Genomic DNA, 121,896 nt, shown 5'->3' with positions numbered 1-121,896 from the left:
CTTTCTATCTGTGAACAGCTTATTTATAAACAATTTATTTCAACTTAGCGTTTACAAATACCGAGGTAGAACTAGAGACATATAGCTAAATAAAATAATCTTGGACTCGAGGAGTCCACAACTGGAGGCAGCAGGTGGGTACATGAACAAGTGTGTTTGCGGTCGGATTCTATTCTGGCGGAGGGGGCAAGAGCTGTATCGGGTGGTAGCCAGCAGAAGCTGCAAGGACAGTGATGTCCAGGAGGAATATTGGGCGGTCAGCACGAATTCACCCGGGAAAGATCCTTCTCTGCGGGGACAGAGAAGGGGAACGGAGGCCTGGGGTGCAGGTTTGGCCGGGCACAGCAGCCGGTTGACAAGTCGCCGGGCGTCGCAGAGGCTCGGGGTTTCCGCCAGGGGGCGCTGTGGCCCCGCCTCGGCCAGGCCGTTACGTTTCCAGGGACCGAGGCCGGGGAGTCGCCATCACCGACCGGGCGGGCGGGCGCGCGTCGCCACTGTGGGCCGCTCTGGTTACCGGGGCAACCGCGGCGCTTCCTCCTTGTGGGCCGCGACCGTCTCTCGGCGCCATTTTCAAACTGCGCTGGTGCCGGAGCCATTGGGCGCAGCGGGAGGAGCCAGTGAGGACGGCGGGTCCCCAGGGCGATGCGCCGTGCCGGGAAGCGGCGACGGGAACTGAGGTGAGGCTCGCCCGGTGGTGGGGGAGAGGCCGCAGGGGGCGGGCGGGGTCGCGGGGCCTCCGGGGCGGTTCCCCGAGGGAGGAAGTGGGGGAGGGCGGCGCGGGGCCGTCCCACCGTCCGACCGTGCGGCGGGGCGGCGGGGCCGAGCCGCTGGCTGGCTGGCTGGCTGGACGGGAAAATGTCCTGGCGGGGAGAACGGTGGCTCCGTCTTCCAGGCTGAGTCCCGGAAGGACGGCGAGGCCGCCCCGGCCCACCCGCTGCGTGGTGTCCGCTCTGCGGGATTTGGTGTTTAAACCCTTCTGCATCCACGCGTTGGATGTGTCTGAAAAAGTAAGAGGTGACCTCCTTAAGACACCCACGCTCAGGAGTGTAGTGGACAACTAACTCTAAACGCTGAACCTACCCTTTTATGTTGTCTTGATCAAAAAGTTGTCATCCGGAATACAGGGTCAACCTAACATGTACATGTTTTTGTTTTTGCTGGGAGGATTTTGCTTCGTATTCTCATTCTGTCTTCTTCTCGAAGGATGCAGAGAGATGGTTTTGGGTATCTGGAGTTGGCAGCTGTCAAAGACGGGAAATGTTTCTTGGAGTTTGCCCTGTAAATCTAGCTTGCCAGGTGTTTTTCTTGGGACCACAAGAGTTCCTCTAAAACACCTGGCATCAGTCAAGTCCCTCTTGTGGAAGGAACTAGAAAGTCCTAGGGGAGGCCTCTCAGAGAGGCTAGATTTATAAAGGAGAGTAATCAAGAAGAAGTCCTAATTTAGAAGTAGTCTTGTGGCCTGGTAAGTTACTTTCTTTGGATAGCCTTTCTTCACTCAAGTGTTTGAGTAGGGAGGATGCCACTGGTCGTTTATCCCACACTGGATGTTCACAGCAGAAGGATTGTGTGTATTCATATATAGCACTTAAAATTTACAATTGGTGAAGAACGTTTCTAACAAAAAGTTAGAAATTAGAGTTCTATGACTACATTTATTTGGCAAAGGTTAGAAAGGAAATGAACTTTGCATAATTCTATTTTAGGGTAGATTGATAGAGAAAATAGTCGTAGATTTTTTTTTTTTTTTTAAAAAAGCACAGTATAGTAGCTGGAGGTGTAGCCCAGAAGCAGAGTGCTGGCTCTGGGTTTGATCCCCAACACCACAAACAAACAAAATAGACAAGTTTAAAAATGTATTCAGAGGTGTGTGTTTTACTTAAAAAAAAAAAGGAAGCAAAAGTGGACATTGTGCTAGGATTACGCATGAGTAATCCTAGCATTATAGAGGTAGAGGTGGAAGAGAAGGTTGAGACCATGTGGTCTACAGTAGGGAGTTCTCAGTCAGTCAGGACATCATGAAGAGCTTTGGTCTCAACATATGAAAAAGTACAAAAACAGGAGAAATGAACGCCGTGAAATGCTCATCTGAAAACTCCATAGACGCAGTGCCTGGGTGGCTTCCCCTGTCAACGCTTTTGCCTCTCTAGAAAGAGAGCCGTCCTTCCCAGTCACTGGCCACCTGTGAGACTTTCTAGCCCCATAGTTGAATCTGAATGTCTCTGAGCTTTTCGTGAATGAGGTCACATAGTGTGTGCGGCTTCTTTTGCCTGAATAGTCTTTTGAGAGTCAGCCCTGTTGTCTGTGTGTACTGACAGCTTGTTGCCTCCTTTCGGTTTTGTGCAGTTGTGAGGAAACCTGTTCTCAACGCTGCTGTAGTCTCCTCGTGGACGTTCGTGCCCATTTTCTTCTGTCAGTGTGCAGGTATAGAATTATAGTGTTACAAGCTTGGGAGTGTTTAACGCTGTCAGAACTGCCGGACTTGTTCCAAGGTGGTTTCTCTCTCAGCCATGTCTAGGTTTCACTTCCTGGCAGCCTTTGCTGACACTGGGTATTGTCGGTCCTTTTCCTCCTTCCTGGATAGGCAAAGCTGCACCTCATTGTGATTATAGTTTGTATTTTCCTAATGTTAAACATCTTTTCATATATTTCTCGAGATATCTTTTTTTTTTTTTTTTTTTTTTTTTTTTTTTGGTTTTTCGAGACAGGGTTTCCCTGTAGTTTCTAGAGCCTGTCCTGGAACTAGCTCTGTAGACCAGGCTGGCCTCGAACTCAGAGATCCGCCTGCCTCTGCCTCATGAGTGCTGGGATTAAAGGCATGCGCCACCACCGCCCGGCTCGAGATACCTTTTGCAAGGTGCGTTTTCAAGTTTTTGTTTAACAAAAATTCAGTTTTTAGCACAATTTGGGAGGATAATTTGGGACCAGGTCTTGCCATGTATCCCTGGCAACCTATGTACTTACTATGTACACAAGGATGCTCTCAGATTGAAGATAGTCTCCCTGGGTCTATCTCCTAAATGCTGGGAGTATAGGTGTGTGCTTTCATACTGGGCCTAGCCCCAATTTTCTTGTTGGATTGTCTTATTTTTAAGCTCCAAGAGTTCATTTTTCTGCTCTGTGTGTAGATATTTTCTTACAGCTTATGAATATTTTCTGGCAGTCTTTGGTTTTCATTTTTTTCTTCTTTTCCCCCTTTTCCCTTTCTTGGTGAGGTCAAGCCCAGGACTTCCCAATACTAGGCAAGAACCACCGTTGAGTCCCATCCCCGCTGGGACTTTCATTTTCCTTAAGGGCGTGTTTGGATGAGTTGATGTTTGTCGCTTTTATGAGGCCCCACCTATCAGGTTTTTCTGTTCTGTTTATTGCTATTAAGGAAGTCCCTGTGGGTTGTGCGCTCAGCCCAGTGTGGGATACTTGCCTAGTGTGAGCAAGATGTCTGGATATCGTTCACATGTAAGAAAGTGGAGTTTCTGTCAAGGATCCCTTGCTGGCCTCTGGGAAATCTTTGTTTTCCTCTAGAATTGTTGTTTTAGCTTTTGCATTCAGGTTTGTGAAAAATGCATGTTTTAATGTAGCAAAATAGAGATCATATGTACTGGATTTAAATGTTACTATTACAGAGTAATGATGACCAGAAAAGGAACAAAATCGTTCTTTCCTATTCAAGGAACTTCCCTTGCAGTGAAACTTAATGGTTGTGTTGATCCTCCCTCAGGCTTTGACTGTGGAGAGTGAGTAAAGCCAGCCTGGAGACATGAGCACGGCCACAGAAAGGAAGTACATCAACGTGAGGAAGAGGCTGGACCAGCTGGGCTACCGCCAGACTCTGACGGTGGAGTGCCTGCCTCTGGTGGAGAGACTCTTCAGGTAAAGATGAAAGCGCAGTTAGAGATGTCTGTTCTCTTTAATCTGTGTCCTGAGTTTGCGGTGACCTTCCTGCTTCAGGAAAGCGGCAAGGGGACCGTGGGGAAGTCTGTAAGTCCGCTGAAGCTGTCTGCGCTCTCCTTAGTCCAAAGCCTTGTCCCCAACAAAGGGCCTTCATGGTGCAGGACGCTAGGGATTGCCATATCCTCTGTGCTCTTCCGACTCACCAGTTCTGAGTGGTTTCCAATGGAATTGCACTCTGAGGTTTCCGATAGAGGTTAGAGGTCTTTTCCCTTTCCTGTCTTGTCGTTTGTTTTTATCCTTCTGCACTGGTGAGGATGGTACCACAGCCCTGAGTGTGCTGGGCAGGCGCTCTACTCTGAGCTGTACTCCCACCCAGCTCTCCCTTCAGTTCTCTGTCTGCCAGCTGGTCTTTGATTTCTATTATTCCAGAAAGGTTCTCTAATTTGTTGCTGTTGCCGTCGCATGTGACCTCAACTGACAGGCTCTCTGTGATTTCCCCTCCTTTTCCACAAGAGCTGTGGTGTGGAGGTTTGAGACTGCAGCGGGTATTTGAGGAGGTTCATTAGGAGGGCTACAGGTAACGCTGGTAGATAGCAAGGAATGGCAAAGATACCTTGTGACCTCGGGTACGACCCTAAACCTCTCATGACCCGGTCCCTTCGTTCCCTGACGCTTTGTCCTCGCACGTGTAGAGTCACACAGACATGCACCCTCACTCTTGCTGTTTGCACACTCCTCCCTCTGGCTGTAGCGAGCCCGTCCTCTCTGTTCTCCTCCTTATGCCTCCCCTTGCTCTCCCGGCTGTATAGGACAGTCACATCGGCTGCATTTTACAGTCGCTGTGCATCATCATTGTCATCTTGGTGTTGTCCCCTTTCATTGCAGACTTCATAAGATATGATCATTTACAGTTACTATAGATTGCTCATATAGTAAGCTTGAATGTTCGATTTATCACATGTACTAAGTGTCTGGTGATTGTAGAATATAAATTCTTCATTATTAAGTGCGTTTTGTGTGTGTTTTCTCACGAAACATTTAGTAAATAAGTGTTCTATAATCTGTGTTCTTAGAGGTAAGAGCGTGATTTTGGTTTGCTGTCTTCCTGGAGGTAGCATACAGCAGACAATCAGTACACGTTTACTCAATAAAGAGCGAGTTGCACCTAGAGAAGGAGCAGTGGGGAGCTTGAGCAATGATCTGACAGGGTAGCTCATTTGTTGGGAGCCTGAGTTAGATGTTGCTGAACAATGAGATTTTTAAACTAAAGGTAAAATTGTCAATAAAAGTACTTTCAGAACTGGGGGGAAAAACAACCAAACAACAATCTGATGTGTTTTATAACTTATAGCTTGTTTTGAGAAACTTTTGTGGACCTTTTGATACCGTGAAAGTACCTGTTCATTCTTCTTGTAAATTCGGTATTACTTAACATTAGCATTATATTTAAGTCTTTCTAGAAATGTGTTTGAAGTTACTAGAAGGCTAATAGAATGCTTTCTTGCCTTTCATTTTCTGCTCTTTAACGTTAGTGATTTAGTTCACACAACAGAAAGCCTGCGGCAGTCCAGGTTGTCCTCGGCAAAGGCGGAAAAGGAAAGTGCCAACTTTGATTTTGTTTTGGAGCCTTATAAACTTGAGAATACAAGACTGAGCAGGGAGAATAATGAATTGTATCTGGAGTTGATGAAGCTGAGAGAATGCTCAGACAAGCACATTAAAGGTACATGAAACCTGGATGATATTTTTAAATGTAGGACCTTGTCATCTTTGTTTTATAAGTGGAAAAGGCTAAAGTCTCGTTGTAAAGTCCTTGACAAGAAAACTGATAGTCATGCGAACAGCTCCGTCAACACAGGAAGCTGTATTGAAGATTGCGTGAGAATGGAGATAAGTGTGTAGTCCGTAGCCATGATAGTCCCTACGATATGCGGCTTATGTTTTTGGTTTGAAATTGGTAAAAAGAATATTAAATGGCAGAATGGAAGACATTTTCTTGAAACAACTATTGTTCCTCTTACTGAAAAGTAATGAGCAGCCGTGCAGCACTCATTGGCGGTGTTGAGCCAGGAAGGAGATAAATTATTTAGTTATCTTACTATAAACTTTATATTCAGTAATTCTTTAGCCTAAAGCCAACTTACTGGATCAAAGCCATGGTACACATTAGCCATATACAGTAATAACAAGAACATAAAGTTGTTTTTTGTGATTAGGGGTAGGAAGTACATTTGGGTTAATCCAACCTGTAAGGCTCAGGTGGCCCCTTTCAGCTTGGTGCCGTGTCTTGATCTTTGGAGTTATATTTTCATCTTTCTCACTTTAAGAGTTGAAAACTACACTGAAAAAGTGTGCACATGAGACAGCTGACCTGAAGTTTCTGAATAACCAGTATGTTCATAAGCTCAAACTCCTGGAGAAAGAGAGCAAGGCTAAGAATGAGAAAATCCAACAGCTTCAAGAAAAGAATTTGCACGCTGTAGTACAGACTCCCGGTGAGTCCTCCCCTTCTCGAGCCAAGCTGGCCGGTAAGCTCATGACGACAGACTGGACTGTGCCTCTTTCTCATGAGAACCGATCTCTTTAGAAAGTGTAGCTCTAGTCTGGCCTTCTCCTGAGAAAGTAAACGTGTTATGAGTTTTATATGACTCTAAGATCAATCTATCCATTTATAAATATTCCTGCTGCCTATGAAGATAATTGCAGAGGTGTTCACTACTGACTCAGATTTTGGTATGACTATATTACAGGTGACATCCTATTATATTTTAGTTGTTCTTTGGAGTTTCAGTTATCTGCTCACCGTGTGCTTCTGCTCTGTTTGTGCAGGAATGTGTGCATGTGCATATGTAGGCCAGAAGTCAACTTTGGATTTCTTTCTCTATTGCTTTCCACCATTGTTTTGAGACAAGGTTTCTCACTGAGCCTTGTGCCTGTCTATGAGGCTGGACAGGCTGACCAGCAAGCCCCAGGGATCCTTCTGCCTCTGCTTCTCCGATGCTGGGATTACAGGCTTTGGCACTACCACTGAATTTTTTTTCCATGGTTTCTGGGATCAAACTCAGATCCTCATGCTTGAATGGCGGACACCTTGACAGCTGAGGCATCTCCAGCCTCCAGTTACCTGTTCTTTGGACATTGTTTAATAAACATGTGTATTTTAGTTCTTACTGCCAGTGCTCCTCATCTGACAGTTGTCTGATGGTGATATTTTAGCTCATGACATTGACCACTAAAAGACACACTTAGATTTTAATCCTGCCAAAATCTAATCTAGCCAAGGAACAGTTTAAACCTGTGCACATATGCCAAGCCTGCAGGCATAGAAAACTTGTTTTATAGTCTCATTAAATGTTTGAGAAATACATTGTTCAGTCAGAGAGCAGGGTGAATATTTTACATTAGAGTCCACTTTAAAAGAGAAGGTGAATCTGTGTTTTCTAAGTTCAGAACTTAGAAAAGAGTCTGGTTCTCCTTGGTTTTTAAGACATGCATCTATTTCTGCATTCTTAGGAGGCAAGAAAAGAAGCATTGCATTTAGGCGCCAGCGGATGCAAATCGATGAACCAGCCCCACCCTCTGAAGTCAGTTCCTACCCAGTTCCACAGCCAGAGGACCCATACATCGCAGACCTCCTGCAAGTGGCTGATAACAGGTGTGTTACATACTCGTTTGCTGAGCTGGGAGGGGTGGATGTATGCAGTGTCTCAAAGACCTGAGTTCAGTCATTATCATCATCGTCTTCATCTTTGTTTCTGTCCTGCCAGCCAGCCTCCAAATAATGACGGAGACTTCCTACTAATTATGAAAGCTTGCTTATAGCTAACTAGCTCTTATAACTTAAATTAACTCATTTACGTTAATCTACGTTCTGTCACATGGTGTTACCTCTTTTCTATCTTGTATCTGTTTCCTCTCTATGTTTCTTGGCTTCTCTCATGTGCCTTGAGCATCTCCTACTCTTCTCTCTGCCCAGAAGTTCCTCTATACCTCCTGCTTAGCTGTTGGCCACTCAGCTCTTTATTAAGACAATCACAGCAATGTATCCTCACACAGTGTACAGATATCCCACATCAGTTGTTGGCTTGTTTGATTACTAGCTGTGTTGTAAGATGTTTAGTGGGAAAACTTGGCCTTGTTAATTGTGTCCCTGCGTCTAGCTCAGAACTTTGCATAGGTCCTCAGGAGGTGTTTTCAGAATGATAAGGACACTTTTTACATGTTTAAAAGCTTTGTTTTCTAATAAGTCATGTATTTGAGGTTTCTGTCCATACTTGCTATAAAATACCTTACTGCTGTTAGGAACCTGTTTCAATAGAGTTGCTTTGACATTGTTTTCTCTAAGTAGGTTAACTTTTACTGGAATCTCTACTGCTTCAGACTTATAGCAAAATGCCATCTGGACATGAATAGAATGCTATCTTGATCTGAAATTCTTCTCTCCTGCATTCTTTAGCCCTATATTTATATTTCCTTTTATAAGTCAGAGTCAGAAATAAATTCTGTTAAATTAACTTTTCATTAGGCCTCCAGGACAAGGCTTGAGTCCATGCCCTGAGGTCATCAGAGTAAGGTCATGCTGCTGTTTGGACATGCTTGAGTCCAGATGTCACTGAGAGAGTTATAGGGCTGTAAGGGCAAGAGAACAAATGCCAGTGACACTGTAGTGGTTCTGGGGGAGGCCTCCAAACTGGGGTACATGGGAAGACAGTGCAGATAAGAACTTTGTGGTTCATAGAGAATACAGAGGAGGTTTTTCAACCACTTATCATTTCTAAAAGAGCATTGGTTAAGATCTCCTGAAGACCACTTCAGTCATTTATTCTCTCCTAATATCATGTGCCTGTGTTTATGTGGCTACCTTGACCTTTTGTGGGCTGCTCATCTGCTAAAGCTATGGCTAGGCTGCCAGGTAGTCTTATATAAAGAATTGTTTACACTGTAGAAGTGCCTCAGTCTCTTTTGTCTGTTTGCTTTGGTGTGCACACACACACACACACACATTGCATAGTCTCCTGCATTGATCTTAGAGTGCTTGCATGCCTGCTTGTATCCTTAGTAGGTTAGTAGAAACTTTTGTCTTCAGTGAATGTTGAAATGAGCTCTCTGCAGCCTACTTATTGCAGCTCATGGACAATGTCCCTTCAAAGCAGACCCGCTTCAGGCATTTCCCATCAAAGGTGGGTTATGCCATACTTAGACAATAGAATCCATGTGGAGCTCAGATGGTTTGGATGAAGTCTTGATTCTCAGAGCTCACAGGTTCTAGGAAAAACAGGCTTTGCTAGGGTCACTAGAAAATTGCTGTTTTCTCCTCTCCAAAAGTGTAAAGTAGTTTAGTAGGCAGCTCAGGGCTGGTTAGGGTCAGAACACACATGCTTGTCCCTTGTCTCACTTAGTGATACTATTAATTTTGAGCTAGACCTTGAGTTTCCTGAGCCTAAAAATTGGTATCTGTACCTTAGAGTCGCCCTAAGGACACAGCTGAAGAGTGAGGTGATTATTGCGTAGACGTGTCTGAGTTTCAAATCACTTGCCTCTCAATTGTGATCCCTCCCTCTATAAATTCAGCTCTCCAAGGTGATGGACTGTGTTTATGCTGAGGCTCTAGGAGCCTGCAGCATAGTACTGTGCCATCCCCTCCCCCTAATCCCTGGTAGCCGGAAGTGGGATTTTAGGCGACAACAATCACTTTCATGTTCCATTGTATTGTCTCCTCAACCCAAGTCTGCTCCATATGCTGACACTGGTTATCCATGTTTGTTCCATTGTATTGTGTCTTCAACACAAGTCTGCTCCATATGCTGACACTGGTTATCCATGTTTGTTCCATTGTATTGTGTCTTCAACACAAGTCTGCTCCATATGCCGACACTGGTTATCCATGTTTCAGGATTCAGGAACTTCAGGATGAAGTCCACCAGCTGCAAGAGAAGTTAGCACAGATGGAAAACGGAGTGACAAATTACAGCAAGCAGGTAGGAATTTGCTTGTTTGTGTGTCTGGGTTGAGATGTGTCCTCTGATCGTGACTAGAATTGTCTTATACTTGATATTACAGATCCCTAGTTTTAAATGTAGCCTTTATCTTTTCCAAAAAGCTTGTTAGGCGAGTAAATAGGTGGAGTAACTTTAGAGTGCCTGGTCCGTTCCCTTCATTGTTCACTGAGGTGAGCAGCAAATTTTAAATTGTTTTGGTTTTTCTTTTATTTTATTCTATTTCCCCAAATCAAAAAAAATTGCCCCAAATAAAAAATTGTATGTTGCTATGTCTATCTCAAGAATAATTTTATTTAAGTATGACAGCATATTTTTATAATTATGTTTGTTAAGAGGGCCGGCTAGATGCCTCAGGAGATAGAGGTGCTTGTCACCCAGCCTGATGACCTGAGTTTGATCTCCAGGACCCAAACGGTGGAGGGAGAGAACAGACTCCTAGAAGTTGTCCTCTGACCTCCATTTATGGGACATGCGCACACACACACACACACTCTCTCTCTCTTTCTCTCTCTCTCTCTCTCTCTCTCTCTCTCTCTATATATATATATATATATAATATTTTTTAAAAAACACAAAAGAAAATACTTTTTGTTTATTTCTTTTTTACTGAATCTGAGCCTTTGACAATTCCTCTTCTGGGATGCTGAAGTATGGCAGTTTCCTAAGGGGCAAGGACCCAACAGATGCAGTTAGATCATAACCACAGCAGGCTTCATGCTTGTGCTTTCTGTGGTGGTCTCTGGGTTAAACACCGTGCTTTATGTCCTTCTGTGCTTACCAAAGTTTAAACTGGGCAATGTTTTTTTCATGTACATGGCTATGTTGCATGATCTGTACATATAACTCTGTATGCCAGTATGCTAGTATATATAGTTTGTAAAGTACTTTGAAAATTATTTGAATTGGAAAGGAGTTAAAGAAAGTTCTAATATTGTCAAACCAAAAACCCCCACAAACAAACAGTCAAACAAACTTCTTTATGAAGGCACTAAAAAGATTAGTTTTCAGCCAGTGGGTTATGACTTCTTTGGGGTCAAATGACACTCTCACAAGGGTCACGTTATCAAATATCATGTACATCGGATACTTACATTTTGATCCATAGCAGTAGTAAAATTAGTTATGAAGTAGCAATGGAAACAGTGTTGCGGTTGGGGTCGGTACAGTGTGAGGAGTTGTAAGGGCGGCAGCAGCAGGAGGCTGAGAGCCACTGCACTCATCTCACTGGGCCGTGACTTGGGGATCAAAAGCTTGCCTAGCATTAGGCACCGGATTCAATTCTTAGCATAGCAGAAAATGGAAAAAAAAAAGCACAAATTGAATGTGGTTGTGTTTTTTTCAGTTTATAACTACGTTTTCCCAAGTACTTTCTGAACAGAAGCTGCCCAAGCCTTGCAGTCTCTGAGGTGGCTGAAGTGTTTGGAGGACGTTGCTTGGTCATGCTGGTTAAAGCACCAGTTCACTAACCATCCGTCATAGCTGTGCCCTCTCTGCTGTGCGTTCTTCTTTGGCTTGTGTTTGTTCTTCTCAGATGGTATTCCCGGTTGTGAGGGCTAGGGGTCAGCTCCGTGGTAGGCACTTACCCAGCCTGCTCAAAGCCCTGAACTGGAAACAGTAACAGCACCCCTTCGGCTATTCCTGACTTCTTCTGACAATCTATCCCCACTTTCTCAAAGTATCTCCTTGTTTCAGTGCCGTGTTCTTGCCTTTAAGTAGTTATATTTGTACTCAGGGTCTCGTAAGACTTAATGGACAGGGGGTTGTGTAGCAGTAATTTCTTGTCAGGACTGCCATCTCACAAATAATGACCGGGAGACTTATTATTGTGATTGCTTGGCCTTGGCTATGTTCCTAACTAGTTCTTATAACTTAAATTAACCCATATTTCTTAATCTGCATTTTATCACATGATTTGTTACTAATATCTGTATTGTCCATCCTGCTTCCTCTGCATCTGGCTAGCGATTCCACTTTTCTTCTTCCTAGAGTTCTCTCTTTCTCTGCCTGGAAGTCCTGCCTATACCTCCTGCCTAGCTGTTGGCTGTTCAGCTTTTTATTATACCAAATCACAGCAATATATTTTTACATAATGTAAAATTTCCCCCTTCTTGTCTAAATAAAATGAAAAGTTTTCACTCTAATACAGTAAAATTATATATGATAAAATTATGTACAATACAAGTAAGAATTAAATTTACAATATCCACTCCATTTGTATTTGGCAAATTTGGAGAAATTGCTCTATTATCTATCTTATCTTGTTGAGTTCAAAGTTTTATTCCTAAACCATTTTCAATCATAACTTGTATTACCATCCTAAAAAAATCTTTTAGACCTTAAATATCTTATCTATTATCTATCATGACCAACCGCAACTTGTAATCAACCCTCCTAAATGATGATAAACGTCCACAATCCACTGAACAGCCAAAAACCATCCACCCCACCTCTTGGGAATGCCCAAGCATCATGTTCTCCGGACTGCTTCCTCTTGTCTGGGGGTACAGCATCTCTAGTGGACCCTGACAAAATTGGCACAATAGTCAAGTCCTGAGAGAGCTAGTGATATTATTTTTTGTTTAGTCTCTGTGTGTTTGGAAAGTGTAGAGCTTATCTGAAGTCTTGGCTGGACAGTCTTGTGAGACTGGATGGACCATCTTAGCTATCAACTGTAGTGATGAGGTGGCGGGCCTGCTTTTCATCCCGCCCGGATCCCACATGGCTAGCTTTACACCCGAAATAACAACACACAATTTGTATTCATTTAAACACTGCCTGGCCTATTAGCTCTAGCCTCTTACTGGCTAACTCTCACATCCTAACCCATTTCTAATATCTGTTTAGCACCACACGGTGGTGGCTTACCGGGAAAGATTCAGCATGTCTGACCTGGTGGCTGGCTTCATGGCAACTGACCCAGAGAGGAGAGGCATGGCGACTGCCTCACTTCCCTCTTCCTCCCAGCATTCTGTTCTGTCTACTCCACCTATCTAAATCCTGCCCTATCAAAAAGCCAAGGCAGTTTCTTTATTAACCAATGAGAGTCCTCCATCAATCAACTTTGAAGTTTTGAAGTTATTCTGATACAGATTTTGAGGAAACTGCAACAGAGGTATTTTGAGAGGTTGGATCACAGGATATTTGTATTCATTGGTGTCTGGTTCTTTTTTTTTCTGAAAACACACAAACTTTTTAAAAGGTAACGTATATGTCTGTATTAACACAAGTATGGAAAGAGTGGTGTGCTCAAGTCAGCTAAAGATGATGTTTGTTTTGTATTTGAGCAGGTAAAATGCATCTTACAACTCTGTTTGGACTGTATAACCAAACCTATATCCATGCCACATAAAAGGATGGCATATAATAATAGGTCATGAGGACTCTGTAGCCAACAGGATTTATCCTGTCTCATCTAGTCTTAGAGCTGTCCCCATAGTAAAGGGATCAGCATATGTCACCTGTCCTGTAGGGTTTTGTTTGTTTCTTGGTTTCTTTATGTCTATAACCAAGATTTTTAGGAGGTTTCCCCCAATCAAATCTGGTCTTTATTAATTTTGAAGAAATCCATAGCTTTTTGTTTACTGTGGAAACAAAGGCATAGCCTCTCCCCCAACACAACATATTTTCTGACTTCCAATCTGAAGTTAAGACTTTCTAAAAATATATAGACTGGCTTAACTTATCAGTTTCCATAATCCAGTGTCTCTCAATAGCTGTTCCTTTTTGTTCATTAACATTTAAACAATTCAAAGTCAACAAAACACCATATAGGATCTAGACTGTATTTTCCATCTTAATGTGGCTTTTTCCTTTGTTACTTTGCTCTCTCTTTAAAGACTATTATTTTTAAACTATTTTTCTATGACTGTTTATACCTTTTTTTTTTTCTTCAGCATCTAAGTACATTTTTAAGCACACTGTTGCCTATTCAGAGTTTTTCTTGGTCTGGACGTGACTTTTTGCACATCTGCAGCCTCCTGTGACCACATGAGCCAGATCTTAACCTGCTAGGCTACTTCCCAGCTTAGCACATGGCACACTGGAAGCTGGCTCTGCCACCTTCAGTTCCGAGAGCCTAGTCTCATGCCAAAGGGTACTGGCTCTGGAGCCACATTTATCTTTCCCAGCTCTTGGAATTTGTTGTGTCCACCTGCAGCAGGCATTTGTACCCAGTGCCAACTGCTCATGTGTTCAGCTGTGCAACAAGGCTTGAAAGAGCCATGCCTCTACGCTGAGCCTACCCAGGAGACCTGTTGCCAGGAAGCTTTCTCAAGCCTTATGTGTAAAGTTTGGCCATTAGCTTAGGCTTGTCCCGCTAGCTCTTATAACTTAAATTAACCTGTTTTTATTAATCTGTGTTCTTCCATGTGGCCTGGTTGCCTCTACTCTCTGCTGTATGTCTGACCTCTTCAGTGTCCCCTGATGTAATCCACACACCTAGATTCCTCTTTTTCTTTCTCTCTCTCACCAGAAACCCTGTCTCCTCTCCTGCATAGCTCTTGGTCATTCAGCTCTTTGTTGCACCAATCACTGCAATATATCTTTACATAGTGTACAAATATTCCACATCAAGGTTGTATTTGTTCATTGCTCAATTCTTCACACTTCTCTCCAGTCCAGTCATGCTGAGTCATTTCTGCTGCCTCTGATATTTCCCATGATTTTGTGTATGGGTGTTGCTGCCTGGAGCACCTCTTTTTGTAATACAGCATTGCTATAGTCTTTATGGACATCCTGCATTTAGCAAGGTCTTTGGTGATGTTATAGGTACAAACATAGAATTCAGAGTGGGCCACTTCATCCCTTAAGTACTGGTTCTGTAATGTACATTTCCTTTACTCTTCTGTTGAAGACCTGTTAGGCAGCAACTGTTGGGGTATTTGCTAGTACTCCCTTTTATCTTCTCTGTTCCTGGAATTCAAAGTCCATCCATCAGTGTGTTCAGTAATCATTGAATTGAATCTTTTTTTTTCTGAATTGGGAGAAAACAAAGTGTGTGTGTGTGTGTGTGTGTGTGTGTGTGTGCATTTTTCCAATTCTTGCATGTGAATTGGTATCAATTTATTAATTAAATTCACCCCAGTTTCTTATCTTTTTTGATACTGAATTTGGTAGCAACTCAGTTAATATTTTCCATTTATTCCAACATTCATCCATTCTAGCAAGTGCTGAAGTATGTCAGCATTATTCCAGTGCTTGAACATGTGTATAATCTGCCACGACATTTCTGTTCTTATAAACAATTTCCTAATTTTAGAGGAGAGAAAAAAACCTCAAAAGTCAATTAGAATCAAGTCCATAAGAGCACTGATGGGAGCTATGCTGATACTATAGCATTGGTGTATTCTGTGTTTTCACACATGTATGGACTCCAGTATAAACAGTAGCTGCTTGTGTGCATTGTTGGTACATAAGGAAATATCATATCCAACCTAAAATTCCGGGTTCAAGATTTGCTTCACACCCAATTTTATCAACCTTATATCCTCAGATTGAGCTAAGAGAACGAGAAATAGAGCGACTATCACTTGCTTTGGATGGCGGCCGTTCTCCTGATGTCCTGTCTCTGGAGACTAGAAATAAAACCAATGAAAAGCTTATCGCTCACTTAAATATCCAGGTAATGGCTCTCAGGGCTGCTTCCTTGAGTCTGTAAAAATCTGAGGTTCTTAAAATGACCTGTGGGTTGATAAAAGTGGCAGGCTTGTTCACTGAAGTATTTTTATAAGGGAGTTTATATTATTTATTTATATTTATAGGGGAGTTTTATTATTTATAAGGGAGTTTTTATTTGTTTTATTCTTTTTGAGACAGGGTCTTACTATATAACCTTGGCTGACTAAAACCCTCTATGTAGACCAGGCTGGCCCTGAACTCACAGAGATCCGTCTGCCTCTGCCTCTCCAGTTCTGGGATGAAAGGCATGTACTCTGGGGAGTTTCTGACAGAGCAGAGTATGTAGAAATGAGGAGTATCTTTGAGAGACCAGAATTCCTAATGAGCAGCAAGTAAGATGGGTCTAGTGTTACAAACATAAAAGAAGGCCATAGTCTCTGGGCAGTGCCTTCAGTTTGCTCTTTAAAAACCCATGAATGAGAGAGGTGTGGTGACGCACTCTTGTAATCTTGTACTTGGGAGGGAGAGAGGCAGGAAGGTTGGTTTATGGCCAGTCTCAGCCTCATAGTAAATTGTATACTATCATGGGTTACATGAGACCCTATCTCAAAAGAACAAAGCGACAAAATATATAAATATATAGAGAAAAATCAGAAGGCTTTGTTTTAGTATATTTTAAAATATACTAACAAAGTTTATCTTTGTGTCTTGGGGAATTCTTGGTGACTCTGTATTTTTAAAAACTTAATGACTATTTCATACTGTAAAAGATAATTTTAAGCCGGGCGGTGGTGGCGCACGCCTTTAATCCCAGCACTCGGGAGGCAGAGGCAGGCGGATCTCTGTGAGTTTGAGACCAGCCTGGTCTACAAGAGCTAGTTCCAGGACAGGCTCCAAAGCTACAGAGAAACCCTGTCTCGAAAAACCAAAAAAAAAAAAAAAAAAAGATAATTTTAAGGTAGATATATGCTTATATATGCTATAAGTTATAGATTATGTATTGTCTATGATATATGCTGCATGATGCACAATATTATCCACTTTGTTCTTTGTATACATATTATACAGCATATATTAACATGTAATGTATTATCGACTGTTAATGTGATAGTGTAGCTTGGTAGTAAAAGCTTGTGTAACACGCAAGTCTCAAGTCCAACCTCACCACTGCCAAGAAGTAGTAACATAGATAAAACGTGTAGCTTGTGTCTGCTTGCACCAGGCTTCGACCTGAGATGAAGAAGCAGAAGAGCTCTATAAGGTGTGACATGGGTGCTTAGAAGTTTAGATACGGGGCGGGGCTGGGGAGTCTGTGTGTATGTAATAGGTGGAGTTTGCTCAGAGACAGTGGAGGCAGCATTCAAATACACTGTCCAATGGAAACGTGAGTCCAGACAGATGGGATGCAGTATAATTGCAAACAATGTATTTATCCCAGTATGTCCCAAACTTCATTTCAGCGTGTGATAGTTTTACTTTTCTAAAACAACAACAACAAAAACCCAGACAACAGCAACAACAAAACCCCGGAACTTTGAAGCTTCATGCGTTTTACACTTATAGTACATCTTAGTTTAGAGTCGCCATGTTTAAAAGTGCTTGGCAGCTACATCTTGATGCTAGTAGCTACTGTATTGGACAGCACAAGCTAATGTCATTGTGACAGCCTTGTTGTATTTTTTTTTTCTTTTTTCTTTTTTTGGTTTTTCGAGACAGGGTTTCTCTGCAGCTTTAGAGCCTGTCCTGGAACTAGCTCTTGTAGACCAAGCTGGTCTCGAACTCACAGAGATCCGCCTGCCTCTGCCTCCCGAGTGCTGGGATTAAAGGCGTGCGCCACCACCGCCCGGCTGGAACTAGCTCTTGTAGACCAGGCTGGCCTTGAACTCACAGAGATCCGCCTGCCTCTGCCTCCTGAGTGCTGGGATTAAAGGCATGCATCACCACCGCCCGGCTGCCTTGTTGTATTTTTATAGCTCTGTTGGGAACAAGTTCACATAAATTTCTTATCCTTTCCTTCTGTATTTGAAAAATAAAAGCCAGTGGACATGTATTTTCATTGAGGTACACATTGTCAGTTTGGCAAAATAAAAGTATTTAGGGTTACACATACAAAAATAGCTTCATTTAACTTCAGCATCTTTTAAAATGCAGTTATTTAGAACTTTTAGTTTGAAACTTTATCACGCGATTGTAAATTGGATTCAGGTTGACTTCCTTCAACAAGCTAATAAAGAGCTGGAGAAGCATATTCAAGAGCTGGTGGAAACCAAGGAAACAGTGACAAGCGAAGTTGTGAACCTCAGTAACAAGAATGAAAAGCTCTGCCAGGAGCTCACAGAAATCGACCAGCTAGCGCAGCAGCTGGAAAGGCACAAGGAGGAAGTGCTGGAGACTGCTGACAAGGAGCTTGGGGAGGCAAAGGTGATCCTGGCTCTGTGCTGTGGGGTCTCACTAGCCCTGAGCACAGTGAGCTGAGCTCGGGATAGCCATGGTCTGCTTTGGGGCTTGCTCACTGCGGACACGTTTCTGCTTTAACTCAATATCTCAAGGTTTTCTTAAGCGCTGTTCTCACCCATTAGAAGATGGCCTTTGCTGTAGTTGGTTTAGTTTTCCTGAAGCACACCTGTTCCTAGAGTAAATGTCTACACATCACCTTGATGTCCTCTGTGGCTTCCATCCTTGTCATTTTATCTCTGAAGTCTGTCCTCTTGTCAGATTTAGCTCAAGAATCCTTGAAAGATTATATTGCATGTGTGTATGTGATTATATCATGTACATGATTGTGTGTGTTTGTTCACATGTGTAGGCATACATATGTGCATTGGTGAACATGCACGTCTGTGAGCATGTGTGTGGAGGCCTGAAGCTGACATTGGCTATCTGCCTCAATCACTCTTCCTTTGTTTATCTGGGCAGGGTCTGCCTCTGACCTCAGAGCTTACTCTTCCAGCTTTGTCTAGCTTGTGAGCTTGCCCTAGGGATCCCAGCTTGGCCTCCTTAGTGCTGGGATTAGAGGTGGTTGCCATACCTGCCATATGGATACTTGGGATCTGCACTCTGGTCAAGCCTATGCTGCTTGTGGTTCACTAATGAGCCATCTTCCCAGCCCCCAAAGGTATTATTAAAACATTTTCCTTGCAGATTTTATAGTTGGTAGCTACTTCATCATCTTTCCACTGAAAAGATGCACAGGGTGAAATTTGTTTGTAATATTTCTCTCTTACAATTAATAAGACACCCACAGGAAACATACTCAGTGCTGAAAGACTGAAATCTTTTACTCTGGAATTAGGAACAACTCCAGGATACTTTTATTATTTCTGATTATCATAGTACTGAGTCAGATGTGGTGACTGCCTAGAAATCCCAGCATTTGCAGAGAGACTGAAGCAGGAAGACTGTGTGTTCTAGGCTAGCTTGCCATACACTATGAAACCATATCTAAAACTAAAACAGTACTGTGAGGCCTTCTCAGCAATTAGACAAATAAATAAATGAAGCAGAATAAAGTAAAGGGCATACACTTTTCAAAGAAATAGTAAAAATTTTTGTTCATATGTTATATGACCTTAATTGTGGAAAATTCAAAGATTTGAACACAATAAGATAGAATAAATAAGTTTAACAAATTGCATCTTACACAAACACACAAATCACATACAATTTTGTATACTAAAAATAAAGAAAATCCAATAAAGAAATTAATTAATCCATTTGCAGCTACATCAGCAAGAATGAACTTAACCAGTTAGGTGAAAACTTTAGACATACTAGAACATTTATGAAAATTAAAGGGCATGTAAGTGGAAAGGCATCCTGTGTGCATTCATAGGTTGTAAAACCACATAGTCTATGAAGTCAACTCAAGTCCTATCAGGATGCAGTGCCAGTTTTTCTAAAGTGGAAAATAGTCTGGAAGTGTATATGGACTCTCAAGAGACTGCATGGCCAAACAGTCTGGGACGAAGATGTGGATTGGGGACGTAACCCAGTTCGCAGAGTGCTTGCTTACATGCACGAGGCCCTGGGCTTGTTCTTCAGAACTGGGGGGAAGGTGTGGGGGTATATAATTCATATAGTTGTGATTCCGCGTTTCCGGTTTTAGTACATTACTATCCTCTTGTGTCTTTCCTCCCTTGTTCCACTCCTTTTTGTACATTCTGTGCTTCCACATGCACTGCACTGAATGTGACATCCTTGTCAAGGATGGCCCCTTGACAAGGCCCATAGATGTCAACTTGATGCAACAAAAGATGCCATTGGATCACAGTATTTCAGTGGTTTCTGCTCTCTTAGTTGTGGTGTAAGAGATCCAGGTTAATCAAAGCAGGCTGAGAATATGAAGAGGATGGTTAGGAAATGAGCACCATCATTCCCCAGAGCTGAGGCCCAAATGGGAAACTTGAAGTGCTTCTCTACTTGACAAGCGAGTCCACACAGGCTTTCAGGGCAGCGCAGTGTTAGACAGAACCTTCATCTCCACTTCACCCTCCAGTCACTGAACTGGAGTCCTAGACTCTACTGACGGAGAGCGCAGACCAGCTGGTCTCACTCCTTATGCCATAGTGATGCTCACCTAATAGACTTTTTATTCCTAGAAAGAGATTAAAAGAAACCTCTGTGAAATGCGGAACCTTGAGGACAAAATGACAAAACTTCAACTGGTAAGTTGATGTCACACTGTTGCCAGTGTTTTGAGCATGGAATTGATGCCCAGATTTTATAAGTCTATTGAGAAACAATGTATATGGAGAATATTCAGTCTTTTTAGTGGACTGTGTGGTTTTGGCACAGTCACAGAATTGTAGGACCATCGCTGCTAATTCCAGAACGTCGTCATTCTGGAAAGAAACCTTATACCTATCAGTAGTCACCCCATTACCTTCTGTTTAGCCCCTGACAGCCTCTCACCTACCTTCAGGTTCTAGAGTTCTCATTCTGACTGTTTGTATAAATGGATCATGTATTGTGTGGCCTTTTACAACAGGCTTCTTTACTTAGCGTGTTTGCCAGGTTTGTGAGGTCATAGCATGAATGGGAATTCCATTCCGCTCTGTAGCTCAGTGATGAGTGTTCCACACTGTGGTTCTGCAGTCTCATAGTTTTCTCATTCTCTAATCTTTCATAGCCTGGGTTTACAGATAACACTGTATGAATATGAGACTCTGGTAGGAATTCTGTATCCCTCTAACTACTTTATGGCTTAGCAGTTTCCTAGTGATAGTAAGATCAAGAACTGGTATTTATTTGTTGTTGTTAGAACTAGTCATTCTCCTTTTAATTACTTTGTTTGATGTAATTCAAGCTATTTTTCTAGTCACAATGCTTGTCCCTGTGGCCTTTGGTGAGAAAGACAGGCTTTATCCGAAGAGACTCCTCGATATAGGGGCCTGGTGTGGAATTAGGAGAATGCCTTACAGGCTAAAACTGGCCGTCACTCAGAGGTGGAAGGCTCTCTTCCTTGTGATAACCTGCTATGTTGGAAGGGTTCCCTGTATGATTAGAAGCAAAGACCAACAGAAACTTGGATCTCTTGGTTATGTATAGTCTACACTGCTGTTTTCTGGTGATGTGCTGTTTTTACGGGATGGTAGCCTGTATTCACTATTTGTGGATTTTTGAACACATAGTAGGAACAGCACGGTAGTGGCTTCATGATGGACAGTGGGACTTTCAGGGGAAAGAGGTCATTCAGACTCACGGGCTGCATTTTAAATAACAGCAGGACTTATAAGAGGTGAATGATATAAACAAGAAATTTCACTCTAAACATCTTTGAGGCAGTATGCTAAAGGCATTTGGAAAGGGAAAATGAGAGAAGAGAACTCACACATACGTGTGTGTGCAAGAGGGTTTACTTTGGTTCACTATTGTCTGCACCCTGAGTGCTGAGGGCAGTCGGCAGTGCTTGTCTCAGATCCATGGTGGATTTCTGTGACATTGGCTGACACTGCCAACAGCCTCTTATATTTTCTGTTAGTTTTATACTTTATGTATTTCTGAGATAATAATTGATTGCTGATGTTCACTACGCATTTGCCATGGCAAAAACAGTGACTATATTGCTGGTCTGCACTGCTGTGCTCTTTAAACATAGGTATTAATAAGTTGTGTTGTGTACAGACCTACTCAGCCAGAGAAGTGGGACGATGTGCTAAACAAATGAGTAGCGAATAAAACGTAAGGGTTCTACCTTCCACAAAAGAGCATTGTTAGCATAGGTGTCATGGTGTGTTTGGGGTGTATGTGTTTTGCTTTTAATTTTTTTACATGCAATTTATTTTGATCATACTTTTTCTCCCCTCACTTCTTCCAAATTCCCCTTCCCTACCCAACTTTCTTATTTCTCTTTCCCACTCTCTCCCTTCCTCCAAAACAAAATAAAAACAAATGTCAAAACAAATGAAAACCCAGTAAGACAAAAAAAATTACCAAAACAAAAATAAAAATGCACACGAAAAACATGGAGTCCATTTTGTCTGACCAACTGGGCATGGGGCCTGCCTTGGCGTATGGTTAATATACAAAGGGGCACTCCATTGGACAGTACTGACTTTCCCTCTCCCAGTAGACATCAATTGCAGATAACGTCTTCATTAGGGGTGGGAGACTGTGTCCATTTTCCCTTCTCTGCTGGGCCCACATCTGGCCATGAACCCTGAGCTGGCCATGTGTGCTGCCGTAGTCTCTGTGAGTTCCTTTGTGCATCTGTCCTCTTGTGTGCAGAAGACACTGTTTCCTTGTAGTTATCCACCATCGCTGACTCTTACCAGCTTTCTGGATCCTCTTCCACACAGAGCCCTGATCCTTGTGGGGTGGGGGAGCTTGATAAAGACACCCCATTTAGAACTGAGTGCCAATGTCTCTCACTCTGTACATCACCCAATCATGGTTCTCAGTGTTAGTTCCCATCTACTATGAGAGGAAACTTCTCTGATGAGAGTTCAGCGTGGCAGTGATTAGAGTCCCGGCCCAGTATGCAGACTGGGTTCTGTTCTTTCATGGTCGGTGCATTTTGTCACAATTGAAGTGATTAAAGTAGTGCAGGTTCACACACACACACACACACACACACGTGTGTGTGTGTGTGTGTGTGTGTGTGTGTGTGTATATATATATATACATTCATATGTTACAAAAATATCCATTTTGCCTATAAGTATTAGAAATGTTTAGTAAAGTTATTAGAATATGTAATTATAGAATTACCATTTTGCAGGAATTAGACTTATGCCACAAGGAAAAGGAGAGACTAAATGATGAGCTTCTTCTGAAATCAGACCTGGAAACTGTTGTTCATCAGCTTGAACAAGAAAAAAACAGACTTAGCAAAAAATTGGAAAGTTTTGCAGTCACAGGTAAGATGCCAAATGTAAGTTAAAAAGTGACTTTGCCCTCTGTATGTTGTACTAGTAGATGATCCTTCATGCATTCGTTTAATAATAGTGCCAAGCCCTTGCTGTGAACCAGAAGTGATGCTGGGCAGGGTGAACACGATAGGAAGCCCTCCCTGGATTCTGACTAGTTGGTGCAGGAGACGCTGTTGGAATGTTTCACAATGGAAGTGTGTGCGTCTTTGAGGCAGACTAAGACCATTTGGAATGGCAGACATTGTAGTGCAGTCTTTTAAAGGAACGCTGTTATATTGCCTCAAAATCTGCACTTGGCCTCTGTCTGATCCTTCACTACTCTGTAGCTCCTCACCCCACTCCAGATGGCCTCTGTCCCCACCTCACCAGCAGAACTGCCCTGCATGAAGCCAAATGAGCCCAGCTCTTCTCGCGTTAGCTTGTTCCTTTTTAACATTTGCCACAGTTGCTCATTCCTTCTTGCTCTCCTACATCTTCCTACCTCGCTGGTCCTTCCTTCATGGGATAAAATGGCCAGTTCATCAGTTTTCTAATGTCATGGATTAGTCTTTGTGTTTAGTGAATTGTGCATCTGCTGAATAAAGAGGAAGATGGCAGCATCGAATCCATCATGAAAACGACTCTAGTCAGTGTCGTGAGTGTAGTTCCACAGGCTGAGCTCTGTGAGGCTGCCAGTATTTGCTTTGTTTTAGATCATGGAAAAGTAACTTTTACTGATAAAAACTAGTCATTGTGAGTTGGTTGTTTGTGGTGATGTATTCCTACATCCCAGGCATTTGACGGGCACAAGGGCGCTTTTGAGCCCATGAGTTTGAATCAGTCTCTACATCCTGTCTCAACAATAGTAGCAGAAAAGTAATCCTCGTGCTTCTAAGGAGAAAACAATGAGTTGTTTTGGTTCTTTGTGCATGTGTTAAACCCAAGCTCAGTGAAGTGTGAGCCTGCAGGGTTGTTGACTCTGCTTTCCTCAGTGCTCCTTGAGGATCTCTGGGAAGAGTCACTGGGAAATGCATTGCTTCTTTCATAGTGCTAGATGGTACCCAGCTGTGATGACATCAGCAGAGGGTGGCCTTCACTTGTTGGACATTATTTATTGTTGATGTTTGGCTTTGTTTTCTTCTCGTTCTCTCTATTTATTCGATATATCTGATCTTTGTGGTTGACACAGAACAGTTCAGGATTGTTTATTTATTTGACTAATCCACATTACATACACAACATTATCTTTAATTTGCAGAAAGAGAACTGACTTTGGAAGTTGAGAGGATGAGGCTAGAACATGGGATAAAACGTCGAGACAAGTCACCCTCTCGTTTAGATACATTCCTGAGAGGCATAGAGGAGGAACGAGACTATTACAAGAAAGAACTAGAAAAACTCCAGCATATCATCCATCGGAGAACTTGTTCTGTAAATTACTGTGCCCGGGAAAAGACCTCAACATTCAAATGCTCAGAAAAGGTAATACCTTTTATAAGAGTAATCAAAGGGGGATATGTGTGCATATGCATGTGTGTGATAAACCTTTTTGCTTTATTGCTGTAATAAATACAACATTATTTATACATAATTTTAAAAGTACTATCTTGATTTTTGTTTTTACAATAACTTGCAATGTGAGAGAAATCCTGCATTATTAGAGAAACTATCCAACATAAAGGACAACATTTTGATTTCTATAAATTTAGGTTGAATAGCAGAGTCATGTGAGAGGCTTTGTAGGCTTTCAGAAGCCAGAACTCAGACTCAAAATACTGGACGTTTCTGCTCTTTCCAGGATTTATGCTCTGTGACAGCTGCACTTTACCTCTGCTAACAGAGTAGCTCTGTCCTCATGGCACACAACAGCCTTTTATGTCCTTCCCAGCTTTGGTGGTCAAGTTATGTTGTAGGGAGGAGCAGGCCTGCTGCCTGGCTAGCTTACACCCGAAATAATTACACAGAAACTATATTCATTTAAACACTGCCTGGCCCATTAGCTCTAGCCTCTTACTGGCTAACTCTCACATCTTGATTTACCCATTTCTATTAATCTGTGTGTTACCACGAGGTTGTGGCTTACCGGCATGAGTCTAACCAACGTCCGTCTTGGGCAGGAAAAGCATGGCATCTGCCACACTGCCTTCTTCCTCCCAGAATTCTGTTCTGTCTACCACGCCCATCTAAGGGCTGCCCTATCAAAAGGCCAAGGCAGTTTTCTTTATTCAACCAATGAAAGCAACATATAGAAAGAAGACCCTCCTACACCAGAGTTAGAGCATCATCTCTTTCAACGACTGTTCGCGGCACCAGTACTGAGTAAAATGAGTGTGTGAGACAGTTGTGAGCGTGGAGACCTGGGGGTGCATTTAACACCTAAAAGTAGTTACTGTAAGCATGTGTAGAAACACTTGGTTAGCAGACAGCCAAGGGCTCTCTCAATCTGGATCTGGTGCTGTGGCTGTCAGCTTCCTGCTTTATGGTAAAGTGTTGAGCACAGTTTCTTGGAATTACAATAAATCGGGAAAAAAATTAGGCGTTTTCCATATCAGTGATCTTCATTATCCCAATCATTGAGCTTCTCTTGTCTTTGATGGGAGCATTTCCCCTTTAACCTTACACTCACTGTGGGTCCCAGCCTGAGTCTGAGGACAGCACGAGGAAGGCTTTGGAGCTGGAAGCCTGATGCAAGTTTCAGCTTCTTGTGCCAGCTGATGATAGACCTTGGAGAAGCTGACTTCATGCAGCCCTGATTCCTCGTGTGCAGATACAGAAACATAACTCCACCTGCTTAGAAAGATTGAATGAGGTCATCAACATACGGATCCTCTAGCATAGTATCTGGTTCCCAACTAGGAAACAGTTTGTTTCTCTATTGCTTGCTGGTTTAAAGTGGCTCTGATCTGTATGATTAAGTTCAGTAGGTGTATAATGCCTTCGATGAATGAGGCATGGACTGTAGAAATAATGATGATTGTTCCTAAATAAATCAGTATCAGAAATATATTTTATGTTAGTCGACAAAGACACTGATCTCAAATGATGATTCTGAGAAAAGTCAACAGAACAGTTCCAGTAAAAAAACGACTATGTCTGAAACACACACACACACACACACACACACACCCTCCTTGTGGTGACTTACATCTGTAACCTCAGTACTGTGGGAGAAGGAAGAGGGTTGGTATAAATTCAAGGCCAGCCTGGGTACAAAGCAAGTTCCAGGGCAGCCAAGATTATATAGTGAGACCCCATCTCAAAGTAAGAAAGGAGAAGAAAAGGGATTCTTGATATTGTACCTTTAGCACTGGGCTTGTTGCTTATTAATGTGTTGAGAATAATAGAGTGGAGAAAGGGTGTTAACATACGTTGCATAATACTAATGTAAATATTACACACAAGATACATTTGCAGAAAGTTTAGCATTTTTCCTCAAGCAGAAAAGCCAGGTGCCATACCAGGTACTGAACACAAAATGACAGAATCAGGAGCCCTGTGTGTCTGACAGAAATTCAATCTAGTAAGTACATTAATGTAAAAATTTACATCATACCCCTTTATAGTATGTAAATTTAGGGGTATATCTGCCATTGAGCTACATCCCTGGCTGCTAAGTAACTTTAATATCTCGTTTATATTAAGTGTTAATGAAGATTGTACAGGAACAATTCAGAACATACATCTGAGTTATATGGAGAATCTGGAAGGAGTCCTTGTAGAAAGTGACATTTAAGCTGAGGTATAGTCAGTAATGAAAACAGTCGTGGGTCTTTATTCATTGCCCTCTTTTTCCAGTGCGTACAAACTGCGTTCTGTAAGATGTTAGGTCACAGGTTTTCCTCTATGGTTTTCTGCTGTTGTGTAAAACAGCTTTGCCCTTTAATGCAGCCATGATATCCAGCTATGTCCATCTGGCTTTCGTTGTGCTTGTTCCCATGAGGAAGCTACCTCACACATTTCCATCACCTTCTGAATCTTCATGGTGTTGTCTCTGCTCAGTGGACATCTTTCCAGTTGTGTTACTTTACTCTTGCTGTGACAAAACACTAGGACCCAGGCAGCTTGTAAAAGAACGTGTAAATTAGGCTTATGGCTTCCGAGGGATCCACTCCATGAAAGCGGAGCAAGGGAGTGGCAGGAACAGCTGAAAGTTCACATTTGGATCCACAGGCAGGAAGCAGAAAGCATACTGCGAAAGGGAATCTTTTGAAAATTCAAATCCTGCCCCAAGTGATGCCTATTCCGTCAAGGCCACACCTCCCAATCCTTTCTAAATAGTTCTAGCAACTTAGAACTAAATATTCAAACATGAGCCTGTAGGGGCTATTATCATTTCAACTGCCACATTACTAAAGCACTTTATCTGGATTTCTATATTTAGGTCATTGACACGCTGTAAATTTACCATCCTCATGGAGATGGCTGGATCTTTTGAATTATACTATGATAGCAGATATATTCTTAGAAATGCTAGAAATCAGTGGATTGTTGGAAGAAATTTTGGTTAGTCAGTTCACATCTCAATAGATACTGACTTGTACCATTGCACAGACGGACCTCATGTGGGTATGAAGCTGGAACGACAGTTGGGGCTGTTTTACCTGAGATGCCAACTGAGATGTCATTCATAGAAGACAGTACACAAATACCTCCCTGGACTCTTCCTTGGGAGAGTTATAAAGAAGTGACTCTGAGCACTTAGCTTGCATCAAAATAACTGAAAGACTTGACAAATGTCCTATGCTCTCCTCCCAAGGAGCCCAGCATGGGCTCTCCACTTCATGTGCACACCAAGCGTCTAGGTGCTGCCTGTCTCCTGTGCAGAGGTTATAGTCTAGGTGCCACTGGTGTGCACTAGCGCAGCTCGGGGAGCACCTGTGGAAGCCGCTAATGAGATCTGCACAGGTGCTGTTATTGGCAGCCGTGCACCTTCCTGAGAACCCAAAGCCAAGGAGTTTGCACCATTCCTGCCAGTGCTTTCATCTGCTCTCATGGAATTTATCCTTTAATTACATTGAAAGAACTTCTGTTCTTCTGTCTGTGAGCCTGCTTCAGCCAGCCTTGTCACCAGCGTCTCTGTGACAGCCGCACGGTTGTAATTATAACAAATGATAATGTGGATCTGTGTAATTGTTTCAGGGCGATCACAATTCAGACATTCATCTGGTCACAAGAGAACGAGATGAGCTCCAGCGCATGCTCGAGAGATTTGAAAAATACATGGAGGATATTCAGTGCAATGTGAAGCTGCTCACAGCGGAAAGGGATAAACTCAGTGTCTTATATAACGAAGTAAGGAGTGGGTCCTAATTATTGCACAGATCTTTTCAAATCAGTTAGCTATAACGGAGCCCCTTTGTATCCTGCATGTTTTTTTGACACATGGGACTCAGGATTTTCCTTCCCAATTAAGATGATAAGTGGTAGTAGTTTGGACTGTCATCTTCTTCTCAAAACAGAAATTTCTCTTTGTTTTTCATGTTTTCCCTCTTTGTAGTTTATCAATGTGTCAGGTTGGTTAGAGATGGTCTCTTTGTTCTAAAATGAACTGAACAGACCTTAGCTGGCTCTGCCAAAACTGCCATGAACTTTAGACACGCTACCACATATCTGAGTCCTAGGGATAAACTGGATATACAGCCCCTGTTTGAAATACTGGCTCTTAAGTTAGCCTCTAATTCTGAGAAGATGGCGATGGCTTTGTCGTCGAGTGCCTGCCACACAACCCTGGGGCCCTGTGGTCAGATCCCTAACAATTCAAATCCAGGCATGCTGGCTCTCATCTGTAATGTTAACACTTGAGGGGTTAAGACAGGTAGGTCTCCAGAGCCTGTTAGCCCAGGCTAACCGGGCAGTGAGAGATGATGTTGTCCGCACACTCCCAGGGTTCGCTCTTGGGGAAAATCTGCTCTGGGGGCCAACACTGCCACAGCCTGGCCCTGCTACAGAGCCTGAGCTGGCAGACAGGGAGCTGACTGAACAAATCCTGGAGTTCATAGCTGGTGTATCCACACCTCTCTCCCATGAAATCACTCACTGTTTTGACAGGAGGGGAAGACATGGAAGTGAAAAGAGACATGTTCACTTTTGTGAGCTTTTCTAGGACTTGGCAGTGCGTTCACTGCATGGATCCACTTCCGGAGCTCCCCACAGTAGACTTGGCTCTCAGCCTTCTTGAGTCTACCTAGTTAATTCTTCTCTGTCCGTCTGCTTCTAATTTCCAGTGTTGTGTGGCCACAGCTTCTCTCACTCTTCTTGCCTTTGGGACTTTAGTATTTAATTTTAATCCTTTTACTTTTATTTTATTGGGATTTGGGAAGAAAGGGAAAGAAGCATGTATTTAATATATCCCTATCCCAAGCCCTTTTAAAAATAATGGAATATATCTAAAGTACTTTTATATTTCTTACTGCTTTAAGGCTAAGGAAGAGTTATGTGCACTGAGACAGGATTCTACTAATGTGACAGTCCCCAACAGTCTTGTTAGTTGTATGGAGAAGGAGAAAGAGCGTGCGTTATCTGACTTAAGAAGAATCACAGCAGAAAAGGAAGCTCTGCGAGAGAAGTTGGAGGTCAGTTATTCACTTATATCCTTTGAAAAGGTAATTGATTGAGTACTGGGGGAGAAAGTGAAGTAGCATGCCTTATTATACCCTTGCCCAACTGCCACCCCATGACTGCGCTTTCCTGGGAAGTTACTTAGTATATCTGTCGAGGTGGAGCCAGCATAACAGCAGCCCAAACTGAACCACCTTGTTCGTGTGTGGCCCCATAGCTAGAGTATTCCAGCATTGATTAAGTGTTGTCCATAGCTACTTTCCTACCACGGTAGCAGACTTGGGAAGTCAGAGCAGGCACATTTAGCCCCAAGACCCAAGGCATTTGCCATCAGTCCTTGCAGAAGCAATATGCCACACCCTGAATTCAGGATTGTTGTAGGTCGATAGTCTTTTCTTCTTTACTTAATGACAATAGTTATTGTTTACCTAGCAGACAGTTTACCCATTTAATGAAAGGGACAGTTCAGTGGCTTTTGCTGTCCCTTTTCTCCTTCCAGCATAATTAATCTTAGAAAAACTCATTACCACAGAAAGGAATCTTGTATCCACTATAGTAGCTTCAGTTTGCCCCAGCCTTCTCTGCTGTAGGCACTACTAATTCACTTTCTGCCTCCGTGCGTTTGCCTTCTCTGAACATTTCATATGAACTGAATCATTAAACATGATTGTTTTTTCATTTTGTGATGTTGGGCATTGAACCCAGGGTCTAGCATGTACAAGAGAATCACTCTACCACTGAGCTACCCCAGTCTGCATGTGTTTTAATGTTTGGTGTTTCTCAGCATGCTATCCTTAAGGTTCGTCCATGGGTAATGCTCGTAGGAGTGTTTGTGTGCAGTTTTCATTCCCCTTCGGTGGATTGTGAATCTTATAATTGCTCCTGAATAACTGTGGTAATACATAACAGTCCATGCGGTATGTTCTGAGTGTTCTTATTGTAGAAGCCATGGATGCTTCCACTTAATATTATGAAATAAATGCTTTGAAAGTAACTACTTAGGAACAAAAAATAAACACTTTAAGCATAGTCTATGCTACAAATCTTAGTTAAAGTTTTATACCCAAAGGCAGTGTAAGAATGTTTTTAATTGGAGTCTTTTGGAATGCTGCCTTCTAGAAATTAAAAAAAAAAAGTCAGTTAAAATTACCAGAGAGAAAGCTTCTGTGCAATATGGCACCCTTTAGCATAGCTACGCACTTACCCTTTCCGTATCTGTTGTAATGACCAGAAATGTAAAAATAGACTTTTAAAAACACCGTATTAGTGCTAACAGCTCAGAAAGGCTGCATTCTGATTAGCAGACCCTTCTGGGTTGTAGGAGGCCGGCTTTTGTGAATTTCCAAGAGAACTTTATTTTAAAAACAGCTTTACTCATCTGACTCCTCCAGCCTTCTGGAGTGTTTCCTGCCTCCTGTCTCCTGACCACCCTGCTCTCCAGCAGCCGTTCTGACTAAGCTCTCCCTGAAAGCTCTGAGTGACAGCTGTCAGCCAGGGCCATCGGTGCTGCCTCCTGAACAACTAACTGCTCCAAGTGCTTTTTAAACAGGAGCCATCACAGCAGATCTTCACAAAGCCTTTCTGGTAGTTCCTGTGTACAGATGAGAGCCCTGGGTTTGAATGAATTTAAACAACTTGCCTAGCCTCCCCCGTCTGTTTACAGTCTCCTTGCATCCTCCTTCCCTTCCTTTCAGTTGCTCCCTTCTTTGTCTTCTGCCCCCATCCTGTTGTGGTTGTCGCTCGCAGACTTCATTACAGTGTTGCCCCTTGTGCTCTGACTCACCTTTCAGAGATGTAAGTCTGGTCATGTTACTTCTAGTAAGGTTAATTACCTGTTAAAAGATCATTAGTGATCAGCCCTTGCCTGATCACTAATTACTTGTTTATGTTTATTTTCCTTTATGCTTGAGAATTTCATGCATGTATATAAATGAAGTATGATCATATATATTCTTCTTAGCCCCTCCCAACTCCCCTCATGTTCCAATTTCTTTCCTTCTTTCCTTCCTTCCTTCCTTCCTTCCTTCCTTTCTTTTTTTTTTTTTTTTTTTTTTTTTTAAATAACTGGAGTTAGTGCTGCCTATATGTGTGGTTTCGGGCCATCCACTGGGTCATAGGAATCCTATCAACAATCGTATCCTTACAAAAGAATAATTCTCCCTCCTCAGACTATCAACTGCCAGCAGCTCCTCAGTAAAGGGTGTGGCCTGGAGATCATCTAGTCCATCTGTGCAGTGTAGACTGCCTTGGTTTTGTGTGTGCCTTGTGCACATAATCCCAGCAGCTGTGAGTTGGGAGTGTGGTGGCCATGCCGTGTCTGGAGGACAGCACTTCCCCAGCTTGCAACTCTCACACCCTTCCTGGCTCCCCTTCTCTGACATTCCCTTAGCCTCGGTTGGAGAGAGGGAGTTGATAATCATGTCCGGTGTAAGGTTCTTATTCTCAACACTTGGGCAATTCTGCATCTCTCCATTGACTGTGGTCCCCTGCAAAGAAGAGCCTCTCTGACCAAGGTCAAGAGAGCAGCCCAGGTGTGTAGGTGTGAACATAAGCATTTGGAGGCACTTGGACAGCATGGCCATTTACAACAGTAGACTCAGTAGCCGTGCAGTTCCCCTGTGTGGAGCAGGCTTTGAGTCTAATGAGAACGGGGTACCCTGTGACAGCCCTGCCACTGCTGCACCAGTGGCACATGTTACCTGGCAGGCAAGTGTTGTCGCATGCAAGGTCTGGGGCTGGGTGTGACTCTGGGTGTCCTTCTTCCTTCAGCAACCTGCAGAACACTTTCTAGCAGGATTTAATTTATTTTGAGATGAGGACTCATGTAGCTCAGGCTGACTTAAACTTGCTTTAGAACTGAGTATCACCTTGAACGCTTGGCCTCCTGCCCTCACGGCTTTATTTTAGTTTCTTGTTTTAGGTCTGTCTTTTTTACAAGACTGCATATAATCTATGATGTCAGAGACTTTCCTCATGGCTGCACCCTAACACCTTGTTTGGTGCTTGATATAGAACACATATCAGCACTGTGTAAGTGATTTAATTAACACAGCCGTGATCCCTTTAACTAGATATACAATCATATGGAATCCAGCTTTCTAATGAACAACATGAATACGAGTAAACATCTCCACTAGAAAAACTCAGTGACCATGACATTCTGTGTCCTTGACATGGCAGTAGCTGTGGCGTGTGTGATGTAATATAACCAGAAAACAAACCGTCTATACCAGCCAGTTCTTAAACTAGTCTTATTCAATTACCTGTGTCTTCCTTGTCATGCATTTTCTTCTGAGTCCTGTTTTTCTTACCTCTGAGTTCTAACTCAGCAGTTGAGCTCTAACCTAGCATGAGATTCTTGGTTCAATCAGTGGCCCTATTAAAAAAAAATAAGTGGGTGTTGGTGGGGGATGTACATCTCCTCTTGTGAGGGCACATTCCTGCCCTTGTGACTTAGTGTGCTCTTCCCTGTATGATGCCTGTGTTAACAAGGATCCATCCAACTAAGTCTTTTTAAATGAGTCCACACTATTTTCTTCTCTGTGACACATGAAGGTTGGAAATATAACGTTTTTTAACTAAAGGAATGCTTTTGTAAAATGCCTGACCTTTCTAGAACATTTACAGAGTCTATGCAATAGGAGACATAGCTCTGAAAACTTGCATTACTTACTTTTGTGATTATTTGATACAAATGAACATTCTCTATACAATTCTTTTTCAGAATATCCAAGAAATGAATGTCTTTGGAAAATCAGAATTAGAGAGGACTATTGAACATTTGACATATATGAATCACCAGGTAATTTATCAAAAAATTTGGGGAATATCATATTAGGTGGATGACTGGGCCAGTGATACTTTTAGTGTACTGTATGTCTTTGTAAATGTGATACGCAGTGAGGAAGAGTGTGTGCTCTGAGACTTGTTACTTGGTTCAAATCTGGTTTCCTGTCTAGACCAGTTTCTTGATTTCTGTCTTCCGGTGTTTTTCATTTATGTCTTAGGACTAGCACTTCTGTTTCTTGGGGTTTCTGTGAAAGTGTAATGGGTGAACAACACGCATGTCACACTTAAGAGTACTGGAATATTGCAGGCATCTGTAGTGGCTAGTTGTGTTCATTGTGGTTTGGCCTTATAAACCCCAATAATCAGACTAAAAAGTGAAGTGTTAATTTTCTTTATAATTAGCTCTCAGTATCTGCAGGAGATTGCTTCCAGGACATCCTCGGAAGATTTTCGTTTGTTGTATAAAACGGCTTAATACTGCATATAATCTATACATTCTCCCTTATCTTTAAATCACATTTAGATTTCTTATAGAGCTTAACTATCTAATGCCTTATACAATGTAAATGTTGTATAAATAGTTGTAATGCTGTGTAATTTAGGAAACAATGATGGGGAAAATTGTATATGATCAGTACAGATACAACCATTCTAGACTAACTAGATAGTATGTATTTTGTATAGTTGGCTACTCTGAAATTCTAGAATTCATATGGAAACAAAGAGTGAAAAGTAACATGGAAGTTTAAGGAACATTGATACTGGGTTTTTAGGACCATTATAATTAAGATAAGGACTCGTCTTTTTTATCCTTATCTGACTAAATCAAATATAACAAACATGCATAAAAGGAACCTAACATGTACAGAGACCCAGATCAGTGAGTAAAGAGTATGATTTAGTGGTTCTTTCCTAAATGAATGGCTACATATATCAAGAATAAGAAATTGGCTCCTGCCTCAAATAGACCACACCCAGCAATTGTTTTAAGATTGTTTACAGCTAGCTACTTAAGGCTGAAGCATGAGGTTCACAGTGTCTGCTTCCAGTTTGAGCAATAGCCAGGCCTACTTGGACCATGGCTGCAGCAGCCACTGAGAAATACTTCCCAGGGTGTGAACAGGGAAGCACCCCTGTTCCTTCCTCAAAGCCTAGTCTCTCACAGGGGTTTATTTGTGAGCCAGAGATGAGCATGGACCAGCCGAGCTCTCATGGTTTCTTATCCCATTACAAAGGCTGTGACTGATTTTTGGTACGGCCACTTTTTTCAACAGCCTTCCCTTTGCTGGCCTTGCTTTACTCTTATTTATTTTCTGTCCCAGGCTGCAGGTCTTTCAAATTCTCTGCTCTGGAATTTGCTGTTAACCCGGCTAACAGCTGCCAGACATAACCAAGTCACATGAGTACACCACTGCCTGAAGTTTTCTCCTCCATGTTAATTAGTATCTTGATATTTATGGCATCGTCACAAGTCTCAGGGATGCACAGAACTTACATTGTAACACACATGGCTTCTAGTTCTTTCCTCCTGAGTCCTTGTTCCCATCTGAAACTATGAGCCTGGCCCCTAGCTGTCTATGTTCCTGTCAGCATTCTGTTCTTCTCCCGTCAGAGTTGCCTAACCAGGTCTGCATTAGAACAGTCTTGGGTTTTGGTAGCTCACTTCTCCAAACTCTTCCAAGTCCCTTCCCTAAGCTGTTCCAAGGCTTCTGAACTCCATGCTTAGGGAGTCACAACAGCCCGCTTCTCTTTTGCCTGTTTTCTGTGTTTGTCAGCCTTTCCTTCCTGCGAGCAAGACAATGTAAGGAAAGGTCTATCTGGACTTCTGGTTTCAGGGGCTCAGTCCATGGTTGCTTCCATTGCTTGGCTCTGAAGCCAGAGCAGAGCTTGGTGGTGGAGAGGGTCTGCTAGACTAGCACTGCTCACCTGACAGCAGAGAGCCGTGAAGGTGGGAGGCAGGAAACATGGTGCATCATCCTCAGGCCACACCTCAGCAACCTCCTTGCTTCTAAGAGGCCCCTTTTTCTGAAGTTCCCGCACCTTTCCAAAAAGTGCCACAGCTGGGGACCAAGCCTTCAACACCCGAGTCTGTAGTGAGCATTTCGTGTTTAAAGCACAGCAGGCAGGATAATAGCAGCTGCAGGCTTTCAAGGCAGCAGCTCATTCCTATGAGTTGCTCTAGTGGAGGTCAGCAAACTGGTTCCTAGAGCAGACGCACTAACTGCTGTGTGAACTGTTTTAGTGAAGGTAGTGAGCAGGTCCTTTGCTGTGTCTCTGTATTGTCTGCATGTGCTACCGTGCTTCACTGGAGTGGCGGTGACAGACGATGGGTCCCATAAAGCTTCAAGGATTTATTTGAACAAGTTTGTGATTGTAAATCCTACAGTGGAGTGCTGCTGAGCAGAAATAGGATGAAAGTTACTAACCTCAACATGTATGGCTGCTACCATGCGTGTTGTACCAACACAGTAAGTTGCTGGAAGCCTAGCGTGTGATTCTTCTATTCATGTAAAGTCAGAAAACAAGTGAAACTACCCGGTGCATGGCTTAGGAAGGAATACTGAAGAGAAGCGGGACGCTTGGTGCTGTGGTGCATGCCTGCAGATTGAGCCCTGTGGGAGGCTGAGGCAGGGGGATCATTTGAGCGTAAGAAAGAAGATTCGGGATCGTGGTTTTGTATGGTGGGAAAGAATATGACTAAGGCAGCCCATGGAGGGTCAGGCGTATTTTTAAACCACGTAAGAGATGTTCCTTTTGTTTTATGATTTCTTCATATTCTACATGCTCTTATATGGGGGAAACTGGTGTGTTTTCTTGTCCATTTATACACAAAGCCCAGTTTTAGTTGCTGTAGCTTTATTGTTTATTTTAGTATCTCTTATGGTAAATTTATATTCTTTCATTCCCAGTTTGTCCTTCTGTGTTTTATTTTTCTTCTAAAAGAATTTAAGCATAAAGTGTAAGGTACCACCAATTCCTAATTGAATTGCTTTTATTGGCATTTCATTGAATTTATAATTTGATGAAATTTTTTTTTCTTTTTTCTTTTTCTGGTTTTTCGAGACAGGGTTTCTCTGTAGTTTTAGAGCCTGTCCTGGAACTAGCTCTTGTAGACCAGGCTGGCCTCGAACTCACAGAGATCCGCCTGCCTCTGCCTCCCGAGTGCTGGGATTAAAGGCGAGCGCCACCACCGCCCGGCAATGTGATGAAATTTTAACACATTTAAAGTATTATGTTCCTACTCAGGGAAGCATGGCGTCCACATTAAGTCAGGCCTCATTTTAGGCGTTCAAGGGAAACTTGCACTTTGTTTCTCACACAAGTCTCCACCATTTTGTAGTCACGTTCTTTTCAACTCTCATTTTTGTGTAATTCCTGTCTACTTATTGCAGGTTTGGGGGTTATTTTTTGAGGGGGAGGTGTCTCTTGGTTCCAAAAGCTAGAAATGAACCGTGGAGGGTTTTGAGGGTTTTGTTTGTGTTTTAGGAAGCTCCCCTTCCTGTGTCATTTGTGCCGGTGTTTCTGTTGCTGCAGTGACAGTGCGAAAAGAAAGGCAGAGGACGCACCAGTCCTGACATCCCAGGATGCTCAATGTGTAAAACCTAATATATTTCCATAATTGTCTTCGAGAAATATTATTAAAGTATAGCTATGAAAAATAAGATATTGCCATATATGCTTATTAATGTTTTAAATTTAAATTATAGCTTGAAAATGAAAAATATGAATTGCAATCTAAAATATTAATAATGAAAGAAACAGTAGAGTCATTGGAGACCAAATCAAAACTCCAAGCTCAGAAGCTTAGCCATGTGACTGGTGACTCATCTCATCAGAAAACAGAGATGAACTCTCTTAGGTAAGTCTGTTAAAGATTTTGTTACTTCTCCTCTGGGACATGCTTCTTCTGGTTATGCAAGGTTCATCATCATGGCATTCAGCTCTGTGTCTTTTCCCAAGTTGGCTTCATGGTACTGTCTTCCAGGAGCTTTTGGAGAGGATAGAGGGAGGTCTGGGGTTGCCTGATTTACCTGAGTGATCTGGATAGATCTGGGTATCTGTAGTTTTGAAACTTTCACAGTATGACATGATCATCAGTTCTTGGCACATTAGTAAATGTTCAAGACACTGTGCTCTGCAGGGAAGGACTGCTAGGCTCTTAGACCTTCTACCATTGTGCCATTTCCTCCTTTTTCTTTCCTCTTTTAAAATAATAGAAATTCAGAATATTTCATGTCCTTTTTTAAACCATTCTGATTTAGAAAACGAAAATGTAGCCAAGGACTAGGAGAGCTAACTCTGATAGCACAGAGAGCATTGATTTGGAGTCTTAGAGATGGGTGATAAGCAACAGAGGTCGGGTCAGGACTGACACAGTATGGACTTTGAAGGGAAAAAGTAAACTTAAGAAGTGTTTCTTTTATAAAATCAAAGGAGATGGATATGGGAATAAGAGAGCAGTACTTAGCAGTATAGATAGTCCATAGTGTATGCATTGGATTACTTGGTTATTGGTTAGCCATTTGTCAGTTTCAAGCACATAAAACTTAAAGAAATAAAAGCTAATAGTGTCAACCCCCCACTATAAAACTGTCATAAGCATAAGCAGACAAACAAACAAATAAACAAAGCAAAAGGCAACTGGAGGTTAGCAGAAAGGCTCTGCTCTGAAGAGTCAGGGGGAATCTCTCCCTCTTAATTATATTTACCATAAAAATTAGGCAGACATTCTCAAATGTCAACAGAATTCCTATCTCTGCAATCCGGTAATGAAGCAGTAGCTGCGATCAGAAGGGAGGGTAGTGATGCTGGTTTTAAAAGACTGATTAAAGTCACCCCAGAAGGTTAGTGAGCATTATTGAGTTAAAGAGATTGGCTACTGTAGAAAACTGAGTTGGTAAAATAAAGAACAAATTCAAGAATTTCACCTCTAATTCAGAAAGACAAAAAGAGATGATGAGAATAAAGCAGACCCCATATACAAAACTCGGGGTCCAACAGGAGAGTAGGAGAAAGCGGAAGTGCAGTGTAAAGAAGGCAAAGGGAAGCCAAGGCCGTCGACTGACCCACAGAAGACCAAGAACAGGCCTCTGACTTCTCCAGCTTTCTCCTGTGGTGCCTTTCTGCTGCCTTTATCAGGGGAGCTTTAGGGGAAGCTAAAGGAGTTAGCTTTATCCTCCCTCCGCATCCTCTGTCTGCTTGTATCCTATGGAGGAGAGCCAAGTGAGCCAGCCCCTCTTCTGGTCATGTCTTCAGCCCCAAAGTACAGACAGATATGGAGCTGTATCTTTGTCTGCAGAATTGCTAATCTCTCCTATTTGCTTTTGTGTCCAGCTTACTGGCCCTGGCATTGTCCTTTTCCTTCTGATCATAACCACCTCTTTCCTCACAGAAGACTTTAGAAACAGAGCTACTCTTGTCCTCTTTTGGGTGCCCTAGTCTGGTCATTAGCTCCTTTGCAGTTTTTGTTCTGATACTAATGTCATTTTCTCTTATAAGTTCAGCCTGCTTCTGCCTTTACCTAAGTACATTCAGTCACTGTGCAGGAAGAGAGGGCTATGAGAACTGTTCTCTCTGCCTTGAATATTCTGGCATATTGCATGATTCTAGAACCCTGCTTTACAGCAACCAAAATCTCCTTTCCCTCCCCCTACACTCTCCCCCCCACACACATACACACACACGAGAGAGAGAGATAGAGAGAGAGAGAGAGAGAGAGAGAGAGAGAGAGAGAGAGAGAGAGAGAAACTATCTCTAAGAACAATGTGTCTTTCACCTTCTATTGGTAAGCATTGGTGAAAACTTGAATTTGAGCTGTCAGTTCTAAACTCAGCACTAAACCCAATACAAACCACAGCAAAACCTTTATGGAAGTGGAAGTACATTGTACAAACCTTGTGCTGTTTTCAGTATAGTTTGTAGATCACTCCTTTAGTCACGTGACGACCCACACAAGAAGCTGACTCTCAGGTAGATGAATGAGGTATATGCTGCTTTCTACCTCACGGGCCATCTTTTCTTTCCCTTCCGGTGTTAGGAATGTTTTCATCAAATTTCTATGCTTCCACACAGGCCTCCTGGAGCAGGCACAGCTCTCACTGTAAAAATCAAGGGTCTTTGGTGTGGTTTCTTGGTGTGGCATAGGGAGACAGTACTAAAGCAGCAGTTTTGAACACGTTGATGACTGCTGTCTCTCTTGAACTGCAGTATTTAATGCGGTCTAGCAGTTTACAACCTAACCTTAACCTCCACAGTATAGAAAGGAAATGTCCGTGTGCCGACATGAGCAAGCTTACTGCCGGCACTCACTATCTGAGACTGTGTGGGTCATGCAGACCAGCCTCTGAAATACAAGTCACTGTGGGCCATGTGCAAGTGAATGAGGACGGCTCTGTTCCAATACAGTTTTCTTTTGATTTCATTTAATTTCCTTGTCACAAAATGTTTTCCTGTGGATTTTTCACTTCCTTAAGCATTAAAAACAGCTAGGAAAGAATAAATATTAGGCCATGGTTTGTCAACCCTCACTCCAGGATAAGCTGTTTTCCATTCCTATTAGATAACTCACTTTCCTTACTCACTCCATAGCAGACAGCCTTAATCTTTGTATCTGCTGGCCAACAGTGACACGGCTGGAAGCTGTCATGTTGTTCTCAGTCACTTTAATTTATTTTGTGGATTTTCACTGTTGCCCAGACTTGACCTCCAGTCATTGCTCCTCTAACTTAACATCCAGAATCCGTGCTCTAGGGGTCCTCCCACTTAACATCCAGAATCTGTGCTCAAGGGGTCCTCCCACTTAACATCCAAAATCTGTGCTCAAGGGGTCCTCCCACTTAACATCCAGAATCCGTGCTCAAGGGGTCCTCCCATTTAACATCCAGAATCCGTGCTCAAGGGGTCCTCCCACTTAACATTCAGAATTCGTGCTCAAGGGGTCCTCCCACTTAACATTCAGAATTCGTGCTCAAGGGGTCCTCCCACTTAACATCCAGAATCCGTGCTTAAATGGTCCTCCCACTTAACATCCAGAATCCATGCTCAAGGTGTCCTCCCACTTAACATCCAAATTCTGTGCTCATGGGGTCCTCCCACTTAACATCCAGAATCCATGCTCAAGTGGTCCTCCCAACTTAACATCTAGAATCCTGGAGCCATAGGCATTCAGCTCAACCCTCTGCTAACTTAATCTTCAGTACATCAGTTAAAGCCAGGAGTGTCACATACTTATCTAGGATGGAAGCATGCTACAGCAGCATTTCCTGGAAATAGCCCATGAACTCTAGGTGGATCTATGATTATGCCAACAGGTATCAGTTATTTTACTGGGATTTGTTTAGATATATTCAGAAATATGCAATATATTAAGATGTTAGAGACAGTCAGAAATATTGGATCTACTCAGATATAACAGCTAGTTTCCCTTGACAAATATTTGCTAAGGAATTAGGAATCGCCTTGGATGAGGTACAGAAGATTCACGGATGGTGCAGGATGCCTGACCTGATTTGGGACATCCCCAGTGTATCTTCTTAGCAATGAAAACAAGAGCGTTGCTACTGAATGACAGCAGCTAATCGTGAAGCTAATGCTAAATTGTCCCATCCCTCTTCCTTTCCTGCTGTGCCACGTGATGCTATTCAGAGCCTTCCTAATGGGCTGGCACCTTGGCCACATAGGTAATAGGCCATTGAATAGGCCAAACCTCCCTCTCTGAGGTGGAACTTCATTTTACAATTTGAAACATTTACTGTGGATGAAGGAACACTTAAGAGATGTTTTAGATATACTCTGTCATGAAAGGAGATAATTAAAACTGTCCGGTAAACTGAGAGTGCATAATCATATAATGTAACTATGGAATTTGAGGCTGGGAGGAGATCGGAGCCAGGCACAGGCCTGTTAGATGGAGAGCCAGAATTCAATTTTCTGGCATTTTCTGTTGAGAAATTATTTATTTCCTCTGTTTATGAAACTTTTAAAGCTAAGAAACTTGTTCATTTCTACTGACAACTTGGCTTGCAAAGTTTCTTTTCAAACTTACAGCGAGTAAAACGGCAGTCCTCTCAGTTTCCATTAGAAGACTCTGGGCAGTAATACTTCCGTGCGAGTGTTTGTGTTCTCCCTTTCTTCTCTGAAATAGAAGAGCCAATGCCTTTTCTTGGACTCACCTTCAACTTTCCTTTATATCGGTCACTATGTTATTCCAGCGCCCTTTACCAGCTCCACTCCCATGAGCAAATAACCCCATTTCTGCTTAGAGTTGTAAGCACTGCCACCCGTTGGCTCTTCAGCAAGGCTCTGTGGACCATTCTGTTTTCCTGCCCACTTAGAGGGCATTGGTCTCTGTGCATTCTGAGCAGAAAGCAGTAGCCCAGCCTGCACCTTTGCCTTTGTCCTGGTAGTTTGTGACCCTGGATAAGTAAATTGTTTCTGTACGTATGGAATAATGGTTCCAGTGGAACTCCTCCAGGAACAGATGGGCTTGTGTGCACACAGTGCCTTCCGCTTATGCTGGCCCTGCACACGATGGCTCTAGGTTTTAGGAGTAGCCACATAGAAACTTTACTCAAGTAAAATTGCCTGAATCTGGTGGCTTTCTTACTTGGTTTTGTTCAGCTGTCCAGTTCTAAAGAAGTCAGTCCAGCAAAATACAGAATCCCTTCATGATAAAGGTCTTGGAGAGAGCAGGGATACAAGGAACATACCTAAGCATAATAAAGTCAATATACAACTAGCCAACAGCCAACATCAAACTAAATGGAGAGACATTCAAGGCGACCCCATTGAAATCAGGAACAAGACAAGGTTGTCCACTCTGTCCATATCTATTCAATATAGTTCTTGAGGTCCTAGCTAGAGCAATAGGACAACAAAAGGAGATCAAGGGAATACAAATCAGGAAAGAAGAAGTCAAACTCTCACTATTTGCTGATGATATGATAGTTTACATAAATGACACCAAAAATTCTACCAAGGACCTTCTACAACTCATAAACACTTTCAGTAATATAGCAGGATACAAGATTAACTTGAAAAATCAGTAATCCTCCTTTACACAGATGATAAATGGGCCGAGAAAGAAATCAGAGAAACATTACCTTTCACAATAGCCACAAATAACATAAAATATCTTGGAATAACTCTAACCAAACAAATGGAAGACTTGTATGACAAGAACTTTAAATCTTTGAAGAAAGAAATTGAAAAAGACACCAGAAAGTGGAAAGATCTCTCATGCTCTTGGGTAGGCAGAATTAACATAGTAAAAATGGCAATCTTACCAAAAGCAATCTACAGAGTCAATGCAATGCCCATCAAAATTCCAGCAAAATTCTTCACAGATCTCGAAAGAACAGTACTAAACTTCATATGGAAAAGCAAAAATTTGTTTATTTCTATAGAGATGTCCCATTTTACTCATTGTCTTGGGAAGCAGACCTCTTCCTCATTAGGCACCTCTAACTCAAGCTGTCATTAGCATCCTCTTCATTGTCTTGTCCTCAAAGGAAACCCAAAAGGAAGTTATTCCCAGCAAACCACCTGAAGTGAGAATGGTCCAGGCTGGGTCAGTGCTTTCCCACTCAGAACTAGAAGCATTTGGAAGCCTGTGACTGAGAACCAAGACTTCTGTTACAGCTCCCGAGATGTTCCTTCTGGAGGAACTGGTACTTCCAACAGTAACAGAGTCTTGAGACACTCTTCACCAGGGACCTCCTCAGCTCCCACGACTCCTTCCCCTGTTCCCTGAAACCAGCCTTTAGTCTTACCCCATTTCACTGTAAAAAATGCCTACCTACTCAACGTACCTACAGCCGTCTGCCCCTCAGAATCAAAAGAAGCAAAATTGCAAGCTCTCATGGTCAGGATGTTGAAGACTTATGGAGAGTCTGGAGTGTCCAGCCATGTTATAAAGACAGGACTTATTGGAAATACATTTTGAGGAAAAGGGGGTTGATGTTAGGAAGCTGAGGAGAACATTAAAACTGCCGAGAAACTTCTAGAAGAGAATATACAATTAATTTCATTTTTATACCATATTATTTTTAAGAAGATGGAACCATTTTGGAGAAGCATGGTGGACAGCAAGAATAATATTGTATAATAGAATGCCATTGATATACTGGAAGAACTTTATAATAAGAAATAAAAGAAACTTAAATAAATCAAAATATTTTAAGACCATTCACATAACAAAGCTATTTCTGTGAGAGATAAAGAATGTCGTTTGTTTTGTCCACCGATTTAGGATGGTAAATGAACAGCTGCAACGGTCACTTGATGACTGTCAGCACCGACTTTCCATAAAAAGAGGTGAACTTGAATCAGCCCAAGAAGAAGTTAAAGTTCTGGAGGAAAAACTAGGTGAGCCTTCTGAAATTTTGCTTTTGCTAACCTTAATTGCCTCCGGCTAACAAACATTCCTTTCTCTGTGTAGAGAAACTAAGCTGTAAGATGACATCCCAGAGCGAAGAAGCTCACGCCTTGAAGAAGACCATTGGCGTGATTGACAAAGAGAAGGACTTTCTCCAGGAGACTGTCGATGAGAAGACAGAGAAGATCGCCAGCCTGCAAGAGAGCCTCACCAGCAAAGTATGTATCCACCGCATGTTCCCTGACGTCTCAGTGGGAGCCCACGGGTAATTCCTGAGACCCACGCTGTCTTTGACAATTTCCTTCTAGCCTAGTAATTGGAATCTTTAAGATAGGATTTATCAATTCTGAGAATGTGATTTTTATCTTATTAAAGCACACTTTGAAGAAACCGCTGCAGTTTGTAGATGGGTAGAAACATACCAAGATGTGACATACACATGGATATAGAACTATTTTTACTTAGAGCTTGCTTTTATGTATGGCTTATAATATTGAACTGTATATTTAGCTACTTACTATCTAAATGTAGTAGATTGTGCAAATTTAGCTAAGAATGATTCTGTGTGAATGATTTAGAATCCATTATGTTTCTGTAATTTCTTCAGGAGAAAGCTATTGCCCAGGTGAAGGTCACAGTCGCAGAGTATGAAACATCTTTGAAGTAAGTAATCAATGAAGGGCGGTCCCTGTTTGAGAGATTCTCAGTGAGTGAGGTCTGACTGAGTTAGTCTGGCGAGAGGAGACTGTCTCCTTTGAAGTTCCCGGATTTGCCACTGGCAACCTTGCTTTCTCAGTCCCCGGATCTGACTTGCTCTCTGCAAGTTTTCTATTGCCTGTGCTTTTATCTGCCTTTGTGCTTATGTAGTCATCTGTGAAAGTCCTGCCCATCTCATCGTGGATTGTGTTAATAGCCAGTTTTCCCATTTGTTCTTCAATTAAACCTACCCTGAGCACTCTCAAAATTTTACATTTTGTGTCTGGTCTAAAGCCATCTAAAAACAAAAGTCACTAATTGTATTTATTTTACCTATTTTATGTCTTATATAATAATGGAAATATAAACATTATATTATAATTTAATATAAAAATTAAGTATTTAATGATGTTTTATATTTTGTTCCTAAAAGTTGAAAATGTTATGTTTGCTTAACTTGTAAAATAAGAATATGTATTTTGAGGCTTTATTTGTATCTATTTGATAGGAATCTAAAGTACCTGAGTATTTTTAATGAGTGTCAAAGGCAGCAGCTGTACTCTTTTGTACTCACGCACTTATTGAGAATGTTCTAGTCTTGTTTGAAGTAAACTAGAGTTTGCTATAATGCTTTATTACTGCCACACCACGTTTTGACAGCCAGCTAAAGGACACCTTGGCTAATCGAGACCGAGAGATAAACAGCCTCCGACGGCAGCTCGATGCAGCCCACACAGAGTTGGAGGACGTTGGAAAATCTAGGGAGATATCTTTTAAAGAAAACAGAAGGTTACAAGATGACCTGGCCACGATGGCAAGGGAGAACCAGGTATGACACCAGGCAGAGGTTTTTCATGGAACTTAATATTTGCTAAGTATGAAACTTCTAAATATTTTCTCCTAAAATGCAATGGTATTGAATGGAAGCCGTGTAAGTCCTTGAGAGGAACAGTGGCTGTCTGAATATTAGTTAGCAAGTACAATTTTTTTTAACGTGTCCCCAGACCTAATAGCATTTGGTTTTGTTTCTGAGTAGCATGGCCTTCTCTGTGATAGACGATATTGTCATAGCATTGGGTGGGGACAGCATGGCCTTCTCTGTGATAGACGATATTGTCATAGCATTGGGTGGGGACAGCATGGCCTTCTCTGTGATAGACGATATTGTCATAGCATTGGGTGGGGACAGCATGGCCTTCTCTGTGATAGACGATATTGTCATAGCATTGGGTGGGGACAGCATGGCCTTCTCTGTGATAGACGATATTGTCATAGCATTGGGTGGGGACAGCATGGCCTTCTCTGTGATAGACGATATTGTCATAGCATTGGGTGGGGACAGCAGCGTCACTCTTAGGGCAACTTCTCTCTTTTTACAATGGACCCGTGACAGGTTTTCGTTTGCACTTACTTCTGTTGTCTTAGAGCTATATCTGTAAGTAAATGAAAGGACATTTTTAATGGCAGATATTGTAAGGTAGTTTTTTTATATACTGGTTTATTACAGTATTATGCTCTGAAGACCAATGGTTTCTTTCTTTCTTTTTTAAAAGATTTATTTATTATGTATACAGTATTCTACCTGCATATATTCATACAGGCCGAACAGGGTATCATATCTCATTACAGATGGTTGTGAGCCACCATGTGGCTAGAAATTGAACTCAGGACCTCTGGAAGGGCAGCCAGTACTTGTAATCTCTGAGCTATCTCTCCAGCCCCCCCATGGTTTCTTTTATGTTTAGAAAATTACTTTTAGTATTATTCAGTATCAATTATATTACAAATATGTCATCTTTTTAATGTCAACTACTGACCATAACTGGCCATGATGTAAAATCAAATACAAGGTCAGGACTGTCACGCAGTCCTGTGGAAAAGTTGACTGAGAACTCCAGGCCAGGGTGGGAGAAGACTCGGTGACTGAGAGTGCTGCTGTGAAATGGAGGCAGAGGGTCAGAGTTCAAATCCCCTGGACTCACAGAGCCTGGCATGGCTGCCTGTCACCCCAGAGTTGGAGGTCATAGACATCCGATCTCAGGAGCTTGTTGGCAGCCAGCCTCGCTGAAATGGGAACTTCACTTGCAATGAAGGGTCAGCTTGGGAGGATATGGGGGGAGTAGTGACTAAGGGAACCTGGCATCCTCCTTTGCTCTCCACCAGTGCACATGAGTTTGTTTACCCGTACACCAATGCACACACCACACACACACACACACACACGCACGCACGCACGCACGCACGCACGCACGCACGCATGCACGCACACACGCACCAAGATCAGTCACAGAAATACATGAAAATAACACAGTAGAAGTTTTTCCCTTGTTTCTTCAATTCCAAAGGATGTGTTTGATGTAACTAGAGCTAACATTGGCTTTCTGCTTGGCCAACTCACAGGAAATCGCAATAGAATTAGAAACAGCAGTGCAAGAGAAGGAAGAGATGAAGAGCAGAGTTCACAAGTACATCACGGAGGTGTCACGATGGGAGAGCCTCATGGCTGCGAAGGTGAATAACAGTGTTTGACTTACATTTAAGACTGGCTTTCTAAGAGCTCTCTTTTGCCTTTAATTCTGCCTCCAGTATTATGTATTGGACATTTGAGATTCGATATTACATATTAGACATTTGAGGTCTTTCCTACTGACTTTATATTTCCCCATGGATCTTAGTATAGTGCCTGTACACATACTGATGTTTCCTGAATTCAAGCAGTACTGTGTGTGTGTGTGTGTTTATCTGTGTCTGTGATATAGATATCCCATTGACAATACTGACTTAGAAATAACGTAATTGTTCTTAAACCAGGAAAATGAAAACAAAGACTTGCTAGACAGATTCCAGATGCTTCACAACCGTGCTGAGGACTGGGAGATCAAAGCCCAACAAGCCGAAGGGGAGAATAGCTCAGTCCGCCTGGAGCTGCTGTCCATCGACACAGAAAGAAGACACCTGCGAGAGCGAGTGGAGCTCCTAGAAAAGGAGATCCAGGAGGTAAGGCGCTGTCTAGTGACGAAACCACTCGGTAAGTGACACACTCAGAGACACTGCACTGGTGAGGCTGTGGTCACTGCTGACCTCCAGCTCAGAGTTAACGCTCTGCTACTGACACTCCTAACTTTCTTGGGAGCCTGTTCCCTTTGTCACTATAGTAAAGAGGTGGCTGTCTTAGGTACTTCTTCTACTGCTGTGAAGAGACACCGTGAGCACAGCAACTCTTACATAAAAAAAGCTTTTAGTTGAGGCTCTCTTTCAGTTTCAGAGGCTTTGTCCTTTATCACCATGGTGGAACATGGCAACATGCGGGCAGACATGGTGCTGGAGAAGGAGCGGAGAGTTCTACATCTTGATCTGTAGGCAGCAGGAAGTGAACTTTGTCACTGGGTGTAGCTTGAGCATAGGATACCTCAAAGCCTACTCTCACAGTGACACACTTCCTCCAACAAGGCCACACCTCCTAATAGTGTCACTCCCTATGAGCTCATGGGTACAAATTACATTCAGACTACCACAGTGGGCGACGTGAGATTTGCCTTTTATCTCCTCTCAAGTGTGAGGTCCTACAGCATTAGTGTATTTGTAATACTGCACTAATCTCCACCCTGTCGTGCAGCTACTTCCATCCTCCCAGGCGCACTTCATCTCGGAACTTATCTATCTTGAATCATACTTTGTCCTTTTCTGAAGCTGAATAATAGGCATTAAAATGTGGCTTAGCCATTCACCTTTCGGTGAAGTTATTTCCACATTTTGGATCCTGACAGCCCTGTCACTGTTGACATGGTGTGCTAGTTACTGGCCCGGTTGCTGTGACGAAATGACTAGCAAAGGGCTAGAGAGATGGTTCAGGAGGTAGAGCAATATCCCTGACCCAGCATTTACATATAAATAAGCTTTCATTATAATGACAGTTGAATAAAAATTTTATTAATACAGTTTGGAAGTCAGTTCAATTAATAAGAAATCTTAGTTTGATGTAAATATATTGCCCATTTTTTCTTAGTATAATTTTCTAATTTTCATCTTTCAGAAGAAAGTAACAACTCTGTAGTGCACAGAGTTAGAACCTTCAAAATATATATATGTATTTATGTCCTAAACTTTAGACTCTTATTTTGTAGTAATGTCTTTTTATATATAACCAAGTAAATGAGGCCAAGTCTAAGACCCTTTCAAAACAATGGCTTTTTAGACAAAGACATGGGGACGACCACCATGCACAGACCAGGGCGGGATTGTTGCTGAGATCACAGCTGGTAACTTTCAGAACAAGGATGCAGGCATGGGATGATTTTGTTTCAGAATCTCCAGATTTACTGTCATTTGACATTTGCATTTCTAGCCCCTGGAACTATGAGAAGGACATTTCTGTTTTAAGTTACTAAAGTTGAGGCTGCCGCCCCAGGACACTTACATAGATTTGGGATCAAGAAGAGAGTCACTGCGGTAACAGACATTGGAAATATGGAAGTCTTAGAATTGGGTAATTGGGTAAAAGAAACTGGGTAGGCTTTGAGTGTGTGCTGAGAAAAGCCTAGATTGTCTTGAAGAGATAATTTTTAGAAGTTTTGATACTATGGGCTTCATAAAGAAGAGAAAATTGACCTGGGACTAGTTCAGTTGGTAGAATGCCTGCCTAGCATGCATGAAGCTCTGACTATGAGCCCCACATACATGTAAGGTAGGTGTGGTGGCTCATGCCTACTCTCCCAGCACCCGGAAGAAGTTCAAGATCATCATTAATTTAGTTGATTCTAGGCCAGTTTGAGCTACAGGAGACACTGTCTCTAAATAAATAAACTTTAAAAGGAGGAGATATTCTTTAGGTGCAAAATACATGTATTATTATATATGGAATATTTCTTCTAGCAAGGTCTCAAATAGAATTGAAGAACATATTACTGGACACTGGAAAAAGGGTGACCTTCCTAGGTGAAGATGGGACACTGGTTTCTTGTCTTCTGGTGGCTAGTTGCCTTTCAGAAAGGGAGAATGACTCTAAGAGTGTCTCAGAAGCCACAGTGGCGCTCCCAAGGGCAGCTCAGAGGCTGGTGGGTCTTTACTGCCACCAGAAGCCATAGGACATGGGACCTAGGATTACAGCTACAGGAAGTGCCAGTGTCCCTTAGGATTAAGAAAGTGAGACCATGCTGGGAGGCCCAGGGGACAGTGCATTAGTGTCACAGATAATTACTTGAAATCGAATAGAAGTTGCCCTGCTTGATTGCAGACTTACCTGGGACTAGGGTTATGGTTTGCATCTCACACATCTAAAGACCTGTGGGCTAAAGACGTGGTCACCAGCTGGTAATGTTACTGCAAGGGGTTGGAGGCTCACAAGGAGTTAGCTCACTGGGTACATCTTTGAGAGGATGGTGGGACCTTGGTCCTTCCTTAGCCCCCTTTTGCTTTCCTTGATGCAGTGGGGCGAGTGGACTCCTTGGCCACACATTGCTCTCATGATACAGTTGCTGCCTCACTGCAACCTGGAAGTGGTGTGGCCAAGTGACCATGGGCTGAAATCTCTGACACTGAGGCCAAAACAGAATTGTCCTTCCAAATGCTTCTTCAGAATTTTTCACAGTGTTGAAAGCTGACTGACACAACCACTAGCCACCGTATTCCTCCTCCTCTCCTGTAGAGCGAGCCATCTGTGCTGTGTCCAGCACTCCAACCTGTTTTCTAGGGTTAGAGCTCAGCAGATAGAGGAAAATGTTACCCAAAGTGCACCAGAGTCATATTCATATCTTATCTAGATGATGCCTGAGGAGATGAGAGTTTATGCTGTTGTTGTGGATGGGCCAGAGAGTTGGTGCACTGGGTAAAGGGACTTGCCACGAAGCCAGATGGTTTGAGTTTTATCCCGAGATCCCACATGATGGGAAGACACAACCGAGTGCTGCAAGGTGTTCTTTGAGTTCCACAAGCACGCCTCCACCCCACAGTAAACACATTCAAAATATTAAACCTATTCAATTAAAGAATTTTAGATACTGTGGAGGTGTTTCATGCTCGAGAAGGACCTAAACTTTGGGCTTCAGAGTAGGTAGAACTGTGACTGCTGAAAAATTACTTTGAATGCCTAAGTGCTTGGGAATGTGACTTGTGTCTTTGCAGATGAGGTTAAGATTAGAACATGCTGGCTAAGGTAGAGCATGATCCAGTGGACATCCACATTTCTCTAAGATGAGGGAAATTTGGGACATGGGAGAGCACTGTAAAATTGGAGGAGGCAGAGAGATCTACAAGGCAAACACCAAACTGCAAACACCAGAGAGAATTAGGAGAGGGGCATTCAGCTGTCTGCTTCAGAGTCTCCAGAAAGAACTAGTCCTGATAACTTAGCATCTGGGTTTGCAGGCCTAAAGAATGGCTCAGTAGTTAAGAGCTCTGGCTACCCTTTCAGAGAACTTGGGTTTGATGCCCACCGACTCACAACAGTGGGTAACTCCAGTTCAAGGGGATCTGATGCCCTCTGCTGGCCTCTGTGGGCACTGCATGCACATGGTGTACAGACTTGCAAGCAAAATACACATAACATATAAAGTTTATTTTTAAGAAAAAAAGTCTCTTAAAACAAATAATGGTTTGCAGCCTCCAGATCCAAAGGGGAAGGATGATATTCAGTGTTTTTAGTGACTTCCCTCTGTTGTGATAAACACCATGACCAAAAGGAACTTAAGGACGAAAGTTTATTTTGGTCTCCAGATGCAGAGGAGAATCCATAGCGGGTGGAGGGAGGTGTGGCAGCAGGAGGCCAGAGCAGGAAGCTGAGGTCACACATTCAGCCACACACAGAAAAACGTGAGCAGGGAGTGGGCAAGACCATGACTTCTGAACGCCCATCCCCAGTGACCTACTTTCTCTAGCAAGCTTCATTGTCCCAAAATTTTCATAGCTCACCAAGAGCACCACCAACTGGGATCAGGTTCAACTGTATGAGCCTCTGGGGAACCACCAAGTCAAACCACCACACCCAGTTCGCAGCAATCCGGAATAACAGGCCTCCAAACTATAGAATGACTACATATTCTTTACTAAAGAAATGCTTCTCTGCTTGTAAGAGTTTCTCAGGAATATTCCTTCATTTTTTATTCTTTTTTATTGCTAATATTCTTCCGTGATATAAAAAAATGGGTTCTTAGAGGGTTTTGTTTTGTTATTTTATTTGTTTTTGTAGTGCTGAGGTTGGACCTCTGGGGTTCTGCCTGCTAGGAAAGTGTTCTGCCTGGGAGCTACACTACTAGCCTGCTTCATGTGCTTACGTCTCCTTTGTGTGGGGGAACTGCTGTTGCCCAGTGTACTAATATGGAAACATCAAATGGTTACTTTTCTGTAGCTGTGATGTCTAATTATCTTCATTGCACAATATTGGTTTTTAATTGGCTGATTTCTGTGAACTCTGCTAACATCATTTTGCTTTTTATTAGTGGCTGCTTTCCTGAAACACCAATGTGGAGCTTATATAAATTCATAATTATTGCATAAAATTAAAGGATAAAAAGTTTAAAGTGTGGGTTATTTTATCAGTATTTCAGTTTTTGTTCATTATTTCAAAATTACTAAAATCTTATAAAGTTGGCCAATGAAATGAGACTAAATTTAAATATGAATTCAGGTATTTAGTATTAAAATAATCCCTAGTTTTAAAACTTAGAATTTAAAAGAATGAATTGGGATTATATATAAACATATTTATTTAAAATATATTACTATTTGATAAGAAAATGCTATTATAACAAGGGATATTTATGAAGAAAAAAATCTTTAAAACAGCCGTTCATATTATTTTAGCATAATTTTCATCTTTATATCTCTAAATGTATACATTAGTTATTTAGTTTTTAGTTAGTATATTAGTTAATATGATTAATAATTATATACTCTTTCTTTTGTGAGTTAACTAGGCTTTCTTAAAATAGCACATTACTTCCTGAGAATGTTTTAGCATACGTAAGAATTAGCACTTGTTTTTCTGAAGGAAGTTTGCGGCTACACAGGCTCCTGAAGCCGTCTTCGCAGGCTTGCACTTCAAGTGACTGGATTATATTACTTTTATGTTTTGCTTTCTTTCCTCAGCACATCAATGCACATCACGCTTACGAGTCTCAGATCTCATCAATGGCCAAAGCCATGTCTCGGCTAGAAGAAGAGCTGCGACTTCTTGAAAGCGAGAAAGCAACCGTGCTCAGTGACCTGTCATCTCTCCGAGAACTGTGCATTAAGCTTGATTCTAGCAAGGACCTCATGACCCAGCAGCTGAATTCCAAAAGCCTTGAGCTGGAGAGGGTAGGTGCTGAGAGACATTGTTGGGCACCTTACTTTGTGGAGCCCTTCAGGCACGGTTTTTCTTTACGTTACTTTTTTGTGAGTTGTTCTCTGTTAGTTCATTTTGACAGCAAGGTTTCAATAACTGGATTTGGCTATGGATTCTCTGCCAAGATTTGTCTGTCAAGCATAAGGATAAACTGGGGGTGTCGTTCAGTGGTGGAGTCTTCGCCTCCGTGTGTGATGCTCTGGGTTTTGTCCCAGTGCTAAAAGGATAAAATTGGGTTTGTAATAGATGGTCCTTAAGAAATTTAGGCATTTTCTAACTGTAGATCAGGAACAAATATTCTTTTTCTGTTTAGAAGTAAAATTTGATTGAAAGATTAAACAGTTCATTTTTTTCTAAGAATTTTTATTGATAAAATGTCTCAAGGCATTTAAATTACTAATTAACTAAATCCTGGACTTCCCCATCCCCAAGTTGAGTCATAACTTTGAACAAGCTGATGTGTACTCTCACAGAAGATTATCTTTAGGGTTCACTTGCCAGGCCACACACTGAGAAATTACTGTTAGGCTCCTCTTATGACTTAAGAAACGTTTTGAAGTCTTCAACCAGTACTCAAAAATGAAACAGTTGCTGACAGTCACTATTATATTGAAAGATAAATAATTTTCAGACTAAGCCTAAATTTTTACTAAATTTATCTTTGTTTTTCCTATAGGCAATAGCAGAATTAGAAAATGTAAAATCCGAATCAGAACTGCTGAATAAACAACTGACGAGTGAGAGACAGACAATTAAAAATCTGGAGTCGCTGTTAGCTACAAACAGAGATAAAGAATTTCATTCCCATTTGACCTCACATGAGAAGGACACAGAAATCCAGCTGCTGAAAGAGAAGTTAAACCTCTCAGAGAGCAAACTGTAAGTGTCCTGGTGAAGGGTTAATCTACTTAATCGTATTAATAAAAATCAGGAGTCAGATCAGGGTAAAAACCTGGAAGGTCAGAGAAACAGGGGGCAGCCACAGTCTCCTCCTCCCTCCCCAGTCCCTCTGTCCAAAAGATCCTCTCAGGCCGGCCTTACCACGTCCTGTCTCCTCTTTCTACAGTCGTCCAAACCTCTGTGGTCAGGTAATGGCTAGCTCTGCCCTCTGGTTCCAAGCAAGCTTTATTTTTCAGAACACAAGGCATCACTCAGCATCCTGGAGCAACCTGTGTGGGGAAGTGTTGACCACAAGTGCCTTTTCACCTCTTGTACAGCAAGGGCACTGTGAGAAAGTGATACAAAATCACTGTACCTGACTTTCTTGTCTGATATTTCCGGACATCCAGAGGAATAGCTCAGGAGACTGTGGTTTGAAGCTGTAGATGTGTAGTTCTTGCCCCCAAGGTGATGCCATGGGAGAAGGAGGGAAGGAGTGAGCTTCAGGGAAGAACCCGAGTTTGATGAGTGAGCGAAGGCATCATTGGGGGAAAGCTTGTCAGGGTGAGAGATGGGAAAGGCTTAGTCTGGTCTTCATGAGTGTGGAGACCAGAGACGATGTGGTCCTGGAAGAGAAAAGCCTGGGGTAGAGAGCACGGAGGAGAATGGGCTTTTTGCAGGGACTTGGGGAGTTGAAAACAGTGTTCTTCCTGAGGCAAGAGGCAAGGCAGAACCACAGAGGGTATTTCACATCCTGTTTCTAGTTCCTGTGTCTGCTGCGCGTGCAGCGCGTGCTACCAGCTCTGTAGCTGGCAGTAAACCTACAGAGTGCAGAAGAAGCCCCGAATCTGAGAGGGCCACGTTGGAAAGCCAGGGTCCTTGTCTGTTCTTAGCATCACCTCCATTTGAATTTGCACTTGATTCTACAAGACGTGTCATTCATTTCTCATTGATGGGGTCTTTGCATTTGTTTTTAAGAACTACCCAGAGCCGAGAAACCACTATGCTTCGAGCTAAAGTGACACAGTTGCAGGCCGATTATGATACTCTGAAAAGGCAGATTTCAAATGAGAGATATGAACGGTAAGACTTTTTTTGACATTAAACAGCATTCCTGCATATCTTCTAGCCTATTAAAAGAGTAATGTGACTTGCAAATAGCAAGTTTCTTTAATATTAATACATAAAATAAATTTCTTAGCTAATTCTGTCATAGGTTCTGTAGGAGACAGAATTCCTGCAGTGATGGAAGGAGCGCTGCTGTAGACATGCTCCTTGAAGCATTCTGCAGGTGACAGTCGAGTCTGGATGGTGACAGAACTAAGGTCCCTGCAAGAGCCCCCAGATATAGTGCATTTGGAAGCACATTATCATGAGATGATAGTGATCATGTAACAAGTGTAGCTAGCAGTTATGAGCTGGGCACTCAACACGTGTCTGATTATCCCAGTTTCTGCCTACGTGATCACACTTGTACGTGACAGAGCCATGGTTTAAACACAAATGTATCTGTTCAGCCCAAAGCCCTTAACCTCTGTAATGTATTCCCTGCTCCCTAATTATTTTCATGCTCGTAGTTCAGTTAATTTGCTTCATGTTAAAACATTGAGTCCCTAAATAGTACAGATGTGAGACTGGCTTTAGCAGGGAAAGCACGCCAGATGTAGTAGCTCGCACCCTGTGTCCCAGCATTCAGGAGGCTGAGGCAGAGGGATCATGAGCTTAAGGGCCGCCCTGGGAGACAGTGTCCAAAAAGAAATGAATTACAATCAAAGTCTAATTTGCAAGTCAACAGCCAAGTTATATTTTTCTGTTTCTCTTTCTTAGACACCCGAGGTTTGTCCTCAAGTTGGCTAAAACTGCCTATTAGATCATTTAAAAAATTTTATCTTTCCCCTTTGCATCCAAACCTGAGTGATACATTGTATTAAGTCCACAGGGGACCCGCTGTGATGCCAGTAGTTGTTGCTTTAGATAGAAGTGGGCTTGATTAGCCGCAGTGGTGTGGAAGCCATGGTGATTTGTTTGAACTTGGAAGTAGGTAGAGTGCTAGACTGTGTGTAATAAATAGTTCTCCTTCTTTAATTGTGGCAGGAAAGTGGGCTCTTTTACCTCAGTCATGCTCTCTATGGCCTCAGAGAATCCTTGGGCCTCTAAAACATGTCCTTCCTACTCTTTACTGTCAGACGAGTGACATGCTCTCATGGGCCCTGTCACCCCACCCTCAAGACTGAACCTGATTCTTATGGGTAGGAAGAAGCAGGAAAATAATCTGGTTGTTCCACTACTTAATCCCTCAGAGGCCACAGTACACTAGCAGGGTCCTGTGTGTTTGTTTACATTTCTTGGAGTGAGGGAGAAATTGGAGAGGAAAAAGCCTTCTATAAGTTTCTCTGACAGGGTAATATTGAGGAAAGAAAGGGTTTGAGGAACCTCTCTAGGAAGGAAAGATGTACTGAGTAGCTCAAGAAAAGGCCCAGGCTGGAGACTGTGGAGCCATAGAGTAGACGGTGGACACTGGCAGACTCCAGACACCAGGAAAGAATGTGTGACGGGGAAAGTGGGCTCTTTAATCTCAGACGTTGGGAGATTGGAGCACAGAGAAGGCTAGAGCTGCATGCAGAGAGATGAGGAAGGAAGCGTCCGACATGGAAGCACTGAACTGAGCCTTCATTGACAAGTCAGTGACATACAAGTGATGCGTGATTGCCCCATACACAGACATTTACATGCTTTAAGTTGATACATGCACACACACGAGAATGAATGTAAATAGCATGTGCCAGGCATGACGGTGCACACCTGTAATCCTCGCACTCAGTAGGCTGAGGCAGGAGGATTGTGAGCCTGAGGCCAGCCTCCTCTACATAGCAGAAGACTATCTCAAGAAGCCGATAAGAAGTCTGTAAGGGCAGCGGTAGAATTTTATTGACTTATTGGGGATGAATTCCCCCTCAGCTGGAATCACTAAGGACCGTGTAACCAGGCCCTGGAGACCAGCACGGATGTGAGAACAGGCAGAAGCAGAGCATCCGATAAAGAACTAAGACATGGCTGTGTGGGCAGAAGGGGAGCCAGGAAAGGACGAGGCGTGAAACTGAGTTGCTCACTGGTGCCGGATGCCATAAACGGCGTAAAGACAAGGAAGCTGCCTGTCAACAGAACACTTGAGAAATAAATTCTTAAATATATTTTAAAACATAAAGAAAAAAGTAAGCTCTTCCAGAATCACTATTAATATCTTTAATTTAACATGTAGTTGTATATTGGTTTTTGGTTTGTTTGCTTTGGTTTCGTTTTTTGAGACAAGGTCTCTCTCCTTCGGCCTTTGCCTCCCAAGTGCTGGCATTACAGACATGAGCCACCCTGGCTGGCTTATGTGGATTTGTATATTTCTGAATGTATACTTGATATCCTACATTTTTTTTTGTTTTTTTTCGAGACAGGGTTTCCCTGTAGTTTTTAGAGCCTGTCCTGGAACTAGCTCTTGTAGACCAGGCTGGCCTCGAACTCAGAGATCCGCCTGCCTCTGCCTCCCGAGTGCTGGGATTAAAGGCGTGCGCCACCACCGCCCGGCTGATATCCTACATTTTTTAGTAGCTATATTGTGAATGTTTCTAATATATTATTTTGTTGATGTCCTAATGTTATGACGTGGATGTAGCATAATTGCTTTGAACAATTTCTTCTAATACATATTCTTTTAACTGAAATATTTTACATATTCCTGAAAAAATAAGCTACAAATTGGGACTGGAAGGACGGTCCAGTCGTTAAGAGCCCTGGCTATTTGCCCAGAGGACCCAGTGCCTACATAGTGACTCCGCCATTTTCTCGTTTCCACAGGCACCAGGCTTGTGTGTTGTGCATGGACATGCATGCAGCCAGGCAAACACCCATACATATGAATAAAAATCCTGCAGATTTGATAAAAGTATATAAGGCTAAGCCAGGCATCCTATCCACTTGGAGTCCCAGCTATTTTGAGGGACTAAGGTGGGAGAATCAATTGAGCCCCTGGGTCTAGGATAGCTTGGGTAATACAGTAAGGTTCCATTTCAAAGACAAAACAAACTAAACCAAAATGAGGCTGGTAGAAATGCTAATTACATTGGTAGGTGTTACTTAATTGACTAATAACCCCAATAGCCACTTTTTGGCTTTGCATGGTGCTTACGTAGAATCTCTTCTGTGATCTTCACCAACAGAGAGCGAGCAATCCAGGAGATGCGCCGGCATGGTATTCCTATGTCACCTCTGAGTTCTACTTTGAAATCTCCTATACAGTCTCCTGAACATATAAATGCATAGTTATCAGAAAACTATGTATCGGATACTAAGACAGGTAAAGCTAATTTGTAGTTGTAAAAATTTTGGAATTGTCATCCCTGTCAGAGAAAAGAGATGGCTTAGAGAGGGGAACTACCTGGAGCAATGGAAATGTTCCGTGTGTTAGTGGCACGGCAACTGAAGATGTGATCCATGCGTTTCACTGTGTGTCAGTTGTACCCAGCTGAAAAGGGAAGGGTTAGGAATGTGGCTCTATTAATATTAAGGAGTGTTTGCCTTGTGTGCAGCAACCTTGGGTTCATTCTTAGCCCCGCAGAGGAGTTGTAGGGTTGGAATCAAAGCAAAGTGTTGATGGAACGAATGGCGGGGCTGCGTCCCGCCACCCGGCTAGCTTTACCCAAAATAATTACACGGAAACTGTATTCTTTTTTTTTTTTTGGTTTTTTTTCGAGACAGGGTTTCCCTGTAGTTTCTAGAGCCTATCCTGGAACTAGCTCTTGTAGACCAGGCTGGCCTCGAACTCAGAGATCCGCCTGCCTCTGCCTCCCAAGTGCTGGGATTAAAGGCGTGCGCCACCACCGCCCGGCTGAAACTGTATTCTTTTAAACACTGCCTGGCCCATAGTTTCAGCCTCTTATTGGCTAATTAACCCATATTTAGTAATCTGTGTAGCACCACGAGGTGGTCGCTTACCAGGGGAGATACCTGCGTCCATCTCGGAGAGAAAAAGCATGGCAACTCACTATGGCGACTGCTTGAAGCGTCTGCCCAACTCTGCTTCCTTTCTCCCACAATTCTGTTCTGTCTACTCCGCCTACCTAATTTTCTGTTCTATTAAAGGGCCGAGGCAGTTTCTTTATTAGCCAATGAAATTAACACATAGACAGGTAACTCTCCTCCATCACAAAGTGCTAGGAAGTATGGGGTGACACAGGGTGATATCAATCAAGTACCAGATTCAGTGTACAAATGACAGCAGATGAAAGTGGGAAAGGCTTTGAGACAGCGGGTGAGGCACAGTGCGCTCCATTCGGCAGGAATGGGAGGCTCTAGGGGGACACTGTGGGAGAAAGATTTGAAAGGAAGGATGGGGCGCACAAAGTCTGTGGAGGTGAAGTTACATGCGGATGTAGACTCCACTCTAACTCAGAAGGGCCCGAGTCTGTCTGGACTGAGGTGGATAGAGAGGAGTTGAGTGAACACTCTGTCTGTGATGGTCCTGCCTCTCCGCTGTGTCTGAGCCACACAGGAAGTGTAGGGACCAGACAGAGAAAGAGCAGTAAGAGTTTGAAACTGTGTTCCCAGTTCTTAGGAGGTGGAAACAGGAAAGTCAGGAGTTCAAAGTCATCTTCAGCTGTATAGTGAGCTTGAGGCCAACCTAGGCTACATGAGACCCTGCTGCATGCAGACCATCAAGAAAAGGCGCTGTAGGAGGCTCACGGGGACAAAGAAAACATGTTACCTCCCTTGGTTCTAGCCTCAAGCTCTGCTCTGAAAGCAGCCATCTTCAGTGTTAAAGCCTAGATTCTTTTTCGTTTTCGGATTTTATCAGTGCAACTGTGCATTCCTGGACTCTTATTCTCAGTGGTGCGTTGGTGAGATCCAGGCACTGATATGTGTGCTCTGGGAGCTTATTATCGCTGCACAGTGGAGTACCCTGATGCGCCCTTACACCATTAGTTTACACTCGGCTTGATGGGCATTTGGTGGCGCTAGGAAGAGCGCCCTGAGTATAGACTTAGGGCTGAAATTGCCGAGGTCACTCATGTCCAAGCTTCCATGGACGTGAGGATCTGGTCCCAGGTAGCTGATGTTAGGATACCTTCAGCTGAGGCAGAAGTGAAGGGTTGGTAATAATTCCTTGAGATAGCCTGAGTCAGTCCCTGGCTTTGACAGATAACGACTGAAGAATGCAGACTCACTGACAGGAATGGCTGAGTCAGTTTCTTGAAAGTGTGCATTTCTTTGCCTGTTTTAACAGAAGTGCTGTGTGTAGAAGATAGTAAGCATTTCCTCAGAGGCTCAAAATTCCCATTAACAAGCAGTGATCACTGCTTTCACATCCTGAGACCAATGTTCAGGGTCCTTTTCTCATGGTGCCCGATTGCTACTTTTTGCCTCAGTGTTTACATTCTTCCAGCATCGACTTTTCTCTCTCACCTTGAGTGCTGCATCCTCACTGAACCTGGAGCTCACTTTTGAGTCAGATTGGGCTGCTCAGCGAGCCCCCGAAATTTGTCTTTTTTTGTATTCCCCCAGCTCTGGGGTTGCTCAGAGTCTGGCTGGTGTGTGTGTGTGTGTGTGTGTGTTTGTGTGTGTGTGTGTGTGTGTAGCTCCACTGTTGGGACCCTCAGCCCTGCTCTAGGCTCCGGCTCTCCACACCCTCACCGCACTCCTTCCATTTCCAGAGTTACAACCCTCCTGGTCTATGTGAGTTACAACCCTCCTGGTCTATGTGAGTTACAACCCTCCTGGTCTATGTGAGTTAGAAAACCTTTACAGCTGTTAACAGTCACAACTTTTAATTTTGTAGTAATTGACAATTCTCAATGTTCCAATTTGTTTATTAGCCAGTAATCCATTTTTGTAGATGTTTCTGGGTGATGTCGCTAAAGCTAATTTTAAAGGATTTCTCCATTGAGCACTCAGAGACAAATTACACATGGAATCGTTTCTCAGATTAGTGTCTCTCTAGTAGTAAAATATATATAACCCAATTTTTGCTCTTATTTTCTTTTTATTAACACCACAGGAGATAGGAAAGCCTGTTTTTCCTACTGCCACACACTCAACACAACCCTTCTGGCAATTAATTCTCCATTACACAGCAACTAGGTGTACTATAATTTTCATTCCTTTAAACTGCTCTGCCTGGAGACAGCGCCGGATCCCATTGGTAAGGGTCGGCCAGCAAGACTCCTCCCCTCACCAGGTGCCAAGTACAGCCCCAGGTGGATGTGCTTCTGACCTTCCTGCTGTTAAACCTAGGTCCCACAGGTTTTCCTCCCAGGGTTGATGGAATTTACCAGGGGCTCAGATTACCCTACTACAAAAGATACCAATGAATGGCCAAACAAACACAAAGTGCAAGGAAGTGTGCATGGCTTCCATTCCCTCCCCAAGTACAACTTCGAGTACGCAGCTCTCTGGAAGGTCTCCAACCCTACCCTTGGGCCTTTACAGAGACTTCAATACCTGGCCTAGCACACTGACACATCACTAGCACTGGTGACTGGGCCCTTGGCCTTCCTCCTCTACCCAGCATCAGCTGCCTGGTGGGCAGCCCCTCCCCTAAAGTCCTCGGCCATTGGTCTTCTCATCAGCATCCCAGAATCACCCTACTGCTCAGGTTCTTCCTGGGAGCCCTGTGCCTGGTATGGGGGGCGGGGCAGAGACCAGCTGTGCATTTCTTCTTGAATGACAGTGTCACACAGGCACCCGAGGACCCTGCATCAGCAACCCCAAGTCATGTTCTTATTGCCTTTGTCTGCACGTGGACTGGTGCTCCCTAAATACGATGAGATTTGGGAAACAAGTTTTTATTAGAGACTAATTTGAAACACCATTGAATTGAGTTTTTCTTTAATATGTTGAGTAACTTTATCATTTTTCTCTTCATTCACTTTTCAGATAATGGTTTTCAGTGAGTTCCTACATGCATTTTTGTAAGAGCACAAGAGTAATGAAATATTGAAGTACTTGTTCCTGCGAATCATGAACAGTGACACAGATTCTACCTCTGTCAACCTTTATTTAAATCAGTGGATATTTATGTAAAAATGTTTAGTTTAGAAGAGCCCTACATATATATTTTCATATATGTGAAAAACAAAATATGTATTAATAATAGTGCTTAACTGATGTGATATGTGTATTTTTATTATTTACAACTAAAATTACTCCTTAAAATGTATTTATACTGTGAATTAATTTAATATACTCACATTATGCTTTTAATAATCTGTTTCTTATTGAGCCATAATATATGCATGTAAATATTCCTCCCTTATTTGGATATGCTCGTTTTTCATACCTGTGTGTATAGCCTGTAGCATGATCAGCTAAGAGAATGGTCCATTTGATGCTTTTCTCTTAGGTAGCATCAATCCACATTTGCTGTCTGTCATCCAGGGGAATATATTTAAATATAGTCTTAATAGCACAACTCTATTTTTTAATAAAAGAAAGAGTTTATTTGAACTTATGGTTCCAGAGGAATAGAGTCTATCAGAGAGAAGTGTCAGGCAAAGCAGGAGGAGCAGGAAACTGAGTGATCCTGTCTTTACCACAGCACAAAGAAGAGAGTGAACAGGAAGTAGGGAGAAACTGTACTCTGAAAGCCCTTCCCCCAGGAACACACTTGCTCCGGTAAGTCTGTTCCTCCGAAACCTCCTCAAAGTGTTCAAGTATCTCAGCCTATAGGGTACATTTCTCATTCAAACCATCATATTTTGTAAAGCCAAAAATTTACCTGCTAACATTTCTCTTTTTCCTGAGATGTTTTTGTTATTTCTGAAGCTTCAGATCTACTGGAGATTAGTAAGTTCAGCTACTTGCTTGAAAATCATTTATATTACCATCAACTTTGAAGAACATTTCCCTGGATGTAGAATCCTAGTCTATAGGACAGTTTCCTTCATCGACCCTTTTAAAGAGATAACTTTGTTATGTACCTAGTGACCTCACTAGCAGAACTCTTGATAAAGCAGTTATTGCCATGTGTAATTAATTATTCCAATCTGGAAGAACTATGGTGGAAAAAATACATTTATCTGATAGACCTTATTATTTTGGCTCTTCCCATGATACAATATTTTATTAGAATTAAGTTAAAATATATTCAGAGTTTTGTTAAATAATAAAATGGAAATTTTAGGCATTTTTAACTAATTAAATTCCTCAACATACTAGTCTAAAATTTCAGAATATGAAAGTATGTAATGTAAATGTAGAAAAACATTTTTGTTAAAAGTCCCATATGTATCTGATAATACCTATATGTGGCCTGTAACCATGTGTAATGCAACTCAGTCTTTCCGAATAATATGTAAACACCATTCCTATGCCATATAACTGAAACTCACTGTCAAGGTTGTCATTGTAAAGAATTTAGGTGTGTTCAGAAGTCCAAAATAGCGTGTGAGCCTCAAATCCTAACCGTGCTTCAGTCCTCTTCTCAGACTCGGTGTCCTTAAGACCGAGAGAGAACTTCAGAGTCAACATAGACAGGTGAGAGGTCAACCATGAACAGCATGTTGTTTCTTCTTGGATTACTAACGTGGGTTTTGTGTTCGTGTCCGTGGAGGCAGGCAGTGTTCTTGTGTAAGGAGTGTGCCTGGACGTGCAGGGCGCCCCTGGCAGTTGTTCACCTCGTGTTCGAGTGCAGGACAGCTTACTCTCCCACCATCTTTGGGATTTTATCCATTCTATCTCCTTTGAGTAAATTCATGTTTTATAGCAAAATGCCAAAGGGCGGGGGTATTTGCATTGTCGGTGGAAAATCTTTTAATAAATACACATTAAAAAAAAATTGTCCCCACCCTTTCCCCCAAATCAGCAGCAAGACACACTTCATTGGTGTTCATTTTTAATGTTTTCTGTAATTATAAATGTGTCATTCTCATAATTGTTATTTTATAACCATCATGCTACAGGTTTTTAAAAAACAATTTTAATTTAAAGTACTGTGTTTTTTATAGATATTTATACTTTTGTTTTAAATAATTTTAAATCATGGAACTTAACTATAGATTTAGCAATAAACATTCCTATCAATTTGCCCTCTCTTTCTTTTCAATATGTTTTATAATTTTGTGTTAGTAATATTTTTAATTCTGAAATTAAGTAGAATTTACTGAAATTGGACTTCATCATGATGGGGCTTCGGAAAATCCTTTAGCTTAGGCGCCAGCCACCTTTTAAAATAACTCATTCATTTCCACTTAGTTCAAAATATAAGTTCCTATTAGGCACACTGTGAGCAAAATGCATTAAGGTGTGTTTTTACTTACAAAGTCTCCTCACTGTAAGTACTTTTTATGGGCTGTTGCCCTAACTCAGTGACATCTTTCCACCTCGTTGTAATTTGTCACACACTTGTGCCTTCTCCCGCATTTAGGAGAGTCTACCCGTGGCTGTCGCTGGCGCTAGATAGCATCAGTCCTTTTGTCTCAGGGTCTTTGGGGTCTGCACATTGTAGTTACCTGAAGGACTTAAGGAAAACCTACGCATGAACACATGCTATACAACAAATAATGAGAATTTCCACGAAGGGGGCACAGTCTTGCGCTTGATCGGGTTTGCAGGACTAAGCATGGACGACCTCCTAGGAGAGGGACTGAAATATAATCAGACAGTGATTGGTCATCCCCATAACGGTCATGCTACTGTTGTATCTGTGGTACATCGTGCCTGGTTGAGTAAGACCACTGATGACAATCCTCCCTCAAGAGCCTGCGTAGACAGCACTGATGACAATCCTCGCTCAAGAGCCTGCGTAGACAGCACTTTCCACTGTAGCCATAGAATTTCAGCGTGTTCTTTTCTCATTTTCATTCAGTTCCAGGACGATTTTCATACCTTGTTGACTTTGTGCACGTAATTTCTCTTGCTGCTCACTTGTAGTGTTATTCCATTGTGATCAGCTATAATTTAAGGACTTACTTTAATTTCCTGTATCTATGAAGACTTGCCTTGTGCCCTACTATATGATCTATTTTAGAGAAAGGTGTATGGCTTGATTAACCTGTTCCTGAAGCCTCAGTTTCCTGGACTAGTCAGTGATAGCAGTGGGACCCAACCTGCTCTTGGAAGCAGCTTCTACTTCCCTTCCTTCCATCGGGAGCTGAGCAGCTGTAACTTGTTCTTACGTTCCTGGTAAAAATATTCAGTGTTCTGAAAGGAGATCCGAAGAAGCAGATGAATTCAGTGCAGAAGCTGGAGAACAAAGTCTCCATATAATGTCAGAAGATGGTAAAACAGGGAGCTGGAGATTCAGCAGTGTAGACGATGTGGTTTGGATGTAATTGGCCCCCATAAGCTCATAGGGAGTGGTACTATTCAGAGGTGTGCTTTATTGGAGTAGGTATGACCTTGTTGGAGGAAGTGTGTCACTAAGGGAGTGGACCCTGAGGTCTCCTGTGCTCAAGCTCAGTGCAATACACAGACCACTTCCTGTAGCTTCTGATGAAGATGTCCCAGCACCATGTCTGCCTGCATGCCACATGCTTCCCACCATGCTTATAATGAACCGAGCCTCTGAAACTAAGTGAGCCATCCCAGCTCAGTGTTTTCCTTGTAAGAGTCACCATGGTCAGGTGTCTCTTCACAGCACCTTGTTATTCACAGCGGTAGAAGCCCTAACAAAGAAGTAAAGGCAACATAAAAGAAAACTTTAGCAAATAAAAAATAAATAAAACAAGTATGAGTACATGTTTAGACCTCTAGGATACAGTCAAAACACCAAACCTAAGAATCAGAATACAAGAAGGAGCTGAGTTAAACAATAAAGGTTTGGAGAATCTGTTAGTGTCTGTAAAATTGTAGAAGAAAACATGGAATAAATAGGAAGGTGTCCTACTTGAAGCCTTAGTTAAGTCAACAAGACAGAGAAACAGGATACAAATAGGAAGTGAAGTCAAATCCCTATTTCCAAACTAAATAATTCTATCCTTAGAAGCCCTGAAGACTCCAGAGAACCTAGTTCTGAGAACACTTTGAGCAAAGCAGCCGGGCACAGAACTAACATAGAAAGGCTTGTGGTGCTGCTTTTATTGATGATATTCCTATCCTACTTTGAAGAGAGATGGGTGAGTGGGACCCATGAATGCCAACAAGGCCAAGGTATCTGGAGGGATTAGAGGAAACTGAAAAGGCAACCTATGTAAAATATGTAAGCAAATCCCAAATATTCAACACCCCAAACCAAATCAACTACCAGTAAATAGGCTAGTGAATAGAATAGGTAGTTCGCCAAAGAGGAAGTATAAATAGCAACACACACTTGAGAAATGCTCAGCCTACTTGGCCATCGAGGAAATATGAAGTTAGCACTGCCTTGAGACTCCAGCTTGCCCCAGTCAGCACAACTGTCAAGAAAACATGGGGAGAAGGGGAAGAGACGACAACTTACACACTGCTGGTGGGATGTGAGCTTGTACAGCTATGATGGACATCAGTGTGGAGCTTCTCCAAAAGTAAAATGAGAGAACATCTGGCCCAGCTGTGCTCCCGGGCATATACCTGAAGGACTCCTCGTCAGTTCGCCACAGAATGTACATCCACGCTTATGGCTGCACGACTGGCAATAGGCAGGGTGTGGAACTAACCTAGACGTCCATCAGCAGATTAGCCAATAATGAAAGTGTGGTGCGTATATACAATGGCCATAAAGATGACATCATAGGTGAAAAGATTGGGTCCATCTTTTTAAAAAGCATATTAAACAAAGTGAGACTCAAAGAATTACATGTTTTCTTTGTATCTATATTTAAAACGACATTTCTATATAAGTGTGTGTGTGTATGTGTGTGTGTGTGTGTGTGTGACAGAGCTACAGTGGGACTTGGAGTTGGGAAAGGAGGAAGGAATAGAATGCATCTGATACAAAAGCAGAAAGAGAAATTATCAGGGTTTTAAGAAAGGATCTAGAAAGAATGAGGGAGAACAAAGCAGGGAGGGGGAGGACAATAAACTATAACGAAGTATAATAATGCATATATATGAGCATATGCTTAGGCCTCCTTCCTCGCATGTGTGAGGTCTGACATTCAGTTCCCAATAACAAACACATAACTCAAGACCATTTATTAGCCACAAAGGAAACCTAGGAAACGAAAGGGTTAAACTCTTTTCTTTCTGGCCACAATAAAAAAAAAATTAAATTAAAAGACAGGAATTCTAGCACTTGGGAGCTAAACTCTTTCATAAATGTCCCTTGGGTGAAAGAAATCATGAGACCAAATTTAGTGGAGTGTGCAGGAGAATTGTAGTGGGTTCAAGGCCAACATAGTCTACAGTCCCAAAAAGCCAAAATAAGAACATAAATCATGAGAGAAATGAAATTATTTGGGATTTAGAATTAATGATAATGGACAGAATCATCTGGGGTACAAATGGTATGTCATCAGAAGACACACAACTTCAAATCCGTTAGAATAAAACCACTAACAAACATTTACCTCTATGTTAGAAAAATGCACAGCAACCTCCACTGCCTTCATTCACTGCCTGCTAAAAAGAAAAAGACAGATAAAAGGGAAATCATAAAATCAACCACAAAAAGTAAGATTAACAAAGTCAAGAATGGATGAAATGGGTAAGTTCCAAGAAAATTTAAAATACTGAAATTTGGAATAAGAAATATGAAATTCAGATGGAACAATATACAATAAAGGTCTAGGATTTGAGTTTATAAACAAAGTGATGAGTTAGTATCTGGATGTTTCATGGATGCTGGCAGGAAACAAGATTCTTATCACTCATGGTACAGTGGGCACCATAAGCAGTAGTCTGCGTTGATCTCTTTGACTCCCAAGCCCTGAGGCATGTAGAAAGATACATACCAATCATTGCAGAGGTTCACAGCACAGCCTAGCAACACTGAGCTCTGCAAACCTGTCTCTTTCATAGCAGGTGCAAATAAGCTTGCTCTTTGTAGACAACGCCTCACCCCTTAAGTCTGCTGCTTACCACAAGCACAGGGCTGAGACATGCCTGGGTAAGCATCCTGGAGGGCCCCGCTTTACTGGATAACACAAAGGATATGCAGGGGAGCTCAGAATACACAGAAAACCGTCTGGAGGACGAGCTACTTCTTGGCCCTACACTTGGAAGACAAACTTGCGACTGTGTGTGTGTGTGTGTGTGTGTACACCCCCACTTCATTGGCCACACTGTCTAATGACCACCAGAGGCTGGAAGCAAACCTGTTTAATGTTAAACAGCTCTCAATAGGATTCCCAGAATCAGACATAATTGATCTCTGTCATACCTCCCAAGGTCCGGGAAACAACTCTTGCTGTCATGGGGAAAGGTAGTGGGTATCGTCACTTGCACAACGAGGATGCAGCCTGAAGTCTCTGCACTTTGGGTTGTGTTGTCAAGTAGCTCTAGATCACCATTACGTTGTCTGGGGAAGAAACACGGGCAGTGTCTGTTACTGGCCAAATTTAGCCTTGTCAACCATACATGATACAACTCAAGTGTGACCGTAAATCTTGTCAACTCGATGGGCTTTAGAATCACCGTGGAAACCAATCAACCTCTGGGCTTGTCTGTGAGGGAATTTCTATATAGAGTTAAATGAGGTGGGGCCATCAGCCCTAAATGTGGGTATCACTGTTACATGGGCTGGGTCCTGGACTAAATAATAGTCAGCAGAACCCCAGCATTTATCACTGCTTCCTGACTGTGGATGTCACATGACCAGCTGCCTCGGACTCCTCCTACAGTGCCTTCTCTGTCCAGCTATGAGCCAAAGTCAGGCATTTTATCACAGAAACAAGGACAGAAACTAATACACTGGGCAGCTCAGCAGTTCAGAGAAGCTGATGAATTTGTATTCGGTTAGAAAAACGTTATGCTAGTCTGTGTTTGGATGTGTACAAGGTAGAGGCCATGCATGGTAGCTTTCCACTTAAAGCATTTAGGGGGAGCAGTGGTTAAAGAATGGTCATGCCCACGTAAGTTTGTTTTCAGGCCAGAACAGCAGCAGGTTGGATGGTGGCGGCAGGTTGGATGGTGGCGGCAGGTTGGACGTGGCGGCAGGTCGGATGTGGCAGCGGGTTGGATGTGGCGGCAGGTTGGATGGCACTCCAGTACAGTTTCCTGATTCAGGTCCACCATATGATGAGCTAGGAAACTGCAGTGCTGGATCTGGAAGTAAAAAGAACATTCACTGCTACTGAGTTGGAGCCATCAAAGGATGCTGATTTGGAATCAAACAATGTCTGGGTCTGATCCATTCTGTCTCAGTATCAAAAAGGTCTGACAGGGAATACAGCCTCCCTTGTGGTGGTCTGTTTCTTTAGGTGCATAATAAAGCCTCACACACTGTTCCTGAGAGACCTGCCCTGGTCAGCAGCCTCTGCACTTCTGGGCTACCAGCCACTTCTGCTGGTGGAGCAGTGAGAACACTCCCAAGCAGGGCACTGCAGTAAGGCTTCCAACTTCCCAGCCCGAGGACAGAGGCCCTCTTACCAGATCTTGGCTCACACACCGGTGACAAAATGGCGTACAGTTTGTCCCACTGACTTATCTCTTGCTGTAGGCTGTGACTGGCATAATCCTTGATGAGACTTACAAAATAGAGAAAAGGTGTGTAGCTGGAGATCTTCTGCCAACACTTAGAATGTTTGCTTTTATTATTGTAATATGCATAAAGTTTAGGTCTTAAAGGAGACCCTGAAACCTCTGCTCTACTAAACCAGTGATTCCTAACTGCACTCTAAACAAGTGGCCTTATACCCACAGAGAAGGGTGGTCCTCACCCCTCGTCAAGGAAATGTCTCTTTACAACAGTGAGGGACCGCTACAGAAAACCACAACCAATCAAAATGCAGAGTTGTGGAGACCACACCCAACTGATCCATCTCCAAATCAACTCTTACACCTAAGGCTCAGGAAACATTTTTAGAAGAGGGGCCAGAAAGACTACAGAAGTCAGAGGAACAGGCAGTTTGCTATGAGATTGTAACTCTTAGAAATGTCTGAAGCTACACCCATGAAGTGTCTGCAACATTACTGCCTAACCATGAGTGGTTTAAGGATGAAACCAATAGCTAATTTTTAGTGTACATTCAATGGCATCAAGCATATTCATAATGTTAAACAGCTACCACCACTTCCCATTTCCTGAACTGTTTTTTAATCTTTTTATTTATTCTTTGCATCCTTCATGTCATGCCTCTCGATCCCATTCATTTCCTGTCCCCATGTATCCCACCCTCTGCCCTTGCAGCTCCTCCCAGATGAAATTTAAAAGAAAAAGAACAAACAATCCCATCATGGAGGCTGTGGCATGACACAGTGAGCCACAGAGTAAACTCATTTATCCATATGTCTTTACTTGCAAGTGTTCATTGCAAAGAGTCATTGGCCTGGCTCGAGGCCTCTGGTTTCTGCTACACTGTCGATGCTGGGCCCTCACTGGGACTCCTCTTGATTATCCTGCTTTTGTCCTGTGTTGTGGAGATCCTGCAGTTTTGGGTCTGCAGGTCCCTTCATAGGCTCCAGCAAATCACAGATGGGGTAGATGTTGGGGTGGGGCAGCCCTAACCCTAGTTTTGGGCCTGGGTAGTTGCAGGGTTGGTTATCTGGCCCACTCTCCCTTGTCCTCACCACTAGGATGAGATCTCCTGCCTTGCCCTGGTAAGTTTGCCCCCCTGCAGCCTTGAGCAGGGGGCGGGGCCAGGGATCTCCCACACCTGCACCTTCAGGGCCAGCTCTACTGTGTAGTCCAGGCATGGTGCAGGAGCCACTCTCCCTACCCCCCAGGGGCCACAGAAGACAAGGAACAGGAGCATCTCCCCCGTTCTTACTTCAGGGCCACCTCTCCCACCTGCCTCAGGCACTGATGGATGGGAGGGGGCATGTAGAGCATCTCTCCCCTGCCCAAACCACCACATAACACATGAGTAATGGAGACAGCTCTCCCTTACTGACAACTTCGGGGTTGGTTCACATCTGTTTTATTCTTTTCTGTCATCCTTACATGTCCTTTTGTTTCTATGAACTATGAACCGGCATGCTCGAAAAGCAAGAAGAAAGATATTTTGTCAAACATGCTGCCTTCCAAACAAGAAAACTTAAGAGCCACTTCAGGAACTTCCGTAGTCTGCAGCCATACCACTGGAACGTGTGGGAGCTGCTCTGAAAGTTCCTGTTATTCTGGCATGAGCTCAACAGTCCCTCGCTGACATTCCACCGAGCTGTTGTTGATGGTGTATAGTCAAAAGTCCAGGCAAACAGCTCAAAGGTTTATCAAGGTGTCCTATTAGCTTCTGATTTGAGTTCTGATTCGTAAAGTCCATCACTAGAACACTCTAATATGGGCATCAGCTCTCTAGAATATTCAATAGCATGTAAGTTGCCGTATTTGTCTTACAAAATGAAGTCAGTAGACCTACTTTTATGTAAATTTGAATTTTTACAGTGGTTCTTGTGCAGCTGGCCCAAGCATCGAGAGTACAATGTGTCAAGAAAACGACCCTGATTATGTGTTCTGCGCAGATTTCATTTTGACCTTCTAGACATTTCTAGCACTGCTAAACCAGAGTCAAAGGAACCTGCTTGCCACGCACTGCGCCCCCGTGTCTGCCTTCCGTGCGCTTTTACCCAGTTCGTGAGATTCGGGCAAGGGGCAGGAGGTTAAAAAACACAAAGACTCACACAGACAGAGAGACAACGACAGCGGGTCATCCTTGAATTCCCCAAGAATGTCCCCTTTATTGTGCTCAGGGGCAGATTATATAGAGATAGCCATGCCCCAGCCAAACCCACCAGAAACCACTCTCCTGCCATCAGGAACTCCTGAAGGTCTCGTGCTCAGAGCAGCTGTAGGCACTCAGATCAGGGGATTACAAGAAATTCAGGATCTGGGGTCTCTCTGCTCCCAACACCTGCTCAACCCTTTCATCATTATTCTTTTTTCCTTTTAAATTTTTTTAAATTATTATTTTTATTTTATGTGCATTGGTATTTTGCTTGCATGTCTGTCTGTGTGAGGGTGTCAGATCCTCTGAAACTGGAGTTACAGACAGCTGTGAGCTGCCATGCGTTTGCTGGGAATTGATTCCAGTTCCTCTGGAAGAGCAGCCAGAGCCATCTCTCTAGCCTTCCCCCTCCCCCCTTTTTTATTTGGAGTAAAGATATAGTTTATATTATGTGTAATCCTCACCAGTAAAACAACACTATGCTCTCAAAAAAGCCACAACCAAATTTTATTCTGGCATTTAATCAAAATATTTATCCAGGGCGGGATGGTGCTAACATATGCCTTTATTCCTGGAATTCTGGAGGTAGAGGCAGGCAGATCTCTGAGTCTGAGGTGAGTCTGGTCTATAGAGGGAGTTCCAGGACACCCAGGGCTACACAGAGAAACCCTGTCTCAAAACACCAAAACCAAAACAACAACAACAACAACAACAACAACAAAAACCCAGTTTAGTAAATCGCCACAAACCAGATCCTCCAATAGCAGTTTCTTCTAAGTCATGCGCGCTGCCAGCATGGGAATTATTAGTCCTGTTTTGGGCACTGGGACCTTTGATTCATTATGGAGCATATGTTAGGTTGGCTTTCTGCATCTTTTGTCACAGAAGAATTTTGCTTTGTTTAGTATTTAATAACTTAATATTGGTGTCTTTGTGTTCGTAGCAACAAAAGGACGGTGGAACTGATTTCCAAGGCTTCCGTTGAAATAGCCAAACAATATGAAGTTAAGTCTTACTGTTTCCGATTAACTTACACCAGGAAAAGATGATTCTCCCTAAGGTATCAAAGTCAAAATTTAATTTTATTATGAGTAGGGACAATGATGACTAATGTCACTGTGTTCAGATGCACTGAAACTCAACAATGCAATTTAGCTTTTCTATCTCTGGAGGGACATCTTTTCACTTGTACGACTCGGGAGTCTCAGATCCATTAGCACCGTGAGGGACGAAAACCCTCAAAGGTCTAGGTCACGAGTTAGTGAGTGACTAGTTCATGCAAGTATCCAGGACCTGACTTGGCAATCCGATGGGGTGGTCACTGATGGTCTTGGTTTCTTGCCCCTTGCAAGGTGCACCTCGACCCTTGCCCTCAGTCCCCGGTCTGACCGTTCCCGCAGCGGATAGGGTAATGGTACTTCCCGAACGGTGCCCTGGACTAACTCCTGGTTTAGGGTCAGTGCGGAACCTTCCGCAGCGTGCCATTCGAGCTCGGCGGGCGGCACGGCGGTCCCGGGCGGGGCGGGCGCGGGTCCGAGCGGCCGAGGCGAGGCGCGGGCGGAGCATGTGACCACGGCGCGCGGGGCTGGGCGCGCAGTGCCGCGCGGTGGCAGCGGAGGGGAGAGCAATGGAGGCCGCGGGCGCCTGAGAGCTGGCCGCGCTGCTGGGGCTGCTGCTGAGGAGGCTCGGCGGGCTGGGACATTCCCGGGACGCGCGTCGTCGGTCATCACTCCCTCCACCGTGGCGCCCGGTGAAACCGCAGGTGAGCGCCCCTCGGTCGCGGGAACAGACAATGGGCAGCTAGTGGCTTCTTCCTCCGGTCGGGCCCCGGCGAGACTCCGACCTTGCCCGGGGCGTGGGCTCGGGAAGCTGGCGGAGGTCTTGGAGAGGCGACCCCATTCGCGGCGCGGTCCCTGTCCTCCGGACCTGTGCGGAGCGTGCGCGCCCGTGGGTCCCCACGAGGAATCTGCAGACGGGCTGCACCCCGGGAACTTGCCGAGAGCGTGGGACCCGCTCAGTCCTGCGCCCCTTCCCGCGCCTTGTCTGGTTCTCGAGTCCCCCGCGCTGAGCCGGACCTCGGCAGCCAGGAGCAGGGACGCGGACCCGCTCAGCCGGCTCCCCAGGCTGCATTGCTTTGTTTAACCTCTGCCGAACCGATGCGCACAAACTCTTGTTGCCCCAGTTCTGATGAGCCACCAGTTTGATGGCAGAGGCGAACAAAGGTTTCCCTCCCAGGGCTGGAGTCCGGGACCGCACGCCGCCGGGGCGTGAAATGGGCTCGCCTTATCTTCTCCCATCGCGATGGTTTTCCCCGCAGCTATAACCGCCCTTTCTTGCAGAGCTCTGTGGTGGCAAGATTGGACCTCTAATCCCGTGGATGCGGTGGGTGGGGTATGGCTCTTTAAAAGAACCAGAGTATCAGTCAAGAGCAGACATTTGAATTTTATGTTAAATGTTTTCACACACGAGACATCGCAATGCTTTTCTGAATTGTGGATTTCAAGGGAGAATGTATATTTTAAGGCATTGATTCAGCATAGGGGGAGGGGGAAGAAAACCTAGTAACAGTGACCATGTGTTGTGAAATTTTAATATGGTTTTACGAATAATGGCTGGGAAGCTGATCTGGCATTGGGTGTAGGGGTGTGTTTGTGTGTGTGTGTGTGTGTGTGTGTGGTGGGGAGTTGGCAGTGCTGGAAGGGGAGTGGTTAGAATACAAAGGATAAGGCAATTTTAGTGAAAGGTTTTAGTAGATATCCTGTGTCAAATGAGCAATTCATTAAGTTGTCCATTGAATCAATGTTCCCCCCCCCGTAAAAATTACCTACAGTAGTTGTTTTATTATATAATAAAATGTCTAACGGTCATTTGGCATTGTTTGCGGCTCAGGCATCTGTATACAGTGATCAATTTTGAGTAATTTTCAAAGAGTCAACAAAGAGAGGGCACCTTCACGGCCACCGCCTTTAACGACTTGAGAGAAGCCTGGCTCGGTTTTCTTTTCTTCTTTCTTTTCTTCCTTTCTTTCTTTCTTTTTTTTTCAAGAGAAAATTGCCTGCAAGAAGAAGGAAATTCAAGAGCAGTTTTAAAAAGAAACATTTGAAAATTTATCTTGGATAGGTTAAGTGGTTGCATTATGGATTATGTTAACTCACAAAAGTGTGGGGCGGGGGAGAACCCTGCAATTAAACCATCTGTGAATTGCCTATTGATTAGTTAAATTTTACTCCAAAGTTTTTGTTTAGAGTCACCTGTAACAACTGAGAAACTTTCAAGACTTTACAGTATAAACAGAGCACTGGATTTGGAGCCAGGAAGGTAATGATGCTGACACAATAGACTTAGGTAATTGGCATGAAAAATGAAATTATAAAGCATCGTAATAGTGTAAGTTATTACTGCTAGGTGAAAAAAAAAGGCTGCATTTTAATGTTTTTTCTTATGCAATTTTGTAACAATTTTTGTCCATTGTTATGTATGCTTGTGCATGTATGTACTCGTGTGTGTGCGTGCACGCTCATGAACGTGTGCCCACTCACATGTGTGCAGCCTGTAGAGGCTAGTAGTTTGATTTTCTCCATTTTTCTCCACTTTGTATTTTGAGACAGGGTCTCTCATTGAACTGAACCTGATGCTTATCAGTTTGACTGGACTGGCAGGCCAATGCCCCGCCCCCCAGCATCATCTCAACATGTATGGCTTTTAGTGTGAACTGAGGGTCCAAATTCAGGGCCTCACACTTGCAGAGTCTCATTCAGCCCTGCTGGCTTTGAACTCGTGGTAGCCAAGAATGGCCTTGAACTCCTGAGCCTTCTGCTTCCACCTCTGGAATTGCCGGGATTGAGGGCGTGTGCTGAGGGGCAGTCCATGTATGGCACTGAGTCGTATTCAGGTTAGCGATGGAAAGAATAAGCTAGTGATAAATAAAATGCAAATGAAATAGTATGCATGCAGGTACACCTGGCTTGCCTTGATGAGCATTTCCTGGAGACCTACTATGTACGAAGAACTGAAAAGCATTTCCACGCATCGCTTATAAAGGCCCGGCAGCTACTTCTACACTCAGAGTTGATATGCGTATTCTTGAAGAATGGGGCCTTCCAGGCCGACTCGGTAGGCTTTCCTATAGCTGAGGAGGACAGTGGGGGCATTTCACTTGTTAAATGTGTTTATTTCACAGTCTCCTTGGGCTGAGGCAGGGCAGATATTATCATTCCGATTTGTAGGTAAGGAAATCCAGACACAGTGGGATTAAATGACTTGCCAACTCTTGCCACTAACACAGCCCTTCCAGGGGCAGACTCTGGATCGCATGCCCTGCTGCTTTGGCCCCCGAATCACAACCTCCTCTGAGATATGCAGCGCCCCCAGAACGTGACACTCTAGTTTAAGCTTAGTGAGAAGTGTACATCCTGGATAAACGTTAGACAAGGGTTTTGAATTGGGGGACTGCATTTGAAACTGGCTGTTCCTGGTAACAAGCCCTTTGTGGCGGCAAGTAATTTAAAAATCTCGGTTTCCTCTTCTGTAAGAATCCTTCTTCCTGGAGGGAAGGTCCATTTCATTTGTGAGGGTCAAATGAAATGATTGATATGCACACACCCTTTGCACAATACCAAACACAAACTAAACACCCAAGAATTTCTATTCTCATTATTAGGCGGTAAAAGGGTGGAGAGGTGTATTGTCTATTGTTCCCTGTTATACAGACGCTGAGTGTATGTGTGTGTATGTGTACACGCACGTGTGAGGTATATATATGATATATATTTATGTTTTTTGCCTTTTTTGTTTTCTAAGGATTGGGCGTAGGACCCTGCAGTTGCTAGACAAGCATCCTGTCACTGAGGCATGCCCTCAGTCTATGGTCTTTGGAGAGAGTTCCTGCAGTCTAGTGTGTCTCCGCCTTGCACCTGCTGGAGTTACAGGCACACACCACCATGTCCAGGGCCAATGATACATTTTTAAACTCTTGAAGTCGTGTTCAGATTTCCCATATGTGTTTTCTGTACAAGTTTTAAGAGGCTACTTGAGATCCAGTAAATGATTCTGGTTCTTTCAAAAGCACTAATGGAAAGGATAATCGGACAAAGTGCACACAGAAAAAAATCTGCTGCTGCCTCTACACTCTTCCTTCAAATCTTTACTCCAGTTGAAATTTGAATATTGAATTACAATTAAAAATCCAGTCTTAAGGGGTCACAAGGTAAAGTGCTTGTCCAGTTTGTCTCCCGGAGCCCAGTCTTCCCCCATTCCCACACATACATGTTTCTTACACTTTTTTTTTATTGCAATTGACATTTTTTAGTATTTCTCATGGTCAAGGGCCCATGCTAAGCAGTCTCTGTGTTATCTAATTTAGTCCTCCCAACAGGAGGCCTTGTGTTTCCCTTTGATAACCGAATTAAGACTCAATGAGCTTTATATGAACTTATCTAAGGTCCCAAAGTTAGTGAGGAATGATGTAGGGGTTCAAACTGAGACTTGCTGGACCCCAAAGCCTGCCCTTACTCTTGACCTCCCCTACTCTTCTGGGGTCCCTTCCCAGTGACTGCTGCAGACATTTCATGGCAACATTTAGAATACACCTAACAGCGCTTGTATAGCTTCCTTTGAAAGGACTCATTCGGTGTCCATTCTTAGCTTAGTTTATAGGGACGAAAGCTTGCCCAGGAGACCCGGAGTTCACTTCGACTTGGCTAGTCTTTAATATAAACATGTTGGAGGAGCTTCTCAGGTTTTTGTGATAGAGTCAATTAATTGGTCATTTTTATTGAGTGCTCAAAGGTTTAATATATCTTCAGAAGAGACACAAAATAGCTGTGTAGCTATAAAAAGGCTTCATCACAAATGAATGTCGGCCGTGTTAAGGCACAGATGAAGACTGAAGAGCCACAGAGGGCACTTTACAGTGTGTTGATTGGTCTCCAAATCACAGAGGGTACTTTACAGGGTGTTGATTGGTCTCCAAATCACAAGGCAGCAAAAGGAATTAATTTTAGACAGTACATGAAGAAATCACCATCAACTATTATACATATATAGTATGTTGAGCACACACACACACACGGGTTTTAAACCAACATTTCTCATGTTTTAGTAATTACTTATTTTAATATATTTTGTTTCTGCGACTCTCCTGCTCTTAACAGTATTGTTAGGGGGCTGGGAAGGTAGTTCAGGGGTAAAGTGTTTGCTATGTGGACCTGGGGACTTGAGTGATGCCCCATCACCCACATAAAAGGTAGGGCATGGTGGCATGGATTTCACTCCAGTGCTAGGGGTGGAAGTGGGGGAATCCCAAGGGCTTGTTGGTCAGCCAGTCTAACCCAGATGGTGCATTCCAGATCCCATGAGGGATTCTATCTCAAAAAGAGAGGGGGGGGGGCAACTTGATTAAAATGTTGCCTTTTTTGAGATAAATTCTCTTTAGCCCAGGTTAGAATCTTTATTGAAAGACTGAACATCCTGCTTCCGCCTCTCAGATGCTGGCATTACAAGCATGTACCACCCTACCCTTCTCTTAGCCAGTTTGTTCAATTAAATTGATCAAAACTTATAATTTTAAAGGCTTACATGCATGTGCTAGCATGCTCCAGTGTGTGTGCGCATGCATGCATGCATGCGTGTGCAGATGCCCAAAGAGGCCAGAAGAAGGGTTATGTTCTCAGGGGTTGGAATTACAGATGGTTGTGAGCCACCCCACGTGGATGTTGGGAACTGATCTCAGATCCTCTGAAGAGCAGCAAGCATTCTTAATCACTGAATTGTCTCTCCAGCACCCTGGTTTAATTTTTAAATTACATATATGTTTATGTGTGTCTGCATATGAGTGCAGATGCCTGCAGAGGCTGAAGGTCCTGGTTGCTCTGGAACTGGGGTTACAGGTGGTTGTGAGCCAGCCGGCCTTGGTGCTGGGTCCCCTGCAGGAATAGCCCAGAATGTTAACTGTGGAGCCATCTCTCTGGCCCCAAAGCTGACAATTTTAAAATCAAAATTTGTATAGATAGTTGTACTTCAAAGAAGCAGCTTAATGACATGCGTTTGGAAAATGTGTGTGTTTCTGCTTGTGAATCATCATTTTCTTCTGAGATTAGGATAACTGAACATAGCACTTGTATTTACTGTTAAACCTTCAATTTTGTCCTTAGGTTGACTATGAGAAAAACCGCTTTAAAAGCTGGACATGCCTGTAACCATAGCGTTCAGGAGACCAAGACAGGGGGATCAGGAGTTCAAGGGCAGCCTGTGCTACATAGGAAGGCCTGTCTCAAACAAAACGAAACAGAAGCAAATACTCCCAAGTTATATAAAAATTATTTTGTACCTAATGAAACTGTGTATTATTGTAGTGCTCCAGGCAAACTGGAATGGCCCATTCACCAATGAAGGTTTTATTCTTATTTTATTAATTATTCCTTTTATTTTATAATGCTGACTCTTAATTAACTGTTATAATTTTTATGAGGACTAAGACTCTTAGTTGTTGGACATGGTGGTGTACATGGTTGGTCCCAGCAATTAAAAGTCAGAGGCAGGCAGATGTCTGAGTTGGAAGCTGACCTGGTCTACAAAGCAAATTTATGGACATCCAGGGTTACACAGAGAAACCCTGTCTCAAAAGCAACAACAACAACAACAACAAAAACAAAACAGAAACTTGGCTGTGGGGTGGTCCCGGTTGCTGTGGTTTGCACGTTTAGGGAAATAATACATTTGGCTCTCATTGCGTTCCACCCCTTTCATTCTGGATGCGAGGATTCTTAGACCCTGAATCATTTGGGGTATTTTCTTGTATGGATGACTTAGAAGCATAAGAGTGAGGGTATTTGCAGTTTGTTTATTTGTTTGTTTTTGTTTTTTCAAGATAGAGTTTCTCTGTAGTTTCTAGAGCCTGTCCTGGAACTAGCTCTGTAGACCAGGCTGGCCTCGAACTCAGAGATCCGCCTGCCTCTGCCTCCCGAGTGGTGAAATTAAGGGCGTGCGCCACCGCTGCCTGGCGTATTTGCAGTTTAGATGTATGACTTTTACACACACGAGAAGTACAAGGTTGCAGACCCCAAGTCCATAAGTGGAACTCAGTGTTAAAGAATGTAAGTATAAAAATAGAAGATGCGTCAGAGAGATATTTCATAGCTAGCCAGTGATTAAGTGGCATTACTGCAAATATTGAAGAAGCCAAATAGAACAATACCATATGTAAAAGCTTTTATACCCTGGCAATTCCTCAATGCGTGTTCGTTAGCGCACTGACAAGCAGAGTATTTCCAAAGGAGCGCTTCACTCCTCGGCAGCCCTTCCGTGTCGGATCCATAGGACGGGTCGGACATGCGCTATGCCCGTGAGGGGAATTTTCAGTACCCAGCCCTTCCATACATCCATAGGACGGGTCAGATCCATAGGACGGGTCAGATCCATAGGACGGGTCGGATCCAAAGGACGGGTCGGACATGCGCTATGCCGATGAGGGGAAGTCTCAGTACGCGGGCTTCTCAGACACATACAGGACGTGACTGAGGAAAGGACAGGGACTGCATCTCCCAGACACTTGAGGAAGTTAGGAGTCAGGGGCTCTAAAGAGAGGAGGTTAGAGTAGGCGCGAGAATCAGGTAGGAGCTGTGAAGGGGGTTAATCCAAGAAAGCAGAAAAGAGGACCAGCTTGTTCAGGAGGTACTGGTGGGGTCAGGGAGGAACAAGCAGCTCCATCGTGAGGGTTTGGCCGTCACCAAGGGCGACCCAGGGACAGGTAGCCGGTAGAGCTGGGTTGCTTGGAAACATGGTAATTATTTAAGTCTAGGAAAAGCTTGAGTCAGTAAATTATCAGTGAAAGTTTATTCTTGTAATGATTAGTTTTGTTTTCCTCATTTTGGAGAAAATAAAAGGAAAAAGAACCCACCACAATCCTGAGATTGCTGTTAGAAGAGAAAACCTTACCATTTCGGTCTCCAGTGAGGATTGGTCACAGCTGGTGTCCTTAAGGATGCGGTGACAGGGCCAGCAGGGCTGTCTAGACACTGGTGTGACCCAGGCTTCCCTAAACCACTGTTTCAGGATCTTCATTTTTGAAAAGTTTTTGAAGAAATAAATTCTCAAAATTTTATTTAAAATTAAACTGATACATAAAACATACAAAGTATACATAACAGAGGGGCACCACGTGCTGTTTTCATGTACATATACATCGCATGATATATGAATCAGGGAAGCATCTGTTTTGCTTTGGAGAATTCTTACGTAATACATCTTAAGTGACCTTTCTCTCTTTGGGTGTCCCAGTGACAGACACAGCAGGGTTTCCCGGCTTTCTTTATGATGCACCTGCCACTCCATGTTTGTGATGGGTTAACTCTTTCTTAGAGTTAATGAGGTCGGGGTCATAGGTTCAGTTCCAGGGAAGGCCAGCTAGCTTTGCTTTGTTCTGCAATTGCTTATTGTAGTCTTATCCCAGACCAGCCATCTGGCGGAGGCAGATCTCTGCTCACAAAGGGACTAATAAACAATACTGTGTGTGTGTGGTGGGGAGGAGGGCGCGGGAATCTCTGTAGATGCTGAGTAATTAGAGCAATGACTGTAGATCATGTGGGAATTTTTATTTCCCAGAATCATTTTAATGTGTGGATGATAGCGTGGTCACCAGACATTTTTCTTGTCATTCCTATTAAACTCTCATTTTACTATTTGTGTTGTTTTTTTAAAAGATGTCTTACTGATTCAGCCATCCCTGATACCTTGTTTCCAATGTTCTTAACATACCTGAAGGTTTGTAGGAGTGGGGGATCAGGATCAGGGTTAAAGTAGTAGATCAAACAGTTTACTGGTTTACACAGCCACTGAGTTGAGAAGCACAATGTTGCAATAAACAGAAAACACCGTTTTTTTTTTTTTGTTTTTTGTTTTTTGTTTTTTTTGCTACTAATATCTGGAGAACTACTTTATAGCATGTCTAAGTGTGCCCTGGTCTGTAAATCTGTTGTCTTCCTTGTGAGAGTATCTTGTAGTGCAGGGAGAAACAGCCAAGGCTAATTAGACTGGTGCTGTGGCATATGGCCTTGCGGGTCCCAAGAGACGTGCTGACAGTTTAAAATATGTGCTTGTTTGTTGGGATGAGAAAGGTTGTAAAAAATATGTCATTAATAATTTCAGAATGTTAATCACACATTGAATAGTAATGTTTTAGCTATGATCATTTAGATAAAATATTATTCTTGATTTGGGCTATCGTTATGTTTTTTAGTGTGCCCATTAGAAAATGTATAATCGTATACATAGCCTGTGTTGTAGTTCAGCTAGGTCTCACTGGTCTAGACCAACCCCTCTGATTTGAGGCTGAGTAACTGAGCTGAGCTCTGCATTGCCGGGAGCACTCCTGATAGCAGGATGGGCACTCAGAAAAGCAGGAACTCTGCACCACCAGTGGACTATCTAATGTATACAGTTGTCCTCTGTCAGAAGCTCTCTGCTGGGGTCACTGCGTGTTAGATATGATGCTAGTTATGTTATACTGATTTTTCTACACACGCTCTTCCAAGGACAGAATGCTTTCATTGTGTTCAGAATGTTATTTAGGCTGTTTTACCTTCTGAAATGGGTCAGAGGTCCCGTAGCTTTATTTGGTTCTGAGAAAGGTGTATTAAAATATTAGACATTAGAGTCTGGGGAGACGGCTAATGTACATAGTGTAGGCTCCAACATCCATATAAAAAAATCCAGGTATAATGAATGGCATATGCCTTTAATCCCAGGGCTGTGGAGGTAGAGCAATGGACTTTCTGGCCAGCCAAATGAGCCAAACTGACGAGCTCTAAGTTTAGTGAGAGTCTATGTTTTAGACAATAAGGTGACAAGCGATAAAGAAGGCACCCAGTGTTGGCTTCTGGCTTGTTTGTTTGTTTGTTTGTAGCTTTGGAACCTGTCCTGGAACTAGCTTTTGTAGACCAGACTGGCCTCAGACTCACAGAGATCTGCCTGCCTCTTACAGTCCAGAGGTTTCTTATACACACATATACACATGTGTCTTACACACACACACACACACACACACACATGAACACATACACACAATAATAAAAATAAAAGAGAGAGTGCTCATTCAAGTGGACACTTTAACATGTATTTCTTGTGGCTAGTCACAGGTGAACTGCGGACAGAGTAGCTGTGCTTTGGGTCGTAGGCAGTTCTAATGTGGCAATGATCAATATCTTAAAGATGTCTATGCTGGGAGGTGTCAAGTCTAGTATTTCTTTCTGGTGCATGCACAGTTCCTAGTGACTGTCAGTTCGTTATCTACTGCCCAGGGACAGCTATCGAAGAGCAGTTTTGTTAGGGAACTCTGATGCGTCACTGAAACTCACAGTCCAGATATTACTAATAGTCACAAATCCGCCCTTTAAAGGAGCAATGGGAAGAGGGTGAATGGCCACGGCACACATGATATGTAGGCACATTTCTAACTTATTTTCTATGCTTTTCGTTGATTCCAAATAACTCTGTTTCGTACTAGGTACAGAGAAATAAAGCAGGGTGGTACTTTCCAAATGGTCACCCTGGGGTAAGAAAAATGAGTGCCAGTGTCCTATGTTATTAAGTTTAGTGAAAAGTGCCATTTTCACCCAAATCCATCTACTGTGAATATGCTGGGCACCCTAGCATAGCATGCCTAGAATGACAGTTTGGGGATAGATTACATGGATGTGACATGCTAGACCTCAACTATGTTTGTCATCTTTTTTTAAAATAATTTTATTTTATGTACATTGCCTGAATGCATGTCTGTGTGAGGGTGTCGGGTTCCCTGAAACTTGAGTTACAGACAGTTGTGAGCTACCATGTGGGTGCTGGGAATTGAACCCCGGTCCTCGGGAAGAACAGTCACTGCTCTTAACCACTAAGCCATCTCTCCAGCTGCTTGTCAAAGTTTCTAACTTGAGAGAGACCCACCATTTTGTGTTGTTGTCAAACAGTGCATCCTGGTAAGTGTCTGATGGTTTGCTAACTGTAACATGCACAGCTAGGATTCGTGACAATGTTCTTCCTAGCAGAAAGTGCTCTTCCCCTGTGGGTCATTTCCATGGACAGTGAGGATGGTGGGAACTGATCTGGCAATGGGAGTCATTTTGGACATGGAAAGGCAGGGTTGCCCCTGTGAGTCCCCTCTTCTCCTGCTGCTCCAGCTGTTTGTTCTGGACACTGTGGAGTTAATAGCTAATGTAAAAGACCTCACACTTGGCGGCTGAAGACGGACAGGGTGGAGCTTACAAGGTCACCGTGGTGTGAGATTTTGGGGAAAGAAGTTTCTGGGGAAGGGGGTAAAATGAGGAAAAGAGCTGGAGGAAGCTCACAGAGGAAGAGACGTTTGAGCAGAGTCTTGAAGGATGGGTGGAAAGCTAAGAAGTAGAAAGAGGACAGAGAGGTCTAACCAAGCTGGGGAACACAGCTTACATGGGACATGGTGAGAAGCACTATAAACCAGGAAGCCATCACTTACCAGACACCAACCCTACAAGCACCTGAACTTGTACTTCCAGCCTCCAGAGCGATGACAAATGAATTTATCATAAGTTACCCAGGCTATGAACTTTTACGACAGCAACATGATCAGACCAAGCAACAGCTGCTGTGGGGGACGCCAAGGCTCTAGGTAAAGTGAGCATACCCACTTTGTAAGAATGGGTAGGAGAGGCCTGGGCCTGAGGGCCAGCGTTGCCTCTCACCGTCCTCAGGACCTTGGACATGTCACTTTGCCCATGGACTGCAAATATCTCACAGGGAGGGGGAAAAGGCGAGGCAAGAGTTGTCCAGCTGGCTGGCCCAACCACGGCTTTCTCTGTGCCCAGCACTATTGTGAGCATTTGGACACGGGACCTGCACTGTGAAGATAATACTCTGTTGCAAGAGAGGGACAGTGAACAGGAATAGGTGGTGCCTCTGTCCTATATCTGTAGTATGCTGTCAGGTCATGAACGGCCTCATGGACATCGTCAAGGGAGTGAGGCTGGGTGAATGCCTTCGACTGCTCAGCCCTTCCTAGAAAGAACAGCCCCGAAAGGACTGAATGACATATAAGGCAGCCGTGGGGATATTGGGAATCTCTTTCAAACCTAAAAGCCTAAGTCTAATAAGGTAAAAAGCCACAGGAGTTCAGCCTCTTCAACACCGACTGCAATCCATTCCTAAGTAAATGCTCATACAGTTTTGTTTAGATACACCACTATGGCCCCTGGTGGGCAGAGTCTTTGTGTAGTTCATGCTGCAAATGGCGTCACTACATACGGATCGCCGTCTTTAGTGCTATGGAAAGAAACCACGTTTGGGTTGCTCATTGTGATCCCTGGGATGTTGTTCACCCCAAGCCTTGCAAAAGAGGAAGACGCTAAGTGGTTTTTACTTACTTAGGATTTTAGGTGGTTGTTCAATGTATCGCAGAGCTTGCCTAAGTTATTTTAATATAAATTAAAATGAAGTGGGAGCCTTGGGACAATCCCGTTTTAATTACAACTGGAATACATCTTTGGAGACTGCTCTAATGGTTATAAGCATTACACTGTCATTATCGGTTTTTTTTTTTTTAAAGAATCATTAATAAGCAGGGTCTAGCCTGAGGTCTTAATTTAGTCTACAGATGATTCTTCTCAAATCAAGTGAAAAGGCTGAAGAGTACAAGCCTTTGTCTTCGGCACCGTTGTCGTTGGTGATGTGAAAGAGCTGAGCAGAAGTGGAAGGGTGTGCTTATGGGTGGCTCGTTCTGGTGCTGGGATCTTAGCCCCGTGGTAGGATGAATGCTTAGCATGGATGATGTCATGGATGATGTCATGGATGAGGTCCTGGGCTCAATCCTCAGTGCCCAAATCTCCAAACAGAACAGAGCAGCAGCAATGGTTAGGCCTTTTGTTGTTGGTTGTTTTATTGTTTGATTTTGGTGTTCTTAGTGTAGCCTGGAACTCGCTCTGTAGACCAGGCTGGCCTTGAACTCAGAGATCCACCTGCCTCTGCCTCCCCAGTGCTGGAATTAAAGGCGTGCGCCACCACCACCGAGCACAATGACTAGTTTTTTGATGGGAGATATTTGGTTTGCTGAACTACATTTTAAGTTGATTTCCCATGGATTCCCTTGCAGTATTGGGAAGCTATCTTGGTAGCGTGTGTGCAGAAGTAGTCCACCCCAACCTTGGCTGGCATGGAAGCCGGGCCCTGATGCTTTCTTTCCTTGGATAGAACTTCACAGCCAGTGAAAGCAGCCCGTGTGAATTATTTAACTCCCCTCATCCTTTGGACAGCCACAAGGCAACTGAGTGGCTTACACATTCAGGGCTTGCAAATGTACTTGTGCTGCTTCTGCTGCAGATAGGAACCTTCTGGGCCTTTGGCTCAGTCTGCTGTTGATTCTAGCCCCCACTCCACATTACCTCATCCTGCCCAGCCTTGTTAGACCATGGTTTATATTTTTAAAGTCAAATTCTCATCCTGGTTTTTGCATGCATCTGTCTTCTTCAGAATGTTTAGTTATTTTGTGTAGGACTAGAAAATACCAAGGACAAGGAAGGAAGAGGGAGGGACGTGAGGGAGGCCGTTCTGCACGGACACCTCACTCACACATTATGTCGGGAGGTGGTTCGCTTATCATATTTGTGGTCCAGTATTCTGGCTTCTTTTCTTCAAATGTTCAAAAAATTTCGACATTGTGGTGAGATGTTTTAACAGAACACCATTCGAGCTACTTTAAATGTGTGGCTCATTGGCATTTAGTCCATTCAGAATTAAAGATTGGAAACGCCTAGCCCCATGCTGTATGTAGATACTGTGGGGGCGGGTGGCTCATGTGTGGAGGTCGGAGGACAACTTTCTGGAGTCACCTCTTCTTCCACTTTTTTGGAGGCCAGGTCTCTCGTGTTTTTACTGCAATTGTGTGATATCCCGTAGACTCGCTGGCCCATCCCTAGGACTTGGCCTATTCTGGCTCACTCTCCTTCCTTCCTCCCTCCCTCCCTCCCTCCCTCCCTCTCCCTCCCTTTCTTCCTCCCTTCCTTCCTTCCTACTTTTTCTATTTCTCTTTCTCTTTTTTCTCTCCCTCCCTCCCCCCTCTCTCTTTTTCTTTTGACAGGATCTATCTGTGTGTCTCTGGCTGTCCTAAGCAGACACTATCTGTCACTCTGTAGACCAAACTGGTCTTGAACTCAGAGATCCACCTGCCTCTGCCTCCCAAGTGTTGGGATTAAAAGTGTGTGTCACTACCACCACCACCATCACCAGGCTATTTTGGATATTTCATATCAAGTGGGATTGTATAATATTTGCCTTTGGGGTTTCGTTTATTAATTTCACATCTTTTCAGGGTTCATTCATGTTGTAGTATGTATCAGGCTTTCCTTCTTGTCAGTGCATATGATATTATTGAATGTATATAACAGTTGAAAATCCACTTATCTCTTCAGAACGATGCATCTATCTGATGGCGAGTGTGGATAATGGTGCTGTGGAGATGCTGCATCCTACTTGCTTCTCTTTGGATATACCCAAGAGTGCAATGCTGGACCATATGCCAATTCTGTTTGACTTTTTGAGAGCTCTCCAAACTAATTCTCATGGTAACTGCATCGTTTTAAATTCCTACTAGCAATGGATGAGGATTCTAGCTTCTCCCTTTCTTCACCAACACTTGCTATTTTCTGCCTTTTGACGCCTTTTTCCATCCTGATGAGTTGAACTGCAATCTCATTTTGCTTTGGATTTGTACATCCACAAATCTAATGCCTTTGAATCATCCTTTTATGTGATTATTTGCCATTGGTGTATCCTGTTTGGAGAAATGTCTGTTAAATCCTTGGCTCATTTTTTGAATTAGATTTTCCCTCCTTCCTCCTTCCTTCCCTCTTTCCCTCTCCCTCCCTTCCTCTTTTTTCATCTTTGTTTCTTCTCCTTTCTGCTTCTGCTGCTTCTGTTTCTTCTGTTTTTCTTTGCTGGTGAGTTATAAAACTTCTTTATGTATCTAGATGCCAATCATTGGGTAGATGTCCCATCCTGGCTTTCTGTTCATTCTCTGTTTTCTTTACTAGAATCTTTATGAAATTGAAAGGAGATTGCTGTTAAAAAAAAAAAAAAAGTCAGCAAACGTGCACTGACCTTTTCCGAGAGACAGGAATGTTGCGGTGTTTGATGCAGGTGCTGAGATAATGGGATGTCCGATTCCCCTCCTGGATTTAGGCTACCTGTGAGTGCACGGCTGTTCCTCCTGGGAAGTTGATGGGGCAAAGCCATGGGTCAGTCCTTTGAGATGTGGTGCTTCCTGCATTCATGGCTTCCATGACTGAGTGACATGGGATGTGTTTTCCTCTCTGGTGCTTTTCAGAACTTAAACGACTTCCTTGTTGCTGTCTCTAGTCTGCTGACCTTCCTTATCACGAACAGACCCTCCGCTGTCCCTGGCCACTCGGTCCTGGCTTTAATGTCCGTTTGCCCTGGATTGAGTTCTACTGTTCCCTTAACACATGCTGGCAAGAGAAAAGCTGTTCACCAGCGCCGTGGGCAGCCAGCGCTGGTTTGCTTTCTGGCATCAGGATTAAGTGTCGCTGTTCCCTTCTTCCCAGCGGGTTTCAGTCAAAAGCTCCTGTTTAGGACTGTCATTTCCAGGTTCCCCTAGATGATGCCATGTTGACTCAAATCACTGATTATAACCTGAAGCTGATTTACTGCATTTTCACTGTTTAAATGGGGAAAAATGTCTTTACTACATTCGAAAGCTTGCACTTAGGACCACAGGGAGAAAGCACCATGTATGTATTTGCTAACTCTCTCCATCTGGCAAAGAATATTTTCCTGTAATCTGTGAAACTTTGAGTTAAGCCGAACTCTCCGTATGGATCCGCAGGAACTTGTTTTCAAGGGTGACAGCAGGAGAAATTGCATGGATGTGGTGTGATATGTGGTTTTAGTAAGCAATCCTTTGGCTTTAATTCTAATGTTTTAAGTGAGTGAAGGTCATTGACAATTTCAGGGATGGCACTGCTTCCTGACATGTCCTTGCAGAGACATGAAGGTGGCAGATGGGAGATTCTCTAGTCTTCAAGTGGTTATAGAGCATTGCAAAACTTCTTTGGCACGTGGTAACTCTATAGAATGGACTATAGAATTAACATTGGTAAATCGGTGAAAACCAAAGCCCCAATATAGCTATTAACCACAACTCTGCACTCACAGAGTGGTTGGGGCTATCTCAGCTCTAAAAAATGTATGACCCAGATATGGCACAGATAGAGTCAAGCAGTATTGGGTTTTATTTGTTTTCTTTAATACTTTATTTAATATGTATATGTGTTTTGCCCGCATGTATATCTGTACCATTTGTGTGCCTGGTGCCCAGGGAGGCCAGAAGAGGACATCAGATCCCTTGGATTCTCTGGAACTAGAGTTACAGATAGTTGGGAGCTGCCATGTGGATGCTGGGAATCAAACCCAGGTCCTCTGGAAGAGCAAGCAACCAGTGCTATTAGTTGCTCAGCCATCTCTCCAGCCCCTCTTTTTAATTTTCTTATAAGTGAACAAGAGTTGTTCTTAGATGTAGGCGACCTTTCGGCTGAGTGAAATGAAATCTTAAATCCACTGCTGTAATAATTTCTCTAGTTACTAGAATTTCGAAAAGCATGTAAGCGTGTGTGTGTGTGTGTGTGTGTGTGTGTGTGTGTGTACGCCTGTGAGTGCTGGGACCCTTGGACATGTTGAGGATGCACTGAACCCCTGAGCTCCATTTCTGGAGTCTGCCTGGCATTGTTTTTATGCAGCCTAATTTATAGGTAGTTTTGCAACATACAGTATTGTATTTGGTTGGTTAGAAAGCACCGGTACCTTTAAAAGGCACTAGGGAGACACATATTTCCTCTGCAGGCATATCAGATTTGCTATACCAAACACTAGCTCAGTGTGAAGGAAGAGTCTCTGCATTTGCAAGGTTTGTGACCTTCTGTCAATGCATTAGTGTTTGCTCCAGAGCTAAGAACGGTTCAGTGTAAATTCTATAGCTCTCTCCATCACTGCAAGAAAAGAAATACATATGGTTTTTTTCCTATATTACACCTTCCCAACCCTGGTTTCAGTAGATCTTATTTCGGGGAACACTTAGGAATATTTTTGCATTGTCCAAAGATGAAAAAGAATGCTTACGCAACCAAGATTCAGGATTGAAGTATGAACTCATAGGATTTGTGGACTCTATCTAGTTTGCTTCCGTAGACACTGTGACTCAAAGCTACGTGGGGGAAGGAAGTGTTTCTGTGGTGTCCATGTAACAGCCCAGTCAGCAGAGCCCATGAGGAACAATGCTTACTGACTTGGCCTATGGTTTGCTCAGTCTGCTTCCTTATAGAACCCGAGACCACCTTCCCAGGGATGACAGTAAGTGGCTTTCAGATAACACACTTAGGGGCCAAATCATTTTTATTGTCTCCTCAGAAGTCTGCCTTTTTCCAAAGCCCAACATTCTGCCTCTTCTCTTAACCTCATTACTTCCCTCAACTTCAGCCGCTCTGCATTTTGTTTGTTGGTTGGGGGCAAGGTCCAAGGCTGGTCTCGAACTCACAGACAATCCTTCCACCTCAGCTTTCTGAGTACAGGAGTAGAGACTGACTTTATATGATGTGTGTGTGTGTGTGTGTGTGTGTATAATATACACACACATATATGTACACACATATATACACACATACATATATACACTTACATACAAATATATATGTAATATACACACATACATACATACATATGTACACACATACACACATATATATACACACACATTCACACTGGGGACTGAACCCAAGGTATGTGCTCTCTCACTGAGGTGTATCCTCACTCTACTCACTTCTTTCCAGCTCTTTTCTTTCTTAATACAAATATCTTTAGTTGTCCTCTGTCAACACACACACACACACACACACACACCCATTCTACACACATGAGACCCACACATGGGGGGGGGCACTTACTTTCTCTGTGGGATATCATTCTATTTTTCTTCCCCTCATTCACTCACACATTTTAAGCGTGGCCCAAGATTTGTCCTTTACATTTTTCATGGTTCCCCATCCAGCTTTCTGTTCTCATCTTGAACTGACACTGCCTCACCCAGATTCACCGGAAATGACAGCGACACCCACCCCCAGAACACAGTACTCTTTGGCAGTCTCTTGTCTGGACATAATCTGGCCACAGTTGTATAGGATGACTGGAGTCATCCAAGGTTGGTACCCAGATTCAGGATGACCAGGTGGTTGCTGGGCAACAGATGCGGGAGACAATCCGTGTGCAGGAGGATGAGAGCTCTGAGTCCTTGGGAAAGACACAGGCTTCTGGAGCCTGCTGACATGGCCCTTTGTGATCACACAGAGGACCGTTACTTTCCATGCTCCCTCTCCTCCCTTCTGTAGTTGCTTGCTAATTGGTTGAGGTGCCTTGGTCTTTTCCGCGTGCTTATACAAGAGAGCGAATCCTGACTCCTCAGTTCATCCTACAACCTCAGTGAGATATGGCTTAGGCCATTGTATTGTCAGACTGAGTGGATGCTGTCCTGACTTGATTGCTGCTGGACTCATGGTCAGGTAGGAATAGTTATTATTGTTGTTGTTGTTGTTACAAACTATGCATGACATACAATTTAATTTTTCCCCGGAGGTGTGGGACTACTGAAGCCCTTTGGAGCTCTGTTAATTACATTGCAAGCTCTGGATGCTGGACATGGAGTAGCAGGGTTGTTTTCCCTGTCTAGTGTTGGTCTTGTTTTCGTCTTTCTTTGCTATGCCTCCACTTTTCTCTTATGGAATGGAATGATTTATGTTGTGCCGTGGTATGGCAGAAATGCGTAAAATGTTTTCTACTTTATAGGCTCTCACAATTGACTTGGAACTTTTAAAGTGGTGTGTTGTTAAGGATAGGGGGACCAAAGGTGCAGTAGCATGGCTTAAAAGTGACGTGTATGGGTGTGAAGTGATAAGGGGTGGAGTTGCCATGGTTGGTGTTAGTTGTCAACTTGACAGAACCTAGAATCACCTGGAAGAAGAGCTTTTGGACATGTCTTTGGGGAATTGCCTTGGTCGCTTTAGTTGGGCTACCCTCTGTGAATGGCACCATTCCCGTCATAGTGGGGGTCATGGACTGTATAAAATCTAGGAAGGGAGCTGAAGGGGCATCCACCCCTCTGTTTCCTGATTATGACTATGATGTGACCAGCTGCATCAAGCTCCTGATGCTAAAATGAACCCTTTCATCTGGTTGCTAATTGCCAGTGTATTTTGTTGTTACCTAGCAACAGGTCAAGAAGCTAAGGTCAGTACTTAGTTAAGGATCTTGGAGATTATCTTGGACTTCAGCTGAGCCTTAAATCCAAAGGCGAGTGTCCTCATACAAGAAAAGGACCCAGAGAGGCACAGAGACCTGTGTGCAGATACACAAGGATTTGGAATTAATACTACTCCAAGCCAAAAGCAGCCAGGAGAGGGAGGAACTGAAGGAGGCAAGGAAGGGCTTTCCTAAGAGCTTTGGAGGAGATGGGCCCTGTTGCACCTCTCACCTCTGAAGTGTGACGACTACATTTCTGTTCTTTCCATCCACGTGGCTGTGTGGTCCTTTGTCAGGAGACTGAGCAGGAACCAAGCAGACGCTGATATGGAGGTGGTAAAATCATGAGTGAGTTTGGATTTGGGTGGAAGGATCAGGGGCTAGAGAGAGACTTGAAGTTGTTAGCTCAGAGGTAGTGTTTGCAACAAGAAAGAGTGGGTACAGTCATGGAGAGAATGTCTAGAGACAAAACGCCCATGGAGCTAATCCTGGGCTCTCCTGAGTGCAGACGCTGAGCAAGTGAGGGGGTGGTCTTAGGAAGACCAGCCTGTGAGCTTATTCTGACAGAAGTCTGGGAAGAAGCACAGAGCCATTCTCAGAGTATCTAAGGGTGTGTGCACGGAGTTACGAGCTTTCTTTTAAGATGCTCCATGCTTATTCCTTCCTATTGAAAATCTCCTGAGGTGAATTTTAACAAAACTTACTTGAAGAATGAAGGTTCTAGAACTGGGCAGCAACTCAAACTGGAGTTGGTTCTGAATGCCCCTCTGCGGCTCAAGAGCAGCTTGTATTGATAGCCAGAGCAAATGAAGCAATGCACACAAAAGCAACCTCATTGGCTGCAGTGGGCATTTGCCTTATTTGGTCATAATTTGGCAGCTGTTAGCCTCTTATTGGCTGGAGGTTCCATTGCAATGATTGGGTAAGTGTCAGTTGCTTGGTTACAAGGATATAGTCTTATTTTAGGTTATAAATTTTATGCATGTGAAGATATACACACACATACACGTGAATACAGTTTTTTTATGTATGGAGACTGCCTCGGATCAAACGTTACCATTAAGGTACAAAATAGATCTAGGCCAGACTTCTCAGTGCTAACCTCAGATGACTTCACCCAGGGATCATTTCATATTAGGGGAGGAAAGGACAAGGCGAGCCTTCATCTGGTTGAGTACAACAGCAGAAAGGGGCCAGAATACTGTGTCCAAAGAGAAATCACATCAGATCAAAGGAGGAATTATAATTAGGAATGGGAAAGGGATGGGAGTGGAGAAGGGAGGTGGGCGAGGAGAAGCTGACTCTCGTCCCAGCAGGTTGGAACTAGAAAGGGTTAATTAGTAAAATAACGTATAATGAGCATCCTGGCTTAGGCTACTGCACTGTAGGTTAGTAAATTATATGATGATCAATAATAGCTTTTTTTCTACAGATAGGGAAATTGAGAGCCAGAGGTTTAGGAGTCAATAGTGCTTTCCTTAGGTACACAAAGAGAATGGAGAATCCCTTGGTTTCGGACCCCAGACCCTCTGTCTTCCTGGTCCAGCTATATTTCTGTTCTCTCTTTACCCAGAGCTCTTCAAGACCCATGCTCAGGGCATTAGCCCAGCTCTTCCCCGACCCCCACACTTCCCCCACGCCACCCCTGCCTCAGTGCACATCCTTGTTCCCTGCTGTGCTTGATCCACAGCCTTCAACTTCCTCTCTTGATCAGTCCCTGTCCATGTTCAAAGCTGTGAATTTCCCAGTCAAGTAGCTGCACAATTACCTTCCCCTTTGTAGCCTGGGTTTCCAGAACACATTGGAAGCTGCTGCTGCTTCCAGGTGGTGGTCCTGGGGAGGAAAATTGAAGGGTTTCCAGGCCCTCTTCTTCTCTTGAACACTCGCACTTCTTGTCTGGTGCAGACGAGTCTGCTGGCCAATTCTGAGTGATGTTGTAGCCCAGGGGGTCTCAGACAGGTGATTTGAAGGTGGGGTGGGGTCTCAGGAGAGACAGAGAATCACTGACCTCACCTGGAACATGCTCACCGAGTCTGTGTATTATGTCTGTCTCACATTTGCCGTTATTATTACCTTGTCAGACCTTGTGCGATCTTTCAAGTTGGACCCTTCTGTTGATACTACCTGAATTAAAAGCGCTCTCACAATTCCATATTTGCACCGAGGACTCCCGAGAATCAAAGGCCTTGCTTCTTTGGCGGGTAACAATTATATTCTAACATATTTGTACTAGGGTAAACTTATGATAACCCAGGAAAAGAGAAAATTGAGCTGTTGCAAGATAACAGTGACGGACACCTGAGGTACAAGTCTCTCTTCAGAAGGATAACGTGTGTGTTTCAAGGGCAGAAAAATCACTGGTTTCCCATGGTGACCGGAATGAATGTTTGTGTCCAGTCTTTGCTCTCCTGTCTGAAATGGCGTTTACCTTGTCAGAGAAGATGTAGATTGTCTTCCTTTACCTCGAAATATGGGAATGTGAATAATTCCACTTAGTAATTAGGAATTCTCGCCTCTACCCTCCCTTACCTTCTCTTTCCTGTCTTTTTTCTCTGTCTTTGGACAGAGGCTCCTTGTGTAGCCCAGGCTAACCTACCTCCCAGTCTCTCCCCAGACTTTCAAGTGCTGGGGCTTCAGGTGTGCACCACTGTGCCTGGCTTGTGCTTTTTCTTCTCTACTTACAGAAGTTGCAGGGTCGGAATATAAGGCCCAGCTAGACTCTAAGTCATGGTTGAGGTTCCTGATAGAAGAGCTGTGCTTCTGTTTCTTCTTATGCTCTCATGATTTGTGCATGGCTCTCTGTGTGCGTGGAAGTGTTCACACAACTTTGAGTGCAGGAATGGGCACACACTAGTGTGGAACACACCACAGCTGTGACCTCTCACAGTCGACGAAAGCATTCATTCCAAGTTGCTGGTGTTAGAGACAGTGCCTAGAAGCAAGGTCTCGATTCCTACCGCTCCATCGCTGCTTCCTAGTAACTTTTCTCTCGTCTATATTTTCAATTTTTTCTTTTAACAAAGTTTTATTGTGGTGTAATTCACATACCATAAAACTCACCCATTTAAAGCGCATGATGTATTTTGTGTTTTCATATATGCAGCTGTGTGTACGTCACTGTCATTGGCCTTCATTCCTTGTCACTCCCTTACCCTAACCCTTGACAAGCATGTCTGTCTCGATAGATTCTCATATTCTGGATATCGCATAGACTCTACGAAACTGATGCATTATATTGGTATGCAACCTTTCATGACCACTGGCCTGTTTGGACTTAATGTCTACCTACGCTGGAGACGGCATGGGGTTTGGCTCATTTTCACATTTTCACTTCACATTAAAATCCTATCACTTCTCTGTCCGTCCGTTAGTGAAGATAAGTTTTCTTCCCCCACAGTTCTTGTATTTATTTATTTTATGTATGTGTGCGGAAGCGCACGGCACTGTGCAAGCCTCGAGGATGCAGTGCGGCATCCAGGAACTGAACATCAGTCGCCTGTCCCCTTGGCGAGTCACCGTTTCTGTTTTCACTTTGACCCACTTATAAATAATGCTCCGAACACTTGGGGATAAAATATTACGTGGCGCTGGTTTTCAGTCTCTTGATCTACAATTAGGAGCTGACCTGCTGGGTCTTGGACCTCTCTGTTTAACATGATGAGAAATTCCTGGGGTTACATCTCAACAGTAGAGCACTTAGCTGGTATGTGTGAGGCCATAGGTTCAATTCTTAGTACCACTCCCAAAAATCAAAAACAAAACCAAAAATATGAGAAATTGCCAATCTGTTTTTCCAGAGTGGCTACATAATTTCACATGCTGACCTACAGAGCATCTGAGTTCCACTTTGCCCAACCCTTATTCTCTCTCCTTTTCTCAGTGCTGAGGATGAAGGCCAGGGCCTCAGACATGCTACAAAAGCGCTGTACCGATTAGTCATACCTCAGAGTCTCTCCATCACCTTTATTCTAAGCATGCCGGTGAGTGTGAGGCTCTGCTTGCATGTGATTTGAGAAGTCATCTATTTTATCTGTTTTTTTTTAAAGGATAAGAATTGGAAAGATATACACAATGGCATCAGACTACAAAAAGATGGGTCCTCCAATGAGCGTGTGTGAGGGGATGCGCCAAGAAACACCCTAAGGAGTAGCTGGTGTCTTATGGTTGGAGAGTTGCACACAGGCATGGCAGCTGTTAGTAACTGTCAACTTGACAGAACCTAGAATCGACTGGAAGGCAAGACTCTGGCCTCACCTGTTCCCTTAATTAAGTCAGCTGGTACGGGAAGACCTGCCTGCTGTGGGTGGCACTGTTTCTCTAGGCCAGGGATTCAGGACTGTGTGGAAGTGGGGAGAGTTAACGCGTGAATGTTTTTTATCATTCTCTGCTTCTGAGTGTGTTGTGGTGGGCTCTCCCACGCTGTGACTTCCCTGCCATGGCCAGGTGTAATCTGAAACTGTGAGCTAAACGAACCTCTTCACTCTTATGTTGCTGTTTGTTGGAGTGTTTTGTTACAGCAGAAGGGAGACTTAGACAGTAAGGCGTCTCTGTCAAGTCCAGAATTTCCTGTTGTGTTGCCTTAGTAGGTTCATCCACAGGGAAACGAAATAAAAGCCCATGACTGTTAGATCAGAGTGTTAGCATGAATGAACTATTTTATAGCTTGAGTTGTCTACATTTGTTGTTAATTTAGCACCTAGATTAAAATACTAGTATTCATAATTCACTGAATTATTTATTAGGCTCGTAGGAGATGGTGCAGGACAGACATCAGACACCATTTGGTTCCTCTTTTGATTGCATGTGTGTGTGTGTGGAGGGTGTGCTGTGTACATGTGTGTGCATGTATGTATGTGCATGTGGGGGCATGAGGACAGCCTCAGACCTCATCCTCAGGAGTACTGTCTACATTCTTTGGTCTAGAGCTTATTAATTAGACCAACATGGCTAGCCATCTTGCCCCAGGGATCCTCCTGTCTTTGCCTTCCTGAGCCTGGGTTTGCAAGAATATGCCACCACACCTGGCTTTCTTTTATTTTAAAAACTAAAGACCCTGAGGATCCAACTCCGATCCCCTTGCTTACAAGGCAAACGCTCTTCCAACTGACCTAACTTCCTTGCCACCGGAAGGAATCTTTTGATAATTAGATTGCAAGCTTTCCTTTCTCTTGAGCTTCCATCACCTGGGTCTCATCTGGGTTCAAGACCACACTTGGTGGCAGTACATTTTCCCAAGCTGCCTGGGGGGAAAGGTGTCCTGTAGTTTGTTAGAGCAGAGTTAACAGTGAAAGCAGTTATTGGGTTCACTTAGCCAAAGAAGGAAAGTGCGGTATGGGAAGGAGGAGCGACGTCGTCCAGCTCACATTGTAAAGGCAGAACCACGGATGGAGCTTGCTGGTCCAGGGGATGGAGCAGGAGACACGGAGCAGGTGAGGTTAGGATTCTCAGGAAATGAAGTCTACAGATTCTTGGCTAGGGCTAGAAGGTTCTTTTTCCTGTGGAGTCTAGAATGCTTTGCCAAGGCAAGGGAGGCCACTTAGAGGTACCATGCTGGCCCACACACCAGGCTCTGGAGGTTTGCCTACAACAGCGCTATAGCAAGGACTGAATGGGCTTTTCATTCATCGTGGACTTTGCTGTGATGCTGAAGGTTATGGCCGACTCTAAAGGGGTCTATGGAAAGATGTCACCTTTTGAGTTTGTTTGTGGAAGATTAAAAGTATTTTTTAAAATGTGTCATGCTTAAACAATCCTTTCACATCCTCTCCATGACTGGGATATTTTTGTCTGTCCCTTTTGACAAAAACTATTTATCTGAGTCAAGTCCAAGCTTAGATCTGGCAGCCCCTCCCTCCTGATTCTTTTATTTTGGTAGTCTTGTTGTGTATCCCTGGGTGACCTGGTACTCATGTAGTTCACAGTGGTCTCAGGCTCACAGCAGTCCTTCTGCCTCAGCTTCCCAAGTGCTGGAATTATGTGTGCCAATCTGTCTGGCTTCTGATTTTTTTCTTTTCATTTTTCTCTTCTTTCAAAATGTAAAATCCTCAGTGAGAGCTCTAACACCAGGATCATCATCTCTGTAACACCAGCAAGCTGTGTGTATTTCCCCATTTGACCAGCTTAGCACTTTGATTTATCAGAGTTTAAAGTATGGAAGACAGCCTGGGATGGGGACACAGGACAGAAGAAGGAAGACTGAGAATTAGAAATGCCATTACTGGTAGCTTAAAACTTATCTCATTGGGCAAAAGTCTCATTTATAAAGTTGCTTTTCCTCAACCACATTAAATGAAACGATAGCATAAAAACAGGGTGATTATCCCAAAATTATCTCATTGGCTGGCCTCTGGAAATGGGGTCATGTGTTCCTACCATAGAATGCTATTTTTCCTAGATGGTGCAAACACTTTTAAATGGGACATCTGTAAATCTTCCTGAATTATTTGTATTCAAATGCACTCGATCAAATAGTCAATTGTACCATATTTTTATGTGTCTGAGGATATTTTGTGGCATAAATCCAAAGATTAGATGTCATGCCTGCCCCCAAAGTCCCACATTATTTAAATTAATGTTATAGTACTGTACAAAGGTGGTCACACACATGTGCATGTGTGCACGTTATTGCATGGGTGGTTATGAGAGTTGTTTTCTTTGGCATATAATCTGGTTATTGACTTTAACAGTGGCTCCCACTCTCGTGGAACCTGCACTGAACCCTAGTGCCACACGGTGTGTTGGGAATGTGCCAACTCCTTAGGCGGTCAGCTTTCCAAAAGAGAGTTACAAAATTAGTGCCCCTCTCACATCAACAGATGGCTTCAGTGGCAAATCCAAGTGACAAAGTTTAAAATATTTCTTGCCTCTAAAGACATCCACTGTTGAGTAACCAGGACACTAGACCCTTACAAACAACGGTGACTGGTGTGTTTAGAGCATGATATGGAATAGTAGCATCCACCAAACCGAGTCCCTAAAGTGCGTCTTCCCCACGCCACACCAGACCTGTCCACTCATTTCCTCTCTTACCAGAATTATCATGTACCCTTCAATCAAATCACACACTTGCCTGATTCTCTTCTTATCAGCATTTTCATATCAACAACATTTGAAATTAATGCTGCTCTCTTGTGCCCTGGGGCATTTCTAAGGAGAAATGGCATTTATGCCGTGTTATTACTAAGCTGCAGGTTGAGAGAGAGCCTGAAAAGCAATGTCGTTACTGGGGTGTGCACAGTTTTGCTCATAAGGGGTCCCAAAGGAGATCTTTCTTTTTACAGAAAAAAAATGAGAGAGTAGTTGAATTAACAGGCTAAGTTGGGTGATGAGAGTACTTGTGTAAACACATGCATGTGCCCACATCCCAAGCCTCTCGAAATAAGTACACTCCATTTGGAATAAAAAAAAAATACTTTTTTAAGTTCGGCTATTGTAAATAGGATTTAGAGACATTTGAGACCCACTATTAATGTTCATAAAAAATGTTTGCTGGTTCAAAATGTTATTCAAAATGTATAAGGTCTTAAAAAAATGAGTTAATTTGACAGCAAGGTCCAAGAACTAAGTTTTTCATGAGAAATCTATTATTAGAGTGTGCGGCAGATGGACAGCAAGAGGGATCATCATTGGGCCCTTGCATCACCCACAAACGCCAAGGCACCCTACTCTCCCAAACCAACAAGACAATTATGGTGTTCAAAACCTGTGGAAGTAGAGTGGACTCCAAAGTCAGGAGCTACACCTTGCAGAGGATTTCTATCTTCGTCCTCCCTCTCTTCTCCCTTCCTGCCTTCTCTCCTCTCCTCTCCTTTGCAGTTTTTCTTTATTCATTTATTGTGTGCGTGCGTGCGTGCGTGCGTGCGTGCGTGTGTGTGTGTGTGTGTGTGTGTGTGTGTGTGTGTGTGCACGTGCAAAGCCAGAGGACAACTTGCAGGATCTGGTTCTCTCCTTCCACCAGGTAGGTTCCAGGAACTGAGCTAAGGTCATCAGGATTGGCAGCAGTGCCTTTACGGGCTGAGCTGCCTAGGTGGCCTATAGTCCTTCTGTAATAAGACATGAATGATGGTTGATTTTGGATTGGGCCTAGAATAGACTAAGAGGCCTGGTACTGGGTGAGTCTGTGAAGGATTTAAGGGTTAACTGCTTGAGAAAGACTGTCTTCTAGAGTGGACCTCACCTTTCACATCCCAGCCATAAAGAGGTCCTGAGGAAAGAGCCTTGTGGCTTTTGCCTACCTGTCTTCCCTCCTTGGTGACCAATGCCTGTGCTGCGTTGTGGCAGCTCCTGCTGCACTCGTCACTGGCATAGCCCAGCTGCTTGGCCAGACTCTAAGGACCCTCCAGGCCTTTAGTGTCAGCCTGAGGCTGGCAAGGCCTCCAGCCGCATGGACTGCGTAACTATTGCGTTCCCAGCCTCTGCAGGGTACAGCCAGTCATTGTTTGGCTACCCAGCCTGTCAAGTGTGAGCCGATGTAATAAATCTCCACTGTAATTTATACTCTTTCTGTTGGTTCTGTTTCACTAGAGAACTTTGACTGCTATATAATATGGGAGGAACCCTGAAGACCATCCCTTAAGATGCCATACCAGTAATTCTCTGGAAAAACTGAAGTAGAGTTCTAAAAATCTATTTTAATTTATTAGCCTAACAATATAAAACTCATAGTCATTTTCTGGATCTGTCTCCTGGTGATTTAAGGGGTCAAATTGTTTATGATATTTTTACAGTTGGGGTCACTTACAGCCATGGACACTGAGAAATGTCCAGATCAATGATAAGGGCTGGGCTGTGATTCATGCAGACAGATGAATTATTACTGCCTTTTCTTGGTGAATGGTACTGACTGCCTGCCACAAGATTTTTGAATGAATGAGCGAGCATCCGTTATGGAGAGCTCACATGGAAACCAGCATTGTCCAACAGGAGCTTTTTATGTGGTGGGGATGGGGGTGTAATTCCTACTTGAATTTTTCTTGGCAGCTTTAAGGTGAATTTGATTATTACACATGAGCGAATTGCTTATGAAACCCAGTTAATTTTTTTAAAGTCATTTTGACCTGGATTAATATTTAAGCATATGAAAATTGTTGGGAGATACTCAGTCATGCTGTGAACCCCAAGTTTGTATTTGCATTAACGAAATAAAATTAACCTTGGGCCAGGAGGCTGAGTTAGCAACTAGTTGACAGAAAGTAATCAGAGAACATCAGAGGACATCCAGGAGAGATAGAGAGACACAGGAAGTAGTAGGGCGGGGTTTGGAGTGGTGAGGCCTTTTTTGTTGGATGGACGGGAAGGATGCTCTCTGGGAGATGCCAGCGAGGAGAGGTTAGCTAGTTGCTACTCAACCTCTCTGAACTAGCGGGTTTTCACCCCAGCCTTTGAATTTAAAGTCTTATTTATAAACGAAACAATAGAGATTTGGTTAAAGCTACTATTAGCAGCAGCAACAGAACTGGTGCCTGTGGGAACAGAATGCCCACCAGGCTGGGGCCTGAGCCCCTGGCCACTGCCAGAGAAGCAGGATGGTAGCTGCAGAGTCACAACTACTGCCTGGAATAGCAGTAGATTAAGGTGCAGTCGCTGTGCTGAAGTTAAAACAACGGAAAATGTCTTCAGGCTGTTATCTTCACCGCTGATGGTGTGAGTGCGGGGTGTTGTGGGTGCTGTGGGCTGCCACATGGCTCCACAGTTCGGTTTTAGGTGTGTGCACATGGACGGGAAGAGAAATGAATGACGCTTGAGCATGAGCCAATCCTACTTCTGGGTGGCAGAGTGGACTAGATCTCAGGAGGCTCCCGAGGAGAGTGTGATAAGGTGGGGGGGGGGGCTGTCAGGGGTGTGCTGTGCACTGCTGAATACTTCCTGTCCACTTCATGTTCCTAAACCAGGGTTCCCCAGGGAACACCAGGAGAATCTGTATGTTAAAGTATAGTCACGTGCCTCTGGCAGAAACCCTGAAGCTATTCTCACCTACAAGTGGACATTTTATTTCCTGCGTCAGCAGTGCTACCAAGTGGTGGTGAGGGGCACCCAGGACTCAGAGCCCAGAATCTAGAGGTGGGGCCTTAGCTGAGCCCTGTGGCCTCAGAACCGGCCCAGCTCTCCCAGGCATCAATTCTTTATGTAATTCTTTTCCTTCCTTAAAGTTGGCAAATTACAATAGGCCAGTTGGCAAGTGATTTAGGCTTCCCTGACCTTGCTGGCTACTCAGGTTTTTTGTGTTGGTACAACTCTTTGAAACATGCAGAGGACGTCATTAGGAAGGCAAATTATAGGCTATATGTGGCCTCACTTTGTTGACTCTCCCGATCTATGCTACAGAGAAGGAGGGGAGAGCTGGAGCTAAGTAGAACTCTAAGATTTGTTCTCTGAGGAAAAGCAAACAGGTGTGCAGCTGAAGGATTTCTGACTGTGGTTTAATTTTTAATATCATCCATTTACCCACAATATCGTTCCTCTTCTGGAAGTTTTCTTTGGCATGTGTGGTGCTGGGAACTGAAGTCAGGGTTAAACTGTGCCAAACAAGCGCTCAACCACTGAGCTCTGCACACCCTCTGGGGTTCCTTGAGATAGCCTCACTGTGTAGCTCAGGCTGGCTCAGACTCTATCCTGCACCGTCAGTCACAGGCAGGTACCAGTACACTCCACAGGTAGTCATTTTCTGTGTCTGGCTTTATACCTCCTTTCCATTCAATAGCTCTGGTGTTGCCATGGCGATAGTCAATCTTTATCGTCAACTTGATTGATGTAGAGTCATTAAGGCACAGCTCTTGTTGTCCGTGAGAATGTCTGTAGAGAGTACTAGCTGGAGAGCAGACCCACCCAGAGTGAGTGCCACCATGCCCTGGGCTGTTTGAAGGAGTGCTGGCCTTCCCCCCTTTCTGGTTCCTAATTCACGTACATGTGAGCAAGCGCTTGGCCTCTGCCGGTCCAGCCACAGTAGGCTGTGTCCTTATAGTGCGGGGGCTAAGTAATTCCATCTTTAAGTGGCTTTGTGCCTGGCAGTTGTCGTAGGAATGGAGAAGCAGTGACCACTATACAGCTGAATTGGTTCTAAAATGGGGACAAGAATGTCACCATATACTGTGTTTTTAAAGAGAGGCACAAATATAACAGCGGCTTTTGTTTGACTTTAAATCTCTAGACATACCTTGTGGACCAAATTCTGGAATTTTCATTTTTACTCCGATTATAGAGATTACTTTAGGTGTGAGCAATAAGTGGGGTAATATGTAGAGTCAGTATGAAGTGTGGGATTTCAATGTTTCCGTGTCTGGGATGTGCCCCGTGAAGCACACGCCTTGTGACGTCACACCTTCACCAACAGGGAAGGTTTGTGTGCAGCTAAACTGGGTCAGTTGGCAGTGAAAGGCGCCTGTGTTACTGCAGTCCCTGGGCTCCTCAGCCCTTTGTGCGGCTGTAAACAAGATGCGTCCCTCGTCCCTCGCAGTCCCTTGCTGCTCCAGCTACTGCAGGGGTCACTTTGCAGACTTTTTTCTGGGCCCTATCACTTTCCTTGATAGAATGTCTGCTGTTAACCTCCCGCCCACAGCGATGCTTCCTGTGGGGATCTTAGCAGGCGAGCGTGTGCGCAGAAATCATTTGGACAAGGTAGTCTGGGTTAGTGGTACAGGTTTGGTGGTCTGTAATACTGGGTCCCTGTTTGATGGGCTCCATGTGCCTATCTATAAAGAAGGGGGCATTATTGTGTCGATTGGTAGGGTTTTCAGCTTCCGTTAGTCAGCATTATGATTTCATCTTAGAATTAGAATTTCATTTTTAAATTTGTAGTTGTTGTTGTTTTGTTCTTGTTGTTGTTTTTTTAATTCTTTGGGCACCTGCAACCCAGCTTCCAAATAAACACATGGAGTCTTATTCTTACTTATGAAAGCCTGGTCTTAGCTTGGCTTGTTTCTAGCCAGCTTTTCTTAAATTATCCTGTCTATCTTTTGCATTTGGGCTTTTACCTTTTTCTATTCTATACATCTTTCTTTTCTTCTTACTCTGTGGCTGTCTGTGTGACTGGGGGGGCCTAGCCCCTATTGTTTCCTTCTCCTCTCCTCCTCCTCTTTTTTCAAGCCTAGATTTCTCCTCCTGTTTATTCTTTCCGTCTGGCAGACCTGCCCTAACCATCTCCTGTCTTGCTATTGGCCATTCAACCCTTTATTAGACCAATCAGGTGTTTTAGAGAGGCAAAGTAACACAGCCTCACAGAGTTAAACAAACGCAGCATTAAAGAATGCAACGCATCTTTGCATCGTTAAACAAATATCCCACAACATAAACGAATGTAACACATCTTAAGCTAATATTCCACAACTAAAATGACATCATTTGTTAACAGCAATATATGTAGCTCCATTGGTATGGTGCTTGTCTGGCAAGAAGGAAGCCCTGACTTCAATCCCCAGCACTACATAAAACCAGCCATGGTGGCGCATACCCATACTTCCAGAACTTGGGAAGTGGAGGCAGGTGGACCAGGAGTTCAAGATCAAGCTCAGTTACATGGTGAACTTGAGGCCAGTCAGAGCTGTCTGAGACTCTGTCTTATATGCGTGTGCATGTGTTCACATCAAAGCGACAGCTTTCCCCAGGGTACAGATAGAGTGAAGATGAGGGGAAACACACCCTGCCTTCCTTAGGTACGTGACTTAATAGGAAAGGCAGACTTTATTACATTTACTCTATGTGCATGCTGCTTTATTCAGGGTGTGATGGGCATGTGGAAGGCAGAGGGCAGCTTGCAGAGTTTGTTCTCTCCTTCCAGTATGTGGGTACTGGGGTTTACTCAGAGCATCAGCGTTGGCAGCCAGCTCCTGTACCTACTGAGCCACCTCACTGGCCCCAAAGGCAAACTTCCAGCAGGAAGTTGTGCTGACATGGGATAGGTGAAGGAAAGGGGGGTGCAAAGGTTACGGAAACCATAAAGGATGCAGTGGGAGTCATCTAGCACCTCCTTTTCTAGGAACCACTTTTGGCACCCCATCCTCCACGTGGTATTTGCTAGGGCCACTCCACGCAATGTGAGGTCCAAGGGTCAATACTTGCCAAGTGGGAACAAAACTACTCTTCCATGGAGACTTTTGAAATGGAGCATGGATGTATTGGTCAGCTTTCCGTTGCTATAATGCAATACTGGACACAAATCTCTTAAGAGGAAGTTTATTTAGGTCACTGCTTGGCGTTTCAAATCCTAAAACAGCACAGCATGCATCACCTTGAGATGGGGATAACTATGGTGGGGTGTGTGATGTAAGATTGCAGCTTGAGCCCTGAGCGAGAGTACAGGAGGGGCCAGACCTGGCCTTTGATAACAACTCTTACAAAAACCCAAGGTTTCTCCCAAGAACTGCCTCATCTCCCAATGACCTAACCGCCTCCCATTACACTGTCTCTTAAAAACTCCACTGCCTCTCTGTAGCGCCAGTCTGAGCACAAAGCCTTCCGTCAGAACTGGCCCTTGTAGGGTACCTAAGCCAGAGTCACACTACAGCCAGAGGTCATGTGACAGGCAATCCTGGATGTCGCGACAGTGACAGAAAGTGTGTGTTCTGTGAATGCCCACAGACCTGGAGGAGTAATGGCGCCTTAGCCAGGGAATGGGAGGGAGTGGCCATGAAGCAGGCGTGAATGCTGAAGATGGAGAGAGAGGTGTTTGGATTTCTGTCAGAGCTTTCTGAGACCCAGCCTGGGCAGGAAGAACCATTTGCATAAATTTCCTCTTCTTGTTTGTTTAAGGTGATTTGAGTTGAATTCCCCATACTTACTTAACATCAGAGGGTTCTTTTGTTTTTGTACTGTGTGTGTGTGTGTGTGTGTGTGTGTGTGTGTGTGTGTGTGTGTGTGTAGGGGAACATGAGAAGGCAATATGGAGTTAATATGATAAAAATACATGTGTACATGCATAAAATTTCATAATAAATCCTATTATGCATCATTAATATATACTGATGATTTTAAGGAAGTGCCATTCTTATTTTATATCTAGTTGTAGGCAACTGTTTTTAAAGACTGGCTTCTCTGACCTGTGCTTACCCATCCCCACCTCACCCCAGTTGCTAATATCCTGCAAACCACACTGGCATACATTTATCTCAAGGATTGCTACAGTTTTTTAAAAATTACATATATATATATATATATATATATGTTCTTTTAAGCACCATAAATGTTTTGCTTGTGTTGCTGTTTAGGCTGTTTTTCTTTTTTCTTTTTTTTAAAAAATATTTATTTACTTATTATGTATACAATATTCTGTCTGTGTGTATGCCTGCAGGCCAGAAGAGGGCACCAGACCTCATTACAGATGATTGTGAGCCACCATGTGGTTGCTGGGAATTGAACTCAGGACCTTTGGAAGAGTAGGCAATGCTCTTAACCACTGAACCATCTCTCCAGCCCCTAGGCTGTTTTTCTAAAAGCCCCTTGGCACATCAAGTGGCCTGAGACTTTCTATTTGAAGTGCTTATACACATTGAGTAAATGGATGTTTTTATTGAAGCCTAAGTTGAACATTTAATAAAGTGTCTTTGATGCTGTAGTCAAATTGGCTGGAGCCTGAAGCATGATGAGAAAACCAGGAAGGGCCTGGCTTCCTCGAGAGGGATGGAGTCCAGTGTGGATGGGCTGTGAAATACGCACTGAGTTCTGTGTGTGTGTCTGCAAATGTATCTGATATTTGTCATATTTGTATAGGATAACTAGATACCTGTATATTCTACTTCAGTAAAAATGTGTGAACCATTATAGTCTTGAATAATTCTGCCAAGTGTGATTAATTTAAAATGCAATTACTGAAGTTTATTCTGACCTACTCTGCAAGGATCATTTTAATTATGACAGACTTAACATATCACTTTAATAATGGATATAAATGCCATTTCCCCACTCACTAAGAACAAGGACTTAAGATATCAACAGGGTAATTCCCACAGTCAATACTTTTTCCCCAGGAGATTCCCACATTTGAACCTGGCCACCTCAGTGACTTTTCTTACCAAGGTAAAGGACAGGTGCTCCCCACTGATTTCCCAGCCTGCTGATTCCAGTGAAAACAGCATTTGTGTAAATCATTGGCCATTCTTTTTTTTTTTTCCCCTCAAACCACTGCTTGAAGAAGAGGTGGCTACTTAGATGTCATCAGGGGTATGGGTAATCGTGAGCCTCTGAATCGCCAGTTTATGCTGAGACTGTGGATTTCATCTTCCAAGAACAGAGCTGACACCTCTAGAGCCATGTGAAGGGCTTTGGCTTGGCAGACTGGCTATCTACGATGACGGTCTTATCCAGTGCCTGTTTTAACATTCTGTTTCTTCTGACCCTTACTTGTCGAGTGCAGTTAGATTTTACATACACCTGCTCTTTCAGGATCTGCTTTGATAGTCTTCTCACCTGTCTTTCCTGTGAGGTATGAATTTGTCAAAACCACAGTCTCCCCAAGTTAAAAATAGTTGTCTGTGTCTTAGCGGGACAGTGTCCATCAGCTGCTCACACTGGGACATTTTTGGCACCCACCAGCTGCTCCAAATGGCCAACTTCCATGATTCCTGGTAGCCTTTGATGGTTTTGCCCTGAGACCTGGCTCAGGGCCTGTGACTTACAGGCTTAAGAAAGGAGGCCCTGTGTGAGCTAGCAGAGACCGAGGCTTCCCTGGGCCAGCCAGCAGAATTCAGTATGTCACTCAGTGAGCTAAATTAATCGACCAGCATGTGTGGAGCAGACTGGCCAACTGGACATTAGACAGTGCCCAGCAGGTTGCTGAAGATGAACTCCAGAACTATGCTCTCTCTATTAGCAGACTATTGACATAGGATTTTTGGGAAATCATATATGTGTCATTTTTTATACCAAATTTTGTTCCCTGAAATCAACTGTGTGTATTTTCTGACTAGGTTAGCCTAGACAGTGAGAGAGAAAGTTTGATTTAAAGGAAAACCGTATTTTGTTTCAACGTCAGAAAGAATGTCTCCTACTTTAATAGCACGTACGTCTACATTTAGTGCCCACCATTTCTAGCTGGCCACGCATGCTAATCCCTCCTAGGCTAAGTATGAAGCCAGCTACCATATTTAGTGGCAAGAAGTAGAAGTCATAGAATTTGGCAGAACATATACTTTAAATTAGCAAGCCAGTAAATTTGCTACTGTCTAACAAACCTGTCCATAGGAAGGACTTGCGTCTTAAGGGCTGAACTGTGTTCTCATTCACACCTGATCCCCAGTTCCTCACAGTGTGGTGTATTTGGAGACCAGGTCTTTGCAGAGACACACTGAAGTTCTTGGGGTTGGCCCTATCTACCCTGACAGCTATCTGTATGAGGAGAGGGAATCGGGACATAGATACCCACAGAGAATTCCAGGGAACAGGCTTGTGCCTTCCACAAGCAGAGGAGAGAAAACCCACAAGCACCTTGATTTCAGATTTCTGGCTATGTGCAGAGACCCTGTCTCAGGAGAGGTAGGGGGGTGAGAGAGAGAATAACAGGAGATCTGGAGAAAATTAAGCAAATAGTAGTTTCAAAACGTCAGTATGGATTAAATATGACCGGAGTGGGGGAAACTTAATGATTATTTCCTTCATTGCCTGTACCAGAGCCCTAGATAGTAGGAGACTGTGAGACCGTAGATGTGGCAGGGTGCTTGGACATCATCTGTTGTAAACTCTCATTTGTAGGGGACGTCCAGCTCCAGCTATGCATAGACTTTTATCCAGATGTTACCAGGGTAGTGATGGACTCATCTGTGCCTGGAACCTGGGCTTCCCACGTACTGGTTAAAACAAACCTCAGCCTTCTCTTTCCCCAGGACTGTGTCTACATGCATCTAGCACCTTCTATTTTGACCTGTTTTTCTTCTCCTTCCCTTCTTTTTTGTTGTGAATATTTTCCACATACAAAGAGCTAAAGACTAGGATCATAACCATTTGAGCTTCTGCCACTTAAGCTATTAAAAGCAAAGTCAAGTTAGCCTGCTCCTCTGGACATGTTTCTTTCCCTTTCTGTAGTGGCGACTGGATTTCGAATCTGGCGTCTAGCCATTGTATCCTGTGTGCATCTTTATAGTTACTGAAATGATAAGAGGGAGCTGTGGGTGTGAAGTTGTACTGAGCTGGTGCTGGTGTGCTAGTGCATGCAGGGTGCCAACAACCAGCTGTGCACCACATGGGGAAAGCTAGGTAGTGAGTGTTTCCATACGGTGGTAAATGTTTTGAGGAGAAACATGTTTAATAGATGATGTAGGAGTGGAGAGGTGGCCCTGTCAGTAAAGTGTTTGTTGCAGGAATGTGAGGACCTGAGTTTGGATCCTAGCCCTCACGTAAAAGCCTGGTGACATATGTCTGTATGTCCCCATTACCGAGGATGGGAGTGGTACCAAGCGGAACCCTGGAGAGCATTGGCCTGCCATCCTGACCAAACTGATGAACTCTTGGTTCTGGGAAAGACCCTGTCTATGGAACAAAATGGAGAGTAACTAAAGAAGGCCTTGGATGCTGACCTCTGGTCCTTGCAGGTACAAGCACCAACATGCACACATATGCACACACACCCCCCACAAGTATAGGATGTGTACATGTGTCGAGATAGCATGTGATACCCCATTTTATGTACAAGTTTTATGTTTCAATTAAAAATAAAATTAATTTTAAAAATAGTATTAGACATTTCCTATCTTTTTTCTCATACTGAATGGTATATAAAAACCCGACGCAAGTGCCTCAAGTTGTTCTTTTAAAAATACTTTGCATTTTTATCATGTGTCTATATGGGCACTGACACGTTATAGCGTATATGTGAAGGCCAGAAGTAAAGGCCTTTACACTGTGTGGGTTCTGGTGGTTGGACTCACAGGCTGGGCGGCAAGCCTCTTTTCCCATGGAGCCATCTCACAACCCCCTCTCAATCTGTTATTATTCCATTGAGGCTTATTGACAAACTTTACCCTCAATGCTAAAAATACTGTTCCAGGATGAGCCAGATAAACTAGTGTTTAATTTGTAACCTTCCATCTGCTGGCGTCTTCCTCCAGGGTGTGACAAGGCGACACCTGACACAGCTGCTGTGCTGTGTGTTGTTTGTGGGGGTAACGACAGGAATAGTCTGCCGGTGCTTGGTACAGATGCGGTGCCCGTGGAGGTCAGGCTGAACCACGGCTGCTGTGTAGGGTCCCTCTAGCTTGGTTCTGTCATCCAGGGTGCTCGCTATGAATATTCTCATACATGTTTCCTTGTGCGTATGTGTGAACCTTGATTTGGGTTCTGTGTCTGGGGGTGGAATTGCTAAGTCCCAGGGTGTGCATGCACACTTTGCTTTCTGTCTTTCTAGAAACTGCAGATGGTCCTTCCCAGTGTCGTAGCAGTTTCTGTTCCTCTTAATGCCAGGATCTCCCGGGGCTCCGCCTCCGGCGAGAAGGGCTTTCGGGCCAGTCTAATGCCCAGGAATACTAGTGTCTCTGTCATGTTTGTTCGTCAATTGGGTTTTGGTGGTGTGTCTTTGTTGTCTACTACGCAGAGGCAAATCAAATGGGTGGACCTGGTATTCACCTCCACCATTTGCCAATGAGAAAAGAGACTCGAAAAAAGGGGCAGCTAACTCGGATCCCCCAATGAGAGGCGGTGGCTCTCAGTCTTCCGTTCTCTGCTCCCAGCCATACAAACGACCCATCTGAGTGAACGACCTTTGGGTGCTGTTCTGAGCAGGGTCTGGGATGAGACAGCCTCTGACTTCCATCAAAGAGCCTGTGCAGCTTTGGCAGAGGCGGGGTGTCTCAACCCTGACTGTTGTGCCGTCCTGGAACGTCACCTCGTGTAAACCCTGGGATGCTGGGAAGTGGAAATTGAACTTTATTTACTGGATCTGTTTCTCCTCCTCTTCAGACCCTTCTTGAACCTCTCCTTGCTTCAGGCCTATAGCTACACTGCCAAGTCCCTTCCAGACCTAGGCTCCTCTGTCCTTCCCCACCTGCAGCTCCCCCCTTCATATCACTGGGCAGCAGTCCCATCTTCAGGAAACCTCCCCAGCCCTGACTCTCCTGTGACTTCCCTCCAGAATCCTCACCAGTGGCCAATTTACATGTCTGTGTGACTGGGGCACCCCAGGAAGTTGGGGATCCAGTCTGGTGTGCTTACTTTCTACCCCTGGCTTTCAGCAGTGTGCCTGACGCACGGAGAGAACTCGGCAAATATTGGTGAAGCGAGTGGATGAATAAGCGGTCTGTCTTTACAAAGCTGCTCTTGTCTGATTTCCTGGAGGCAAAACCGTCTACCTAATTGGACTTTCCCATTTCTGCCCAGCCTAGCCCTCCAGTACGGTCTTCTGGAAAAGAGCACATCTTGTAGACTGTAAAAGTTGTCTATTCATGTCTCAAAGGGCACAGCAAAGAGATAAGTAGGGGAGAAGGGGGAAAAAGAGAGAAAAAAGAGGATCATTTGTCAGAAGGGGTGGCTAGAGCTATCTCTGCCTACAAAGGCCTCCCTCAGACAAGGCAGTGGGAGTGTTCCCTTCTGAGAGTTTCCAGCAAAGCCAGCTGGCCCTGCCAGCTCCAGAGAGAACACAGCTTGGACCACGGCAGAACAAGCCGTTACTCTTCCTCAGTATAATCATTATCACTTAGGGAATGCTAGCCAGCTTTGTGTCGTGGTGACAGATACCTGGGGTGACTTAGAGGGAGAAGAGACTTAGCCGTGTCATGGTTCATAGCTGGGGGGCGGGGGTGCTTCATCCCTAGTTACTTCCTCCAGCGATTCCAGTCAGGTGTTGAGGTCTTACATCCAGGCAGAAGGGATAGCACGGGGAATCTGTTTAGGTCACTGCAGCCAAAAAGCCAGAGGGAGGGAGGAGGGTTGAGAGAGGAAGAAGTGGGGGGATTGGCACGTGCTCCCCCAAGGCCATATCCCTGACTATGACCCACTGACTTCTTACTAAGCTCTGGCCCCTAAAGACTACTTCCTCCCAGTAATGGCAGCCAATCCTCCAGCACATGGCCCTTGGGAGGAGATCCGAACTGTAACAGGGGGATACCTGAGTAGATCTCATTTATGTCTTCCAAGATTCTGACCTAAAGAAATTGAAACGAAGGTACAATATAAGAAGAAGAAGCATTTACTCCCCCACCCCGCCCCGTGACTGCTACTACTTACACAGGACCTATGTGTTTTCTCTCTCTGAGTGCTCATTCGTTACCACAATCCTTAGAGGGTTACAGAATCCCTGGTACAGTCCAAACGGTGTTGACAGCATGCTTTTATCTCTCTTCCTGAGATTGAACCCCGAGCCTCACAGATGCTAGGTGAGCTACCCCTGGACCACATCTACAGCCTGACATTTTAAATTTAGTTTTCAACCTCCCGTTCTGTGACTTGGACAGCCCCAGAGTTCCTAGTGTAGAGGAAAGAGGAGCCATCTTCTCCTTCTTATACAGCTCAACTGTGATTCTAGAGCTATTAAAGAGACCCAGTTCCTCAGTGTCCTTCTGAGTTCACTACCAAAAGAAACAATTCGCTTAGCAATAGGTAGGAAGTGAAAGTTTTTAAGATGATGACAGCAGATTGTCACACTTTTGTTGTGGTTTAGCCTAGGCAGGGAGTCTGGACTTCACTCCGCCCTCAGCCGTGTAAGCTCTCTGCTTTCACTGCCAGCAAGGAGTGCCAGCTCCTTGGTGGTGTAGATGCCAGCCAGGCACAGCTAACTGAACAAAACTCTGTGCCCTCAGGGAACTCTGATTTTTTTTTTGTCCTGAAATAGAAGGTATTTGCCTGTAGTATATTATTGATTTCTCAAATGACTCGATAGTTAAGAGCTGAAGGTTTTTTCTGTACCTGAGTAAAAATAAACAAGACCGGATGAGGTTGAGTTTCTCAGTCTGCGACCCACAAATTCAGATCTGCTTTCTTTTGTAATTGAATGTGTTAACTCGTAACTCGAGGACCTGTCATTTAGTTGCATGGGTTCAGCAAGGTTTGACAAGTGACCTGATAGTGAGGAACATTTCTCCTATGTAGTCAGTGCCATGTTTAGTGCTGGCTGTTATTGTTTGTGCTATCATTTTTATCCTCTGAGGACGTTCAGTCTAGCAAATCCACACTGTCTTTTTAGGTAGGAGTGCCATCTTTTCCCACTTAGTACCTTTGTACTCCTCCCTAACTCATCGGGGCAACAGATTAGCCACAGTATGATTGTGGATGCAGAATATCTCTTTGGGGTGCTCGGCGTTAATATATTAACCGCATCCCCCTCTTCTTTCCAGACTTGCTGCTCTGCAGATCTGTCCCTATGCAGTCCATTTGCAGCAGACATGGAGGTGCACACCTTTAACTCCAGCACTCAGAAGACAGTCGCCTCTGTGTCTGAGGCCATCCAGGGCCACACAGAGGGACCCTGTCCGGAAAAAAAAATCAAAATAAATTTAAGATTCAATTGTTTATTTCTGGATTGTGGGCTAGGTAGATGGTTTTGGCAAAGTCGCTCATTACGTTACCCTGTTAATGCATCGAATGATCCTTTGTGGCCTATGTCTTCCGTTAGGATTCTTTTCCCATCGTGAGTTTTTGACTCAGCTGAAACCTGTTTTCTGAAAAGTGGCAGAGTGTGTGTTGAAATTACTGTGCTGTATCTCAGTCTTCCACTGAAGGGCGTTCAGGCCCATGAACTGGTACAAATAGCGACTGTCATTGTCTTTCTGTCAGTCCCAGGGGGACTCTCATAAAGCACACTGCACTCTTTTAATACCTTGAAAATGGCGATCTTGTTTGTCCTCCGGTCTCTCAAGCCCCTCTGTTTCTCTGGACGTCTGCAGGAGTTTGGAAAGACCTTAAGGAGTTTCTGAATCATAAACCATAAACTGAGAAGCCCAGTGTGCAGAGACACAAAGACCAAGTCCCAAGGGTGCATTGTACCCCAGTGTAGTGTGAAGCGGCGGGGCTGTGTCCCGCCACCGGGCCGCCGGCTAGCTTTACACCCGAAATAATTACACGGAAACTGTATTCTTTTAAACACTGCCTGGCCCATAGTTTCAGCCTCTTATTGGTTAATTCTCACATCTTCCTTTAACCCATATTTAGTAATCTGGGTAGCACCACGAGGTGTGGCTTACCAGGAGAGATCTTAACCTGTGTCCATCTAGGAGAGGAGCAGCATGGAGACTCACTATGGCGAATGCCTGAATCATCTCTCCAACTCTACTTCCTTGTTCCCACAATTCTGTTCTGTCTACTCCACCTACCTAATTTTCTGTTCTCTTAAAGGGCCAAGGCAGTTTTCTTTATTAATTAACCAATGAAAGAAACATAGACAGATAACTCTCCTCCATCACCCCAGAACTCTAGAGAGAGCTAGTGTGTGAAAGCACTCCTGTTCCAGTTTGGATATGAAATGTCTCCTGTCTACTCGTGTTGATGTGCAGTGGCACTTCTTGGAGAGGTTTTGGAACCTAAGGAATGGTACCGAACTGGAGGATTAGTCACCTTGATGAGTCCTTGGCAGTATCTTGACCCTGACCCCTTCCCGTACCTCTCCCTCTCCCTCCCTCCTTCCCTCCCTCCCTCCCTCCCTCCCTCCTCCCCCCCCCTGCTTCCTGACCATGGTGGAGCGAGAGCCCCTTTCACCACAAACTTCTAACACCATAATGTTCAGCCCAAGTTCCTAGAGTTAAACAGCCATCAACTGAGCCATCTGCACTCAGGAGCTGAACCTTTTACATCAGTGCGATGTTTGCTCATGGTTATGACAAAGTCACTAACAGACAACTTTTACCGAAGAAAATTTTGCTTGCTTGGCCTTTCCTGTCGCTGTCCATCAGGGTGTTTTATTTGGAAAGTTCCAGCAGTAAGAGATTGATTTATGCTGAGCGGCAATCTCTTTCCGTGTGAGCTGTGTGGAAATTTTCTCATCTTCGTGAGAGCTGTTTAGTAGTCAGAGTGGGCCGCATAGTTCCCTAAAGCAAATAGCAGGCTGGCTTATCTGAACTAGGTGGGGGAAGCCATTAATCTTTTCCTTCTTTTTCTTGCCTCCTCTGTAATAACTTGGTCTTTAATAACCAGATCTCATTTAGGTCGTATAAGAACATGAAACTCTTTAATGAAGACCACTGAGCTGTGATAATTACTATGGTTTTTAAAAAGGCGGACATATATTTACTGGGAAGCTCAAGGTATTCTTAAGGCCAAGCCCCCAATGTTTGTGCTCAGGCTGCACATTTCTGTAATGGTGCTTACACTGGCCCTGAGACTGTCAAACAATGACACCCATGGCCGTGCACACGGACATATACCCTCTCAGACTCCCTTACTGGGGAAGTTACTATATTCTTTATCAAAACAAGATCTCTAAAGAGAAGAGGAAAACACATGGAAATCAGGAATTAATGAATTTTACAGAGTAGTCAAATTAACCTCTCAGGCGCTACAGGGAAAATCTCCAAATAATAGCCCTAAGGGGGGCCTGAAGGGTAGACTGGCTCAAATGGGGATAGGCTGGATGTCCCAGGGGACCATGCATGTCTCCAAGAGCACGAAATAAGATTCATTGTTGCTGTTGAGACACAGGGTTTCATTATAGCCCAAGCTGGTGTAAATTCATGCTCCTGCCTCAGCCTTGCCTAGCAACATGGACAGAATTCTTGATTTATCGAGAAAGAGTGCACTTCATGAATGATTTCGAAAATAATTGGAATTAGGTACATAAGCCTACAATAAAACAATTAGTCACTTGGGGTAGGATGGGGGTGGGCATATGGAGTTCCTTGGGAAGTGACAAGCAATCACTGGTGTGATACATGGTTCAGCTGCGGATAGCACGGATATAGGATTAGTATGAAAATGGAGCATAGGACAGTATGGTAAACTAGCTACGTGGTAAGGTGGGGGTGTGGGTGGAGTGGTTGTGGGCATAGGTGAGGGGCTAACCTCTAGAGTGAGAAGTCAAAGAATGAAAAGATAACAATTAGAAAATCAAGAGGAGCAGTGTTACATGTTATTGGAAGACATGGAGTTCATCGTCAAGAGAAATATTCAAAGATCCGAATTCGGTGCGTCTGGGAAGTGGGGGGAATGGAGGTGGATAGGGCACAGCGTTTGTATGCTATGCCTGTAGAACTCTGACTCTTCCGTGTGCCTGTGTAACTTTGCTTGTAAAGAAACATGCGTAAAAAAGTAAAAATTAGCTCATCAAATATCAAATATTTTAAAAGTTTAAAATATTTAAAACTAATTTAATCTAAGAAGTGAATTATTTATGATCATCATATAATAACCCCATAGACAGAAAATGGTGATAAGATATTCCTGACAGATATGTAGCCAGAGGAAGTACATCTTTATACATATTACAATCTGGCAACTGTTCTGCCTGACAAGTCTACAAAAAAATTACAGTTTTCTTTAAGATAAAAAAAAAATCATGGACTAGAATAGAAATTGTGCCCAAACCATGTTATTTGAAATCTTTTCCTCTGACTTGGCAGTGGGTTTTTGTTTGTTTGTTTGTTTGTTTGTTTTTTTTAAGGTTAGTTTTAATTTCAAAAATTAGATGCTGTTAGTTTTGTGTTCAGTGTGGGTAAAGGCAATATCTAAGAGGAAAATCGCAGGTGGGTTTAAGTCGACCTCCCAACTATTCAAGACTCTGTAAGTCATGCTAGACCACCGTACTGAGGCCCACATAGCGTAATGTGTACTTGAATAGATTTTAATTAACTTAGCCACCATATGAATTAAAACTCTTGTTTGTAGTGAATGTTGTTTCAAAGCGTTGTCTGTCTTTAAAATATTTGATAAAGACTGTTTCAGCTCATTACCTAAGAGACCACTGGGCAAAACTTGTTAGGTGTCACTGCATGTGACACTCGGACAGGTGTGTACATCTTTTCTATATCACCCCAATGGCCTGATTCCCTAGGATAGTGTCTACCTTTAGAGCCAGCCACTGATATTTTTGCTTCTTCTACCGACTGTGAAAACTTGGTTGGGTTCTAGACTTTGTCTTGGCCCTTGCTGTCTCCAAGTATGGCAGTAAAATTAAATACATGATTTGAGTTCTGACAGGAGGGATTCTTTTCTGTGGAAATGACCACAGAAGGTATTTTCCACGTGAGATCTCAAACAAAACCATTATCATAGATGAAAATATGTGAGGCCTTCTAAAATAAATTTAGATAATTTACTCTTTATTTAAAAATATTCAATTAAGTCCAAAAATATTTATTATTATGTGTAAGATCAGTTTGCCAATGGGTGCCTATTGATAGTTTTAGGCATTGTTTTTTCCACATTTCAGGTAAAAACAAGAGAAAGGAAAAGGGCCAGAAGGAGGGACCAGAAGAATCTCATCCTTCAATTTTTTTCCTAGATGTTTCAATGATTTCTTTTTACATTTTATTGGTCAGAAGTGTCATGACTGTGCACAGCTATAAAAGAGTCTGGGAAGGTGTCTATTCCCAGCACAATACAGACTAAACAGAGTGTGGATTACTTTTGTATACACAAACGATACAATGAGTTTACAAACTATGTAACAGTGTAAGATGTCTTTTATTTATGCATTATAGTAAAAAAAAACTTTAGAGGTCACTTTTCTGAAAAACCATCATTTCTGCAAGCATTTATTTCTAGAACTTAGCAATTTGGGGACATGTGAGGAACTAATAATAAAGGAGACAAAATTTATCAGTTTTTATACTGTGAGAGGAAAGCTATAAATGCCACAAGAGATACCAGTAGAGTACTGTGGAGTGTGACTTGTGGCTAGTGCCCGGGGGTGGGCTTAGGATGGGCAGGAGTTGGGAGGATCCTGGATACCGTCAGACTAAACTGAGGTCTAAAGGATCAGAGGATTTTCCTCCTATGTCCCCAGAAAGTCACTGGGTGTAGCTCACAGCTGTGTGGCAGCTGGAGCCACCTCTGTCGTCACCCTGTGATATATCATCACCCAGAATTACCGCACAACCACGCTGCTGTAATACTACACAGCTTTTAAGAATGCTCTACTTTCAGTGTTTGCTGGTTTTGACTCTTTCAAAAATGTCTGCATTTTCTAAACAGCGGGATGTCAGGATGGGTTTGGGGCAAATCATCTTTACCTCCAGGTCTCTGTTTGTCCCTTCCTGAAGATAATTTTCATCTTTGTCATGTGTGTGTGTGTGTGTGTGTGTGTGTGTGTGTGTGTGTGTTTGTGTATGTGTGCGCGCATGCCTGTGCATGCCCTCATAAATGCAAAGCTATTGTGAAAATATTAGGTTAAATGGAAGAAATCCATTTAGAAATTGCAGGGATCAATTGTGGTCCAACTTTACCTGATTTCTATGGAGAGAGGAGATCTCTGGAGGTTACAGTTAGACAGCCTTCACCAGGACCCCAGCCTGACTGACAGCTTCCTGGCCCCCTCTGTTGCTGACTGACTACTCAGCGCTTTGCAGACAGTATGGGTGAGAACTTGGAGAACGCTATTTCAGGATCTTCTATTCTTACTAGAAACAAGACTCTTCCACACCTTAGGGTGTACCTGCTGCTGACACAGCCAGGCCTGCCAGCCCTGCCAGCCCCATCAGTGCCCAGATCCTCATCCTCTGCTTTGGTCCCCCAGCATTAGAATCCCAAGGTTACTGTTGAAGATACAGTGACCCGATTTCAGAATTAAAAAGATCAGCGAGCCCGTGTCCTCGCCAGTCAGTGTTAGGTGCTTGCTGCTGCAAGCCTTCCTCTGCCAGCACTCTTGAATAATTGCTTTCCCTAACAAACCTGGTGGTGACCCGAGTCCTGAGGAAGGCAGGACATTGCACTCGTCCATGTCATCAGAGACCATAGGTCTGATTGTCTATGTGTGCAGAGGTTTTCTCCAGTTACCTGAGGACGCTGCTCTGCTCTTTGACCCTGACAGGTCGTACTGATGGTCTGTCTTTGTAATGCACACAGGAAAAGGAACACACACAGAGAAAGAGAGAGGAGGGGGGCGGAGAGGAGCCAGTTTTATCTGGGGCTTAGACATAGCTGCTGCTTCCTCTGTTTCTGGGAGGTAGACTTTGCCTTTGTTTTACAAGGTCAGAGTGAGCAGGGATGCTGTAATTCAACCCCGGGTCCTTCTAACTTCACTCTGCAGAACCAGGGCATGCATGTAGGGCAAGGGAAACAGAGCTGTGCTTGATAGAGTTTTTCAAAGGACTGCTTGCTTGCAGGTTTTGCTGGGACAGTTCAGATTCTTACCAGGTTTGTGCACTATGCTCTTTGCGAGAAAATTTATTCAGTTTAAAAATACATGCCTTAAACGCTGGGTGCATGGTGGCTAATACATGTGATCCCGGCACTTGAGAAACCAAAGGCAGGAGGGTTACTTCAAGTTTGAGGCTAACCTGGGCTACTTAGTAAGTTCCAAGCCACCTTGGGCTGCAGTGTAAGATCCTAACTCTAAAAAAAACCAAAGTGTGTGTGTGTGTGTGTGTGTGTGTGTGTGTGTGTGCGCGCGCGCGCATTTTGTCGTTTTTCTCCCGATGTGAATTTAAAAAATTATTTAGAATTGTTTTCTGTGTTGAGCATTGCAGATACTGTGCTAAGTGAAATAAACTAGTCACAGAAAGACAAAAGCTGTATGACTCTGCTTATATGAGATATTTAGAACAGTCAGGCTCTTAGAGGCAGGCAATGGAATAGCAATTGCAGGGTTTGTGGTGTGGGGCATATGGGAAGTTCCTGTTAATAGGTACAGAGTTTCAGTTTGGTGGAAAGCTATAGAGATGATGGTGGTAATGGTTATACTGTATTGATAATACATTTAAAACCACTGAAGTCGAAGGAGAGAATCAATTCTGCACAGTGTCCTTTGACCTCCACACATGCACCGTGGCATGCATGGCCACACATATATCATGTACACACACACACACGCAAATTTATTTATTTTTTAAATAATTATTTACTATATGATAATGGTGGTACATTTTATGTTGTGCATAGTAACACAGAATAGGCAGTTTTTCATAAATTCTCTACAGTTCCTGTCACTAATAAAAGTCTGTCCTCATTTGTTTCTGTTCAACTGATACATTAGTGACCGTGGGGACAAGTGAAATGCCATAGGCCAATCATCAACTGGATAAGTGGACATCTTAGAGATCTACTAGGGCCTCTCACTTTGAGCTAAGTAACCCATCCTATCTCACATACTTCTGAATGCCTTCATGCATGCATGCATTCATGCAGTCACCTGTGCTCCCCTTCACTCATGCAGGAATCCTAGCTGCATCCGCAAGATAATCTTGGTTTCAGGGAGTCTGGAAAGCTACAAGAAGGAACAGTCTCTCCTAGTGCCAGCGTAATACACTCAGTAGGTGGGGTAGCAGAATCCCAGACTGCAGACGCTTTGAGGACACAATTGATACTGCCCGAAGCGTTTTATGACTAGGAAGTGATTTTGTTTTGTTTTTGCTCCTGGATACCTAGAATGTGTAAAGCAGTAACAGGATCAGAGCCAGGAAGTTACTGCTTCATGTCAATGGGAAAAGAACACTAAAGGATAATTTCGTTGGGTGCAATAATTTCTTCGTGAAGTTGTTTTACACAGTGGTGATTGCATATGATAAGCAGAGAGAATACTCGAGCTATAGAATAAGTGAATTGCTTTTTACTCATTCAGCAAAGACTCTTTCCATAGGCCATCCACCAAAAAATGAAATATTCGTTCAAAGCATACAGAGCAGAGATCAGAGTTCCCCAAACACTTTTAGCATCTTTGTTCTTTGGCCAAGGATAAAGCTTCCAAGAGTCCCAAGGACATTCTTTGCTTTTAGTCAAGAAAGAAATTGTTTACTTTTCTGTGCTGTCCTTGGACCCGAAACTGCTTAGCCACTCCTTGCTCTTTCTGCCATTATGGGAACGGGCCGGTAATCAATCTGCTTTCTTCCAGCTGAATTTGGGGTGTCAGGTGCAGTTGTTTGCTGGTACCCACCCCCAAGAGGGTCTAATGTTCAACTGTCAGGTATCGGGAGGAAAGGATGTCCCTGACTGGTGTTACACCTGAAGCATCAAATCCACAATTGTCCAGTTGAAGCAAGCTTTAGTAATTATTTAATAATTATTATTATTTATTATTTCTAGAGAAATGGCAATAAATTAGGTCAGTGAGGGGCCTATAAAAGCCAAACCCACAAGGCTGACGTACTTCCTGCCTACACACCGTCCTTCTATGTGTGATCAAGCACACCCTGTGCAGCTGGGGCAACCCACCTTGTTTACAGAAGTGAAAACATGTGTCTCTTTATTGTACATGAGCAACAGCCCTCACCATTTCAAGAAGGTATCTCTCCCTTGGCAAGTGGGGCTTATAGGTTAACTTGAGCCTTACAGTATATAGAGATTTTTTAAATGTCCAAATCAAAGTTCACTAGAATTTCTTGATGGGCTTACAAAGGCCTCTATTTGGCTCCTTACTGAAGAAAAGAATGTTTAAAACTAAGAGGAATTTGTAAGAAATATTAAATATGAACCTTTTCTATCAAATACTATAAAATTTGTGTTTAGGATAAGGAATTTAAATCTTTTCATCTACCCCACCTTGTAAGACTTTTATACAAATCTTTTACCCCACTCCTACCCCCACCCCGCCCAGTAAAACCTATGTTTACATAAAGTCCCTCTATTGTATTCTTAGACCTGGAGCAGTGACCCTTTTCCCTTCCCTCCATTTCCCTGTGCCAATTCTTTTCAGGCTAGCCAATGAAATAAGACTGTGAGGTCAGACCCCAGTCAATGGGGAAAAGACACAGGGTGGTGACCTTAGAATAAAACCCATTGAACTTTCTGGCTGTGCATTCAGAGCACACACACCCTCTTTATTAAGAAGGAGTAAAGTTTTACCTGGTCCAGATCCAAACCTATAGAACAAGTATTTAAGTTCTTGCTACATGGCCAGAATCATACTACGTTTTTGGAAGGTTCATCAGCATCACCAGCGAGGCAGTTTGTAGGATGTTTGCTGGGCCACATGCTGGGCTCAGGCATTTTTGTCCGTCATTTCAGACTCGTCTAGAAGGAAGCCATGTGGTCTAACAGGTGAGTGTACTGTCCTCATTGTACAGACCAGGAAACGGAGGTCTACCAAAATGGCGCAACTCTGTCCATGATCAACCAGCCCATGAGTGGCAGTTAGGACTCTCAGGGCCTGCCCTCCTAATCACTACTCTGGCCCCAACTAAGAGGTTGATGTGTTGTATAGGACAGTTTATACGTGTGGGAGAAGGCACACTATTGAGCACTGATACCAAACCCTGCAGCCAGGGTTCCACTCCCAGTCATTTCTCTTCTCCTTACTCTTGACCTCCCTAGCAAATCTCGTGCAGCCTGTGATTTTAACTCTTCCTCAGTGACGTCAGCACGCCCGCCCCTTACCGACTGCAGACTTGTGATC

General features: G+C 43.5%; 1 protein-coding gene across 2 annotated transcripts; it reads left to right on the top strand.

Annotated features, from left to right (window-relative positions):
* Positions 1 to 539: 539 nt before the first annotated feature.
* Positions 540 to 62,838, top strand: Cep135 (centrosomal protein 135). Of its 2 annotated transcripts, XM_038335773.1 has the most exons (26): positions 540 to 677; positions 3,716 to 3,867; positions 5,421 to 5,611; positions 6,216 to 6,383; positions 7,402 to 7,543; positions 9,782 to 9,866; positions 15,379 to 15,507; positions 17,709 to 17,924; positions 20,102 to 20,167; positions 22,723 to 22,861; positions 24,111 to 24,334; positions 27,992 to 28,144; positions 29,272 to 29,424; positions 33,135 to 33,212; positions 36,907 to 37,058; positions 43,449 to 43,564; positions 43,638 to 43,792; positions 44,182 to 44,237; positions 44,931 to 45,099; positions 46,671 to 46,781; positions 47,082 to 47,267; positions 52,353 to 52,562; positions 53,267 to 53,469; positions 54,448 to 54,552; positions 57,678 to 57,814; positions 61,390 to 62,838. In XM_038335773.1, exons 2-25 carry the CDS (start codon positions 3,755 to 3,757, stop codon positions 57,778 to 57,780), a joined length of 3,423 nt encoding a protein of 1,140 aa, XP_038191701.1. In that variant the 5' UTR covers positions 540 to 677; positions 3,716 to 3,754; the 3' UTR covers positions 57,781 to 57,814; positions 61,390 to 62,838. The 2 variants fall into 2 exon arrangements, with proteins under 2 accessions (XP_038191701.1, XP_038191709.1); XM_038335781.1 differs by lacking the exons at positions 540 to 677; positions 5,421 to 5,611 and having other exon boundaries at positions 3,764 to 3,867.
* The last annotated feature ends 59,058 nt before the right edge of the window (positions 62,839 to 121,896 follow it).

Source organism: Arvicola amphibius, chromosome 1, assembly GCF_903992535.2.
Source record: "Arvicola amphibius chromosome 1, mArvAmp1.2, whole genome shotgun sequence".
Classification (NCBI taxonomy): Eukaryota; Metazoa; Chordata; class Mammalia; order Rodentia; family Cricetidae; genus Arvicola; species Arvicola amphibius.
Note: the sequence above shows the minus strand (reverse complement) of the source record. Positions and strands in the feature narration are given on the sequence as shown.

Bases quoted from the DNA above. Each gene is read 5' to 3' on its own strand.
- Cep135 (XM_038335773.1), top strand. From the start codon at position 3,755: ATGAGCACGGCCACAGAAAGGAAGTACATCAACGTGAGGAAGAGGCTG. The intron at 28,145-29,271 runs GTAAGGAGTGGG...TACTGCTTTAAG, and splicing joins TCAGTGTCTTATATAACGAA to GCTAAGGAAGAGTTATGTGC. The intron at 37,059-43,448 runs GTAAGTCTGTTA...CCACCGATTTAG, and splicing joins ACAGAGATGAACTCTCTTAG to GATGGTAAATGAACAGCTGC.